The sequence below is a fragment of the Solea senegalensis genome, linkage group LG1 (assembly GCF_019176455.1).
Source record: "Solea senegalensis isolate Sse05_10M linkage group LG1, IFAPA_SoseM_1, whole genome shotgun sequence".
Taxonomy (NCBI): Eukaryota; Metazoa; Chordata; class Actinopteri; order Pleuronectiformes; family Soleidae; genus Solea; species Solea senegalensis.
Window position 1 is genome coordinate 7,906,015 of NC_058021.1, and position 142,644 is coordinate 8,048,658.

At 39.3% G+C, this 142,644-nt stretch overlaps 10 protein-coding genes and 2 long non-coding RNA genes across 19 annotated transcripts; 9 read left to right on the forward strand and 3 right to left on the reverse strand.

Annotated features, from left to right (window-relative positions):
* Positions 1–30,770: 30,770 nt before the first annotated feature.
* On the forward strand, positions 30,771–34,946 carry rgs18 (regulator of G protein signaling 18). Its single transcript, XM_044047431.1, has 5 exons — positions 30,771–31,119; positions 31,581–31,685; positions 31,891–31,952; positions 32,457–32,623; positions 33,993–34,946. The coding sequence occupies exons 1-5, from the start codon at positions 30,998–31,000 to the stop codon at positions 34,245–34,247; spliced, it is 711 nt and encodes a 236-aa protein (XP_043903366.1). The 5' UTR covers positions 30,771–30,997; the 3' UTR covers positions 34,248–34,946.
* A 5,345-nt stretch (positions 34,947–40,291) lies between these two features.
* On the forward strand, positions 40,292–41,836 carry rgs1 (regulator of G protein signaling 1). 3 transcript variants are annotated; one of them, XM_044034392.1, is made up of 4 exons: positions 40,292–40,448; positions 40,653–40,737; positions 40,820–40,986; positions 41,230–41,836. In XM_044034392.1, exons 1-4 carry the CDS (start codon positions 40,416–40,418, stop codon positions 41,404–41,406), a joined length of 462 nt encoding a protein of 153 aa, XP_043890327.1. In that variant the 5' UTR covers positions 40,292–40,415; the 3' UTR covers positions 41,407–41,836. The 3 variants fall into 3 exon arrangements, with proteins under 3 accessions (XP_043890327.1, XP_043890336.1, XP_043890318.1); XM_044034401.1 differs by having other exon boundaries at positions 40,292–40,362; positions 40,658–40,737; XM_044034383.1 differs by having other exon boundaries at positions 40,384–40,737.
* Positions 41,837–44,227: 2,391 nt separating this feature from the next.
* Positions 44,228–46,743, forward strand: rgs13 (regulator of G protein signaling 13). Its single transcript, XM_044034414.1, has 5 exons — positions 44,228–45,213; positions 45,333–45,392; positions 45,492–45,553; positions 45,641–45,807; positions 45,918–46,743. Exons 1-5 carry the CDS (start codon positions 45,146–45,148, stop codon positions 46,101–46,103), a joined length of 543 nt encoding a protein of 180 aa, XP_043890349.1. The 5' UTR covers positions 44,228–45,145; the 3' UTR covers positions 46,104–46,743.
* A 3,960-nt stretch (positions 46,744–50,703) lies between these two features.
* On the forward strand, positions 50,704–58,053 carry ro60 (Ro60, Y RNA binding protein). Its single transcript, XM_044034370.1, has 9 exons — positions 50,704–50,779; positions 52,401–53,002; positions 53,227–53,447; positions 53,745–53,891; positions 53,975–54,112; positions 54,220–54,336; positions 54,709–54,825; positions 55,270–55,416; positions 55,952–58,053. The coding sequence occupies exons 2-9, from the start codon at positions 52,408–52,410 to the stop codon at positions 56,102–56,104; spliced, it is 1,635 nt and encodes a 544-aa protein (XP_043890305.1). The 5' UTR covers positions 50,704–50,779; positions 52,401–52,407; the 3' UTR covers positions 56,105–58,053.
* Positions 58,054–58,936: 883 nt separating this feature from the next.
* cdc73 (cell division cycle 73, Paf1/RNA polymerase II complex component, homolog (S. cerevisiae)) lies at positions 58,937–77,805 on the forward strand. Of its 2 annotated transcripts, none has more exons than XM_044030323.1 (17): positions 58,937–59,096; positions 60,586–60,691; positions 60,840–60,909; positions 61,094–61,156; positions 61,376–61,428; positions 62,061–62,149; positions 62,310–62,523; positions 64,043–64,141; positions 64,971–65,049; positions 66,356–66,420; positions 73,122–73,179; positions 73,491–73,526; positions 73,674–73,761; positions 74,527–74,688; positions 76,490–76,590; positions 76,796–76,937; positions 77,042–77,805. In XM_044030323.1, the coding sequence occupies exons 1-17, from the start codon at positions 58,966–58,968 to the stop codon at positions 77,076–77,078; spliced, it is 1,593 nt and encodes a 530-aa protein (XP_043886258.1). In that variant the 5' UTR covers positions 58,937–58,965; the 3' UTR covers positions 77,079–77,805. The 2 variants fall into 2 exon arrangements, with proteins under 2 accessions (XP_043886258.1, XP_043886269.1); XM_044030334.1 differs by having other exon boundaries at positions 64,043–64,138.
* LOC122772354 (beta-1,3-galactosyltransferase 2) lies at positions 67,242–71,387 on the reverse strand. 2 transcript variants are annotated; one of them, XM_044030357.1, is made up of 3 exons: positions 71,100–71,387; positions 70,553–70,998; positions 67,242–69,072 (listed from the first exon to the last, which is right to left on the reverse strand). In XM_044030357.1, exon 3 carries the CDS (start codon positions 68,831–68,833, stop codon positions 67,604–67,606), a length of 1,230 nt encoding a protein of 409 aa, XP_043886292.1. In that variant the 5' UTR covers positions 68,834–69,072; positions 70,553–70,998; positions 71,100–71,387; the 3' UTR covers positions 67,242–67,603. The 2 variants fall into 2 exon arrangements, with proteins under 2 accessions (XP_043886292.1, XP_043886283.1); XM_044030348.1 differs by having other exon boundaries at positions 70,553–71,387.
* A 132-nt stretch (positions 77,806–77,937) lies between the features above and the next one.
* LOC122761090 (complement factor H-like) lies at positions 77,938–85,938 on the forward strand. 2 transcript variants are annotated; one of them, XM_044016381.1, is made up of 12 exons: positions 77,938–78,317; positions 80,418–80,429; positions 80,557–80,748; positions 81,718–81,897; positions 82,003–82,191; positions 82,447–82,539; positions 83,075–83,164; positions 83,484–83,525; positions 84,468–84,629; positions 84,724–84,882; positions 85,564–85,589; positions 85,722–85,938. In XM_044016381.1, exons 1-12 carry the CDS (start codon positions 78,308–78,310, stop codon positions 85,752–85,754), a joined length of 1,188 nt encoding a protein of 395 aa, XP_043872316.1. In that variant the 5' UTR covers positions 77,938–78,307; the 3' UTR covers positions 85,755–85,938. The 2 variants fall into 2 exon arrangements, with proteins under 2 accessions (XP_043872316.1, XP_043872252.1); XM_044016317.1 differs by lacking the exon at positions 77,938–78,317 and having other exon boundaries at positions 80,220–80,429.
* Positions 85,939–87,134: 1,196 nt separating this feature from the next.
* LOC122776143 (complement factor H-like) lies at positions 87,135–91,684 on the forward strand. The gene is made up of 10 exons (XM_044036533.1): positions 87,135–87,439; positions 87,518–87,709; positions 88,833–89,012; positions 89,078–89,269; positions 89,680–89,739; positions 90,073–90,105; positions 90,469–90,630; positions 90,831–91,001; positions 91,308–91,327; positions 91,431–91,684. The coding sequence occupies exons 1-10, from the start codon at positions 87,316–87,318 to the stop codon at positions 91,440–91,442; spliced, it is 1,146 nt and encodes a 381-aa protein (XP_043892468.1). The 5' UTR covers positions 87,135–87,315; the 3' UTR covers positions 91,443–91,684.
* LOC122776152 lies at positions 89,442–90,491 on the reverse strand. Its single transcript, XR_006361172.1, has 2 exons — positions 90,446–90,491; positions 89,442–89,818 (listed from the first exon to the last, which is right to left on the reverse strand). It is a non-coding gene; the product is annotated as an uncharacterized LOC122776152 (long non-coding RNA).
* Positions 91,370–101,131, reverse strand: zbtb41 (zinc finger and BTB domain containing 41). 3 transcript variants are annotated; one of them, XM_044036514.1, is made up of 11 exons: positions 101,023–101,131; positions 98,340–99,626; positions 97,745–97,952; positions 96,750–96,819; positions 96,462–96,609; positions 95,856–95,985; positions 94,722–94,817; positions 94,487–94,593; positions 94,240–94,345; positions 94,071–94,159; positions 91,370–93,676 (listed from the first exon to the last, which is right to left on the reverse strand). In XM_044036514.1, exons 2-11 carry the CDS (start codon positions 99,592–99,594, stop codon positions 93,057–93,059), a joined length of 2,829 nt encoding a protein of 942 aa, XP_043892449.1. In that variant the 5' UTR covers positions 99,595–99,626; positions 101,023–101,131; the 3' UTR covers positions 91,370–93,056. The 3 variants fall into 3 exon arrangements, with proteins under 3 accessions (XP_043892449.1, XP_043892441.1, XP_043892457.1); XM_044036506.1 differs by lacking the exon at positions 101,023–101,131 and adding an exon at positions 100,762–100,932; XM_044036522.1 differs by lacking the exon at positions 101,023–101,131 and adding an exon at positions 100,551–100,714.
* Positions 101,132–101,959: 828 nt separating this feature from the next.
* On the forward strand, positions 101,960–109,034 carry LOC122758328 (protein crumbs homolog 1-like). The gene is made up of 8 exons (XM_044012465.1): positions 101,960–102,152; positions 102,467–103,423; positions 104,725–105,275; positions 105,367–105,532; positions 106,604–107,522; positions 107,609–107,650; positions 107,760–107,879; positions 108,469–109,034. Exons 1-8 carry the CDS (start codon positions 102,104–102,106, stop codon positions 108,719–108,721), a joined length of 3,057 nt encoding a protein of 1,018 aa, XP_043868400.1. The 5' UTR covers positions 101,960–102,103; the 3' UTR covers positions 108,722–109,034.
* Positions 109,035–121,439: 12,405 nt separating this feature from the next.
* Positions 121,440–122,163, forward strand: LOC122777966. Its single transcript, XR_006361386.1, has 2 exons — positions 121,440–121,757; positions 121,833–122,163. It is a non-coding gene; the product is annotated as an uncharacterized LOC122777966 (long non-coding RNA).
* The last annotated feature ends 20,481 nt before the right edge of the window (positions 122,164–142,644 follow it).

The following is a 142,644-nucleotide window of genomic DNA, read 5'->3' on the forward strand; positions in this document are numbered from 1 at the left end:
GAGTACGCACATGATTAGCGTTTTTAATTAAAAGACAGTCATCTCTACTTTTTAATTTGCAAAAACAAATTACATGAGCACGATTTCTGTCCAAAAATGGAGTCGATACGTATCAATGTGCATTTTTACGTGGTGGCCCTTTTGCAGTGGCTATACGCTGTATACCTGCGTATCATGCAGTCTACACCACTGATTTCAATGATATGAGGAAAGCATGGGGAAAGCAGTGTTCGGCACTGTTGCCTTGCAGCAAAAAGACCCAAGGTCGCTACCCAGTCCAAACGAGGGCCTTTCTGCATGGAGTTTGCATGGCCTCCCACAGTGTACCCTGCTCCAGCGACCTTCATGTGGAGAAAAAGCGGTAGACAGTGAATGAGTGAAAGAGGAAAACAGTCTTTACACCGTCTTACAACAACAAAAAATAGGCTGGAGATGCACTTTAAACTTATTTTCAGGACCAAAACAGCCATATCGAGCTTAAAAGTGCCAATATCTTTCAGACTCATCAATGCTTGATATACATCCGACACCATTACTTTTTTTAGGAATATTTATTGTTCTATTTAACACATTTAAAGATGTCTGCATTTTATATGCCGCTTTTCTAGTGATGGTTTGAAAGAGACATGACAAACGTGCACACACACACACGCAAAACATTTTAACATGTACGCATATGAATTTAATCACCATCTGCTCCACTATTTCATGGGGGATATAAAAAGTGGCAGCAACCCTCATACATATAAACATGTCTTTATCAGGTATTCTCCCGTTGTAGGATTATGTGTTAACTTTCCAGGCCCCACAGCTAAGCTCTACCTTTGCCATCTCCGCTCCCGGGTTCGCCGAGATAATGTTAATGTAGTTACTGCGCTGACATTAACTCCAGCGCTGCCGTGATTTGTCACAGTACGTCGAGCCAAAACTGAATTTCAGATGTTCTACTGCAACCCTGCCATGTCAAATCAGTCCACTCGCAAAAGTTCTACAACTCTTGACCCACTTTTCCTGATAGTTTCTCAATGTCTTTTGAATAATGACACCGGAGTGATGGATGCAGCCATCAGTCACACGCTCACATTCAAGTAGGCCACTGCCCACATAAACCCTTCATTCATCAGATGCCGCTGTTGCCAAAAAGAGATTGGACGCGGGAATGCAGCTGACACAACAACTTGTAGGCAGTGAGGGAAAATGTGTTTCCGAGTTTTTATTTTTAGGGGATCATTACTTAGACTATTAATCACTTATTGTGGTGGTGTGGTTCAAGTGAGGAGAAGGTCAGACCACATGTAGCTGTTGCAGGAGCTGCTCTGTTGACTTGATCAGCGCTGAAGAAGCCGTGATGGATGGATGTGGATAAATATGCAAGGTCTTGTACCTTGTATCCTCAATGACACTCCACAGTCTTACAGCATGTGGTCATGTTACCACGGTGGCGGGTAAAGCCACTACTTAATGACAAATTATACTGCGAAGTTGGAGGGCAAATCCATCATCACTCATTGTGTTAATTGAACAAGTGTGACACTGATATTAATCAGCTGCCCATGCAGTGAAATCAGCAATGTGATTAATATGATTACATTTTAATTTGATACAATTACTTAAACAAGGTTAGGGCAAATATCAGCTTTTCATGAAGTTTGAGAAATCCATAATTTCAACATGTTTTATTAATGTCAGCCTTTTCCTGACGTTCATGGTTGGAATATAAAAACACCACTGCAAAGGTTTATGTCAATATACAAACACGGCATCTCATCAGCCAATCACATGCATTCAGGCGTGTAGACACAGTCAAGAAGACATGCAGAAATTCAAACGAAAGTTGAATAAAGTGACTTTGAAAAGTGAGCAGATAGTGAGACAAGTGGGAGAAAATGCCTTGTTGATGCATGGTACACTCTATGAGCTAAAATGAGACTGTAGCCCAGACACTTTCACTGTATTTTACGGGGAAATCAGAAGCCAGGACAATAATAAAAATAATGCGTTAGGGTGGTGCTCTCTTTGAGACCCGTAACAGATGCCAGGAAGGTAACTGTAACTGATATCACTGGTCTCTCTGACCGCACACCATGTTGTACCTTAAAGCAGAAGTGCGACAGCAGCAGAGGACCACACCTGATGCCACTCCTGCACACACACACACACACACACACACACACACACACACACAGGAATCCTAATGAAGTGGCCAGTTAGTGTACACACCTCTATATAAAAGTAAGAGTGTAACATACTGTGTATGGTTCAAATGTGCCATTTACCTCTGCTAGATAGTTACTATGCAGGTGCGTTGCGGTGTATTGGAGCAGATGTATGGGTATATGTGACTGGAACATTTGGTAGCAATGAAAATAATAAGTCTGAGAGCTTCACTGACATTTTAAGAAACACGCAGCTGTCTAAAAAGGAACACACACACTGACACACACACACACACTTGAGGCCTCTAGCTGTGAAAAAGGCCTCTGGCTACCTTTTAACAAGCTGTACTGACAAGACAAAAGAAGGTGAATGTGTGGTCAGTCTTGACTGTGACTCACCACACATGTCATTCAACATGTTTTACCATACAGTTCCTACACTTTGACATGCAGGTGGTGGACTGTGTCATTGTGCTCAATGAAAATGTGTTCTTTTACATGCTGTGCACAGAAAACGGACTGAGGTTATTGAAAAAAAAATCTCATTTTCCTGAATAATACATGTGCCCAAATAACACATATGGGCTACATTAAGAAATGCGTGAAAATGCCAGGTGTCCTTCAGTAACTGCACAATTAACAAGGTCCTTTACACCTGCAGAAGTACAGAAATAATTATGCAAACATTACACGATGGCGTTAATGCAATAATGAAGAGTTTGATTTATGACTCAAAAGTGTTTTTCCTGCCTGAGCCAGTGCAGACAAGTTATGGCCCTGTTAAAAGTGTCAGAGCAGCGATGAAGGCTGAGCTTTAAAACCTTCACATGCTCAGTCAGTCTTAATGTCCTGCTCCCTGCCACTCGTATACCCTGTTCACACTTAAGGGTGATTTGAAACAGTCCTTAACAGTGGCCCAATCAAAGTCAAAGGGGACTTTGCGTTCCCAAAAATACTATTTTGGGAAAAAAGAACACTCTCCAGATTTAGTTGTCTGGTAACATAATGAGGAAACTTGCATATTTAGATCCTTGCTGATCCTTGCACTTGTTGTATTTCACCTTGCAGCATTCACAGGGTATAAAAGAAAACCATAATCTTCAGCCAACATTAAACTCAAGCCATTTTGTTTTCTAAATCACAATCACAAATGTGTTTTGGGGCCACCATGAAACCCACACAGGCACATAAATGCAGTCATTTATTCATGAATAATTTAAACTTTCACCGGCCACTGGAACATAATCCAGCCAACAATCGCATTTTCCACCAGACGAGGAAAACCTCCTTAGTCAAATTTGAATATTGTACTGGTTGGAGCACCGTCACTCATACATTCTGTCATGATTTAATAATTGAATTACCTAAATACTAAAGAGTCATTAAATATTAAAGAATCCAAATATGACATGTCCTCTATATGTGATCTGATTTGTTTGAATCAGTTCAACAATCAGACATTTCTACTGTATTTAGTTCCCATAAGAGAGGAAACGGTCAAACATTTTTGTTTTAACTTCCTGTAGGTTTTGCACTTAAGCTTCTAGTCACCATATCCCGCCCAAAATAATTTGAATTTAAATTTGATAATCAGGTAACATGTTGAGCTTTCCATAGCAGCAACATTTTTATTTATTCGTCTACAATTTGACAAATTTGAACGTGTCCTGGCACATATTTAAAAGAACAAATGGAGACTTGACATCAAGAATACAGGAAACAAGCAAATAAACAAGAAAAGAAACAGAACGGACTGTCACAGATTTCTAGGACAGATGACATGGTCACAGTTGGATAAAGACAGAATGGTGTCACCCAGGCAAACATTTTTAATGAGTGACAAGCCAAGGAGTGAATACTGCCTGTGTGCTGGTGTGTAGCATGAAGGTTCTTGTAACATCTGTACATCTGAACGTGTGTGTGTGTGTGTGTGATAGAGAGAGAGATTTTTGGATCCTTGCCTGGCTGACCATAAACCAAATAAATAAATAAAAAGAAAGAAGTATCAGCAGGTCAGGTTGTGATTTGCATCCACTGGTTTTCTCTGTTCCGGGGGAAAATGTTGCATCCACTGGAGACACACACACACACACACACACACACACACAGTTACTGCTGATTTGACAAGTGTGACATTTACAAATAAATCTCTGGGGGCTCCGCAGAAAGCACAGACACGTTTTCTTCTTCCCTCGACAAACTTTGATGAAAACCGAGACGACACAATTGATGTTCTCCCGCAGCACGTATTGCTGCTCACATTGGCAACTGATTTTTAGGGCTCGTCGCTCACGCTCTCACCCCGCGTAACGCTCACCTCGATTGATCGGTGGCCATGTTGATTTTCGACGAACAGTCTGCCAAAGCAGCCGAGAATAAGGTCTTGATTGCTTGTGCTCTTTTCAGGCAATGGTTCACCAGATGGTCCCCTCTCCATTATAAGAGATCTTCCAGGGTTGCATCCGTTTATCGTAATCAAGACGCTGCACTGTGTTCACTAAGCTGTTTGTGTATCTTTTAAGGCTCATTATTATTGTTCTGATATATTTTTTAATTTAGTCAAAACCCCTTTGTGTATTCAGGTAAAATAAATGAACATATAATAATGTATAGCTGCTGGAGCTCTCACACTTGTTTCGTGGGGTGTCCTTTAAAGGCTTGCTTGGTTGAATGGCTGCTGTGCCTTTACCCTGTAATTTCTGCTGAAAGCTTCTTTTCACATTTAGCCACATGGCTCCTTGGCTGAGTGCACTGTAATGACAATGTTGGAACAAATCTTTGAGCAACTGGGGAATAATTAGTACTTTTTCCAAGTTATCAACTTGAAAGCATAAGAATTGTGAAAATACAATAGGACATAGCCAACATGACCTTGCCATGCCAACCTACTGCAATTTGGGGACTCTAGAAATGTTTCCGTTGCAAGGAGTTGAAATAAAGCAACATTTCCCAGCAGGGGAATGAAGGGGGTCCACAACCTAAACCACCCATGACACTGCACACCAACCAAAAACGGAATTGTGAAGGAAATGCCACTACCAGGAAAAGAGACTCTGCCGCCTAGGCCCACAGAGAGGGACACATTTGTCCCACAATCAACAGCCACAGGACACCAAACAACGTTCACACGGAACTACTAATTATTCAAATGCAAATCAATCTTCAAACGAAATAAATGATGATACACATGATAATAAAGCCATATTTAAATGAAATGACAAAACCAACCACAACTAATCCAAATGGTTCAAAACAAACTTGTCAATTAAGAGAATCAGTAACAAACCAATCTTAATTTTCAAAGAAATACACAAGAGCAAAATTAAAACAATTGTCCCTTAAAGTGATTTGCACATGAGGCACATTCAGATGTAGGAAAACTAAAGGCCTGGACCAGGACCAGGAATAAGGAACAGAGGCAGGGTGTGGTGACCTGCACCATCACCTAGTCTCTGAATTGTAAATTGAGTGTTTAACAACCTACAATGAATTTCAGTCACATCCCACTCCAACATACTGCAGCGTGGCCCCACGAGCAACCAGAGGAGCTGCAGCACAAAGCGCAAGACAACAACCAATCAATGACAGACAGACAGACAGACAGACAGACTGTTAGAAAACGCCGGCCTACCTTCCGGATACGATACTGCACTCAGGGGAGGCTCCAGCGCAGCCACACACCCACCACTGGACCATTGATCAGCTGCCCACAACGCGCATTTTGCGCATTTTTGCGCATGCAGAGGAGGCGATGAACGGGCAAGGTGCAGCGGGCTGCGGCCACCGCGGGAGAAAGGAAGCGCAGGGAGAGCACAATCAACGACACCGTCCAGCAATCAGTGGAATCACCTGGCGCAGTGAGGCGCGTGAGGTGAGCAGAGCAGCAGGGACGGAGGGGAACCTCTCACCACATCATGTGCTCACTGTCTTGTTTTGTTGAAGGATTTTCTGTCGATTTTTCACTTCAACTTCAGCAAACCACTTTAAACCTCCCAAAATAATCTGAGGAATTCGGATTAGACTGTACAAAGAAACAAAGTAGGACATCCTCTGTATCTCAAGTACATTATTTAAACAGGGGGTTTCACTTTTCACAGTCTATTACTGCAGACAGTAACCACCTGCCACCTGGACACTCTGTCATACACATCCTGACGGGGATGATTAGAGGAAGATCTGAAGCCAAAGTGACATTCATTTTTCTTTTATTTAGTAGTCTGGCCATGATGTTTACAAGCTCATGCTCAAGAGTTCGTGTAGACGAGCACACATAACCCGACCTGACAGATCCATGGTCCCTATGAACTCCCCGCGTTCCACATTTCCTGAGATGCTGTCAGCTGCAGAAATAAACTAGGGAAGTACAAGTTCTGAGCACATGAAATATTCCAGGTGGCCCTCTGTTTGGTGAATGGTACTTGTTTATTTCCCACTAAAAATAGAGCACACTGACATGAGGCGCAACTACTCGTCCCTTACTGAGATCATAAACCAGAGAGTGCTGTAATTATGTAAGGTAGGATATAAATACAAAATAAGAATCTGATGTGCAACAGCAGGAAACGGAGGCTGGACAATGATTACACCTCCTGCTGCTTCAGAAACTGGCACAGCTGAGTGCATTGGAGAAGCAGTGAAAAAGGATTCTGTTATTCTAAACAGGTGTTGGAAGGATATATACATGCATCCATCTCGACGTATAATCATTGCATAACCTTTACAAAAATGCTGCATTTGACAGTTTCTGTCATTTGCAGGGGAAATTGCAAACTGTAGATGGTTTATACTTTTATTTTTATAGCTCTTTGTCAAGAGAAGCTGATTTGACTCGAACAGTGTAAGTTGGATTACCACCTTTTTTCAACTAAGTTGAACGTCAGATTTATGATGTGGGTGAGGGCAAATATAAATACATGTATATATATATATATATAAAATACATCTGGGTTGAATCTGGACACAAGATACTTGAAAAGTGTTCAAATTAAATACTTAGTTTATTTTAAAGCTCGCCATCGCTCAGTTTCCACTATATAATATACTATACTATACTATTTCTGTCAGGTTTTTATTGCTTTGACCTGAAGGTTTACTACATTAAAGAAAGAGCCATTTGCCTCATTGAAATAAATCATGCATGCTATTAAAAAACTCATTAAGTGACAAAACCAGAGCAGCACATGATCGACACATGGAGTTTATATCAGACCTGAAAATGACATCACTGCTCATCAGTAGTTTCATATATGAAAGGACTGATAGTTTTTTTTTTACCTACACAGTAACTGTTTCTACGCAGCCTGCTATCTTAGCTTAGCATTATAGCTTACCTCGCTCTTAAAAATGGTATTGAGTTTACTAAATACCTCAGTAATCATCAATGGCAACTTTATTAGGTCCACCCGCTCAACTCGTATGTATTCAGCCAATCACGTGACAGCAAACTTTCTCAAAACTCAGAAACTGCTCATCTACTGCGATTTTCAAACAAAAACATCTCTAATGTTTACAGAGAATGGTCAGAAAAAGAGAACATAGCCTCTATCCAGTGAGCAGTTCCATGGGTGAAAATGCCTTGCTGATGCTGGAGGTCAGAGGAAAATGGCCAGATTGCTTTATGATGGAAAGGCAACAGCAACTCAAATCACCACTTTGTGCAACTATGGGGTTTTGAGGACCGTCTCTGAACACACGTCAAACACTGGAGCAGATGTGCTACATCAGCAGAAGATAACACACGTACAAATAATACCTTAAGAAGTGGCCAGTGAGTGTATAATCTAAAGCAGCACAGAAAGTTATCATTAGTTCCTCTTATTGACTGTGGGGTTTCATTAAATTTCAAGAACATCTCACAAGGCGGAGGATCTATTCAGCATCAGAGTGGACTTGGCACTGACAAGTTTCAAAACAGTGTGAGTGGAGTGGTACAGCTGCAGCAGTGAAAGAGGAGAAGCGCTTACAGTCAGGATTAATGTGATACATGGTAGATTGTGGGCAACAGAAGTGGATAATTCCACCTCTGATAGTACAGCTGACAAACAGCGCGCCACTGAAGTGACTATGATCAACGCATAATGCAGACCAGCACAAGTCTGCAGCAGTTATCATGGATGGGAATTGTTCTCCCTCCTGAGAGCGCGATCGGAGATAATTAGGATCGCTCATATAGAGAGGGTTGACGCCAGAATACAAACTAATACATAACATACTCCAGGTGTCATTAATCCTGGAGAACCACAGAGGATATTAAAAAAAACAAAATAAAAAAACAAAGATGAGTGGCACCTACTGAGGCTCATATTAAACAATGACAGAACAAAAGTCTATAAATAGTATAAATAGTGGCTACGCTTCAGGTGCTCACAGCATGCTCTCTCTCTCTCTCCCTCTCTCTGTGCCTTCAGACCACGTTCATCCCCCAGGTTCAGATGTTTCTGTCTAATTTCCGGGGCAAATTATGATCAGCCCGGGGATAATTTTGTACATGCCGATATTACTGTTTCATTGTGGTTTCCTAACATGATTTTTATAGAACGGCAGTAACTGCATGCTGAAGATGGGGGGGATTTGAATTCCACTCAGCAGTTGTTCATTTTTATTATCAGGCAGGACGCAATTTTAGGGGGCCATCTGCACCACACTAATTAGTCCTTTCATTTTTATCTTGCGGAATAAAGACACCATTTTAGTCATCTTGGGTCAAAATGACTTTTAGTACATTTCCTTTTTTTTTATTGCTTGTCTGTTTGAGTCCTTCAAGAATAAACACCGTAAAAGCTGTTTACTCTTCAGCAGACAACAACGTCTACCTTCTGTGCATGATTTCCCAAGGCATAATTTCCCTGTTCCAGAGCTGCACCATGCCATCTCTCCTGCATAACAACAACACTACAAAATCAAATTGGATTGGTTTGGATCTTCTTGTTTGCACTGAATCCACCTGCTACACAAACAAACCCCAGTGTCTTTTGGCACAGACATGTGATTTCTGATTGATAGAGTGAACATCTGAGCCCTTTGTTCCTGCAGGTACAACAGGAACATGATGAACCTTGTCCTCTGAGGAACAGTTTCATTGCAGTATATAAAAGCATGTCATCTTTTGGAGATGGGGCCACACGGTCAGACGGTTGGTGTAGTGGTTAGCACTCTTGCCTTTGCAGCAAGAAGAGCCGGACGTGCCTGATCGGGACAAAGACATTTCCTGTATGCATGGAGTTTGCGTGTTCTCCCTGTCTGTGTGTAGGTTTTCTCCATGTTCTCTGGTTTCCTCACACAGTCCAAAAACATACAGATTTGTAAATTGGACACTCCAAATTGACCGTAGGCGTGAGAGTGTATTGTGTGTTGTCCCGTGATGGACTGGCGATCTGCAGCCTTTTGCCCTATGTCAGCTGGGACTGGCACCAGCGCCCCCTGTAGAAAATGGATGGATGGAGAAATAGGAAAGTAAAGTGACACTGTACTGTGCAGTATGTGATTTGAAAGAGCAGCACGGTTCACAGTTGAAACATAAATGTATTTAATTAGTATCCTAACCACCGTCATGGAACTGTCAGGCTCGCTGCTAAATTAACCCTGAAACATCCATCACAAATGCGTTCCCCCTACAGTATAACCAGCGACTTGTTTGATCCTGTGAACCTGCCAGGAGCCGACACCAGCACCACTGCTCTCTCTGCTGCAGTGAGGAGGGAAAATAATGACATGTCATCTGATAATGGCCGTATTGCTGACGAACCGGCCCTTTTAATGGATTTATAATTAATGCTTGTGTGTTGGCTGATGCCACTGATGGCTGCAGAGAGGCAGGATAATGTTCTGGAACTACAAAGTCCTTTTAGATCAGTGTGGATCAAGCCGAGGCCACAGAATCAGAGATAAGAGGGGCATTTTTATTCCATGAGAGGTGCAGGGCTGGCAGTTAGAGCCAGAAGTGCTTTCTGTCCCTCTTCTCTCTCCCCTCCATCTCTAACTTCTCTAAGTCAGGGCATTACAGGTCAATGACTCTCCAAGCTGCTCAATACTTATTACTTTAGGTCATTATTATTCAGGTTTTTAAGCTCAGTAATTGGTACCTGCACAACATTCCCATAATTGGTCTAGCATTTTGGGTGATTTATTTTCATTTCACAAACCTCTAAATCCAGATTTGCTATGATGAGAGTCAGAAAATGGGAAACCCTTAGTTTAAGGTTTAAAGTAAGACCTTTTTTTTAAGGAGTATGAATAAAAGGCACAGGCAAAGAAAACAGAAGATTCCTGTGGCCATCATGGTTTCCCATGGTTCAGCATTCTGCACAAAGACAGACTAACAGGTCAAGTGATTCCTTGAAACTGGTGAGATTGTTTGAAACCTATTTCAACCTCTGTTGAGTATTTGTTTACACCAAAGTATTTGAGAGTCGACTGCATATCTCTGCCAGAGCTGCACAATCTGCATGAATTTAGCCATAATAACATCAATCTGATATTTGGAGAAGAAATCCTGTGATGGATTATTCAAGATATATAGATTTGGATTTCAAATGTAACAAATGAGTGTGTTCTTGAATTTAAAATGTTGTCTGTGCATATATACGGGGAGAGGTTGTGTTTTGCTGTGGTGCTTGTGTTAGTTTCATCTCATCTCATCACACCCATCTTATCCTATTACATCCGATTGAATCCCATCTCCCGCCCTATCCTATGTTCAGATGTTCAGATGTTCAGATATCCCCACTCACTGTTCACTCCCCACCAGATCATCTTGTCAGGACATATTTCTGTTTTTTGATTCTCACACTTCTGTGACTTCTCTTGTGTGCACCAAACCATCATCCTGCATCATTTCTATACATGTGGCTTTTTGGTTGAATCCTTCTCGTGAGTTGTTTTCCTGCATTTGGTGTCAGCTGTCTGGAGAGTGCCAACGTTTCTGAAGGGACACAAATTCAAAATCATAAATCTTTTACACTACATGTAAATTCCATGCATTTTGTTGTCAATCCACTGACAAATCAACTGCAATGAATTCACGGCTAAGTTGGGACGTAACATTTGGAAAACATTTGCATATCTGGAGTAGTTTTTGAGGTGCAGCAAACAGCTGGAGGGCATAATAATTCATTTGCAAGGAATTACAAGTAGTAAAGCCCTTGAAAATAAATATATACGCAACTAAGACATTAAATGACATGTTTTTTCATACATTGTAGATTTAATGGAGCTATCAAGTTTGAGTGAAAGTCTGGGCTTTAACAGGAACATCAAACTTGATTAGCCCATTGATGAGAATATGATGAGCAGCTATGATCTTTAAAAAAAACAACTTTATCTTTGTGGTTTGTTGATTACATTTAATGATGGCTTAATCAATGGGGCTGAAGACACAAGATACTGCAGCTTTTGTCTCTCGTTCATTTGTAACCAGGGTTAGCGTTAGGGTTGGTGCCATCAAAGTTCCTCAGTGTTCACATGTGTTCTATAATAAAATATGTTGCATATGCTGGAATACCAATGAAAACATATGATTTTTGATGATTTACTCATTCATCAACAGTTTCAGATGAGTTACTCGCTCGTACTGTGGCGTCCATTTCTCATACCACTTCTGCTGTCTCACCAGGACAAAAGCCAGGGCTTCGAGAGCAGCGGACCGGAAATCAGGCTGGGCGACGCCACGCCAGGTTCAGACTCACTGAGGATGGACACAAACAACGGCATCAGTGAGTTGCTTTCTTCCAGAAGTTATGGATATAGTTAAATGTTTTAAAATTTTGGATATTATTTTCATGCTACTCACTTGTAAAGGCAAAGATGAGAATGACGGCAATGTCAATGACAAGGAACTGGAAGTCTCCCTAAGTTGCTGAGGATCTTTAACATCAGAAATGTTGAAAATAAATCATTAATCATACTACACTATTAATTATATCTACATAGATTTAACACCTTTAACGTCGTCTTTGCTGCTCATAAACTGTATTTCTGTATCTCACGTGGAATTTACAACTGGGCGATGTGAACCATCGAGGCATGGACAAATTTGTGTTAACATATTATTATATTATTATTATTATTTGGATGATGGATGCTGCTTTGCTGCTTTATGAGTGACAGATGTGCGTGTGTCTCCCTCTCTCATGTGTCTGCGGCACGTCAGGCTACAGTGGGGAGCAACAGAGTCAGTGTGGGGTCAGAGAAAGTGAAGGTTTAAGACACATTTGCTGCCTTTCATCCCGTGCTGTTGAAACAATCATGTCAATCATGGCTTCATTATTTGACGGAAGGTGCTATCATGGGAGTACAGCAGTGATGCAAGTTTGTAATATAAATGTGTGGAGTTTTTTTTTTTAGCAGTGATAGTGACGCATTTGTGCTGATATAATTATTACTGGAAGGTGTAGAGAGAGAGAGTGAGAGAGTGAGAGAGAGAGTGCTTTCACTGACCCGGTCGACATTTTCCCCGGTTGTGTCCGAGGTGTTGAACGACACCACACCACCACAGTGTCGCTCACCTTTTGGCAGCCATCGCTCATTTATCTCTCATTTGCAGCAGTTCTGTTCTCAATATCACATTCCAGCGTGAGATAATCAAAATGCTCTCAGTGGAAAATCCTTTCTTGGAAGCACGATCCTTTCAGGATCAAAAAGAAGTTAGAGGAGAGTAGAGAAACAAAACCCTTGGTAAATTGCTGTGGTAATAATACACACCTACTTATATAGACATCCTGGTGGTGTGTGTTTATAGGTCACATCTTCAGGCTCTACAAAATGCATTTTTGTCTTCTTATGTGTTGTTAAGTCAAAGTTATGATACATTGTATATTGCATACTAAAAAAAGAAAAAACAAACAAATCAGGAGGAGCGATAATTGTGCAGAAGTCACAAAATAGACAGTTTTTTTTGTTTTTTATTTTAGTACATAAAAACAAGCCAAGCAAACTTTTGAACTGTCACGTATTTCCAAATTTCACAAATTCAATCCAATTTTTTTTTTTAAAAAAGGAATACCTTTTGTTCAGATGTGTTTATTTAGTTGTGGAAAATGAAAAAAAGCTGTACTGAGACTTATAACATAGTAATGGGGTAAAAAGCAGCCTAAATGCTCCATGTTCTAAGGGTTAATCTTTATTTGGAGTTCCAGTGTGGGTGAAAGGTTACAAGAACCTTAACATCTCCAGTGTGTGTGTGGCTCACAACCTCCAATGAGTCTCTTGCTCCCTAATTTCCCATCATCTCTCAACTTTGACAGCAAATAATTTAATATTATTTAATCATTTTGAGAGACAGAAAGGTCAACACTAGTCTGTTTTGTGACACAAATTCATAGATTGTTCTCGCCACAATGACAGGACTTTTATTAGAAAAGCTCAATTAATATGTTTTAGATTGATACACCAATATATTCAGGTAAATACATCCCTGGGTAAACAACAGCAGTTACACATCTGACCCTTAGTGAACTTCAGAACAGTGGACGTGAAGTGTGATATTAATCCCACATTCATCATTTTATGACAATGTTTTTATTACATTTTCTCTCCAGGACAACATGTTTTTAGTGACTTTGCTAAAGGAAAGATTTGTTATAGCTCAGACTGAGGCCCGCCTGCAATACCTCCCACACCCACAAGTGGACCATGGTCCACACTTTGGGAATCCCTGGTTTAGCTTATATTGATATTATATTATAGAATATTAATGATATGTGATTTTATTGTGATCGCACACGGACGCCCACAGGGTTATTGTTGATGTAGATTTTTTAAACCTTTCAATGATGATTTCCGTTACAGATACATTGTATTTTACCCTTGAAAGGATACTTCCTTATTTATAGTAATATGAAGTAAAACAGAGTGTGAAGGAAGAACTTTGGAATAAGTTAGAGTTTGTTTAAGTGTTGGTAAAACTTTAACTATCTAGATTGTTTTAATTTGTTATATAGCCTGACATATAACCTTCAAGATGAAACATTGGAAAGTTAATTGTTTAATCAGTCCGGCTGAGTTGAACCAATCAACAAACATTATTGACTGCATGCAAAACATGTCCTGCTATTATCACTTGTCAGAAAGTCCAGGACACCACGTTCTGATTTAGTTTTAAAGCTCATCTCTCCGTTGCGCTCTCCTCCTCTGTCAGTGAGTGATGTGGCCGAGTTTTGAAGATCTCTGCAATTGATCTATTCCTCCTTCAGAAAGCAAACACCAGAATCACTTATTCATTACTCAAGTGCTTGACTGACACGCAGTTTGAATTACTGACTGATTCACTTTGCCAAAAAAAAAAAAAAAATCTATTGGGCACTAACTGACATTTTCAGGCTGAGTGGCCTCTGCAAGTCTTTTGAAGTGAATAAAATGAATATTCGAGGCTGAATGCTTTTCGCACCTGTTAATTGGTTCTTATAACCAAGAGTTAATGTTAATCCTTCTGAATATTAGGAGGAAGGCACTTCAGCAGCTCCCTCATGGACTCACATGAATACCAAAGATGGAATATTTTTGAAAGCAAAGGAGAATGTGTCACAAATCTAATTTCCTGTTTTTTTGTGATAGCAGTTTTCGTCACTGAAATTAAACATCATCCCCGTCACCCCCACCCCACCCTTTCTGCACACAGTCAAAGAAAAAAAATCAGGAGCAATGCATAAATCATCAATTCATAAGTGAGCTTCGGCACACCTCTGTCTAATGACGGCTGAGTTGGCCAGACTCTGAGTTACACAGCTGATAAACCACCCAGTGTTCTTCTTTTACCCTTGACTTAAAACAGAGAATAGCGTGTCTTGAAGACAAATGAGGTGGACCGCTGGCACAGAATGAGAGGTATCATTTAATCTTGGCCTCGAATACAATCTAAGTGGGTTAATTAGGGCAGAACACGGCTCCTTCCACCACAGGGAAGATGCCGTGTTGATACTACTCAGCAAGGGCAATATCCCAGATGCATGGTTATGGGAGTGATTTGCATAGATGCTTTTCAGCTTCCACTTTTCATCTGAGAAACAGGAAATGTTTTTGGCCCATCTGCTGCAACAATATCAGCTGGTCAATCCAAGGCCTCTCCATCGTATCTGAATTTCCAATGATGAGAGTTGTACAGGGAATAACAAATGACTTAAGACCTGGAAGCGGAATTTCAATCAGCATTTCCTTCTCAGTTGCATGGACAGCCAGTATCTGACCTGTGAAACAAAACTGTGTCAATTATTTACTTTTCAGGACTTCCAACATGAATTTTTTAGAGGCTCCATCCATCCATTCGTACTGTTTACTGCTTATCTTTATGAGGGCAGGGGGCTCAAACTCATATGCCCTCAGGGCCAATGAGTGTCCAGTCCGGTCAACTATTCATGATGATATTTCGCAGAATTTCAGTGTAAAGGTGTTTGTTATGATATACAACGATCCACAGTTCACAAGAAAAAACAACATGCAACATTTGTGATGTAAATTGAAATTTAAAATAATGAAATAGTAACATTTGAACAACTTTGATTAAAAAAAAAAAAACATATAGACTTGGGTAATATTATTATACAAATCTTGCTCACTGTTCATGACAATAGCTAACAATCCGTATTATATTCTGTCAATAATGGAGCTACAGGTGGCTGTTGAGACGAAATGATCCAGATTTTTGAAAATATTTTGAGGAAAAATGACGGAACATACAGCAAAGGAAAAGAAGATGCAGCTACAATAAAGAATAGGGAAACTACGTTTTGAAGTGCAGTTGGAGGAGAGTCATACAGATCAACAGACTGTGGAAGACAGTGCAAAAGAAATCAAAAAAAGGCTGCAGCCATAGTTAAAAAAACTTAATTTGTTTCTAATTTCTTAGGGTTAGATGTAAACGATCAACTGGGAATGTTTCCATATACTTGAGAATTGTATACATTTAAGGAATATTGATCTTATACACAATGAAACCTCTTGTGAAAACATCACATTCAAACATCTTATTATTTAGATAATGTACAAATAAATACAGTACAACATTTCCCATGGTTTGCAGCAGTGTTTATCTGTAAAACTCATCTGTGTTTTACCATGAGATGATAGTGTACTGCCACAAAGCCATTATGGAAAGAAAATTCTTTTAATTTTAATGTTTTTTTTGTTTTTTCAGTCATTTAGATGTATAAAATGTCGAGGACATTACCAGTTGTGCGGCAGTCGTTAGAGCTAAAGTGGCTCACTTAAAGCACTTTAGCTCACTTAACCTTTAGCACTGTTTGTTCAACAACATATGAGTTTATTGTTCAATACCCGACTCATTACACTTTCACGTGTAAGGCTCATTCGGTCCTGGCACTGTCTCAGTACACTTGGCTTCATACTGTGGCCATGGAGACCAGAAAATGTTTAGTATGAAATCATCAAAACATGTTTTATGGCTCTGTAAATGAGTAAAGAGTGTGAAAGTAATGGATAATACACGCTAATTCATTTTTTGTCTTCCTTTGATGACACTCTTGAGATCATTATTTTCTTTAATTTATCATCTGTTTTTAGATTTTTTTTATCAGTCTGCGGGAATTCTTCATTTGCATGAGAGACTAAAAGCGAACTGAGCAAATCTTCAACATGGCTCACAGGAAATGACAGGGCAGTATATTCTGTCGCGTCATTTGTCTGAAGCTCACTTATTCAAATAAATTAAATGACAAAATAAGTAACTGCATTAGTGTCAGGTCAGTGACTGTTTAATTCCCATATTAAAAATTTGACAAGGCTGCTGCTGCTGCTGCTGCTGCTGCTGCTGCCATGTATAAAAGGTATCCATAATAATTTGATGGGGGTTTTTTTATTGAAAACATTGCAAGCCATTAAGAATAATGGTGTTTTCTTCCTGTATGCAAAAACACATACAGCCATCATTATGATATGAAAAGGAGCAGACTCCCTTAATGTGCCTCTGCCTCCACAGTTGTTTTCTTCTTCTATTTAAAAGTGTTTCATCACTAAAAGGAATCTACAAAGTGTGTGGAGGAAATTGTTTCATGTGGACCATAATTACAGTAAGAAGTGGGATGTAAATAAACTACAATGGACTTGATATTTAATTAGTTATTCAAAACTGCTTTGTTTACATCCATCGCCATCAGCTGGGATCGGCCAAGACTTTGATGCCTTGTGATTCTAATGATGTTCTAAAGCATCGCAGGTCACTACTGGAGCACATTAAGTCACTTCTTTATTCATTAAAAACACGTTAATGAGACCCTTGTGAATTGTGTTAACCAGAGCACAAGGTATTAAGAATTACTAATAAGATTCAGTGCTGTAAGGTGGGCTGGCTGCACTAAAAACTGCAGTGTTGACACTAAGATGTACTGTGTAATATAATAAGGTAAGCTCTTATTAGCTGTTATAAGTAGATTGAGGTTCCTGGTAGCATCTAATGTCTCTCCATAGAGTGGACATTAAGGTGTACAAATTCAAAATAAACAATAGTGAGTAGTTTTTTTTTCTCGATTTAATGATCCACATTCAAAGGAACGTCCACAAAGTGAGGGGGATGAGGCTGTACCCACAACCACACAATCACAATAGTCTGTCACCATGAATATGTGGTTCAGGTTGGAGTCTGGTTAATGTGGGTGGAGCCTGTTAAAATACAGAGGCCAGTAAATGGATTAAAACCCTCTAATTTGTTTGGTTCAGGGGTCTCAAATGACCTGGGTGCCACTGAGCGTCTCGTAGCAACTGTTTAGTAGAGGTTGGTGATATGAGCTTCAAATTATATCACGATATTCCATCATGATATCGCAATGACGACATTTGTGATGAGATTTCAAAATAAAACGTTTTGTTTTTGATATGGAATGGTATATCGTCCACAATAAAAAAAGTAAAGTAAGTAATGAAATTAAAAAAACTCATATTAAATGATGGGCCACGTTAAATCAGGCAGAGGGCTGCGAGTTTCAGACCCCTGGGTTACTTTGTTGGGTTTCGATAAATTGTGTTTAAGAGTAAACTTCTGTTTAGTTGACCTCTTTCAAATGCCCCAGAGTTCTGCTTTGAAAGTGTTGTACATAAAAAAGGAAGTTCTTTACCACTCATGTTTGCCGCAACTGCAACAGATGAGTCCTTGACATCATTCGGTGTGTTTACATGCATGTTAAAAGTCTGATTTTAGTCTAGACTAAGACAATATTTCGGGTTAATGTCATGTATTTTGTGCGGTGCAATAATAATCTTGATTTGCTTCTATGCCACACTAACCCTTTTGAAGGAACTGTGTCTGGGGCTGCTTCTCTTGCCTTATGTCTCATTCTGACTCATCCCCAGTCACATGCACACACACAGCAGACTGTCCTGTAGTTGTTACTTATTGTGAAACTATGACAGGTTTCGTGGTGCGTTTGCTGCTATACTGGGACCAGTTCACTGTCAGAGGAATATTAATGGTTAACATTCTGCAGAAATAAACTACCACAATTATTCTTCTCAATTCTTTATTGGCAGAAGAGAAGTGTTTCATTTTTGGCTGCTGACTAATTTTATCCATTCGTGGCAGAAGATCAATGTCGTCCTTATTGAATTCTTCAAAACAAATATCTTACCCTAACCAAAACACAGATACTTTTACCTTTATTTATTAAATGAATGCTGTAGCTTTTGCAATATAAGGTATAACATACACACAAGCTGTGGTCTCACCCACTTTTTAGAACTCCTGTATAAAATTCAGTAATATTGCATTTAATGAACCAAAATGTAAATCAGTTAGCCATACTGCATATATGATTTAACTCCAACAGAGATATTACACATATCAGGACAAAAAAGAACCTTCATGAGTAGGATTCTGTAGTTTGTCTGATGGATTAAGTTATTTGTGACCTGGTTTCTTTGCATATTAATCACGCTTCAGTCCTCATATGCTCCCAGGCAGAAGGATTTCACAGATAATAGTCTGTTTGCAGTGCGCTGATCACTGGCACTGTGTGTTTTCACAGACCATCAGCCAAACAGTTGACTCTAAAAAGACTTGCATCATAAAAAAGTAAGAGCAGCAGAATTGAACTTTCCAAGATGGGCTGAGGGAGCGGTGCCTCAATGATGACTCATGAAACATGCAAATATTCACAATAATTCAGAGAGAGGCAAGAGAATGATGGCACTAAAGCTGCACTTCACGATTCACCATTAATGAATATATCAGGATGAATCCTATATAATTAGAGACACAACAGAATGCTGTGTGGTGAATGTGACTCTCAGTGTCCTGCATATGGTAATTACCGCCATATCAGCAGCAGCACTCTCGCTGCGCAGCACTATCGCTCCATTACAACTCGCATTGATTTACAGCTAAGAAAATGACGTGGGAATATGCAGAACATAATGAAACAGTCACACTGTAGAGCTATTAGCTGCTGAAATGTACGCCAGTAAATCAATGAGAGAACAACGATTAATGCGACATATTACCTCGGTTTGTTATGCATTCATTTATCCAATCATTGCCGCGTTGTATGTTCAGGAGAAGTGTTTTTAGAGGTGACTTTTTGGGCTGCATGGTGTCACATTGAGCGAGGTCACTGACCTTAACAGCCATGGCATAATCTTACAGAGACGTCCTTGAATGTGACATGGAACAGGCTCCAGCCTCAGGACCACTGGCCTGGAGCTGACTCTGACCTGTGACCTCCCTGCAGAGGGGAGTTGGTGAATGTAAAAATCTCACTGCATTTAAGCATTTACCTTTTTTTCTCCTGCCTGCTCAGGTGAGATAGCAGCACCGGATTCAGGGAGAAGCAGGAGCGTTCACGCAGTATATGAAGTAGTTATGAAAACAAACCACACTACCTTTTTCTTTTTACCTTATATTTGAGGGGATTACATTGACACACATTAGTAATCATACCTTAATTAATGATGATAATTAGAATGACTGGAAAAAAATTGTTTTTGGTAAGGAGCATGACAATGAATGAATCTGCTGACTTTACATTAAGAAAACACAGAGATTACTCTGATCCAGCACAAATGATTGAAGAAACAGATTTTCCTGCAGGTGAGCGTCTCCAATCTGTGTCACACTGTGAGTTTGTCCTGGCATACTCCAGCAGGCAAACTTGAATTACATTTCTTGTGATGAGTCACTCCCGTGTGAAATATGAACCATCTGTCAGCAAAGTTTTTTTTCCAGCGTACCTGCATCCAGACATGTGCCGACAGCCGTCACGGGTGTAATGGAACACCGTCCTCCTCATCTATTCCATCGGAGTATTTGCTGCATCCCTCTCCAGCTTAATCACAGAGGCTAATGCTTTTAGCTAATTGATTTAATTCATCCCTGTATTTTACAACATTATCTTTAGCCTCCGTTTCATTTCAGCAGCTACAGATTCTGTGCGTTTGTCCCCTAATCTGTTGGGGGGTGAGCAAAAAAAGGTGTAGGACAAAGGTTTAAAATGTAGACACTTTGACATAATTAAATGGAATTACAATAAGAAAAACTACAATAAATAACTCCAGGCGAATATAGCTATTGACATCAACTAAACACCTTATTTTGAACTGCAAATTGTGAACCCAAATTAGTAAGCACTGTCAAACTTAGTAATGAATAGTGAGCATGAAATAAACTCAAACTAAACTATGTGGTCATTTATTTAAATGTGTCAAATGTGAACAAATTAAATACTAATACTGGCGGGCAGCAGTCGATACAGCGTCTACGTGAACCAGTAACTGAAATGAAGGCATGCTAATGTGAAAACTCAAAATATTGTCGATGTACTTCTACAAAAAATGCATGCATGCGAGAAAAGCCAACCAAGGTCATTCCTTTGGTAGATTTTCTTAAGTATTAAGAGAAAGGTTTTTGATTATGATTACTTGCAGTTGCAGCGTCTCCTCAGGAGTAAATGTTTATTGATCAAGAAAGACTTGGCCATGTTAATTCAGTTTTCTGTGTGTTGTCTGGCACCGAGAAGCTGCAGAGTGGAATCCATCACTATTGACATGTGGACCTGATTACTGGAGAGACTCTGAAAGTCTGATATAGTCCTATGACAAAGAACTCTGTCCGAAGCCCTTTACAACCACATCACTCAGTGTGTCTGCACAAAGCAACAGTATACTGCCAAAAAAGAAGAAGAAGAAAACTGTTGCAGAACTTGTCTTAGCACAATCTACTTAACTTTTTGAATGCAAACTCATGCATGCCTGTAAAAGGGTAAAAAGAGTTGACGAAGGGTAAAGCAGTTCTTTTGCGCTCTACTACTGCACTACCACAGATTCATATATTGAAATCAACCTATCACCACACATGCAATCATTTTTATTATTATAGTTTATCAAAAAATAAGTGTCTTTAATATTTAGTATAAATGTAACAGATGCAATCCTTTATGCGTATGTAGACTTTGATCATATCTGTATTTGATTTTTTTTTTTAATACTAGTAAAAGTAGATAAGAATGAACGTTCCAGTTGCAAATCAAACTCAAAATTTGAGATTTGACCAGAGAGTTTTTGCAAGTGGAATTTCACAGACCTTTCTTGGGATGGATGGATGGATGGATGAACAGAATTTCATAGATCTATCCATCCATTTTCTACCACTTCATCCTCCACATGAGGGTCGCGGGGGGTTGAACAAGAACATCATTTACAAATTTGACATCCTGTGCTTTTAAAGAAAATCAGAAACTAACGATTGACACTGTTAACGCTTCAGAAAAATGTTAACTGACGTCATAAATGAAGCTGGGATTATTTTTCCCATAGACTCATTCAAAATGTGTTCTTTTTGCAACCAGCTGAGCCACCACCTGGTAGATAAGTGCCAGTTTTGTCCATCCATCCATCTTCTACCGCTTTATCCTCTACATGAGGATCGCAGGGGGTCCAATTTTGTCCTTTATATATTTGTGCTGTCAATGTTAACGTGTTCATTTTGGCAATTCATTTAAATAATTGAACACGTTTTTACACACTTAATGTTGTTTGTTTACCTCTGGGGGCGACTGATCCAGTAGAGGATGAAGGGCTGATAGAAGTCATTCGTGGTACCATCGTGTCAAGAATACACACTTTGTATGAGGATGAGAAAGCACGGCGGAGGAACATGCTCGAGCGTGTTGTCCCTGCCGGTCTCTGCTACATGTAATACATGTTAATACAACATACGTCGGTCATGCTGTGTTGTGACTATTTCAAGGCCCTGGGTGTCTTCGGTCTCGTTTATCTGAACGACCTGTCGTGGTTTCTACTGCCGAAGCTTCGGCATTCACTTCATCCTCCACTCCATCTCCAGTACATCGGCAAATCACGTTCAATTCTCAATAAGGGTGAGACACAGCTGACAAATTCTGTCAGACTTTGCCGGTGTTTTCTCTACCGCCAGTCCAACATGCAGTAATCTCTCGGCAATACTTTGGGGTTTGGAAGATGCTTGCATCATCTTCTCTGCTCAAAAACGGCAACAGTCGTTGGGCTCCATTACAGTAACATTTGTTGGCTTACAGGAATCTCTCCATCAAACTTTTCCTCAACACACCATACGCGGAACACTTGCCCATGGACTCTTTTCCGTCACCTTGTTCGTTGCTCTGACTGGTTGTAGCGCTATTTGAAAGACAGCCGTTTATCCGGCCCCTCGGATTGAACCCTGCCAATTGTGTGTGCCAGCTTGATGTAGGTCTAGTTTACCAGGCTACCACAGAGTAAAAAGTGAAACTAAAAAGGTCCAGTCTGATTAACATAGGAAGTTTGTATGGGTCTCTCTAAGGGTCCAAATGTTAACACACAGTCAGAGGCTTCGTCCAACTTTTCAGCTGAGGGAAATGGGTTCTTTTTTATGTCCCAAAGTTGCAAGTTGCTTTTAATGAAAGTCATAAAAGCTTAATCCAAGATATTTATATGTTTTGATGACGCTGACCTACTCATTATAAAATGATTCCTCAACATGTCATAGGATGGCAGCATTGAGTCTTCTTTCATCTGCAAGGCTAATGAGTAAACAAAATAGATGCTGGCCTCTGTGCATTAGTGTGGGTCAGCTGGCAGCATTGTTCTTTGGAAACAGATGGCCACTTATGGATAGCACACTTCCCTAATTGTATTAAAATTAGGGCTGCAACTAATTTGGTTCATTATGCCTGTTATTGATTAAGCTGTCCTTGATCAATTGCCTCATTATTCGGGTAATGGAATCGCTTAAAGTAGTTCAGAATGGCACTGACGACTTCCAGAATTTCAGGATAACGTATAATGTTGTTTATTCTCTCTGACTGACACAAATATTGTTGTTTTAGTGCAAGACTCGAGGCGTTATGACTGTACAGATGAGTCATTTCCGAGATCACCACCATTTCATATCAAGCCCCGGCAAATGCCTCTCCTGTAACATCCCCATTCACTCACTGCTGTGCTGTGAGCTTTGTACCAGAGTGCAGTGCGAGTTTCATCTGAAGAGGGGAGCACCTGTGCGACCCACTGACAGGGAAATGATGTCACCGCCAACATGCAGCCGTGTCACTGTCTGCTGCTCAGCCACTTCAGCTGAACGTGGAGTGTATTTCCTGGAAGCTCTCAGCCTTCTTGTAAAAGTCTAATGAGGGAGATCCCACGCTAATCGCGCAAAGATGTGAATCTGTGAAATCCATCTCATAAAAGTGTTTATCACTTTGATAAAGTTCAGTAGAATCAGTCCGTACACAATGTATGAGACATTAGCAATGCAATTCACAACCACACTACCACTGTATGTGTGTGTGTGTTGTGGGGACCTAAATGTGTCATATTATGGGGACTTGTCTTCCTTATGAGGACAAAAATCGATTCCCCATAATGTACATTACTACATTTTAACCCAGTGGTGTCAAACTCAAATGACCTAAGGGCCAATGAGTGTCTATAGACAAAACAATAAATATTCAGCATGATATGTCACAGCATTTCAAAGCAAAGCTGTATGTTTTGATACGGAATGATGTGTACTTCACAATAAAACATGTTTAAAATCGGATCAAGTTCATGAAATTTGAAAATACGTCACAGTTCATAGTTCGCTCGGCTCGTTTTATGAACAAAAAGAAAAGGAAAAACTGTCTATTTTTGTGACTTCTGCAAAATTATTGCTTCTTCACACCACTGCCAAAAAATGCAATATAAAATGAATCATAACTTTGACTCAACAACACATAAGAAGACGGAAAACACCCTGCATGTTTTAAAAGCCTAAATATGTGACCTAAAAACACACATACCCAGGATGTCCGTATAAGGCGTCATGTTTTATTCCCACGGCAATTTACCATGGGTTAAGGTGAAGACATGTTTCAAAGTTAGGCTGAGGTTAGAGTCAGGATTAGGATTAGGCCAGTAGTAATTATGGTTACGGTTAGAGTAAGTCTCCAGGAAATGAATGTAAGTCTATGCAATGTCCTCTGAAGTCATGGAAACCACAATAACAAGCCAAAGTGTCTGTGATTAGTCCTGATTGTCTTCTTACTCCGTCTGCATACAAGTGTTGTTCATGAGAGTGAGGGGGAGCTTCGAGTGACATAAAAACACCCAAGGCCTCACATGGACAGCGCTTGTGTTCATTTAATTGGACTCATGTTAGAGACAAGATGTCCCCGGTTATATCCATCAGGTTACATTTACTGTAATGTGTTACCTTTTTTTTTTTTGCTTTGCATTCACTGCACAAGCACACCAACCACCCAGAGGAGTCATTAGTCTAGCGACACCATCTGTACAACTGCATGTGCCTGAAGCTGAAAAGCACCACAAGTGGATATTGATTCCAGGTTGCTGCAAAGCTGGGCAAATATTCTTTTGCATCGCAAACACACCTGTCATGTTATTTATGTATGTAAGATGACTTTCACCTGCACAAACGGTTCATAAATCAACAAGTAGGTCATAAAGTGATGTAAGTAAAGGTTGATTTTCTGTGATAAGTCAAAATATAATCTTTGTGTTTAAATGTGAAATTACTACAGATGTTCCTAATGCAGGGAACTCTTGCTTTCCGTACCTGATTGTCGTCGCCTCACACACCAATGTGAACTATATCTTAGATCTGTCTGGCCTTCGTTGAGTGTACACAGATATACACACTGGCTGACTCTTCTTGGTTTTAGTTCCCTTCTATTTATGTATCTTTCTGCAAAGAACTACAAGCCGCTTCGCCTTACGCTCCAGTGACATCATCCATTTGACTGTTCCAAATGTTCGGACTGAACTGGGGAAAAGACCGTTGAGGTTTCTAGCCGAATTAAAAATTACAAAACTAATTTCACTTGAAGCTTTTCCCTCCATCTTAAATGAGAGACAACAGGAATCCATTGATCAGTGCCTGTGTTCTTAAAAGTGCTACGTCATGCGCAACTCCTGCTCTTTAATTGTCAACTTGTTTGTACTTTTAAATCACTGTTTTATTTGTAATCTGTTTTTCTGCTCTTGGTCTCAATCGGTCTTTTACTTGGTTAAATAAAGGTCAAATAAAAAATGAATAAACAGGAGCTCAGTCCCATTCCAAAATGTATCTTAATGACAACAATCAATTATTCTCTGGTGGGAATATTTATACTAAATACTACAGCTGTAATAGACTGATCACCATGAAAACTGAGACAAACTCTCACTTAGAGTTTAATTTTACCATAGGGACCACATCTGCTTTTCTTCATGACAAACCCACATAGAAACTGCTTGCAGCACACAGGCATATTCACTTGTCCAGTCTAATTTAATTTAAACACAGCTGTTCTGCTACAGTATGCTTTTATTACACCTGTTATTTTTCTTGTGTTGTATTCAGAGGTGTCTCTAATATTCAGCATTCACAAAATATAATAGACGGATAGATGCAGAACCCACAGGTGGATGCTGACCTTGAATCAATCAGGGGTCTCGAGCTGATGGCCTGAACTAAACCACACTCACTCTCAGAAGTGTTATGGTGCGTGTCCACCGGGATTGTGTCCAATAGACAATTGAGAAGCACTCTCTAGTATTCAGCCTACAGGTCTACATCTGCCACCTACAACTGCCAGAACACATGCTGCACCTAATTGGACAAACACAAATGAGCAGTGGCCAACCCAACGACCCATACCTCGAATGCTATCGCTTATAATGAATCACATTTACTCGCATTGCTGTAATTGAGTAGGTTTTTTGTGTACTTGTACTCAAAAAATGTGTACAAAATTTGGGATTTTAGTTACTGAGTAAAAAAAATTAAAGATAATATACTGTACCAGAAACTTTGGTGAGTGATGAGGACAGGTGATTGATGAGGACAAGTGAGTGATGAAGACAGGTGAGTGATAAGGACAGGTGAATGATGAGGACAGGTGAGTGATGAAGACAGGTGAGTGATAAGGACAGGTGAATGATGAGGACAAGTGAGTGATGAGGACAGGTAAATAATGAGGACAAGTAAATGACGAGGACAGGTTAACAGCAGGTGAACAATGAGGACAGGTGACTGATGTGGACAGGTGATAGATTAGGACAGGTGAATTGGCGCTATTTAAAGTTCCTGAGTGAGTGAGAAAGTTAAAGCCTTTGTGACCTTTGACCTATTTTGACGTGGACATGCACATACTGTATATGTCCATCCACATTTCCATTACCACACAGAAACACTAACAAAGGTTGATTCTGTATAACCTGTTTTATTCTGTCAGTCTTATATAGATTACAAAAAAGAAAACAATAGGAAACAGGATTTGTTGTCGTATAGTTAAAATTAGGCAAATCCAGGACACAAACTCTGGTTTCTAATTCTGAACAAAGACGGAGGTGCACACACCAGACTTTTACGACATCATCTTTAACATAAATACAACAGCTATTTTTAATCAGAACACCCGTGCATCTGGTGCTGAGCATGAATTGTGAATTTTTATTCCCAAGATGACACATTTTCATCGATAAAACTTTTTTTTTTAATCATTCCCTGAATGAAAAAGTGAATAACACATTTTATATATCAGTAATAGGTAATAGGTATATCAGTAAGCTTATTATAATTTTCCCATTAAATAGACTGTCTAATATGGCAGATGATTAAAAGAAATAGAAGACCTTCTTCAGGCATCTGCTCTCATTTGACATAATGTACCATCTTGGGGAAAAATCAAGGCCTTATCGATGTTCGGCCTCTGTGCTGAGCATCCTGAATAGCTCTCTCTCTCTCTTTCTCCTGTTCCCTTTTTTTTAGATGAATGCATTGCTGCTGAGGCACATTGTTCATCTGGCATTTGAATACACGGACATAAAGGGAATAAAGCAAATTATGCAAATGTTAAGCAATTTCACAAAATTTTAAGTTCATGCATTTGTGTGTGTGTGTGTGTGTGTGTGGTTTTTACCTTGGATATTTTGGGTGAAATGTGGCGACAAATCAGGAGCAGACGAATATATGAAACAGATGTTTGCAGACAGGAAGTAGAGAACAACCGTCCTTCTCCCTTCAGCGCATCAGCACTTTGCCATTTTAACGCCATCACTTCCTCTTTCACTAAACTAACTCTTCTACTCTGGTCTCTATGCACAGCTGAGTTCACTGATGCATTTACAGGAAATTCACAGCAGCGGTGGGTAAACATAAAATATGTGTCAAACAGAAGTCATGTGATTTCATATCAGTGTGAAAAATAAGGGCTGAGTTCAGTGGCACTTCAGCTTCAGTGGCACTTCGGCATCTCTAAGGGACACACTTAGTTTTGCAGCGTTTCCTTCACTCTTTGCTGACAGTCTCATTTTATGGACAGCTGACCACAACGCCTGGTGCTGGGGAAACACTGACTAAATAATAACAATAAAAAAAATGGAACAAGAAACATTTCAATGTGACTAAATAAAACCGTACTAATCTTTTGTGCTCAGCCGCTGGGAGAACCTTCTTGGGCTCAGTGTGTATCGATTTTGTTGTTTCTCTCATCTTGTATGTTGACAAGAGGCAAATACATACACCGAAGCTAAATGGCTGCTATTTAATTTGGTTTCAGTGATTCAGCAGTCTGTTGTTTACCTGGGGGAAAGGGATGCTGCAGCTTCAGTTTACCAGACCACTGGGCTGTAGCTGCACACATGCATTTGCAATACAGCATTTGTCTCTTTTAATCAACTCGTGCAGTGCTTGTTTAAAATGTGCCCGTCGGTACGGGCTGATTACTCGGCCCGGGTTAATGCAATTTGCAGCTTTCTCGAGAGTGTCTTTCAAACAACTTTACACTCAACACCGCACTTTCAGCCACACCTGCAAAATGTGCTTTTTTGGTCAAGAAAACCATAATACAGACAGACAAAGATTGATCCATTTACAGCTGGAAGGATGATGCAGTTTAATCCAAGTCTTGGTGTTACCTGGAGCTGCACAGGAATTTTGACAACTGCAGTAATTCTGTGACTTTGACATTTAAACTATTTTCTCAGCTGCTATAACCAGCATCTTACTCTGGCACAATCTTTGCACAGTCGAGCAGGAGCTCCTTTCCTCTTTTCAATTACACATAGGAATTATTTTGAGACGTGCAAATGTTTTACTCAAGTGAAAACATTTTTAAAGGTTTTTTTTTTCTACAGTCACCTGTCTGTCTTCTGACGTGAACCAGTTTTCACAAAAGTTCAGGTGTTGCCATTCACTAGGAGAGTGGTTCTCAAACTTTTTACATCTGCAGCCATGTACCTCCTACTCCGTACCTCCTCCTAGCAGTGAATCCCCAAAACTGTGTCTGTAGTGTTCAGTTTGAGCCATTAATTAATTTTTAGGTATATTAGGTTTGTTTGAATTGTAAGTTGCGTTTTAGTGTATTATCAAGTGTAGTTTTCATTAACTTTCATTGTCATACTATTCATGTCATAGCCCAACAAGGGACAAGCGTTGCAAACAAGCAATAGCTATAAACTCTATGCACAGCACATCAGTTGCATTATTTGTACTGGAACAATGTTCTGTGTTGTTAATGTGTCATTTAAATAAAATACTATTCTGTTCTATGGTGAAGTAGAATTCAAAGTTACTACCTGACAATCCAAGTGATATAGATGGTTTCCATAAATCATCATAAGTCAAATCTATGAATCATGTTTCAATCAGACGTTTGGCTTGGCAGACAGGTCAGAATCACTACATTACCCATGAGCCTTTGGTTGCTATAAGAAAAGGTCCATCAGAATCAGAAATGTGAAACTTTTTTACATGCTCCCGGTCTACGTCTTCTTCTCTTCCCTTTGGAATCTGCTGAACTTGCTTCTGTACATGTGACACCTACTGCACGTCTGTCCGTCCTGGGAGAGGACGTTTCTCCCGTTTTGTATGTTTATTGTGTCGGCACGCAGAATTGGAATTGTATTTTGATCTTGATTCTCAGTGTGTTGGCACAGAAGGCTCCAAGCTTCCACTGCATTTGTTCAAGTTGCCTTTTGGACCGGGATTGTCTCCCAAACCAGTCGTGAAGTCACACAATTGTACTTGGTACACATTTAAACACAGGAAGGGTCCCGTTTTTCTCTTTCTCTCTGTCAGAGCTAAGGAAAATACTGTCAGGATTTTCCACTGGTATGTTTTTTAAAAAGGAATCCTCTCTCTAACAGAGACATCACATGTGTCTCCATCAACACCAGAAAGCATCTATCCCCTGTTGCTTTCTACGGTGTCACACCGAGTTTGTCTTTCACCATTAAGGCTCTGATGTTCGGGAAAGAGCCAAGCCCAGACTCTGCCCAGACGCATTCTATTATTTATTGCATTTTGGGTCAGGTTTTTTTCATCTTATGAAGTACCTGGCCCTGCTTGTTGTGCAAGTGAAATAAGCTGCACGTCTCTTATAAGACACAATATCTCTCACTTATTGTAGAAGCTTGAGATGACATTGCACCAGTTGTACCCCGTCCCGACTGGTGAAAATCCAATTTTTTCTTTTTTGACAAGTGTAATCAGCATTCACTCCCAATCATAGATTATGGTGATGTCACGCAACCATTGGCTTGTTACTGGTGTTCCCTTTAACACTCACCACTGCAGTTTATATTCCCTGGTCAACTGGTGGACTCTCTTCATTCTCGCAGACAAACACATTGGTTTCTGTTCATTTACAAAACGCTAAGCGCTAAAACTCCGTCTAATCTTTGCTCATTACTCAATATCCATAGCACCAGTCGTGCTCTTCGTTCCAGCAGCTGTATTATCTTACGAGTCCCTCTTTTATTTATCTTCATTTTGTCAGTGATGCAAATTCCAGTGCTAAGATGCACAACCAAGTTCTGGCAATTAGCCGTGAATATTTTAGCAAACCTTGCTTTTTAAAGTTTTTATTAGGGCCTTAAAGTAGTTCATTGCCTTTGAGTTTGGATGAGGGACCAAAGAAAAATGGTACAACACTAACATGAGCGTCATTGTGTGATTTGTGACATCATACCTGGGCAATGGGAAAAACACAAGTTCCAGCTTTACCTGTACATTGTAGTGTGAGAGAGTTTTAGTGTATAAACACGCTATGCAAAAATAGGTTAAAAAAAAAAAAAAAAAGAGTCCTAATGTTTGACACTGTCAGGAAATACCCCATCAAAACAAACACAAGAAAAACACATACTCTGTGTGAATGAGCTGCCGTTTTCAGATTTCTGACTAAACAGTCGACAGGATGTTGAACCCGCGGCGTCTTTTCTGCATCACTGCCGAAGCTGTGTGCTTGTAAGTGATTACACCATTACAGGAAGTAGATCGAAAGGTATGGGAAATGAAATGCCAGTGAGGTTTATAAAAGACAGCGTGGTCAGCCGATAGATGGGGGTTAAACATTTCAGAGAGCTATTTGTGGCCTGTCGCTTTACACACCAGACAGAGACAGAACAGCATGGAGACACTTGTTTTTCTATTTCCTCAATTCAACTACATGGCCCCAAAGGAGGAAGCATATTTCAAAATGCTTGGACCAGGGAACTTGCAAGCACCGAAGATGAAGGACGAGTCTAACAGGTTAGTGTCTGAAGCTCAGTTGTTTTATATATTTTACAAATATATTATATTAAATATTATGTTTGACTCCAGTAAGTGGTACAGTTAACAGCAGAAATGTGAGGAATATCATTTTAATTGTAGAAAAAAAAAGGAGATTGAGGCAGTTTGTAAACTTACAAGTGCAACATTTCTATGTGATATTTCCATATAGCTTTGTCGTAATGTGACTGAAAGACTGGCTGTATAGTTGATTCCGCTGCCTTTTGTTGAGACACGTGCAGACGTGACTTGTCTCGCAGCTTTACCACTAAGATGTTGACTGATTTATGGTGTGTGTGTGTGTGTGTGCATGCTGCCACTGTAGAAATGTGTCTGAGAGGAGTAATTCTCCGATAAGTTGCTGATTGTGGTGAATTCTGCTGCAGCTGCACAAGCAGACAAGTTTGTGGAACTTGATGTATTTTCCCTGTTGTTTGCAGACAAAAAGACAAGGAGAGGAAGAGTCGACTAAGCCTTTTTCTCACCAAGTCGGGCTCTCATGAAAACGTCAGTCCCCACAAAAAGACAAATACTACACCCAGCAAGTGAGGCAAAGTCCATTAATTTCATATACAGCCAATGTTGTTTGGGGACAAGTATTATTCATTTTGTGACCTCACTCTTCAGCTCTCGCCATGACTCATTGCCCACTTATAGAAACATGACCACGAGACATCTCATGAGATCCTAAACATTTTCGCTGCATCATTAGGGAAGAGCTGACTGCATCTCTGATTTTCTTTTCTCCAGCATATCACCGGAGGCGGCTTTGCAATGGAGCGACTCCTTTGAAGAACTGCTAAAGCACTCAGGTCAGATTAATGCCTCCGACTTTTCAAGAGACGCTATGTAGAATCGCTGCCAAAAAAAACAAAAACAAAAACGGCTTCACCTGCTGTCAAACACTTTGCAGAATTGTAAACTGTGTTTGAGGCGATAAGTAGTCAATGGAGAGAGTTTCACTACATCTTTTAATGTTTGTTAGCACACGTAGTGATACAGAAACTGTTACACTTCCTCATAATCCCAGAAGTTGCATTTTAGTGTCACAGTAAAACACTGTAGGCCACTGTATTTGCTCTTTTGGTAGTCATTGAAAAAAAAAAAAAAGAAATAAAGAAGCTGTAAACCTTACCTAATAAAAAATAGAGTGTTATTCATTTGTTTGTACAGAGGATGGGATGAGGATGTCATGGAGTCCATATCTCCCTCAACAGCTTGATACAATCAAACCAGTTTCCCCAAATGCACAAAGTTAAAGGTGTTTACCTTATTTCACTCACTGAGTGTCTCTGGTTTTTGTTTTCTGATATCAGATGGGGTGGAGACCTTCTCTCAGTTCCTCAGGACAGAGTTCAGTGAGGAAAACATCGAGTTCTGGCAGGCCTGTGAAGAATACAAGACCATTGATTCTGAGACGAAGCTGCTGTCCAAAGCCAAATATATTTTTACAGTATTTATTGAGTCAGAGGCCCCTAAAGAGGTACGAGACAGCATGTTTATTCATTATAAACCACAACTAGGCTATAAAGCAGAGCCACAGCGGCTTAAATAACTCTGGCAGTTTACATATTTGTTTGCTTTATTTGTCACCAAGGGCTTTTGGAGGTTTCAAATATTGATGCCCTTTTTCATGATAATAAGAGCGGGTGAGTTGTAAAGCTCAATGTACAATTAGGATTCTGCTGCAGGCTCACGTTTGTGAATGATTGTCAGACGCAGGAAACCGTCCAAGGTCATGTGGCGCGCATGCGACGCCGCAAAACTCCGACCACTTCTGTGCAAGACAGTGAACTTTGCTGCGACACCGCGATGGCCGCCCGGTGCGCTCTCTGAGCGTTTAGTTTGGTGTCGAGTCACGAGGTTGTCGTGAGGTTTTGACATTGGTCTGAAACAAGTGTGCGTGGGAGTCACCCACACACTTTCAGTCTAAGATGAATGTGCATGCAAATTTGAATGGTTTTTGGAGCATGCTGCAGTGGCATGAGAGTGCACAGTATACGTGCACAAGTACATTTAATTCAAGCCCATAATGTTTAAATCAACATGAGGTATTTGATGGTAGATGGTAGATACTGCAGTTTCATATGCATGTGTGTTTTGAATGTTTATGACACTTTGCACATCATAATCAGGATTTTCTTCCAGTCATTACTTTTAAAAAAGCTAACGCCACTTAATAATAATATAATATAATAATAATAATATTTATCATCTGTATTGATACCAAGAAAGCTTGAACTTGACCTCACTTGATGCCAAGAAAAACAGAGAAAACTATTCACTAAACATACTTCACATGAAGCTTTAAGAAATAATAGTAATCAATAACAATTGTTTTATTAATGTAGCTGTTTTCGACCATAGGCACTTTCCACGTATAAAAGGAAGACAGAATAAAACTGTGCAATAACTATGAAATTACAATTAAACATGGTTTAGAAACAAAAGTGACACATAAGTACGATACTATGAACAATGAAGGCCTCTTAACTGAAGTGGACATAAAATGTTATGTATTTTCATACTTCAGTTATGTTATGTTATGTCCCAGAACTTGGAGGTGTTTATTTTCTCCATCTTTTTTAAAATAATCTGACTTACTCTTCTCATTCACTCAGGATGTTGGGGTTTCCCCTCAATGTTCATCACTAGTTGATACAGTCAGTGTGCTAGTTCATTCGGAGCGTCTCTCTGAACTTCAGTCAAACAAAGACGACAAGGCCCAGCGTTATTTGTAGACTGATAATACTGAACTGTGCCTCATCAGGCAATGCACCCGTTTAGAGTTTACATGAAGTCGATTTGCTTCTGTGGGTCATTTTTTTTACTCCCAATGTTCTTTCTCTCAGGTCAACATCGACTACAACACGAAGATGGCCATCCAGAAGGAGATGGCGACGCCCACAAAGAGCTGTTTTGAAGCTGCGCAGATGAAAGTCTACAGCCTGATGAAAAAGGACTCTTACCCTCGGTTCCTGCACTCTGACATTTATCTGCGCCTCACCCGGCAGAAAGGCCCCGGGGCCACCATGTTTCGCAGAAGGTCGCGCTCCTGTGTGTTCAATGAGAGAGGCGAGGCCACGACTCCGTCCTCGGCCTGGTAGTTGTAACAGACGTGCGGACACTCGTTCACGCGCCGTGAAACACAACCGTTATCAGAGAGATTTGCAGCACGGTGAGAGGAGTATGCATTGTGCCATACAAGCAATTGTTAATGTATTTGTTTGTCTTTCCTTGAGCTCTAGTTGAGGACCAACACCACTGCCATGTGTGTAAATGTAAATATAAATCTAGATGTAAAGTTATACAGCTTCTGAGGACAGGAAGCATGCAGGAAAACAGCTCTGTCACAGAAAAATTTTGAATAATTAATAAATAATCACCTCTAAAAGTCACTAAATTAAGATCTAAACTGACTAACAAGCTGATCATTACTGAACCCATAGCTGCATTTCAGTGACTCATGTTACACTTCTTTGTCTTCCAGTCCAACAATAGCACCTTATGTGTAACATTAATTAGATTTCGTGTACAACCTAAAGTGGGTGTATACCATTAAAATGGATTTGATCCTGTGCACTATCCCAATGCCTGCAACTCTTGAATTTCTGTTAATATTTAGAATATCTCATTTCCACTCACAGAAAATGCATAATATCTTGTGGTGATTATTATTGCTGTTAATCAGCCGGCTGCCGTCGAATATAATTTATGTTCTGTCGTGATCATTTGCTTTGTCTTACTGTTGTTAATGTATATATTGTAATATGTGAAGTAATTCAAATAAACACTTTCTTACAAAAGTGGCTTTAATGAGGCCTTTAGTTGGAGTGACCGCTTCTAAATGTGACAAAGTGAGTCACAATGTGTGTAACGTGTTGGAGGGGAAATTGTGATTGTGTGTAGCTCCCGATTCCAAACCACTGAAATATTAATGGACCTTATCAACTCTAGCACAGAATTATTCACTGTATGTCACTGTGTATGTATGTATGCACAAACTATACTTCATACCAAGACAAATGTGTATTCATTCCCAGCTGTCGGTGATCGCCCCCAAACTCCTACATATGTATGTAGAAAATAAAATATGTCCCAAGACGTTGTAGATTAGCTCATTAACACACATGTCAGGCAGAATGCAGTGGCGCACGTGTAAGACACTTCCTGCTGTCTTCTTACACGAATAATCAGACAAGGATTGGTAGAACATAATGATGTGTTAACAATGGGAGCAACTCAGCTGGTGTGTCATATTCACCACTGCTTAAACTCTTAACTGCCCACAGAAAAAACTATTTGCTGGCTGATTTCTTTTTTTCTTTTCCCATTGGTATTTAAATTTCTGCCTCTGAAAAAAAGATGTAATGGAATAACTTTGAGGGGGAAAGAAAAGATGAAGAAAACAGCTGGCCTGAAGACATCACGGTTTGTTAAAAACAGGATAAGGCAACTTAAAGCGATGCCATTTTTCTGTATTAGAGTTGGAGTCTGTCTCAAACAAAAGAATCTTCTTTTGAGGCAAAAATCTGACAGTAGTTTTACATCCATCCAACCTCACTGCAATCCTTTACATCCATCCCCCTCTACCAAAGACAGTGCATCCCTGGCTCATTTACAGCATTTTTACTTTTGAAATGTAAATGTTACTCGTGTTGCACATCAATATGGATTTAATGATTATTATTTCTTTAAAAACTTGTAGTTGTGGCCCTTTGCTTGTTTCATTCATGTCAGTGTAACCCTCTGGAAGAAAATCATGTTGCCCATCTCTGTATTAGAGAGACAAGTGTTTTAAATAGAGACACACCATTTAATGTTGCGTCTATATCCCAGGCTCAAGTGGGACTTATGTTTATGACCTGTCAAGTTTTAAACACAACGTGCTTGGTTAAGTCGCGAGGAGATTGCTTGGCAACAGCGAACATTACAAACTCGTAGACGTTTAAAATGAACTTTCATATTAACTGTCAGGAAAAATGAACTTTCATGAAGACGTGGCAAACTTGTGAACTCGGCTTTCAGAAGCTTCCCACTTGACAGGAGATGTGCTCGTCTGGTAAACACAGTAAGCATTATGATCGTGGTTTTTTTTCCGCACCTGATGTTGTTGCCCTTCAACAATACCGACAAATAACTTCCGATGCAACGGCAAACAGAATGGTGTGTTCAATTTGAAAGTCTCAAGGTGACGGTTTGTACCTTCAATATTTCACACTATGCTTAAACTGAAGTGTGTTGCATCATAGAAACCTATAAGAGGAAAAGAAACTTCCTACACCTCTGAAAGCAGCTGCTTGTTAGTCATCCTGCAGAAAGTAGGTTTCTGCATGTTTACAAGGAAACTTCTGGACCTGCAAACATCTCCCTCAAATGTCTGCTGCAAACAGTCACTAACTAGTACAAGCAGTGCGTGTGTGAAGATAACACAAAATGAAAATGTTTAGACATCACACGCGGCTCATTGTGTCTCTTGCGTTTTATTCAGTCATTGTTTGTTGAGCTTATTTATCCTAAAAATAGCGACCGGCTACAGTGATTCAAACGTCCCTCCTGTACCAGATCTGATACTGCTTGTTGGTATTCATTGTGTTTCAACTTCCCTCTTGTGTTTTCATTGTTCAGTAAATGTTGTCACTGATGGCGCACAATACAGTTATGCCTGCACAAGTGAATGTCAGTGTCTGGATAGTGTTTCTGGTGACACTATTCAGTTTCTATGGGAGCGGAGAACTGCCACGGGGGAGAAAAACAAGATAGTTTTCTCTTTATGAGATAAGATAGTTATGCTACAACACCATCGTCTTCTCAAAGTTGTGTATTGGTTGTATACATGAAAATGCAAGGGTGGCATTTTGAGAGTTTTTCCACTCTGGGACTTTTTTAAAAATAGAATTTTAGGGCTCCCACATCGCTGGTTCCAAATATCAGTTTCGGTCCTCTGCACTACACCAACCGTGTGGCCCCATCAGTGGATCCATGTGGATAAAAAGACAAAAGAAAATGATACAAAACCTTTCTCTTTAACTCATTCTCTTGTGAACAGGCCGTAACGGTGGAGGCTCTGTATGCTCTGAGGTTTGCAGCTGCAACAGGAACTTTGTCGCTCCTTAGTTTGGCAATGCAATCCTGGCCCGTATGTGCAAAACAATATAGAGAGTGTGAAACACTTTTGCAAAGTTAGAGACAAAGTTACATTTAGGACACGCACAAAAACAATGACATTTCACAAAACAAATTTACTGGGTGCAAAACACTTTTACAAATTGTCCTGAAGAGTACATGTCTAAACCTGGTCTTCTTCAATAGCGTTTGATGTGAATTTGGTCAAATGATGTTCCCATTTAGAGGAAAACTAATTAGAAAGTACAGTGAATTATGAGTGTGATTGACAGCTGGTATCATCCAATAGGAGCCTCGACGTGAATTTCCATTTGGTAAAACCTCAACATCCCACTGATTAATTCATTACAATTAAATCAAAATGGGAGTTCAAATTCTTATGGGTGATGTTATAACAGTTGCCCCTGGCACCTGCCGACTTAATTGAAGGAGAATTAGCTACTGAATCATCGGACCTCAGCCCCGGCATAAAATCTTAATCTTCTTTGTTATTCCCAGACAATAAGCAGCATCAACATTGCTGAGACCCTGTCTTGTCACAGATGTGTGCCATTGTCCGCTCACGCTAAATATATTTAATATTTCCGTATATATACACGATGATATTTCGATGTGTTTTTTTGTTCACATTTTGTTTACTGTCAGCACAAAAGAACAATCCGAATACATTCAACCAGGAAGAAAACAGACTGCAGCCAAGTGCAGGAGAGACTCAGGACAGACAGACAGGATAATACATGAATTTAAATGATGTGCCGTGCTTATTGTCACGAAAAGACTTATCTGTATTTTTCACATTTATATATCCGCTGAATCACCTGCCGCAAGGATGGCGGTAGAAAGCAGGTATCCATTGAACGGTGAAAGAAAGAGATGGGACACCTGAACTGAATCAAATGCATGCTTACGGAATTGTTTTCCCTGGCTTGAAATCTAATTTAAACAGGTTTTTTTGGTCACAATTCCACTCGACAACAGCTTCTCCTCGCCAGTGTGGGACTTCAGCAGCTTCAGCAGAAGAGTCAAAGTCCAATTCACTTTCAAATAAATAAAGCAAGCAGGAGCCAGAGTGAAGAGACACACTGGAATGCAATGCTGTCCCCAATTTCAGAGAAAGTGGACATATTAGGGATGTGAAAGGAAAGGCGCATGTGTGTGTGTGTGTGTGTGTGTGGGGCGTCTGGAGTGCCACCTTGTGTTACATGGGAAAACTGCAAATTAGTATTAAGCATCAGTAAACTGCTGCATTCCAAGCGAGGTGTCATTGTGAAGGCCTGAAAATCAATCACAGCACTTTTTTAAAAACCGGAATCCTTGTACGTAGGTTGAATGAAGTCCCCTATGTCCTTGGGCGGTCACAAATCATTGCACTCGGGAATTTAGGAACAAGTGAGGCAAAAATCATAACAAGACAAAACCTCACTGCAATCCTCTGCAGTGATTGTTCTAAGATAATCCTTACTTTGTGCCTTGTTTGAAAAACAAATTCCTCAACTTGGCGCGCCTACTTACATGCAAATACAGCAGCCTGGGTGTTTTCCATCACCTGCTGTGATTTACATTCTTGGTTTGTTTGGGGCCTGTCACATTTCCAGCAGTGGTCAGAAAGGTCAGGAAAAGTCAGAATGCACTGAGCATGTCAATACTGAAATATTACTATTCATAATATAAAGGAGCTGAGGACAGTCCTACACATGTTGTAACTCGTCTGAATTCAAAGTTAGATAAACCTTGGTTGTGTTCAGTATGATTTAAATTACAACAATATGAAATCAACGAGTAGGTAAATGCTCGCAGGCATTAGGCAAAATGTTTACGTTTAAACGGTAGCGTCGTGAATCAGTAATCAAACAAGTGAACATTCACTGGTGGAAAGTGAAAAGTGCCCTGTAGACTTTATGTAAATACTGCTGTTGACTCCGTTCTAGCCGTATGTAATCACACCACTGCCAATGAGCAAGGGGAAAATTAATTTCAGTCTTTGCCCAACATCTGTTTCTCACATGAGCGATGGTCATTTTTGTGATTTTTTTCCTGCAATCAAGACGGCAAAATGGCAAAATTACCTTCAAGGTTGACTAAATTGTGCATGTGCAGAATTTGCATCAAACCATCATCGCTTTTAGCAGCATCGTCTGTCATGCCGCCACTTTGGTCCAGATGGAAATGTCTCAATGATCAGATGGATTTTTGTGAGACTTTAAAAATACTGAACATTAATGGCCCCCTGAGGATAAAAATAAGGGACAAAAGGATGAAAAAACTATTAGAACTAGCGAGTTCAGAGAAATAGGCTTTTGCAGCTGTAAGTCTAGGTGGTGAAAAATCACCCAGATACGCACTCAGGATGGGATTAAAATCAAGTCATATGACTCTGCTTTAGAAATAAATCCAGACTAAATGGGGTTTTAGCCCCGTTTAAATGAGCTATAGTGTTTTAAGACTCTTATTTTTCTGTCAGTGCACATTTCATCCACAGCATTTCTGTTCAAAGTGTCAGCAGTGACCTGAATCAGCAGGGGTATGGTGTTTGAGGCGCATTAATAAATCAGTGCTTGTTTATGGTTTTGTCACCATGATGAATAAGGAAACATTTCTGATATGCAAATAGCAGGCGAGCAAGCCTTTTTCTTAATAGTGAATTTGTTTGCAGCTATTTGTTTATGGTCAGGATATTTCCTGACTTTGACACGTAGTTCTCCCCCACAAAAGCACATTCTATGACCACACTCCTTAAAAGTCCAATTCCTCATCATAACTTGTTGTGCTCACTATTGGATCGTAGATGTTATTAAATGAAGTTCATTTGTGTTGGTTTGAATCATCTGGATTCCATTAGTGTGGTCAGCTTTTATCACAGGTGAGCTCTCTGTTCCGCCATGTATGACAGATGTGTGTCCTGTCATTCCACACAACAACAACAGCAGCGCTTTGCATACACATTTCCATATATTCCATTCATGTTGGGTGGAGGAGGTCATTCAGATTTGTTCAGTCACTTGACTCCCTCATTTCCAAACAATCACAACCCCATCTTCAGTCTGGCAGGATCTTATCTCTGTCTCCCTTCGTAGAGGACGAGGAGATGGCGATAAAGTGAGTTACTGCATATTTGATTATTGGGCCTTTTCCATTTTCAAACAGCAGCCATGTGGAAAATACCAAGGAGTTTTTCACTCACTGTAAGTCACACTTTGCATTGTGTCATCATTTACGAAGATGCTTGTAGTGACTGGAGGACGATCAATGTAAACTGAATGTTTACACGTCTCCGTACACTTTTAATGATTAATGTATTGGCCTGCCAGTCAGGTTTAGAGGTGTGCTGCATGCTGTTGACTTCACAGATAAGTGGGCTAGTGATTGATCTTGATGGTCTTTTCAAGGGTAGATTGTGTTGCTTTCCCAAGGATCCGCTGGAGGATGTTGAGACTTGGAGTGAGTCTGTGGACAAACTCCTTGGTTGTAAAGGTGAGGGTCTCTTTTTGACTTTACACATATTATGTTCGTATATACAGTTACAATGTGCTTACAGTCATTTCACATTTTCCAGCCGGACAGATAGCTTTCCGGGAGTTCCTGAAGTCCGAGTACAGTGAGGAGAACATACTGTTTTGGCTTGCCTGTGAGGAGTACAAAAAAATCAAGACGATCCCAGAGATGATATCATCTGCCAACAGAATCTACTCAGAGTTTGTCCAAACAGAAGCACCCAGACAGGTAAATCACCGTAAATGCAACTCAAACTTGTCATTTGTACTATTGATTGTAATCTGAATTCACTATTGTTGTACAGCAGCTGCATAAAGCTGTGCGTTTGTGCCTTTTATGGTGGTAAAGCTGGTGAAATTTGATTAAAATGCACTCAAGATGCTTCAGAATGGTTTCTTCAAGAATATTACACAGATCAAAGATGAAAATAGACGCTGTAATAGGCCCCTGGGCAATGTTGATTAATTCCAGATCAACATAGACTGCACTACCAGGGAAAACATAACTAAGAACATCTCCAAGCCGACGCTGACTTCGTTTGACACGGCACAGAAGCTCATCTACAGTCTGATGGCCAGGGACTGCTACCCACGCTTCCTAAAATCAGATATCTATCAGGGACTCCTGAGGAGAAATGATTCAACGTGACTGTTTTAAAGCTGACAGGCTGACAGCAACATCTTCTCCCCAACTGTGATCTGCCGTAGCACTCTTTCATTTCAGTGTGGATAACAGGTTTATCGTACAATCCAGGCCCTAAATGTAGCACAAATAACTTTTTTTTTCCAGTCCGTGTGATTCAGTAGAGTAGACAGGTGCAGCTCAAGGGGACACAAGCTTTGTATTATACTGCATGTGTTCATTTCAATTTCTTTGATTTCTCGCCACTACCATATAGAGTTTGAAATAAAAAATGGAAAAAAAAAATGGATGATTGTAAAGTATTATGAACACTTTATTAAACTGATTATTCAAATGTAGGTCATGTATGCTTTATAGAAGTTTAACCTAAAAATGTGTGAGTATAGTGTTAAGTGCTCTTTGAAGTTTACCTTAATAAATGTGTTGTTAAACTTTAGTTGAGTGTGTGATTATGCTTTCTTTTCAATTTCAAATTGTAGCTTTTGAAATGTCTTCGGGGAGGGAAAAAAAAACTTTCGTATACTGAGGGACATCTGGGTGTAATAGTGTAATAGTTTTGAATGAAATGCAAATGACCTTTGCTGTTGTGTGAGAAGACTTGTCTGTATACTGATATATGGTCATTGTCCAAGTAGACACCAGATGGCAACAGAACCCTTCGAGCAACAGCCTGCAGAGCAAGAGAATGCACAACTTAACAAAAGGAAAAAGAAAAAACCTGCTTCACAGTCAGGTCACTGCTGTGGAAACTTCCTCTGGCCTTCATCTGTGTAGTTCTACAACATACTGACTGTACACACAGGAGACATTTGTATACGAAGCACAACAGGAACAGACAACTTGCTTGCTGTGAGACATAGAACACAAGGGCAGGGCTGTGCTTTTGTTGGCACTGTGGCTGGTTTCATGTTGGAAGGTGAGGTCATTCGTCACGAAAAAAAGTATCTGTGAGGATGTTAGTCACGTCTTAGAATCTGATGAGAGGGAAAAACTCCTCTCTGAAGCAGCAGCTCATTTGGATTTATGTAAATCGCCCTTCAAAATAAGATTAGTGTCGTGCAGAGTTTGAGGCAGCATTAGATAGAATGTAAAACGCATTACATTGAATAAAAAGCACAATGAAGCAGGTTTTCTGAATTACTTTTAGATATTATGTTAAGACGGTATTGGATTTAAATTGATACGAATCATGGAAGTTTTAGAATAGCGTTCCTTCTTGTACAAACAACTGCTACATATTCATTGTCTGGTGTGTTTTTCGTGTTTGGAAAGAGGAAGTAGGCACAGTGTGTGTGTGTGTGTTTTTTCATGTGACTGCTGGGAGGTGTTGGACAAACAGTTTGTTCTGTTTATATTGGTGGTGTTAAATGAATGGGGATTCATTTTATTTTTTTTTATTTTTTTTAAGTTTTGGTAGATGCTGATCTGAAAGTTCCCCGCAACTTCCTCAGCTCCCTACAACAGCTCTGTCTACATTTGTCTCTTTGTAGAACAAGGGTTCGAATATGAAAGAAAAAATTAAAGTGTTGACAAACCATGTTTAATCTGCATTTGTTGAGTGGCAACATGTTGCTCAGACTGTAGCTATACGCAAAAATACCGCATGAAGGAAGTGAAATAGAAAAATGACTGAAACTGAGCAAAGTCAGAGTGGCAACAGTAAAGACGGGGGAAACTCACAAATGGGTGTTGCAACCGATAAAGAAAATGGCTGCGATACAGCTGAGCACTGTCACAAAACATTTCCTGTCAAGCAAAACAGAAGATAAGACCGACTAACAGTATGTGCAAGAGCAACTCCTTTACTCACACACTTTGCTTGGTATGTTCTGTGTTTGTTCTCATTTAGTGCAGTACCCACATACATAGCAGGCTTCAACTGACTCAGCATCACACACGTGGCACATAGCCTTGCATCTTCCTCTTTCTGTCTGTGTGTGTGTGTGTGTATTCTGGGTTGTGTTGTTGATGTCATTGCAACAGTTAGTGTCACTTTGATGTGTCAGTGTGCCATGTACGTGATGCTGGACGACAGACTTATGTCAGACCAGCTTATTAGACAAAATAAGCTGTAGCACACATAAATAAAGTTGGTAGGACGTATTAAATTATTATGCCAAGTATATATCTTGAGAAACGACTGTCCGACTTAAAACTCCAACATGGAGTTTCCTTGTAACTGTGCAGTAAGTGTAAGTGTGCACAACAGCACAGCATCCATCTTATATCGTTTTTATTATCTTGTATCGTGGACCACAGATCCTTTGTCCTTGTCACATGGAAACCAAGGTTAGGTTACTTGACTAATTATTATCAGCAATGTGCAAAATTGTCTCAGGCTTCAAATCAAAAACAAGACGAACAACAACTATTTAAAAACAAAGACAGTAAAAACTGGAGAGCTTGGAGTTCACTTACAGGCAAATAAATTCAGGTTAACTCTGTTACATTCAAACCTTTGTCAGATGAGTTTGTTGTTTGACACAGTTGTGATTAAACCTGTCAGCTCCACACCGGTTACCCATTGTCGAGGTGTTTAGATCTAGCTGTGTCGCCCGGTGACATTCCCGCGCTGCACAAAGAAGGTGAATTTCTTTTCTGTTTTTAATACCAAGACAGATGGAGGCAACAGCAGCGTTGCCACAGTAAAAGCTTGGAGGCTTCAAACAAACACACAAAGAATGCAACACAAATAAGTGTCCACAAAAAGCATCAGACGTGAATTTTACTTATAAACCTGATCATTAAGCAGTGGTGCAGCAGCTGGTGCATACAAACAAACAGGAAGGACACTGCATACAAATAATGTTACATCGTTTCTGTTCATGAAACAGAGGCATAATAATTTCAGCTCCCACAATTTAACTGCACCTGTTACAAAAGATTTCTTGTAGACATGTTTTGTTTGTGGGAGTCTAGAACACATTTCTGAAGGAGTCTGTGGTGTGGAGCAGCACTGAAGACTTGAGGCTAAGTTGGTGTCAAACAAGCAGCCGAAAAGACGAGAAGTCGATGTGGCCCTTGTCAAGAGTGTGTTCCACAGGGTGCTTTCACACAGACATGAAAGTGATATCAGTCTTTTCATCTAAGTTAAACTACAGCAAACATGCCTTGAACTGATGGAGGATGCAGTGTTATCTTATGAGTTCAGTGGGACAGGAAGAAGATGAAATGTCTTCTTTCCAAAGACATAAGTCATCAGAGAAATAGATATAATTGTCATTAGTTATTTTCTTTGACAAAATTTTCTGATACAACAAAAAAACGTTTTGAATTGGAAATGCTGCATAAGGCTGAAGTGGACGTTCATGGGTTTGTTTTACATGTGAGGACTGAAAATAGCTCCATTGTGGAGTGTATTGAAACTGAAAGGTTTTTAGCATGTGTTCTCAAAATAATTTCGGACCGAGGCTAGAACATTTGCTTATCTGCAGTTACATCTTCCACTGCTTCATTTGCATCCCCAGACCAAACAATGCTATGATGCACATTAAGCACAGTACAGACATACAGCCATAGATGCAGTTTGTGCATCTGCGTCACACCCTGTTTCCTCTTTTTCTGTGGTTAGCTGTTGTGTGACGATACTTGCCAAATTCATTTCAGACTCTTTGCTGTACTCATATAAGTCCATGTAGAGCAGGTTCCTCAAAATTGTAGCCAACCGGCACCTGGAGAGGTGTCATACTTGTCTGCAGCAAGTGCCGCTCAGGAAGCGATCACACATGTACAAAGTGTTGTTGCCATGCCAAGTCTAGTCCCACCGCCACCAACGGAGCTGCAGCACTTCAACAAAAACATGGAGAATAAGAGGTAAACGTTCTATTTCAGTTTGTGAATAATTCCTCTAACAGCAGTCCATGTCAGTGCTGAACAATCCTGAATCATAACACAAACATGTGAGTGAAATTAGTGTTGGTTTGCTTCACCAGAGGAGGAAACTTGAAGTTTCGGCTGCATTGTAGATCGTCTCAACCTGAGAACACTGATGGGTTAGTAAAAAAAAACAAAAAAACATTCGAACTGGAAAATTATAATCTAATCAAACTATTTTTGTTGTATGTGTTGGTAACAGTGCTGTTCTTTTACAGGCTTTGTTTTGAAGAAATTTCCCAGTGGTCACACTCACTGGAGAGACTTCTGTCATCCAAATGTAAGTTAATAAACACAACATTTTAGGTTTCACAGTCGGTGTGTTTTCACAACATTTGCTAACTGATTGTCTTTCCTAACTATTAAGATGGCATGAAGATATTCCAGGCCTTCTTGAAGTCAGAGTTCAGTGATGAAAACATTGAGTTCTGGCTGGTGTGTGAGGACTATAGGAAGATCAAGTCTTCCTTCAGGATGTCCTCCAGAGCCAAAAAGATCTTCAAACGCTACATCCAAGCAGAGGCTCCAAGAGAGGTAAGTAACCACAGAGGTTTTTATAACGCTGACAGATGTATGCTTCTACTATTCTACTATACTTACAAGCCCTGCCAGTGCTTAAGTATCATGTTGCCTCATACTTCCAGATCAACATTGATCACAAGACCAGGGATCTGATCCGGCGGAACATTAACGCAGCCACCCCACAGTGCTTCAGTGATGCACAGAGGATTGTCTATGGGTTAATGGAGAGGGACTCTTACCCACGTTTCCTCAGGTCTGACATATACCAGGCTCTGATGGACTCCACTTCAGACCTGGAGAAGATGTAAGGAAAACAGCTAATGGGGCCATTGAGTTTGTAGAAGCTGGACAGTGAAGCTGAGACCAATGCTGGACGACTTGAGAAAGGCTTTGGTGCGTATGTTCTGGGACCACGGCTGGTGATTCAAACCAAACGCATCCATTTTCAGCACCTTCACGTCTTCCTTTGCAGTTGGGAAAGTCGTGTTTTGAGGTTGCACCTGTTGTGATATATAGCGCCTGTAGAGCACAAGAAATGATTTCATAGAGATGCCGCGATTACACAGTATGAAAAACTGTTAGGGACTTTCTGTGAGCGATGCCAGGAAGTATAAGTGGTGCACATCACCTTCCATTCACAGACTCAAGAGCTGGTATCATATTAGAACGTTGCTGTTACCTTATAAAAGCAATAGATGTCATTTAGATGTGGATTATTTATTTGTTAAATGCTGACACTGATGCCAAGATGTTACGACCATAAACTGTTATAAGCTGTATTCCCACCGTGTGTACAAACTGGGACTGTTAGGACTGATAAATGTACATTTTATCTTATAAAAGGAATTGTTTTAAATGTTAATTGTAAGTGATAGCTACAAACTAGGTCTGGATACTGTAAACCTCTCTCTAGGCACACTTAAAATAAAGTCACTTAGTTATACTTCATTCATTGATTTTTCATATATTTAGTGATGTGAGTTTTAGAAATGTCTGCATCACCGTGTCATACTGACCAGAAATCATGTGGATCACAGATAATGAAAAGTGAAACTGCATTTTTATCACAAAAAGGAGGAAGCTTGTCTGTGGCAACTCGACCGGTGTCGCTCTGCTAAAGGTTACAGAAATGATTATGATAAGACTCCACATGCACAAGCAGTCATGAGACACATGGGCTGTATGTGTCACTGGATTACTGTGTGATGTTGCTTGACTGGTGCAACAGAGGTGGCTTTGTTTCAGGTCAACAAAACGTTCTAGTGAGGAAATAAATAATGCGATTAAAAAAAAAGAAAAGAAAAAGAAACTGGTATAACCAGTGAGATCACAATGAATCTATTATTGCTTTTTAAAACGAACATTTTAGAGGAAGAAAAATAAGAGCAACTGATGCAGGCGTGTTTCAAGAGACTTTGTGAGCCCCAGGCAAAAGGGGGCCCTAGGCCTATCGACATTGTGGGATTTCCAGCTGTGGTTTAATTGCTGAGCACAGAACTGAAGGGATGTTTGCACAAATTAGTTTTGCTGTGCACTTTCATTATCAGCTAAGCAGTTGCCTTCTTTACCTTGTTGAAACACCACTGGATTGTCATGGTCTGAAACCAGTAGCCTGCAGCTAGTCTGACTTGATTTGAAAAATGTGGGAGACCACAGACACAACAAACTCTGTAACCAATTTCCAATGTTTTAATCCTGAGAAAGCACAGACTAGACGATCCTGTCAAGACGCCGGACCACACACTTGACGATTTCAGGGAGGAGATTCCAGGGATTCGGGATCTCCCAGAAACTGTGACTTCAGAATTTAAACAGACATGGACTGTCGGCGTTGTCAGTTTATAGCTGTTGTGTGTGCAATGGTTTTGTGCTGAGAAATGCAAAAAAAACTGTGGATGAAGTCATGGCTGAGAAGACGGAATCAACTTGGCTCGTACAAGTTACGGTTCTAAACAAAACTACGCAACATCTGTTTCCCAGTCAACTCACTCTCATTGGTTATCGTGGAGTTCTGCTCATGCCCAATGTTTAATACTTTGAAATCGGGAAGACTCTGATGCATCCAATGAAGTTAAAATGGCGTCTGTTAATCCCTCACACTACAGCATTCAGATTCAGCCAGTTCAGGACCGATATCTGGCCAATTACAAAACAAAGAATTCAAACAGTCTCTAGTTCTTGGTAAAACCTGGTTGATCCTGACAGATTTTTTTTGTGTGTCAGGGCCTTCATTCACACAGTAATAGGAGCTGTATGTAAGAAATTCATTCCAATATTTTTCGTTTTGATTGCAATACTCCTGTGTATATCTTATATGTAGCCCCTTTAATTCATTTATCTTGGGTAGGATTCGATCTCAAATCAGATCCATCACATAACTTATTAATATACACATCCCTGCACCTCTTCACCTGCTATGAAGTGTTTAGTTGGTTATACACTGTAATATTGTATACATAACTTTGCACAAAACTGCACACGTGCACCACATATTCATTGTTAATGAATAATTGTGTTTGTTTATTCAGTTGCATTCTAATTAAATATATTAGATTATATTTTATTTTAATATTTTTTTATTCTTTCCTTATATCTTCTTTAATTTTTATAGATGGATATTGTATGTATCTACATTTCACACTTAAAGAACACAATTTCAAGGGCATCCACTTGAAGAATGATCTTAATTTACTGTGAAGTAACCAAAAAAAACCACAAAGAACCATCAGTGATAATAAAGGAGAAGTAATAAGTACTACAAACCACAAAAGAAAGATGGGAAGGCAAAACTACCTCAAGACACTCGTGACTGCTTAACCTGTGACTGAAAAAACTCTCAAAGACTTGAATATGAGCTAAATGAATAATTAGCAGGATGACAGCTTAGGTAATGTAATGCTTTAACTGTGTAGAATCTGGCGGGGGTTGGATTTGACACAGCAATGATATGTTCTTTAATTAAACATTCAGGAGGAGCACAAGGTTTGACGGACTTACGGTATTCATGTGGTTATGTCTAATTACAGTTTGCCGAGGGTGCAGAGAGCAAGTCACCAGGGAGTGATGACCAGGGAGCAGGAGTGTGTGCATTTATATCACAGTTAATTCCTGAACTTGGAATTTCACTCTGACGCTGGCCCTCACAAGTGAGAGGCTGTCAGGTTGGAAGAAATCCAAGGAAAAATCTCTGAGGATTCAGTGGCATCATGCAGACTGAGATACCATCAAATTAAAATTCACGAAGAACAGCGAGTGTCATTCAAATTCAATAATGACTGGGCTCTCGAGGACATCTCTGGACTTCTTGGGCTAAAAGAGAATGTACAGTAAGTACTTCTGACTTGTCCAGGGGTGGCTTATTTGAATTGTTTTTGGATTGATTGAGTGCAAAAATATTCAACCCATTATCATGCATTCTTACATAATATTATTGCATATTATTGTTGAATTCTCTGATTAATTGAGATAAGCCAATTGGGAGAAGAACTTGAGACACCCCTTTTGCAGAAATATAATGTTCATGAGCATTTAAACTTTCTTAGTTCTGTGGGGAAAACCTGACGTTCTGGCTTGCGTGTCAAGAGTTCAAAAACTGCGACACTCTAGAGAAGCTAACGAGGAGAGCACAGAGGATTTATGAGAAGTTCATCTGGGCCAAGATGTCCTCAAGTCACAAACATCAGCATTACAAGACAATCGTGACAGCAGAACAAGCACAATAAAGAAGAAAAATAGGACACTCTTGATTAGAACACTGACCTGCATCTTTTACTAAATTATACATGAACCACAGCTTTGTTTCTGAATGTGGTAATGAAGCAGGTTACTGTACACAGTGTGAAATATGTGCCTATTAATGTCTAACTTGCAGCTGTGTCTGTCTTCTGTCATTCTTGGTGAACCTAGATTTCCACACAAGGGAGGTCATCAGTTACAGAGTAACGCATCCAATCCCCCTTTTTTGGTGTGGCGCAGATGGAGAATGGCTCCTTTCCCTGATTCATGTAGTCTAAACAATACAGACCTACCTGGAGCAGCTTCTAAATAGAGAGAGGCCAGAGACAGTGCAGACACTCCTCCCTCCTTCAAAATCATATTAACATGTGTGTTTGTGTCAAGATGTGCTACAATACTGTGTTTTCTTTTGTTTAAAATGTAATCATTGTCAATGAAAATTGCTCAACTCACTGAGCAATTAATTTGAACAGCCTGCATCCTCATAAACTGGTATCATGTATCACAACAGTCAGTGTACTACTGCCACCCTATGGTGACGTTGAGTAACTACAAGGTTTTCTCTGTCTCTTTTATAAATAGTTGTCCATCGCATTGCAGCACATCCTCACTTATCACACATGCATTTAAATTATTTTAAAGGGGATTATGAATATATTTAGACAGAAGCCATCAATTACAGATGGTTTGCATTTATATGAATCATATTCAGTGCATCTGTTCAAATCATTATTAGAAACTTTGGAATTTGTCTAAATGCATTATGCAGTGTGTTAGTCAAAAAGAAATATCTTCCAAAGAGAATATGAAAACAGTCAAACAGATTATGTTGCCATAGTTATCCAATATTGTCTTCCCTTCTGGTGTGGGATTAAGATTAATTAACAGGAATTACTTTGAGAAAATGGAAGTGCACAGGGATTATTTCTTCTTAAATTGCCTTTATATGGAAAGTTTTGTATGTATAAATTAAAGCAATAACCCAACCCTACATAAAACACACACAAAAGACACTCGGAATGTGGATATTACAAAGCTTTAAATTAATAATTGAATACGTTTGTTTATGAACTTGTTCTGTTAAAATCTTGGAATTTCCATCCATGAAAGCTGAATCAAGAAGAGAATTTTGCTGGGAGTACTCGTTCTCCCAGCATCCTTGGCGGCGCTGCCCATGGTTAGCTCACTAGTCGGTCAAGGAGAGGCCTGTCTGCATTTAGCCAGATCTCAAACTTGGGCACTGGTCGCGGTAAGTCCATATGTTTGCCTGTATGTCACTGGACACTGGGAGGTTTTGAATGGCAGCACTGAATAATAGAAGTAAAACGGACAAAAGCAACGTTAACGTTAGCATTGATGGTGAGCCAGCCGCCCATCCCAGATGAGCTGCATCAAACCCGTTTAGGTAACGCCTATATAGGGCTAAGTAGACTGTGGTTGGAGGAGACTAGACGGCTAACACCACTAGTCGTTGTGTTCGTATTTCCACTGCATTAGTAGTCATGTAACTATTTAACAGGGGAGGGACACAACATCATTAAACTCTGTCTAACCAACTGACTAACGTTTGAATAACTTAATCTTATTTGCTAGCCTAATTATCGAGCAGTATTAGCTTACTTGAGGTCTTTCAGCTAGATAGCAGGTGAGGATGTAGCTGACTTAAGCCTCCTTTCATTTGGGTCCCTGTCTATGTTGGCATAGCAGGGAATGAAAAGTTTGATGTTGGTAAAATATAAATAATTTTCTGTCAAATAGAAGTGAAAATAATTATAAAAGATTACACACACAAAAAAAGGTTATAAAGACATAACTGACTCTGTATGCAAAGATATGTAGGTAGGAATGCTTTACAGGGCTGGAACCCAGAGGGAGAGATTGTACCACCCGGTTAAAAAAAGGACACACAGGGCTCAATCATACACAGCACTTTATAGGAAAGTACCACACTACCCAAAACTTTAAAACATGTACTAATTGTACGTAATAAATTCAAAGACGAAAAGAACGTTCTAATGATCTAATGGCACACTTTGCTAAATATTCTAGCAAATGCATAATAAGAAATGCAACATTTAATGAAGTAGTTATAGTTACTGGATTCATTACGAGAATATGATTATACAGTATATGGCGTGTGTGTTTTCCCCTGCCAAATCCTCTGTCCCCACTCCAGTCCAGTAGGTGGCAGTAATGCACCTATAAACTGGTTACCAACTGCCAATAAACCCCAACAGAAGAACTATAATATAAGTCCTTTGATGACTTTAGGCACCTGTCAAGCAACCCATGACACACACACAGACAAAACAGACAGACATTCTTTTAATTAATAGAAAGATTCTTTGAGTAGTTACTGTACAGTGTCACCATATGCTATAATCTACTTTAAGATATTCCTGTCAGATCGTATTGCCAATTACCCTAACCCTATAAAAAATGAATTCAAAGAAATCAATTTAGAAGGTGACAGCAGTTGCATCAAAGTGTATTACTCTTGGGAGAGATAGATGATACACATGTACTGTGTGCCGTTTTTATAGTTGTATACTGTACATAGAAAGGTGCAGTGAAAGCCAATTAGAATGTACTAATAATAAAACGAAATCCAAAATAAACCCTCACCTTCCCTTGTGGCAATCTATCCCCAGCTGGTACAGTTCTTCTAATTATAACAAACACAATATATATTGTTTGATTACAACAACAACATGCTCATGTATTGGACATTCTGCATGATTCTGTCTTTTATAAGTTCCAGATTCTATTGTGTGGAAATGTTAAAAATTAGGCTGTCACCCACTGGCTTTGGTCAGTGAATATAGAATATAGAAGTGAGTAAAAATTCCCTTTTGCTGCTTACTTTTCAGACCTTCTATGACAATGGAACCATTGGGAAGTACTACAATAGTCTCATCTAGCAACCACACCCACAACTCAACAGGTGATGGCAGTTGTCCATGGGAGGTCAGCGATAAGGCCAAACTGTGTCGATTCCTCTGTTATGGCTCAGAGCGAGACATATACACTGCCAGAGAGGAGAGACATGTCAGCATGGAGAACGCTGGAGCCCTCCTTTCTCTGCTGCAGGAAGGACGGGGCACCGAGGTGGTGGATGAGATAAAAAGGTTCACTCGCGATGCTCAAGCTGTCAGACTCCACCCCTCGCTCTTTGCCCTAGCCTTGTGTTCTCAATATTCTGAGCTAAAGACGAGGCAGGCAGCATTCAAAGCTGTAAAAGAAGTTTGTCGGAATCCTGCCCATCTGTTCGCTTTCATTCAGTATAAGAAGGAACTGAAAGAGGGTATGACGTGTGGGATTTGGGGACGTGCTCTGAGGAAAGCAGTGTCTGACTGGTATAATGAGCAAGATCCCATGAACCTAGCTGCAGTTGTGACCAAATTCAAGCAAAGAGAGGGATGGTCGCATCAGGATCTGCTGAGGCTCTCTCACACCAAACCAGCTAATGAATGTGAGTTTACACATGCAGAAGGAAAAAATATCAGCCACTTCACATTATAACATCTCGCCTTGGCTGTAAATAATCTAAAGTAGCATTGAACTAATTCATTTTAGAGGTTTGAAGGTCACTCTTTGAATTTGTAAGAACATTTTGTCCAGTGCCTTTGAGTGATCTTTGACTACCAATTCATTGATTTTAAGTTGTAACATTGTGTCATACCTTTGTGTTTTCAGCAATTGCTTTGATTTGCAAATATCTAACAAAAGGATGGAAAGAAGTCCAGGCAGCGTATGCAGAAAAAGAGAATTCACAAGAGGTCATCAAAGTGCTTTCATATCTTGAAGTGGTAGAGAAGGTCAAGCACAGTTGTGATGAAACGGAGGTCATCAATTTAATAGAGGAATACAAACTGGAGAGGGAACAGCTACTGACAGACCATCTGAAGTCCAAACAGGTGAGAAGCATGTGTGTATGTGGCTTGATATCATTTTAGTTTATCACAAGGATGACATTATAGAAAACTGATCCACAACCGGCAAACCATTCACTTTCAGGGTATTTGTTATGTGGAGAGTGTTTTGGTCTTCACAAATGAGGTCTACTTTTCCCAGCAGACAGTTCAGAGACTGATAAATATGGGTGGGGACCCATGTGCTTCCCATATAAATTCTCGATTTGAGAAAGACTGATTGAAGTGTATCATCTGGAATAAATCTGTTTATTAGTGGATATGTTGTTTGTTTTATCTTAGGTATGGAGAGCTCTGTTGAAGGAAATGTCTCTCCACTCAGTGCTCTGGACCTTGGGTAAGATGACATCCAACAGAATTCTTGAACCTGGAGGCTCAGCAACTCAGGCTCTGTGCGAAAGAATCCAGAGTGAGGCAGCACTGGAGAAGGTATAAATCTATATTTGTACAACAACAACCACAACAACGTGAGACACTGATTGAGTTCTCTGTGTACGTCATGAATTTGCCAGGCAAAGATCCACCCCTTCAGCATTCTCTTGGCTTTAGAGAATTACAAAAGAGGCCAAGGTTATCAGGGTAAAACAAAATGGGAGCCAAACAGCAGCATCCTGAAAGCAATGGACTCTGCCTTTTACACAAGTTCTATGGTAGGTTCTTGTATGGTCACAGCTTCATACCAAAGAAGTGGTCAGCAATCAACAGCATTAGATAAAACTATATACTATATAAAATAATGTTGAAATTATGTCCTCAGAATGTGGAGCCTGTGGGCAAACGCTTTCTCTTGGCAGTAGATGTGAGCACATCACTGAGCAGTATTGTACCTGGGACATCAGTCAACACTGCCATTGCTGCTGCTGCAATAACCCTGGTAAGACAGAGCTTGAGGTGGACAACTGTGTAGTATATGAGTGATTGTTGTGCAGTTGGAACTGCTGCATCTATTAGCAAGGCTCAGACTGCCCAATTTTTGTAGGGAGCCTGGGTCAAGGAATTGGTATGTTGACACGTACTGCAAATTCCTTTGAAATACTGATACATACTAATACTAAGTCATACTGCAGTATGACTATTATAGTTTCCCTTGGCCCTAATTCTAAGTATATTCTGCAATTAAGATTGTTGATTGAATGATAATATGACTGACTGACTTAAAGTTATTTTGTGTTTTTATTATTGCATAAGAGGTGGGTTTTTGTAACATTGTCATCCTGCTTTTCTTTTGGACTTTCTGTCCCCACAGATTTTTGCAAGGACAGAGGTGGACACACAAGTGCTGGCCTATTCAGAAGGAGCTTTGGTTCCATGCACCGTGTCTGCCGACATGACTCTTGCACAAGCAACAACTGAAGTGGTTAAGGTGAGGCATGTCATCATATCAGAGATGTGGCCCTGCGATGGACTGGCGAACTGTACAGGGTGTACCCCGCCTATCTCCATATGTCAGCTGAGATTGGCACAGCACCCCCATGAGCCTCCTGTGGAGGATAAAGCGGTAGAAAATGGATGGATGGACTAATCCGTATGTTTGGAGCTTTCACTCCCTCCTTCATATGTCTACTCATGGATGGTGTGTTGAGAAAGCAGAGAAGACTGCCTCTTTGCCTCTTCATTTCTCAGACCCAGAGAGACCCAGTCTAGATCATTTATAACTGATTATAGAGCTAAATAACACATTTTAAGCAATGTGTTTCACTGGCACCAGCAAGTTTAAAGCATGACCATTAGATAGATAGATAGATTAGGTTTAGTGTTCATATTGGTTTTATTGATAACATACTTTTACACTGACCTCCACTTCCAGATCCCGGGTGGAAGCACAGACTGTACACTTCCAATTATATGGGCCACAGAGAATGGAAAAGCTGTAGATGTGTTCATCATTCTGACCAACAATCCAGTCTGGACATTTACTGCGAGCCCTGTGGAGTTTCTACAAAAGCACAGAGAAGTACAATTATTAATTTGCATCCTAATGGGAATTTAATTGTCTCCTGAAAATTATTGTTTTTGAGAATAGAATTTAGGGCTGCAATGATAAAACTGAATAATATGGTTTGTTGACAAAACAAGACATTTAAGAACATCATTTTGAGGTTTGGGCCACACCAATCAACATTTTATGGACCAAACAAATAATCAAATAATGAAGAACAGGTTAAATCTCATACTCATAACTGGTGAAATTTGTTTGATTGGTACTAACTTAATCAGAGACATTCATTTATTTCAAACATATTCATATTTAATAAAGCTGATCCATGGGTTGTGTTTGTTTGCAGTTTGTTTATAATGGACAATTAATTATCTCTAATGACATGATAGTAACTGAATACACGAACAATACTGTCTTGATTATGTTCCTGGCTGACCTTAAATAAGATATAATATGTTTAAAGGAATAGAGGGCCAATTATCAAGTGAATGTAACATGCATATGTTGTTGCTTTTTGCAAGTGACTAAATAAAAATGCATTTTTCAACAGAAATTTGGAGCCAATTCCAAGTTGGTGATGTGTGGGCTGACTTCCACTGGACACGCCTTAGCAGACACTGAAGACAGGGGTTTACTGAGCATGTCCGGCTTTGACCTTGGATCTTTTAATGTCATTCGCAACCTAGCCCAGGGTCTGATCTGAAAAAGTGCTGAGACTTTGTCTTGGATTCATGGGGTTTCTTGTAGAAAAAGAAGTTACAAAGTGGACCAGTGTGGCTCACTTAGCATTTAGAGTGCCCAAAACCAGCACTAATCCAAAAAAGGTTGACATTTCCATTTCCAACTTTTTTTGTACTGTCACTTAGAAGTCAACTGACGGTGTCCAGCAGGCTGGACGGAACTCTGGAAATGTGTGCCTATATTTGTTTCTGAAATTTGAAAAAGGAGGTGATGGGATATGACATGTCATTGCACATTGTGCAGAGTTGAGGTGTCAACAGCACTGTGTTTGATGAGCTGTGAAGTTAATTGATGTTTGTTGGCGAGACAGAAAAGGTCTCTCCATTCTTTGTGCATTCAGCTTTCACAGAGTTGATATGTGATGGATGTATCCATGTCACGCTGACCACAGTTGACCATAGCAAACTTGTATATGCCGAAACTATGAATAGGCCTGAACCCATTCAGTAATGCTGTATATTCACTCATTTGTAGCAACATGTTGACAGAACAAAATAGGAACGAAAGTCAGAATGTCAATGTGTACATAGTTTTCTAAGGGGGTGGGCTTTAGGTTTGATGTTAGAGTTTTTAATTTGAAAACCTTCCACTAGTGTGTGTAGCATTATAAATGAACGGATATAAAAAATTAAACAAAACACCAAAAGTCAACAGATTACCTTGGAGTTTATGTAGCTACTCTGGTATGTTCAGTTATTTCCCTTATTCAGTCAGAAAAAACTAACGATAATGTATAGAATTCTGTTCATACAACTCTTTCTGTTCATTTAGCTGCAGTTTTAAGTTGCTTTTTTATTTTGATTTTAAAATGGAGCTGTTTGTTTGGCTCTTGAACGTATTCTATACAAAAATACCCCTGGTGCTCTTAAATGTCATGATACATTTTTGGGGATTATTTTGGTTGTGTTGTCCTCTATGAAACAATGAGGCCAAGGTTAAGGACCGATCACTGCAAGTTTGAGAAATGAACTTGTCATATGTTACTTCTGAATCCTGTGCATATCTATTGGGATTTTGCTGTATTATTTCCAGGCAGGTCAAATCATAGCTGAGATTGAATCTGCAAGCACTGTCACAATTCTGTATTTTACATGTGTGTATGTATGTCCATGATGCAAAAACTAACGTAAAATTGCTTTTTGGAACTGAATGTACTTTTGTAAGACATTTAATAGTTGAGATTTCAAACTTAATGCTTTATATTTTTTATTCAGAAACTACATGCACACCACTTACAGTGTTTTACATAAGGGGCCAATTCATTTAAGGTAAATAGAAGCAGGAGACTACATGTGATTTGTGATTATTTGCAGTATATGTTGCAATTATAACAGCATTCACACAAAATAAATTTATTGCCTCTGTCAATGCGATTATGTTTTTGCGCTCATCTGTGAGCAACATAAGTAATAAGTAAATGAAGCATTTTGATTACATTTTCTTGGGATGTAGATTATGGTCCAAGGAAGAAATAATCGGATATTTATATTTAAACAATAGGGGGCTTTGTGAGATGGGGGGAGTCTACCGTCATTGTTGGAAAGTGAGAGGTTTGCGCTTTCTGAGTGCTTTCTCTAGTCTGGGGTCTTTATGAAGAAAAATGAACTCCTGACCGTTTAACTGTGAAGGATTTTGTCTTCACACACTGTTGTTTTCAATATTAAGATAATGTCCACTGTCTTTGTGTCAAAGGTCAAGTTTATATAAAACTGAAATAGTGGTGTAATATTAATGATTTTGTAGCTGAATGTGTGGCACAAGAAATAGTTATTTGTTAGTTCATGTGTTTCACCCTGATCATTTTTTCCCCACCACCTTGTTTTGTTTTATCCATTTTACTTTACATCAACATATTTGTCTGTAGTGGCATTGTAAACTCCTAATAAACACATTGCTGCTTATCACATGTTATATTCTTGGCTCTTTGTCCATAAATAACTGCATACCTCTTGCCAATGTACTCTTGCCTTTGATGTCTTTATCCATAAATAACTGCATACCTCTTGCCAATGTACTCCTGCCTTTGATGACTTTGACCACAGGAGTGTTCATAGACACTCTGTGGTGGCTAGTGCTATTATGTTGCCAACAGACTCAATAAGCTCATTAGAAAGGCCAGTGACGTTGTGGGGGTGGAGCTGGACACTTTGACAGCAACAGGAGGATGCTGTCGAAGGTGCAGGCGATACTGCAGCATGCCTCTCACCCTCTCCACAACACTCTGGTCAAACAGAGGAGCACCTTCAGCGAGAGACTAATTGCTCCTCTATGCACCACCTAGTGCCACTGGAAGTCATTTATGCCTGTGGCCATTAAACTGTATTAAACTCCTCCCTCTGATGATAGGACTCCTATTGTTATCTATAAAACAAAACGAACTATACTCATCCTCACTTCATTGCTAATTATTTGTATATTGTATATATTTCCAGATTGTCTACTTTATTATTGTATTATTTTATTTAATATTTTTATTTCAAAAACAACAATTGTTTTTTTTAGTGTATTTAAATAATGTATTCTCTTTTTAGCCGTATTCATTAATTCACACTTTCCTTGGCACTTCTATTTTGGTCAAATTCGTTTTATTCTTTTTAAAGAATTTAAGGTATGACAGTCCATGCATAGATCAGAGGCAACATGTGAGAATACACACATGCACACAACGAGATATTGATACACAAAAAAGACACATGAGACGAATATTTCCCACTGAATTTTCTGGGAAAGTATGTTGTGGTTCGGGTCAGGCGTTCTGTGAGGCCACGCGCTGTTGATAACTGGGGGCCTTGCAAACACTACTCCACTACAAGACAACTGAAGATGGCGGATGTGTTAAGTGTTCTTCGTCAGTATAACATCCAGAAAAAAGAAATCGTCGCTAAAGGAGATGAAGTTATATTTGGAGAGTTCTCCTGGCCGAAAAATGTCAAGACCAACTACATAATCTGGGGGTATGTCAGTGCTTAAATGTATATAAGTAGCGTTTGTAGGCCGACAGCTGAAGCTAATCGATGCCTTGTGCTCCTGGCAGCGGCGGAAAACTCGCTAGCTGCAAGATGCTAACTTAACTCAACTCCTCGCTGTTGTTGCGTTAACTTACACTCTCCGGCTACTCCGCATTATTGCTCAGACGTAGCAGTTTAATTCACATACCTTCTTTGATAGCCTTTGCGTGTGTCAGTTTAAATTTTTAACACTTTTTTTTGTAAAGGTATGCATAGCATGTGTTGAGATAGTGACCTTTTCCTAATGGGACGTTTTGGGACGTTCGTAATGCTTTTTCCTTCACGTGATTTAGTGGCTCTTTAGTAATGACTAAATTAGCGTCATTGTCAATATTGCAAACGTCTTCTCTGTGCTGTGGCTTAGCAAATGTAAGTTGTGTTAGGATAAGCTCTACAAGAGGAAATAACTATTGGCTAGTCCAGTACCCAATTGCTGTTTTGGAGATTGTTGCTATTATTATATATATTATAAGTGTTTCTTCGATTTTTGAAGCGAATTGCACGCAACAATATGTCATGTTCTGTAGATTTGATGATTGTACTGTACTGTAGTACAATACTATCATCTGTACTGTAGTACATTAGACTTGCAGCTGCTGCCTGTATGCAATTGGTCGTATTTTTACAGAGGAACACATGGGAATGTACATAGCACACTGTAAAAGAACAGACCATCGATAAAAATCGATTACAATCATGATTAGTATTTGTAAGTCATTAATAATGTTAAATATATAGATATCATGTATACATACGCTATTATTTACATTTGTCTGCCACATTCACTCACAGACAGGACCACCCATGTCTTTACTGTTTGAATGAAAACCTGATGTGGATTAACAAATTGGGTGGATAAAGAGCTTACAACTTTTTATTTTTTAAACTTTAGTTAACAAGCATCACACCATCCTTGCACATAAACAGGTCTGCTGTCATCATTATAAGCCACATAAAATCTCTCCCATGTTTTAATTTCTATAGGAAGGCCACTGTATTTACTAGTAGTAAAATTAGCAGTTGCTGTAGTTTACAGTAACAGAGTTCATGCTGAATTTATGGTGTTTTAGTCTGTTGATATCTTTATCATCTGATGAACAACAATAAGGTAGCCAAGATATTGAAACCTATGACACACCTCAAGAGGTTCAAGGTTCAAGTTACATTTCTGACATTGCACATTTATCAGGGAGGGAATATTGCACATAATGTTACACATGGTTAGGTGAGGTAGTGTCTGGTAATTTACAGAGAGTTCAGTGGTTTTGATTTGCCATCAGTCTGACTGTGGCCGGGAAAAAACTGTTAAAAAAGCGAGTTCTGTGTGTTTTGATGCTGTCCGCTCTGCTGTGCCAGAGCAGTACCAGATTTAACTACATTTGATTTGTTCTCAGTGATATTTATTGATTTATCTATGTTTTTTTTATACTTCCAGTACTGGTAAAGAGGGCCAGCCCAAAGAATACTACACCTTGGACTCAATTTTGTTCTTGCTCAATAATGTGCATCTCCCCCATCCATCGTATGTGCGAAGAGCTGCAGTAAGTTAGGCCTCTTTGTATATTCTATATTCCGTCAGTGTCAGTGTTTCATTACTTCTGGACAAACTTGTGCTTTAGACTCCATGTCTTTTACTGCAGCATCTTTCAGGATTTCTCACAATTAACCTGGCAGTGTTTTTGTTTTTAGACAGAGAACATCCCAGTTGTCAGGCGACCTGACCGAAAGGGATTGCTCTTATATCTCAATGGCGAGAGTTGTAAGTAGCGCAAATAAGATCTTGATTGATTATAATGTGTCTTTCTCTCAAGTCTATGGTGTTTTACAACTTGTTTCCCATAAATATACACTGTATTGTCCTGATTTGTGTAAAATTATTTGTACAGTTGATCTAATAAGAAGCTATAATCATGTGTGATCTATTTTTTATTTTCCAATTGCAGCAACATCATCAAGTATTGACAGAAGTGCACCTATAGAAATAGGGTTGCAACGGCCAACACAAGGTAATTTTACAGCTTTGGTTGTAGCTTAAACACTTTATCATTACCATTAACTGAAACAATTTTACATTTAATTTGTTAAATGATACACCCTTTGCTGCAAGCTTCAACTTTCCTTTGAACATAAGCTTTCTATTCAGTATTTGCTTTTTTCATGGGGTTGTGGGTTGTTGGATACAAAGACATACTGAAGTAATACGAATGTTTTGTTTGGCTTGTCAGTCAAAAGAGCAGCAGATGAAGTATCTTCTGAAGCCAAAAAGCCAAGAATTGAGGTAAGCTGACAGAACCATATAATGACTGAATGCCTAAATACAAAAGAGCAGTAACCTTAAATGGTATTAGCATTCTCCATTATATTCTCTGATGCGCACACAATACCAGTCTCTCTACAAGACTCGTCATGATTTTTTTTTACTTGTAACAATTCTGATGCCTGAATATTTTTATTATATTTTTAGCACCTTATCTGAAGATCTGTAGTAATGCTTTTACAGTGCAGCACCTAACCAATTATCAGAAAAGCCAATCTAGAATATGGTGAGTGATTGAGAATCTGCAGTTGCAGCTCAACAGTCCAGAAAACAACTGACGCTCATACAGAAAAACCTAGCTTCAACTAATGGCCATTGACAAACCAAGCTACCGCACCTTTCAAATTAAGTGTCCCCCATCTTCTGGGGGATGGTGAGACGTTTCAAGTGGGTAGTCTGCACACAACAATATAAGACAGTCCTATTTCTGCAAAGCATTACAGTTCAGTTGGGCGAACAATTATACGATTTTATGTTAAATGGCAATGAATTAAGCATGGCGGGAGCCATTTAGGGCATTTCACATCTGTTGTTACACTGTAATATATAATAGTGCAGTTTGCTAATATAGTGTTTATGGCTTTAATCTAAAGGATGAAGAACGAGTGCGGTTGGACAAGGAGCGTCTCGCTGCCCGTCTGGAAGGCCACAAAGAGGGCATTGTACAGACTGACCAGATCCGGTAAAACGGGTCTTTTATTTGTAATTTGATGTTTATATTGGGTATTTTTGTTACTGAATAAACAGTATTCTGGGGTGACAAATATTAATTTCATGTTGTGGTAGCACCTGCTTCTTTGTGAGAAAGATCATTTACCTTTCTCCTCTTTCTTCTTGTCCAGATCGCTTTCAGAAGCCATGTCGGTGGAGAAAATTGCTGCCATCAAAGCCAAGATTATGGCCAAGAAACGTTCGACCATCAAAACGGATCTGGATGAGGACATAACCCTGAAGCAGAGAAGCTTTGTGGATGCAGAGGTGGATGTCACCAGAGATATTGTCAGCAGGGAGAGGGTGTGGAGAACCAGGACAACCATTCTCCAGAGCACTGGAAAGGTCAGCGTTTAAGCAAATGATGTAGTCACACTTTTCTCTCACTGCAAACAAATTTCTCTTGTCCCAGTAGTTGGTTTAATTTCCATTTTAATACAATGTGCCAGATTAGTACTGAGGGGGTTGTATTTTCACCTGTTAAGAGGCTTAGTTTCAGATTTCGACTCATCACTTTGTAAATGAGCTTTAATGAGCATGTCCACATTCTGTTTTTTATGTTGTGAAAGTATTATTGCAGTGACCTTTTAGATTGAAATTGTACTTTCTATCACACAGAACTGGAATTAAGCAAAGTTGTGCAGCAATGGTTTGTTATGCTGATCACAAGATGTGCAGTTGTGGATTTCAACAGAAGGGTTCCCACTTGTCCTTGTAATCCTTGAAAGTTTGTGAATCTGAATTTTTTTTAAGGCCCTTGAACGTTTTTGAATTAGACATGGGTCATTCAAAGTGCCTGAATTTTGTACAAGAAAGTTCAGTTGATATTTAGGTAAATGCCTCCTGCCGCTCATGTGCACTTATTTGTTACATTTGTTTCATGTGCCCTGCATTGCTTGATGTTCATAAACTAGGCCTACACTGAACAAACGTCGAGTTGTAATTACGAATGGTGTTGTGGGCTGTGTACACTGTCTCTATGAGATTCTATGCAGAACAATGAGCGAGTAACGTTAAATAAGGGAGCAAATTACGTGATGCCCGGGAAATGCAAATTCCAAGATCTCTGGCTCACCAAAGAAAAAAAGACTGGATTGCCCAAGATCCCAAAATCTATCACTTGGCCAGATGCAGAACGTGCTGCAAATCATTTAAATTGGACACCATGGGCAAAGTGGCTCTTACAATTAGGCTTTTGAATTTGAGGGAATTGGTCCTGGGAAGTCTTTGAAAAGTCCTTGATTTTGATGTCAACTGACACGTGGGAACCCTGCTTACTGTGTGTAGTAGAAAGCAGATATATTTTATCTGGTGACACAATCTACATGTTGCTAGAATTGTTAAGCAATATGTCAACATTACATCGTTTTCAAGACTTGGTCAAAGTTGCAATAGTGTTTGTTGGCTTTAAGATCAGTATATACTTAGGCAAACTATCAGCAAGAAATTGTAGATCTAAAGTTCATTTAGACATAGGCTAGCCTGGTGGCCCATAATTCAGATCCCTCTTGAAATAATTTCAAACTGTTCACAAGATCGAGAAGTTACCACCTCACATATTTTAAATTAAGCAGTACATAAAGTATAATGGTGTAAATTGCAATATATTTCCTGAGGGGGGCAGTGTTGTTTCAGTAATTTATTTTCAGTTGCTCATCATCTTCTTCTATGGGGTTTAGTAGCAGCTCACATGCATGATGTTGTGTCACTCCCACACTACCAAGCCCTGTTACCCTAAGAAAGCCACTTTCTACTGTTTTTTTCCATCAAAGCCTTTGATTATATATCCTGTAACATCATTACCAAATTATTTAAAAACAAAACATTTTCTTACTGAATATATGTCTCTCTTTTACCCTTCCAGAATTTCTCCAAGAATATATTTGCCATTCTTCAGTCAGTGAAAGCCAGAGAAGAAGGACGAGCACCAGAACAGAGACCAGCACAGAACACTACTCAGGTGGTAAGAATGTCATCTTGTTTTCTTTTTCTACTTCTTTTTTTGATGTTTTACAGCAATTGGCATCCATTCATTACCATGTTTTTGTAAACCAGGTAACATGAGCTGTGCTGGATGTGTGTTGGATGCTATTATTTACCCTTTTTCAGTCTGGTATTCACTGTAGGCATGCTGACGTTCTGCATCTCTGATGCATTAAAATCTAAAATTACTCATTGAAACCCACTGTCCATGGGTTTGGCTTTTACACTTTTATTCTAAACTCATAAACGCTCCTCTTACTTTAATCACTTCAGTTATCACTCACAGACACACATGGAATCTGAGTTGACTGTCTAGAGCTAGACTATATCTCTGAGTGTTACCGGATACTGAAACATGTTTTCTTTGGCAAATGTCATAAAAAAAAAAGGAAATGAAATGTATGATGATAATGGGGGCGGGACTAGTTAAGCTTTGCTTCTCCCGCTTTTCCCTTTCGGTTATGTACATTGTGTGAACTGCACTGTTATGTGACGAGTGATCTAAATGTCATGACCGAAATAAATAAATAATTAAATCATTGAGGCCTGTTGAACATGACAAAAGGTGGATTAACTGGTGAGGTGTCAGAGCTGACCTTAAAATCAAAAATCAAATTGAGGTTTTGGAGAGTAATGACACCTCTAATTACTATATCCTACTTCACAAGACTGTCTTTTTCCATTCCTATGCATACACACCTTGTTTTTAGTTGTCAGCACCTGTTTAATTTATTTGAAACGTTTTGAGAATTGGGCGGTATTGACAATTGATATTTACAGTTACTATTTGTGTATCCTCTGTTTTCCAGGACCCATCCTTAAGGAACAAGCAGCCTGTCCCTGCTGCCTACAACAGATACGATCAGGAGCGATTCAAAGGAAAAGAGGGTGAGTTTATTTGTGTTTCTGTGAATTGTTTTCACAAAGAAAAATGTGTGTAATTAACCATATTGTTATTGTACTGAAAATGTGTTTGTCTCTGTATGTTGGCTCTGTGATGGACTGGCAACTTGTCCAGTTCTGGAATAGTGTCAGCTGGGATTGACCCTAAAAGGACAAGTGATAAAGATAATGGATTGATTGCTAGAAAAATATTTTGGTGTTTAAATCCCAGTTTATTTGTGTGATGTTTTTCTGGTAATTGTCACAGTAACTGCTCACTGCCCACAAGATAAAAATCACATATACGGCGTATTTCCACTGGCTCTACTCGCCTCGGCACGGTTAGGTTGCATCTCCACTACAAAAAAGTGCCTACTTAACGTGGGCGGAGTCATCACTGCACAGCTGACTGAAACCGCGGTGACTTTGTTTTATACGCAACATACACACACACACACACACACACACACACACACACACGAGCGACTAGTGACTTTACACCAGACTCTTGTAGTTGTTGGAGATTAACCCACATCTTTTGGGTTGTTAAGTAGTTTTAACTGATCTACAGTGGCATTGTTCGGCATGATTTCTGTCCACACATCTCCGGAGTACAGCTACTACAGCGGCAGCGATAGTCTGTGGAGTAATGACGCGAGCATGCTGCTGTGATGCCGTGAGCGATTGCCGATTAACCCACGTTTTTGGGATTGCTAAGTAGTTGTAATTGATCTACAGTTCGGCACTGTTCGGCTTGATTTGTATGTGGGACATCTCTTCCTGTGACGGCACACTGGCCAGTCAGTGGCCGGCACACTTTTGGATCCTCTCCTGAGCAGGTACTAAAAGTAGTACCTGGTACCAGGTACTATGCTAGTGGAAACGCTACTTGCTGTGCCAAGCCGTGGCGTGTAGAGGCGAGGCGAGGCAACGTGAGTAGAGCTGGTGGTAATGCGCCATTTGATTGATTACCATAAACATCCCATGCCCTTTGCCATGATTTTATAAAGCCCAAATGTGATTAATTTGGGGTTCATTTCCATAATATTAAGATACAATACAGTGTTACAGTTGGAGTCGGAGCATATTAAGAAGGACCTCAAGGGATAATAGAATTAATAAAGCAATTATATTATGGCTTTTGAGGTCTCTTGTCTGATGTTTTTATATTGATAAAAATCTATGCCATTTAATATATATTGGTGTCCAATATTTGATATTAGGCAGGATAAGGTAGCGTTGGCCAGTTTGACCTAAAATATATATCAAAATGTCAACATCCTCAACTCCCTATATTCCATATTTTTTGTAGAAACTGAGGGTTTCAAGATTGACACCATGGGCACCTACCACGGCATGACTCTGAAGTCAGTGACGGTAAGAACAAAGCCTTTTGTTTGCTGAAGATTTATGAAAAGAGCGACACCTGTATGTGAATTTTAATTTGTGCCAATCCAAAAAAGTGCTGCTGTGTTTGATGATGGATGTTTGTTCGAAGCTGCTAAAAACAGTTTAACTGTTGTTTTATTGCGCACATGAAAAGCCACATAGACCACCACAGACAGGAAAGACACATCAGTAAACAGGTGTCACCCAGTTTGTTACTCGGTTAAGAAGAGGAAATGTTTCACTACATCAACTTCTCATTTGATGCATGTAAGATGTATGGTCACATCGTTGAAAAGGGTTTGTTTTTGTTTTTTTAAAACATCTGTGACAGTTTAATTTGTTTGTTGAAATGTTTATTAGCACTGTATCTATCAACGTCAGTTTTGAGTTCGTATCGGCAAGACATAAGGGAACACGCACGATTACAAAAAGCACCTTTGGCTCACACATTTTTTTTTTAAATCTTTTGCATAAACGATAGTGTACCAAATCATCAGTTTGTTCACGAGTTGGACAAACCACTTTTATTTTCAAGCATGTTCAAGGGTAAGCCATTTTAAAGGGTGATTGACTTTTTCCCATTGTCTGGAAACATGCGTGTTTTTCTGCTTTTAGCTATGTTGCTTCAATTTAGATGGGTAAACATTAGAGATGCACTGAAAATTTGGCGACCGAAACATCGATCGAAAATGCCTTTTTTGAAGCATGAATATTAATCTATACAATTGCAATGCCTTGACTTAGTGAGGTAAGTACACACAGTCCCAGCCATAACAACAAAATTAAGTTTTAAAAAAAAAACAATGGTACAGAATTGACTTAATTTATTTCGGTGTTTCTGTTTTCGGCCAAGTGTTTCCAGATTTCCGGGTCCTGGTTTCGGCCAACAATTTTCATTTCGGTGCATCCATAGTGAACATTGACTGAAATAAGACAGAGGTTACCAGTGATTTCATTACAGTAATTATACTGTGTTCTACCATTGCAGAATACAATGATCATAACTGGTGTCTCCACCACTGTTTTGAGCTGGAGCCAGTAAATATCCACTGATTACTTAAGAGTCATTTGACCTGGAAATTGATATAGATTGTACAATTTCCCATTGGTACAGAGCTTGTAAGTACAAAAGTATCAGTTTTGAGCCTGTCTTTTGCATTCATTCTGACATTCATGAGTGAGTCTTGACAGCTCTCTCTCTAAATGAATTGATGCAGGCATTGTGTTTATTGTTTTGCAAGTGATGCCAATATTTAAGTAGTTCATTCGGGTGAAACCCATGCGATGTTATCAGGTGGCTATACTTGCAGCTTGAGTAAGACACTCGCCAGTGGTTAAATAGGAACTCATTGGGTGGTGGTGTGGGCTCAATGCCAAGCTTGGCCAGGCAAATTCCCACATAAACATCCTCGAGATGCAGGTGGCGAATGCATAGAGATGTCTCATAGATCTTAATCGCCAAGTCTCCAGAGAAGACATAACCAGTCCCAGAACAGAAGGTGGGATACTTTTCATTTGGGTAAAGCTCTGGGGGCATGTACCATTTGCTGTTTTTATTTCGGTTGGGCGCAAAGCCTCTCATGTTATTTCCTGTGAAGTAGTGCTTTTTGGGATTCAGATCTGGTCTGAGAAGTTTATAAATGAGGTACTCTGTGTTGACGAACATGTCACTGTCTGTCTTCATGACATAGCTGGCTTGTGGGCAGTGCATTGCCACCCAGTTCATTCCCATCAATGTCTTAATAGTCAAGTTTTTGTAAGAATCCAGAAAGTCCTGCTGAATTATGTCATGGTGCCTCTGGCTCTCTGCTTCGAGCATCCTTTGTTGTAAAAGTCCGAGCTCCCCCTCACTTTTTCCTAGCAGGAAAAGTCGGATGAATCCCAGAGCTGGAGCGACACTCTCATTCCCCCATGTCTGACGAATGGCGTTCCTTGCTTCCACCTTCCGAGCTTCAGTAGCTATCAGCAACACCAGAAATGGTGCAGGGCTCATTTTTACACATTTGTCTGGCTCATTGATGATGTAATGGAAAGGCCCATGTCTTATGTTTTTAATTTCTCTCTCTTCACTTTGGCTTGTGTTGCCTGCCAGAGCGTGCTCAAAATCTGGGTCTCCTTGAGGAGAGAAGTCCTCCTTCTCAGGGGAACTTGCATTGACATGAGCCTTGGTAGCTGGCTGTGGAACAATAACAAATCTCCACATTGAATGTTGGGAGCTCATGTTCTCTTTGGCTTTGGTGTTTTGAAGTCCACCTACTCCATACACCACAGGATGGCCTCTCCACAATGGCATACCTGTTCGCCTGGGCAGCCACACCTGGTAAACTAGAAAGACCAATACACCCAACAGTGAGAGGAATATGGCTGTGTGATTACAGCAGTGGCGCCGTCTCCACTGCATGGTTCTGCTGGCTGTGATTCACTTAGATGTTTAACTCAGAAGGCCACCCCTCAGCAGCATTTGGCCAGGTATTGATCCCTGGAGAAAACCTGAAGTCTATCTGGTGAGTCAATTAAAGGACGTTGACCCCATTTCGGTAAACCAATTTGTTGATGTCCAGTGGTGCCCTCGATCAGGGGTGTCAAATTAAAATAACCTAGGTACCTACGGGCATCTGGTCCGGTCAAAAGGGGGCTAGTCTAGAGAAAAAAGTGGGGGAAAAAAAATGTTATTCAATAGTGAATGGGCAGTATGAGCTTAACACAACAAAGATATTTATGATGATATTCCACAGAATTTCTGAGTGAAAATGCTTGTTTTGATATAGAATGATGTATACTTCAGAATAAAAACATATTTAAACAAATCTATATCAATATATGTATAATAATATCTATATGTGGACAACTGTAATTTAAACAGCAAAAAGGCTGTATATATTGTATAAAATGTAATGTTCAATGTAATACATTTAATAATGTGATAATTACAGCATAATGTCTTGTTATTACTATGACAAAAATATTGCTAGCAATAATATTTAGTAGTATATTATCTCTATATTCCATCACTTCATCATCATTGTTTTTGTCTGTAAGAAAATGCTCAGAAAAAACATTAATTGCAAATTTAATAGTAAAAAAAACACATTTTCCTCCAAGTTAGTCAGCCCTAGTCAATAGGCAGTTGTTCAAATAACCAGATATTTTCTTTGAGATGATGGGTCACAAGACCTCTCTTGCGCCTTTGTTCTCACATATGACTCTCCTGAGGGTAAGCACAGATGATGTTGTACCAATAACTCAAATAGGCAATTTTTTGATATGTGAATATTGGCTATACAAATACAATCTGTTTTTGAGGGAAAAGATGAAATTGAACAACAACATAAGCATTTCGCCAGAAAATGTGGTTGGGAATACTCTTACGTGTCTGACTGTCTTTCTGTGTATTTCTCTGTGTCTCTATCTTTGTGTGTGTTTACTCATACTGTTGTCTTTGCCTTTTTGGTCTTGCCTATTTGTGATGGCCCAGAAAAGTTGTAGAAATTTGGAATTTTAAATTGTGGCCCCACAGATAACAACTAACTGATTCAGTGGCAGTGTCTTTTATTCTAAAATATCTATGCATGAAAACCCATAAATGTGGACTTGTTTGCCATGCAAGTTAATGGAAAAACAAAATAAAGTATATTACTTTAGACTTCACTTAAACATCAGACTGCTTACATACTCAACATTGCTTTATGCCCCATAATCATCAGTAATATGGTAAAGATGTTTTTTAAACTGTTGGTTTCAGAGCAAGTATGAATTGAATTGTTTCAACAACTTCACAATGTTTCACTCTTGATCTCAACCCAGATTAGAGATGTTTAAGAGTAGCCTGTTTGTGTGTTCTCTTAGTTTTGACTGAATTATGCTGCCCTTTTAAAAGACCCCAACAACACAAAGAGTGGTTTGTGAGAGCTTGCGGAAGCACAGGAAGACTCATGTGAGCGCTTTTGCATGCATCGACAGAAAAAAAGAGTGATTCCTGTTTAAACAGACAACACCCTTTAAACTACATGTTGCATAAAATGCTGTTCATTGTTTTTTGCAGTGTGGAACTCATTACACACATTGCACATTATTTTGTCAACGGGCATTTGCATTGTATCTTTCACTACAAAAAACTTACACGTTTTAATCCAAGCCTTTTCTTGCTGCATATGATGAAAAGCAGTTGCAGACTTGGTAGCTTCTAGGTCTTTGCTCTGCACTCCCAGTCAAATCACAATCACATCCAGCTTAGATCCTCATGTATTCACATTGCCATGTGACAAAGTAGCCTCCTCCTTCATTAGAAAGTAATGTCAATGTTGTTCATTAGTATATTAGTCACTTGGAAATGAAATGAAATCTCCTCCAGGAGCTTGTAGTAACCATCACATGCATGAAAAAGCAACGTGTCTGCATCAGCAGATCATGTGTCGGTGTTGCGGTCTCTGTTTTTGGTGCATTGTCTCCAGAGGCTTGATGCTAATGTTGCTGCTGTTGCTGCCACCGCCACCTCTGGCCAGAGGTAGAGGGGAGGTCTGTTGCTGGCAGGTAGCCCGATTCCTTTCACTGTCCTCTTACGCCATACTGCAAATATCAAAGCAACACTGGATTAATTAGGTGAATCCCTGGATGTTGCCCAAGCTGTACATCTCTGTCGGGCTAAGCTTTTCTTCTAAATTACACACCAGTGCTTTTGCTCCTGCGCTGCTGCTTTCTTCCTCTGATTCAGCCTTGCGTGTCATCTTCCCTCCCCCCATGTACCGCTCGTCTCTTTTTTACTTCCATTTTCCTCTCTTTGTGTCCGTCCTTCAGCGCACCGCCTTGTCTGTGTGAGGGGTAGAAGGGTGAGAGCAGTGTGGGAGGAGAATGATGAACAGGATGCAGTGCTGTCAATTATGTTGTTGCTTTCTGAAAGGCAGTTTCAGGCTTGGTGGCAGTACATTCTCCCACCACATCACGCTATCTCTGCTGCTGTTGCTGCCTACTCTGTTGAGGTGGGAGGGGGGTTGGGCTTCTGACCTATATGTATTCATACCCACTGCTCTGAGAGAGCAATGAAGCGTTATCACAGTTTGGCATGCTGTTAAGTAAGAGGAGAGAAAAAATCATCCATCATCTTCTTAACCTGTGCAAACATTGACAGTGCAAATTGACCCCTCTGTCCCCATCTTCCTCTCCTGCCAGTCTCTTGTGCTGGACAATGATAAAGATGCTTAATTAAAACATTCTTTCTCCCCTGCTCATTCAACCATTTGAGTCTGTTACCTTAATTCTCTCATCAATGCATTGTCATTTTAATCCTAACGATGAATTTCTGGCAGCAGTATTTTATTTTTTACACTGAATAAGGCAGGGAACAAATACTACATGATACAATATTCCTTCAAAGATATTCAGTAAATGTCAGCGCATGATGACATTACTTGCTTGTATCTATCAATTTCACATCAAAATACAACATAAGACAGTGCCCTCTGCTGGACCAAGCAGCAATTACATGAGACTGTTGCAGTGCTAGGCTGTATATTTTGAGCTCAAACTGGTTTTTAAGGTTGGAGTTTGACCTTGTCCCTCAAGTTTGACCCTTCTTTAAATATGCTGTACTTACTTTAAGATGGATATTCTGGTGTATGCTGGGAATTGTGTTCTTTATGTGGCCAGTAAATCGATACATGTTGAACCAAGTGGCCATTACTGATAGTTTGCTTTGAGACATTGCATTATTATTACTTACTTAAATCACCATTTAACTTTTTCTGAAGCTCCTCATAAGAATTAGAAATTTATTTATGGAGTTTAAAGGTTTGTATTAGTGTAATGTTTGTAGTTTGAACTCATCCAGACTAGTAACTAGAAAAAAATTCATGCATTTTATCATGAAAGTGTCATCAGGATTATTTTAAGATTGAACAGGATTGAGTAGTTTTGATTTATGTTCGAAGATGGTCTAAATGAATCCTATATTTGCCAAAAAGAAATAGTGTTAGTGGGAGCACTGCACTCTTTGGAACAGCTGTTGTAGCTTTATGACATTGATTTTTCTAATATTGACTTCCTAGCACAACACCAGCCTAATAATATTGACACTGAACGTTCTTTAGCCTCAGCCACAGACAAACCAGGTTTGTCTGTTTCAGTGGCTCCTGCCAGTGCTGGTGCTATCCTGAGGGGATCTCACTGAATGATGGATTACTGTGAGACTAAGAACCCCTAATTTTGCACTGCCTTTACGTCCCTTCCACCACATTAAACTCTTGGACATACACACATTTACACATGCACCTTTCTACAGGCAAACATTAGTGACTGGGACAGAGTGAAGGATGAGTATCTTTAAGCAACATACCTTGTTCTATTAGCATGGAAAACAGGTCAAAGCCTTTAAATGGAACTTGTCCCATTTTCACAAATTTGTTTGACTTTTAAGGACTCTTAAGACTCTTGTTTTGCTTCTCCTCCCATCAATACATCTTTGAGAGAGATAGTAAGGATTTTTAGGTCCAGAATTGTTCTGTTTTTCTGACCCTACATGTACTCAGCTGAATGACAAAGTTGAATCTAATCTAAGTGAATATTTAACTAAAGCTAGATTTTATATTGCGTATCAAATAGCAGTCGCAATGTATGTGACAAAAATCACAATATGATACTTTACCCAAATCGTTCAGCCCTCGTTTACTTAACTTGGGGTGTTGTGTTTTTTCCAGGAAGGAGCTTCTGCTCGGAAAGCCCAGACCCCAGCACTGCAGCCGATTCCTCGTCCAGGTTAGTGTTCACCTCAAAACATCAGCAAACATTCATGCATATGCCAATTGTTTGCAGTTTGTTTGTATGCATGGTGAGCCCATACACAGTGTGCACATCCTCCGCACATCCATTTGTTTGTGGGGCCCTTCATTTCTGTCACAGTAACTTCAATTTGGATTTATTGTTGCCATTAGGAACAGTCATCATTACAGAAGTAACCTGTGACAGTAGAAAAACAAATACCAACTCTGTGTGAAATCCATGTCCACCAACACGTTTGTATATGTTCAGACATTATCACATTTTTCACGTCTTGTTTTTTCCTCTAGTTTCACAAGCCAGACCTCCACCAAATCAAAAGAAAGGTATGTTTACATAAATGAAAAAGCACATCTGCTTTACATTATATAATATATATTATTATATTATTGTTTATGGTAACTGGCTTTTTTGGTCTCTCAGTCCAACTCTTTGTATCTATTTTTATGTTTTTCTTTGATGTTTCTCAACAGGTTCACGGACGCCCATCATCATCATCCCTGCTGCCACCACCTCACTCATCACAATGCTCAATGCTAAGGATCTTCTGCAGGATCTTAAGTATGAAACCCATTTGTAATTTGTTTTAAACAAAATTCTTTTAATTGCAAAAAAAAAAAAAAAAACACATATTAAAACAATGGGGGGCATTGAATGGGCAACACAAAACCAGTCACAATAGTGTTCCCAGTTTGATAAATTTGAAGTAGTGTAAAAAAAAATTATGTCAATTTATTTCTAATTCACAGAATGATTACAGTCATAGTACAAATATGTTGTTTATTCATCACACAGCAAATGCAGCTAAATAGTGTCTACTTAATTTCTAAAAGCCTTTGTTTCTGCCTGGCTGTTTTCAAATGTTATCCAGTAGTAAAACAGGTTAATTCTGAGTAAATGTCAACATAGCAAAGGTGTAATTTAGCCTTCTATATTTCAACTAGATTGTTTTTTTTCTCTTTTAATGTTATAAGAGCATAGGTTGAAGCATCTGATTCTCTTTTAATGTTATAAGAGAGTAGGTTGAAGCATCTGATTAAGTGTATTTGCTGTTGTGTACAGTAGCATCAAGGTTCAGGTTCCATTCACTGTGCGACCATTACACAGTGAATGTGCCAGTGCTCAACTGAGCTTCATTCATTCACTGTAACAACACGAAAATGTATGAAATGCCACAGACCTTTTTGAAGTCGTCCTGTTTCAGTTGTGAAATGTAAGCTTGTTAGCCTGACAGGCTAATGTTGTAATGTGCAGCTTATTTTAAAGCAGAAAAACACTGAATTGAATCACTTCCTTACACTGCTCCTGTTTGTCTGTGCTGACCAGGTTTGTTACTTCAGAAGAGAAAAAGAAAGGTGGCATCCAGCGTGACAATGAGGTTCTGCTTCAAAGACGCAAAGACCAGATCCAGCCTGGTGGCGCCACACTGAGTGTCACTGTGCCGTATCGTGTCATCGATCAGCCTCTCAAACTGGCACCACAGGACTGGTGAGCCTTTTCTTTATGTTCATTAATGTTTTCCCACCACACAGGAACACTCTTTAGTGCAGAAAACCTGTAAGGTCTTCACCTCTGTAGTATTTCATTTCTAATTCTTTGATCTAGAAATAGTCCTGTGTTGTGTATTCTTGTTGTGTCAAAGCATTCAAAGGGGAAAAACAAAGCTTTGAAAAATAAACGATTACTTCGATTATTTTAATTTGTCTGCCACTGCATCTTCCGCTGTCTTGTATGCCTTTCTATCCTTGACGCACTTGCGCAGTAGCGGTAGTCACTGGAACAGTTACGCCCAAACAGTATCATGGCTAAGAGGTTTGGAGCATTTTACCAAAATAAAAGAAGAATGTGCAATGCAAAATCTGCAAGGCAGAACTTGCCTTTCATGGCAGTATGACGGCGATGCACAAGCAAGGAAGCATGTTGTGGCTGATCAAATTTCTGACGAAGAGGGACAGTTGTCTCAGTAAGCTAATTGGCTAGTTAGCTGGTAAAATTAACATCAACAGTGAGCTACTTACTTATAGCTGTAAACATTAATTATAACGATGCCGATGTCATTGGCCTTAGCACACATGTTATGTGTTTGCTGTAACGTCATGTTTTAATAGGCAATGTGGTAACGCTAATAGTGCATAGTTTTTGGTTCCATTTTACACTGGACTAAACATATACAGCCAAAAAATGTTAAAGGCCAGAGTTGTGCCCTCATTTTATTTTATTTAGACATTAGAAAATGTCAGAAATGTTCATTAAAAGTTGAATGAACTATCATCATAATTGTCTTCAAGCTGGAAGCTAATGATGGTTATATAAGCACATCTGCACGCTGGTGTGATAAGCTGTAATTTATGTATGATCTGATCAGTCGACTAATCGCAATAATTGTTTGTGGCAGCCCTAGTGTGTACGTGAATAGCATTTAATATTGGACCCATAGATGGGTTTGGCCTGGCAGCCACATTTTACATTATGTCCACTAAAGGTTTTTGCTTTTGTCAATAAATGTCAAAAACGGTGATTGTGAGAGTCACTCAAGTCTAGCTCTGAATTTACATCAGACTTGAAGCAAGGCGAAGAGGGAAATGTAAAAGGAGTTAGGGAGAGGATTTTGGAGTCTCCTGAGAGAATTTCCTTTTTTATTGCGGCATGTAGCCAATGGGGATAATGAAGGTGTGCTATTTAAATTTAATTACAGTCTGTAATTGTGTGAGCCACAAACGTGGAGTAAAAATTCAAATTCTCTCTAAAGATGAACAGTCTTGAGTTTCAACCATTTTCTTCTGTGTCATTGTGTGAACCGGCCTCACTCCAGATGGCTCAACTGTTGACTTCTGTGAAATTCTCTCACTGACTAATTCTGACTCCTGCAGTCTGTGAAATAAGAAGTGGTATAAGTTATTATAGAATGTGTTTTATGTACAGTCGTTGGTTAAATGTTAAAAGTCTCTTTGTCGAGGTTAGGAGAGGATGTGGTTTATATTTCCTCCCATTTTGTGCACCATTGTTGCAGGCCTTGTCATGCTTCTTTACTGTTGGGTGTGTTATACCAGAATTATCACACATATTATAACACACTTTTGTTCATCTCTTGCTCATAGAACTGTTGATTTTTCATTTTGACATTGACAGGACAATGTGAATTGAATCTGCAGTTTACATTCATGTAGCGTTGATCATGCAAGTATGACGCAGTGACAGGTAACTTGGTTTTATGTGAAGTGTGTTCACTCCGCCTGGCCCTGACTGTGTGTCCTTTCTTTGCTCAACAACATGCACGTTTTCTTTGCAGGGATCGAGTGGTGGCCGTGTTTGTGCAGGGACCTGCCTGGCAGTTTAAAGGCTGGCCGTGGCTGCTGCCCGATGGATCTCCTGTCGACATTTTCGCCAAAAGTGAGCAATACACTTCATTTAGTTTTTCCTCTCATAGCGAGATATCAGCTTGTGGTTTTGTTATGTTGGCTTTCTTAAAATCATTGCTGATAAATTCTTGCTGAATTTGCTAATATGATTTAAATGCAGTGCAGCGGCTGACTTAATGTGAGTGTCAGATGGCTGGTTTTAGCCTCTTCATAAATGTATGGCTGTTTCCCTCCAGTTCGAGCCTTTCATTTAAAGTACGATGAGGCAAAGACGGACCCCAATGTGCAGAAGTGGGATGTGACCGTCCTGGAGTTGAGTCACCACAGGCGCCATCTGGACCGGCCAGTTTTCTTGCGCTTTTGGGAAACCCTTGACAGGTGTTTTATTGTTGTACACACAATCATTTTATTTCTTTTGAAATGTTGTCATGGTTGAAGATGTTTTGTGCCAACTAACCTGTCTAATCTTTATCGTTCTGCAGATACATGGTGAAACACAAATCTCACCTCAGGTTCTGAACCCAGATCAGTGTCCATCTATCAAAGTCCCACAAATGATTTCTCCAAACTCCCATCTCTCCACTGATGACCTCTTACAGCTGTATCCACTTCCACCCAAGTTGCCATCCCATCTTCCACCACGCTTCCTGTTTTAAGGACAGATTACCTTGTGGTCTTCCTGACATTTCCTCGGACTCCTAATGCAATTTGCTGGATTTGTTGCCCCGGACACTGGAGAAGAGATTTATGGGATTTTTGTGTGTGTTTCAGTTGTAATTGTAAAAATACCAAAATGTTTTATAAAAAAAAAGGCAACGTAACTTTGGAAACAATTAAAAGAGACGTTAAATAACAGTGGTGATGGAGAATATTGTGAATTCAACTCGGAACAGTCATTTTTTTCCATTTAGGGTGTTTGTTGTCTGAAATGTACATAAATAACAAAACCATGTCAGAGCCAAAAGTCTTTTGGGAGACGGGAGGAGGCAGTTGAGAGATTTAAGTTGTAAAGCTACTCTGATCTGGTTCCAAGAAATGATCTCAGTCATGCAGCCAGTTCCAAGCTCATTTTTGTTTCTTTTTTTGTTTTGTTTTGTTTTGTTTATCGGACAGATTAGCGTCATGCAATGGCCTCATTAATTTCTTCTTTGTTGGTGTTGTGCTGTCAGGAGAGTCATGATGCCCATATTGCTTTAAGTCATCATGTGGAAAAAAAACAAAAACAATAAAGCCTCAGAGAAACGAATGCTTCCCTGCTGCCTGTTGTAAACTGTTCCTCAGGAGCTTGATTTTGGTTTGTTTTAATCTTGACAGTGTGTGCGCTATATATATATATATATATATATATATATATATATATATTTTTTAAGACTGGAAATGGCTCAACTAGGAACCCTTGAAGCATCATCTTAATGCACCAGTGACTCATGTCACTAAAGGTTTCTCATTTGAACATTTTGGATCAGTGTGGCTGTAAATCCTTCCAGTATTACTTCCTCCTGAAGAGGAGCTGACCATTGTATGGCCGCACACAAATGGATGTTTAAATAATCTTTGCTGGTCTTTTCTCCTAACGATGGCCTGTAGGAATCGCATAGTTCCTTGGAAACGGTGTCTGGTGTTTAAAGTTCCTGGCTCCAGCTCCTTAACCTGTAATGGAAATCCACCCGTAGAGATGGACGACAGAATACCTCCTACAAACTTAAGGATCAAGTCATGTCTCTATTGATGCAGCGCGTTTCGTCTTGATGTCTCCAGGTACACAAGTACAATCTCTTTCCACTGTTTAAAGTTATATTAATGTGTCACTCGGTGTCTTCTGCTACTGTAGCCCATCTGTTTCAAGGTGTTACTTGTTATCTCAAGCATTTTGACTATTTCTTCTGACCTTTGGCACCAGCAAGACATTTTCACTCCCTGGATATTTCCTCTGTAAACTATAGATGGTTGCATGTACAATTCTCATTAGATCAGTAGTTTCTGAAATACTTGGACTTCAACAGGTCGTCCTGATCCTGTCTATGTGACTACATTAGTACACTTGTTGCCATGTGATTGGCTGATTCGATATTAGCATTGAGGAACAGTTGAACCGGTGTACCTAATAAATGGACTGGACAGTGTATGTGAAATGACTAAACATGATGTAAAAACTTATTACAAATATAAAAACAGGCTAACGAGATTAGGGATAAAAGAAAATTAGATTGAAGCGCATCGCTTGATGAGATGTGGAATGCTAAATGAGTGTAATGAAAATAAATATTCACCTCATGATCCTCCAGAGCTCATTGATTTTCCTATTAGGCTGCTGCTCAAAGAATAACGAGAAACTTCTTAGCAAACTCTGGCTGGTGTTTTGTTGATGTCAGCTCATGAAAAGCTTTTGCTGCAGTGAGAAATAAACTCTGCATTACACGTTTCCTCCAGTCTTTGAGAGCAAATGCGCTGCAGGGCATGTGTCTCTACAACTTGACTAGATGTAATTCTGCATCCTTGTTGGCAGATGATGTCTGAAGAGGGATTTTTCTTAAATGAACATGTATGAGCACTTGAGCAACAGCAGTGGCTGATTTAACTTCAAAGGAAAATGTAGACACGAGGAGTCGGGGGCAATTGATGTGCAAATTAAAATGAAACAAAATGATGATGGGCTGAGGACGTTATGATTCATGATGTCATCTGCTGAACCAGACGAATAATATTTATTATGTCAGCAGACCCTTTATTCTCCACACAGTGGCACACTTTTGATGTTGCTCTTTCAGTTCACTTGGATAGGTCATCGAGGATGATAAAAGAAGTGTGAGGGGAAAAAACACCCCAGGAGAAAATAGGCGCTTTTATCAGGGATAGAGATGATGGTCTTGTTCTGTTGTGATTTGCTGGTGTTGTCCAGTGAGACCTGGTGACCGTGGAGCTCAAACGGACACACGATGAAGAGCAGTTGTGACAGTGGCACATGAAATCTCAACTCTTGGGATTGAATGTTGCGTAAATCCACACAGGAGCAGGAGGAATCCAACAAAAGAAGCAGCAATGACATAAACTGAAAACCTGACACAACCACTTTCAACTTGAACACATCAGAGTATACAACAACATAGTAAATATAACTTCCTGTCAGGGAAAATCAAGCATTTTTACATTAAAAAGTCAGAGAAATGTTACTCTGAAGTCTGACCTTTGTCATGACTGTGTTTGGCATTTTGCAACACTGATCTCCTGTCACAGTATTTCAGTAAATCATTTTGAAATCTGGTGTTTACGCCAACACTGTGGTCGATGTTCTTCAGGACAACTGTCCAATCATTGGCTTTTAATCACATTAACTTGTTTACTAAATGGTTTTGGTTTATGATGTTTGTTGTTTGTTCTGAGAAGTAGTTTCACAATGTAGTGATCACATTGTTAATGCTGTGATGACAGATTTTTATTAATACATTAGTATGAAATACCTAGTAGTAGGGAGTGTGTGTGTGTTTTAAAAGATAAAACATCGAAAGATGGGCAGATAATTAAAAACAGTTAAATGTTTAAAAACATCGAAAAATACATATATATATATATATATATATATATATATATATATATATATATATATATATACATACATACATACATACATACATACATACATACATAAGGTGTATATATAAGGTTTTCCATTTTGTATGATAATACAGAGTCACAGTCACAGCGACAGAAGTGTTGACATTTGGGGGGGAATTGCCCTTAATAATTAACTTGTTTGGATTTAAGCTGTGGATACTCACTCTGTTTCATGCTGCAATAATTTCATTCCTGGCATAATGAGGATGAAATATTTTGGATTTATTCTTCTGATCTGGTTTCCAGGAGGGCTACACGGTAGGAATAATAATAATAATAATAATAATAATAATAATAATAATAATAATAATGTAACCGAGAATCATCTTAATTTGTTTTCAAAGCTTTTGAGGAACACTCACGTTCTCACTTGTCTCTGTTTCAGCACAAAGCGACGCTGAGCCTTGTTCTGCTCCCAAACTGCGTGGTGGTTATTTTGTCCCTGAAAATGAGACATATTCTCATGGGACCAAACTCCAGTACGCCTGTAATACCGGACATAAACCTGCCGTGGAGGGTTGGTGGGCAACGAGCACATGTCACAGAGGCAAATGGTCTCATAAACCGCAATGTATAGGTAAGTGTGTCTTATAACAAAAATAAAAGCTATTTACTCATTGGTAGCACTTCAACTTTATTTATTATATATATATCACATATATACATAACGAATGAATAGTTTTGCACCGCTTTAATTTGTCATGTCTAAACTACGTTTCTCTCCTGTTATTTAACAATGTTTCAGTTCAAGTTCAGGGTGGTTTGGGTTTGTTAGCAGTAGCTTTTGCCTTGGTCATCGATAACGTTGTAGAATTACAGTTGGAGTAGTTATCAGTAGTTTTAGGGTAGTTATCAGTTGATTTGTCGTAGTTATCAGCTGTTTTAGTGTAGTTATCAGCAGTTTGGAGGTAGTTATCAGCGGTTTTGAGGTAGTTATCAGCTGTTTTAGTGTAGTTATCAGTAGTTTGGAGGTAGTTATCAGCGGTTTTGAGGTAGTTATCAGTTGATTTGGGGTAGTTATCAATAGTTTGGGGGTAGTTGTCAGTTGTTTATTTGGAGTAGTTATCAATAGTTTGGGGGTAGTTATCAGCTTTTTTAAGGTAGTTATCAGCAGTTTTGAGGTAGTTATCAGTTGAGGTAGTTATCATTAGTTTTGGGGTAGTTATCAGTTGATTTGTGGTAATTATCAGCAGTTATCAGCAGTTTGGAGGTAGTTATCAGCGGTTTTGAGGTAGTTATCAGCTGTTTTAGTGTAGTTATCAGTTGATTTGTGGTAATTATCAGCAGTTTTGAGGTAGTTATCAGTTGATTTGGGGTAGTTATCAATAGTTTGGGGGTAGTTGTCAGTTGTTTATTTGGAGTAGTTATCAATAGTTTGGGGGTAGTTATCAGCTTTTTTAAGGTAGTTATCAGCAGTTTTGAGGTAGTTATCAGTTGATTCGGGGTAGTTATCAATAGTTTGTGGGTAGTTATCAGTTGATTTGTAGAGTTAGAGTTGTGGTGGTTAACGTACAACAATGACTGAAGTTCTTTTCTTCTTTCCCAGATGAGAATGCCTGCATCCTACCAACTATTGTCAATGGAAAATACACAGTCCCTCAGGAAGGTTGGTTTAAGAACGGACGCGGGATATTTGTAACATGTGACAAACGATATGAACTAAAAGAAAAAGTTGCAACTGCCCAATGCAAAAATGGGACATGGTCCTCTTTGCCCATCTGCCAGCGTAAGTCATAGTTTATAGTGAATACCATAAAACTAACAGTGAGCAGGAACACTCTAAGAGAAGCTCATAATGTTGTGTGACAATGCTTTTTTGTGTTTTTAACAGAAAAAAGAGACACATGCAGTGAGCCCCCTAAAATCCCACATGCAGTTGTCATTCGCCAGCAATACCAGGAGCTCTTTGCTGCTGATTCACGAGTTGAATATCAATGCGAGGAGGGATACACTATAGAGGAAGCACAAAGAAATCCAATCATTTGCATGGACGGAAACTGGACCAATGGCCCAAACTGCAGTAAGTTGACAATGTCATTTACACTGTCAAAAACATCAGTAAATGTAAATGCGGAAATAAGCAGTTGGTGGTGCAAAATTTAAAATCCCAGCGAGAAGCAACTAGTTTGTCCAGCAATAAACTTCCCTGAGCTGTTGCTGGAAGAGGTCAGTGACATAATCTGAGGTCTTTAAACCCAGAATTTCATCCATGTTATTAAAAACCTTATTATATGTGCATACGTCCACATCTGATTCCCCACCCCTTCAAAATCAGAAAGCAGACCAGTTACTGGACAAGGTGGTTCTGCTGAGGTGGGAACACCAGGGAGCGACACCACATCTGCTGGTGGTGGGACACAATCTGGGGGTAAGTTATTTATCTGTAATCAATGAAGCCCTTAACGCCGAGTGTATCGCAGACAACATGTTTGTGCACTCTGCATTACTGTCATTACACCGTGGTTTTGGAAAGTGAAGAAGTTGCACTTCAAAGTCAACATATGGTTATTATGATAATGTACTGCTGCAGGAAGCCACAGAGGAAGTCTTTGTCACCAAAGAGGAGAGAGTTTACATGTTTTGGTCTGTTTTTGGACATTAACTAAGACTCAAACAAATGTTATTTTAAATATGTGTTATACTGTTTTTAACACACACAATCTGGTGTTCGTGTACAACTACAGTGGGGGCTTTTTTCTCCATACATTTTAGTTTTTCTTCATTTTAACCTGTTAATACACTATAACTGCCAGATATTGAAAGTTATTTTGGAAGCACTTACAGGAAAATGAGCAGGAAAGTTCGGACGGACATTTTGAATCCTTACATGCGTTTATTTAATCACAAAACAAAACTAAGAATATGTACGTAGACATCTGATGTTTTTCCTTTTTTAAAACCAGGCAGCAGACCAGCTACTGGACAAGGTGGTTCTGCTGATGTGGGAACACGCGGAAGGGACACCACATCTGCTGGTGGTGGAGTAGGTAGAGGTAAGTTATTGGTCTGTATTAAATATGAATTAGTAGGAGAATTAGTAAAAAATTATATATAAGTATGTATGTATGTGTGTGTGTATATATATATGTATGTGTGTGTATATATATATATACACACATGTATATATTACTACTATAAATACTACTGTTTCTACTATAATATATTACTATTAAATTACTGTTATCACACAATTACCATAAATATCGTCAAGTAGAATGATTAGCACGGTATTAGAGCATTTTGATATCCTCACTGTGTGGGTTTGGAGAGTGTTGCTTACCTGGTGATGCATATTTCGCTATTTCTTTTCAGGATCATCCACCACCTCTGACGTGAGACTTACAAGAACAACAAGTGAGTGACATATTTGAAAGGTTTGGACGTCAGCCTTTTTCTTGAAAATCGGTGTCACTGCACTTCTTCTTCTTCGTTGTTCCTCAGGCATTCTCTCACTCTCCAAGATTGGTTTAAACAATGTGGTTAAAGCACGTTCACTGCTCCCGCACTGGAAAGAGAACATTTATTTATTTGTATTCATCCTTTATTTAGCCAGGAAGGTTCCACTGAGATACGAGCTCTTCTTCCAGGGAGTCCTGGTCAAAGATAGCATCATACTGTATGTCCATGTCTGTGGTGGTAGAAGGCAGTTTTACTGAATTCAGAGTTCATTCTGGGAACATTTTTAATGTTAGACCTGGTGCTGTAGTTGCTGATGCGGTATGACAAGGGGCTCGACATGTTCATAGGAAGTTTACCTAACAAGGCCTTGATATAGTTAGATATGTCAAACGACAAACGTTTGGTAACCAAACTGGAAACCTGAAACGGTATTTTTGTGAAAACGGGTCCCAGAGTGAGAAAATCTCATAACACCAGCCTTGTGTTTCCGTGTAACGTTCGCAAGTTGTATGAAGATAACTTGTTTACTTTATTTTTACGTGGTATTTTTCAGCTTGTCAACTATTTTCTGTCACTTACTATAAAATCACATTTTCATTAACGGCAACTAGTGAGTAAAGAGCTTCTGTTGCCCCATGACGCCTTGTTGCCCTTAGTGAGTTCTTAGCAGTGCCACTGCACACCATAGTAAATAAAAATGTTTGTGGTGGGGAAGCCAAGTCACTTCACAGAATTCTTAGATCTCAGAAGTTCTGTTTTCCTTTTGTCAATGTGGCCCCTGATCGTTGCCATACAAAAACAATAGGTTCTTTGCACAATATTCATTTCATCAGAAAACAGTGCTGAGATTACACTGAGAAACTGTGGCACAACATCTGTGTTTCTTTTCCATTTCAGTCGACAACTGTGGGTCAGAGCCACTCATCCTGCATGGTGAAGTGATATATAAGGATGAAAGGCAATTGAAATACGTGTGTGCTGCTTTTTACACACTTGTCGGTGAAGCCACTGTGGTGTGTTACAACAGTGGCAGTTGGTCACAACTCCCCACCTGCAAAGGTATAAAGAAGCCAAAGCAAAAGTAATTCCTAAAGTCACGTATTTCACCTAAACAATGATTTGTTTGTTTGTTTCTTCTGTTTATTTTCTGTAGAAGCTTTTTGTGTCATGAAACCTGGTGTTTACACACGTGGTTTAACGACACATGTAGCTGAGTATATAAATGAAGGCCATTGGAAACATATTCCATGTATTTGGCGAGATTATTCAGTCGCTGTTCACTGTGCTAATGGAGTGCTCTCCTACACTGATTGTAAGTATATGCCAAAGCACTTTGTGTCAAAGTAATATATAAACTGTGCAGCATCGGATTCACAATAAGTAGGCGAGTGTCAAGAGGCATAAAAGAAAGTAAGTTTAAAAATGCCCTTAATGATTTAGACTTACATTGACTCTTTTTAGACTGCTTTGCTGTGTATATAAAAGCAACACTGTCTATATTTCCCAAATAATACATTTAAATAATTCCATTTTTTCCTTTTGTATTTACTTTAACACTATCACATTTAAGGTCAGCCACGTTTTGACACAGTCTTATTTATTAGAAGCGGACGTAGCGCCAAGTCAGAGCCTTAATATAGGTTTTAGTTTCAACATCTGCTACTGTGTTTACGTGCTGCTACTTCCACTTCTGCTGTGGAAGTTGCACCCATAATCATTTCTACAGCAGCATACTTGATTAGTGCTGCACACGCTACCGTTAAATTCATATGAATCTGCCTAAAATGTTGAGCCCCTTAAGTTCTGAATTCATAGTTTCATCATATGTTAGGTGGTCATAGATAGGTTTATCATAAAATACCTCGTAACAGCAACAAAGTCCCACACTGACATAGACTTTCATGAAATCTTGTGATTATTTCTGAATCAATTCAAACATTTGAGTAAATGTTACTTCTGACTGAAACATTCATTGCTGTTGTTACTGTTTTAGGTTGTTACCATTATTACCATGAAGATGTAAGTTTTTTGGATTAATGTTTCAATATTTTTACTTCATTTCAGTCAACACTTTTCTCTCTGTTTTCTCTGTTATCTGCAGTTTTACAATCGTCTGCTAACATTTTTGCTGATTGTCTGTGTTGTAACCAGGGACTTTGCTCCATAATCGGTACAACTAGTTAGAAACTAGTCCTGCCTGTTGGACCACTCACCAGTGACGGAAGCAACGTTTGCAAACTGTTGTCAAACACTGAAGAAGAACTCATCACTGACTGATGTTTAACTGGAAGTGCGCTATTGCCATCAATACAAAACTAAAGCTTGCATGACTAAAACTGTCTGAATAAATGTTTGCTATAAATTCAAACAGAATCCTCTGTATTACATTGTCCCTTTCATTGTATAGACACATGCACATATAGACAGAGCCTCCCGAGGGTCAGGCTGGGAAATGTTTAGAATAACTTTGCGTTCTACTGCAACACTTTAGTGTTCATTGGTAATAACGTTGCAATACTTTTGTGTTCTGACACAATAACTCTGCATTCCGTCACAATAACTTCACGTTCTATCACAATAACTTTAGTTTTCTCTCTGCTTCCTATGCCTGAGTCGACCTTTTAACCGCTGTGCTGCCATGGCCACTCAGTTTCCCACAGTTTCATCACACTCTGACTCCATCAAAATGTAATCATTTCTTCTCTGGACCACAGCCTACATCCCCAGAAACTGTCATCCTAATTCATCGTATTTCACTTTATAAGTCAAGGCACTCACCAGACATCCTTGGCAGAGGTAATAATGTGTATAGCTTTGCTTTCATCTGATGCAAAGATATGTCTTTCCATCTTTTAAAGAAAGCATTGCGTAACTTTTAAATTAATGAATTAATTCTATCAGCTCCGCACGACTCTGTGTTTCTCAGTGTGGCGGTTGCACACAGGAAGTTAGTTGAGCTAGTTTAGTGAAACGGCTGCAAACACATAAGAGTATCAATAAAAACACAACAAAGCTTCAACTCTTCTTGCCCCTGTCTGCCCCTGCACTGCTGCTGTATACACACAAATGCTCCCTCAGTCAGGCAAACAAATGATGTTCGATGTAAAATAACCAAAATGCTGCACTGCAGCTTGCAACTGAAATTATTCTTGATTTTTTAAAGGATTCCAAACGTGTCCTCCCTCTATTTACTAATGTGACCTTGACCTAGCATGAACAATATGGAATCCTGAAACTGAAGCACCGAAATGGAATTCGGCCATCATTCGTCTTGGTGTTGAACCTTCCATTAAGATTCAAGGACTGACGAAGTGCTGCAGATCACATCCGAGGCTGAGCTGCAGTTCCGATCCTCCCACTGTGTGTTGATGTTTCATAATGTTGAACTCTGAACACAACAGTCCGGGAATTCAGTTTCGAAACCTGCCGCAGTAAACACTCTCATCGATTTTAAAAAGCATTGTGAGAAATTAGGGCCGAGTCAATGTCTGTTTTCACGATGTCAGTCACATTTTATACAGAGTCATCAAAAACAACAACAACTCAAGAAACATTTGTACACAACACTGCTCTGTGTACGTTTGTCACAAACTCGTTTGAGCGGGACATTTTTGCAAAGTGTGACTGAGCTGAGCTCCAGGACACGAAGCCTATTAGTTTATTTGCATTGGCCTCAAAACAACATCACGACTCAGCTTCATGTTTACTCTGTAGCTCTCTGGGGAAAAGCCCAGATCAATTATTAATGGTCACGGAGCTGAATAAGGCTGCTCCCTCAGCTTTGTCCTACACTGATTTATTCCCTGACAAAATGAGCGGGAGGTATTTTGGATTTGTTCTCCTGGTTTTGTTTCCTGTTGAGCTGCATGGTAAGAAACTTCACACATTCAAGTCACTTGATTGAAAATCTTTCACATGTCCTTTTATTTGCCATCGTTGTATTTCAGCTCAAACTGCAGCTGAGCCTTGCCGAGCTCCCAGACTAGTGAAAGGGTTCGTCGTCCCCGAACAAGAAACTTATTCTCATGGATCCAAGATCTCTTACTCCTGTGATAACGGACATAAACCAGCCGTGGAGGGTTGGTGGGCGACCAGCACGTGTCACAACGGCACGTGGTCCCAACCGCCACAATGCATAGGTGAGCCTGTCATTAATGATGTCGGCAATCATCTTGGAAGGGTAAAAGGGGAACATGGGTACACAACGCATGTGTCTTCATTTATTTTAGATGCATCTTATCACCGCTTGTGAGCTGTCATGCTTTTTATTTATTGTGTGTTTTATTTATTCTTCTGTACGGCACGTTGGTTCACTGTGGTTGTTTTAAAGTGCTTTACAAATAAAGGTGGATTAGACGTGAAGGGTTAGGATTTGAGCCATGGTAGCTCAGTAATATAAATCAGACCATCTATACCTCCATCCAGTCTTGTGTAAAAAAGCGATACTTGAGTAAAAGTACAAGTATCTCACCAGAAAATGACTTTGGTAAAAGTTGAAGTCTTAAAGTATGTGACATTTACTGTACTGAAGTCAGTCAGTCAGTCATCATCTAACCGCTTTATCCTCCACCAGAGGGTCGCGGGGGGCGATAGGCGGGGTACACCCTGGACAGTTCGCCAGTCCATCGCAGGGCCACACACAACCATTCACTCTCACACTCACTCCTATGGTCAATTTAGAGTGTCCAATTTACCTAATCCCCACATTGCATGTTTTTGGACTGTGGGAGGAAGCCGGAGAACCCGGAGAGAACCCACGCACACACGGGGAGAACATGCAAACTCCATGCAGAAAGGCCCTTGTTCCAACCGGGGCTCGAACCTGGGTCTCCTCGCTGCAAGGCGAGAGTGCTAACCACTATACCACCGTGTGGCCACTGTACTGAAGTATCAAAAGTAATTTCCTGATATAAAATGCTCTGTGGTAGGGCGAGTTGTCTTTCAACCGGAAGGTTGTGGGTTTAATTCCTGGCTCTGCTAGTCTACATGTGTGTCCTTGAGCAAAAGACACTTAACCCCCGTAGTGAAGTGTGTGAATGGCAAATAAAGCAGTTCATCAAGCCTAGAAGAAGCTCTATATAAATACAGACCATAATACCAACTCTTCTTCTTCTGATTTTATTTGGTAGTAACGAGTAAACGGAGACGGTTAGAGGAAATGTAGTGGAGTACAAGTTGCTCGAAATGTAAATAACAAAGTACAGATATGTGAATTGTGTACTTAAGTACAGTAACAAAGTATTTGTTCTTTCTGCCCCACAGATAATAACGCCTGTATTCCACCAGTGATACCGAATGCAGAATACACGGCGACCTCGAATGGTTGGCACGCTAACAAAGACGTGATAAGGACCACGTGTGACAAAGGATATGAACACAAAGACTACGCCGCGACAGCAACATGTATAAATGGGACATGGTCCTCTTTGCCCGTCTGTGAGAGTAAGTTAGAAAAAACAAAGCCGGTGTTTAAATATCAACTGAATCTTTTATGTTCTCATCCACAGAAAGAGAAGATGCATGCGGCACGCCTCCTCAGTACCCCCACACTGTAATCGTCAATCAGAAATACCAGGAGCTGTTTAGTGTGGATTCACAAGTGCAGTACGAGTGTGAACATGGATACGCTATAGATGGAACACGCACGAACAAGTCTGTCATTTGCATGGGTGGAATCTGGACTGAAGGTCCACAGTGCAGTAAGTGCTGTCAGTGCACCTGTTATGCATTGGTATTAAAGTGGCTTTAATAAAGTGGCGGACGAAAAAAAAGCTGCTCTAATCGATGTTTCTCGAACTGCTCTTATTGATTTTAATGTGTTTTCTCTTTTTACATTTTGTTCTCATGGAGGAAAGCTCTCAGTAAACGTAGTATTTATTTATTTATTTATTTATTTATTAACACATGACAAAGTGACAGTATCCCTCAGAGAGCATAACTACAAACCGGTTGTATAATATTACCACTACTTTGTCGACGTTTCATCTTCTCTTTCCTTTGAATGATAAAAAACAAAAAGAAGTTTCAGCCGAGGTCAGTGAAAGAGCTCTGCACTTGTTGGATCCATAAATGTGAGTATAATGCACATAAATGTCGTCTCTGCTCTCAGGCAGACAAACAGCAACAGGAAGTGGACATGGAGGCTCTGGCACTGCGGTGGGAGGAGCAGGTGACGGAATTCATCCTTTTCTTTTCTAATTTCACGCCATTTCAGTGTTGTCCTCCGCAAGTTCTTAAACACAGTTCTGCTGAAAGAAAAGATGTAATTAAAGAATTATTTATGTTAACACTTTGGTTTGTGACATTGCTCCGACTTTCCGAGTTGGAAATCTGACCTGAGGGGGGTATTCCAGTTTAAAAAACTTCCGACTCGGGACTCTGGACATTTTATCTGCCGACTACTTATACGTATACTACCAGTCCATCCCACTCTCCATCAGTACATGTGTCCTGATTAAAGAATAATTAATAAAGTAAAAACTAACTCGACTCTCCCTTACAGGATCCTCTGGAGGAGGAATTCATACTGTACCAGGTAAATATCCTTCATTTCTCCTTTTTGAATAAATGTCTAATTGCGATTATTTTGACCTAAATTGCTTCAAGATCTCCTCATTTGTGAAGTTCAAACCAAAATAGAACTTGCATTTCTCATCTTGTCACAGACTGCAGCTGAGTTTATTCTTTTCAGTTTGGCCCTAAGACTCCGTCGTTATTTGGCTTGAAGAAATATTGCTTCACTGTTTTGCATTTACCTTTGTTTTACTAGAATAGAGCTAGTATTTTTGAAAAACTGTGCTTCCCAACCTCAGTTTCCCCTGAGCTGAGAAATATCTTCCTTCTTTCCTTTGTTACCGTTTCAAGGATATACTTACTTATTCTTCCCCCCCGATATTAGTCAGCAGGTGTGGGGATCCCCCCAGAGTCGAACATGCTGAGGTTGTTGAAACTCGTGACATGTTTGTGAGATACCAGTGCAACAACTTTTTCACTGAAGTGGGTCCAGAGGAAGTGATGTGTTTCTCCGACGGCAGATGGTCACAATTGCCCACCTGCGAATGTAAGAACAGCATTTACATTTATACCCATGTCCGTTCAGGGACGACTATTAGGGCCACAAAAAAATGGAATAAATAAATAAAATAGCTTGAATTCTGACTTTAGTCTCAGAATTCATGCCGTTTTATATTTTGTTTGTGGCCCTCATACTAATTCCGTACAGAACAAAGTGAACAAACTGTTGTTGTTTCCTGTGTGCAGCCATTTACTGTTCTGTGGACACTGACCAGTCCTTGAAGTTACTATCTGTCGGAATGAAATTCATAAAGTATGGTGATAATATGGAGTTGGAATGTAGGCCGAACAGGAGCTGGTTGACAAAGCATTACGCTGTGGTCCAATGCACTGATGGAAAAGTTAATATTGGCAAATGTAAGTATCCCTTTAGGCTTTTTCATTCCTTTTTCTTCTACTGCTTTGTCTGTTGAGGGTTTGTCAAGGAAACACTATATACCACATATAAACTGTTTTTTATTACACCATGGAGTTGTGCCATATTATCCTTTCACAGCACTCCTTGTACCTATTAATGTGGTCATTGAGCTGTTTCCAGTCATCAAGACAGTGCTGTTCATCTTCTCTTACACTTTCACTTTCTTCAGTGGATTGTTTCCAGTCCTGCATATTATAACATAATATTATTCTTCCACTTCTGCACTAACATGTGATGTTTTTCAGGTTGCAGCGAGTACAATAAAGTAAGGGTTACTCCGTCATGAAGCAAGAATTCATTAATACCATTTCCAGCAGTTTGTATGATTTTATTTTCATTGTTTACTTTCTGTGAACTCTTTTGTACAGTGGTCCTGCTGATTCTGAAAAGGAAAAACGCCGCCTTGTCTCGTCTTTGTTCACCACGGACTGAAAACAGACGACAGCCTGGAAACTTGTGGTTATGGTGTTGTGCCTTTTGTAAACGTGTACTGGCAATAACCAAGTCAAACTTTGCATTTTTAATCTGTCGATCTCCACACAAAATGGTAGTAAATGGCCTGTACGTTCAAAGCCACACAAAATGACTGCTGGACTGGCCTGAATAAACTCTGCATCGCTGATCTTTTGAGATGTTCATGTATCAATCATTCCACAGAAATAACCAATCATCCATTATTTACCTGGTCAACCTGTTCAGGGTTGTGCTTATGTGATAGTTCACCCACACATTCTGATCAGATCATTAAATCACAGCTATTTTTTAAGTTAATATTTTAAATGAACAAGTACATCAACTTTAAATGCTTTGTGCTCACAAAAAACACAATCTTGTCTGTGTTTATGCTGCATGGTCAGGTTGTAGAGACAGTACAACCAGTCACAATGTACTGTAGATACTGTATATATCCACATGTTGTCATGTCACAACCACTATTTTAAATTTAAATTTATTGGGGGTTTATGAAAGAGACCAACACAGTTGCTGCAACATAAGTATGTCTCCACCAGCTCTGCCCATTCTTCTTTGCAAAAATAGCTTGAGCTCAGTCTGATTGGATGGAGACTCTGATCAGAAGTTCTCAAGTCTTGCCACAGATCAGATTATCAGCTGGGTTTAGGTCTGGGCTTTGATCTGAACCATTCCATTGTGGTGTTGTCCTGCTGGAAGGTGAGCCCCCACCCCAGTCTCGAGTCTTTTGCAGACTCTCAGCAGGTTTTCTTCAAGGGCTGCTCTGTATTTGGCCCCATCCATGTCCCCAGTAACCCTGACCATCGTCCCTGACCCTGCTGAAGAAAAGCATGATGCTGTCACCACCATGTTTCACAGCAGGGCTGGTGTGCCCCCACATGACAACGGTGGCTTTCTTCAGACCGCTCTTCCATGAAGGCCAGATTTGTGGAGTGCACGACTAACCTGAGTCTCCCACCCGAGCTGCAGATCACTGCCGCTGCTCCAGAGTTTGTTGCCCCTCTGATTAATGCTCTCCTTGCCCAGCTTGTCAGTTTAGGTGGATGTCCACGTCTTGGTAGGTTTTGCTGTTGTACCCTACTGATCTTTCTGGTGAGCTCCTTGGTCTTCATGATGCTCTTGGTTCGGTAATATTCTCTACCAAAGAGGTCTTCACAGAACAGATGTATTTATTCTCAGATTAAATTGGACACAGGTGGACTCTACTTACTAATTATGTGACTTATGTGATGATTTAATTGCACTGGATTTTACTTGGGGCTTTCACAATAAGGAGGGGTGAATACACTCAACACTTTTCAGATTTCTATTTGTATATAATCTTTCACCCCAACTTCTACATTATTCATTGTTTTGTTCTTTCATTAAACCCCAAGATGTTATTTTCATGCCAAATTGATTGATTTTTAAAATCAATCCCAATATGGAGATTAAAACAATGCCCCTTGATATTTAGAGGTGAATATTGTAGCCTCTCTTCTTCTGATTAAAATAAGTATGTAGGCTTTTCAGACTGAGGAGTATCAGTGTGTGTGATCAGGGTTGGTCATGTTCTGTACAGAGGAACCTGAGTCGAGTCCGAGTAACGTGCCCAGGTAGGACTGCTCTCTGGGGTCCAGCATCTGATCTGACCTGTTGGAGGGCTGGGGAGTGAGGGTGTACTTCTCTAAGAACGCCAGCTCTGTGGACGTCTGGTAGCCAGAGTTCTGCTGCTGTCCTTGTGCCTGCATGCTCACAACACTGTGAGCTTGGGAGGAGTGAGACGAGCTCCCTTGAGTGTTCAGGTCTCCTTGTGTGCCTCCTGCCATCTGGACAGGAACTAAAGTGACTGGCACGCAGACATTCAGAGGAGAGGGGGAGCTTTGGAGAGCTGACTTGGGTTCGGCTCGGTACGCCTTTGAGGTTTCTGGAAAAGGGATGGAGACTATTTTGTCCTCGCTAAGAGTGCTGACGGGCTTCTCAGCAAAGCGGTTGCTGTGCACATGGTCGACGTGGTACTTGAGTTTGTCCTTCCTCTTGAAGGTAGCACTGCAGTGGGGACAGTTGAAAGGACGAGCGTCCGAGTGAATCACCATGTGCTTCGTCAAGGTCTTCTTGATGCGAAATGTTTGGTGACATTCGGGACATCGGTGGGGTTTCTCACCTGTCACACAAACACAAGTGGAGACGTCAGCGTCAACGGCATCAGAGATGTTTTGATTAAGCCTAACCCAGGACAGCAACTGTCCAATCATAGCCTAGCATATAGTTGGTCTCATAAAGGATCTGGTTTCTACTAAATCCAAATAAAAATACTCTACAGAGTTGGGTCTGTATGATCACTCCAGTAACAGATAAAGTTACGCTTTCATATCGGTACAAAAACTCGAGTAGCTGCACTTTCTTTCTTTCTTTTTTTTTTACTTCTTGTGAATTGCGAGTAATGAAACTGTGACAACCATAAATGTCATACAAAAACAAAAGATTCAAACACAGGGATTAAAGAAAAACAGCAACTCCTCATGCATATACAGTAACTCACGTCTTTGTTTTCTTACCAGAGTGGGTCCTGAAGTGCATCTCTAGACTGGACTTTCCTTTAAATTCTTTCTTGCAAACCTCACACTGATGCACAGCAGTTTTATACCTGTGGAAACACTCCTCATTAACAGAGACCGAAACAGGGAAGAACAATTACGTGATGTTTCATGTGATTTGACAACATACTTCTGCCAAACTTTCATTCCCAGATGAACACTTTTGTAGTGGACGGTCAGGTGATCGTGGCGCCTGAAGCACTTGCCACACTCTTCACATTGGTGTGCCTTCTCACCTGTAGCAAATATAAGTGAAGGATTAATAGCATGGTCCTCTGCACTGACTGTAACAGCGAACACAATTCCTCACTTGTGTGTGAATGTGTGAATGAAACAAAGCAGGCAGAATCCCTCTCCTGCATGTGTTTATACTGTACCGGAGTGTATTTTCTGATGTTTGGTCAGGTGATCGTGGCGTATGAAGGTTTTCCCACATTCGTCACACTCGTAGCGCTTGTCATCGTGGTGGACTCTCAGGTGAAGCCTGTCCATGGAACACTTTGTTCAGTACAGGTAACTTCAATGATCAACCCTAAATTAAACCTCAGAGCTTGAATCATTCACAAGTTAACCACATCCAACTTCTTCTTCTTTCAGCCTCACTTCACCGACCTGTAGGAGCTGCCGTGACGGAAACTTTGACCACAGATACTGCAGAGGTGAGGCTTCTCCCCGCTGTGGATCCTCATGTGCTCCCTCAAGGTCGTCCTGCAGGTAAAAGTCATTATTCATTATATCATGTTACATTACATTACATGTCATTTAGTGGACGCTTTTATCCAAAGCGACTTACAATGGAATTGAGTACAATCAGCCAGGGGTGGAGTCGAACTTGCGACCATTGCGATCATGACGTCTTTCACGCACAGGGTACCAGTCTTAACCACTACGCCACTCCACCCCATGTTGTGAATAATGTATAGTATGTGAATATTTTGAAGTCAATTTTAAAGATTCTGATGAAATGAAATAAATGAACGGAAAATGTGCTTGTCAACGTATGACGACACAATGAAGTAATGCCCATAAGACTATTTAACCTTCTTATGACCATCATGTTGTTCAGACTGCCTGGATTTATTTTGATTTTATGGCTGTAAAATTGTCAAAAAAATTTCAATGAGTGAGTGAGAGCTTCTGCCCCTTTTTCTAAGATAACTCTCACTTTAATATCTGGAAGTTATTCAACCGTTTAGGAATTACGCTACTGAGAAGCTGACGTCACAAACGTGTGACACGCTGCTGAATCTTGTCTGTGATTGGACGGTCGTTCCACGGAAGTCCTCAGAGTTACTGTAATGACAAGTTTATGGGCACAAGGCCCTATTTCTCTGCTTTCCGTTATCCATCCGTCCGTCTTCTACCACTTACATAGGGCGAAACACCCTGGACAGATCGCCAGTCCATAGTTTCTACATTTTCTAGATATCACAAATGGTCTAGGAGTTACGGTAATGAGAAGTACACATTCCAAGGCCTGTCGGTGATGACAGGATTGGTATCAGAAGGGTTAATGAGAACCATGTCCAGTATAATACATGTTGATCAACATGACAAACAATTGATAATGTATGAAAGAGCAAACATTTGTCCCGAAAATATTAACAAAGTCGGTTAAAGTAAGAAATGTACTAAAGCAACTGTGAACACATTAACATATTATAGGGGTTAACCCTTTAAAAGTGAAGATTATATACATTAGTAAAAAAAAATGCAATGACGCTGTCTCAGGGAAATGACACGTACCTTTCTCTAACAGATTTCCCACATACAAAGCAAGTCCACTTCCTTTTGCCACCATGAGTACACTCCATGTGTCGCTTCCTGTTTCCTGTGTCGTTAAACTGTCGACCGCAGATCTCACAGGGAAAAGGACCTGAAATGATTCAAAACAAAATAAAAACTACAGTTTGTTGGCTCAAGTGTTGTAGCAGCTGCCGCGTGTGTCTGTGATGTCATTTTAAAGTCGTATGAAATTGGTATTTGTTAAGCTGGGGACACGCTTCACAACCGTCAGCGACGTTGTTTAGATATTCCCCGCTACTTCCTGTCGTCTTTGTCTCCTACCTGTGTCCCATCTACTCTTTTTGATTTGCTGTTGGCAACATGTGTTTGCAGTTGGGACGGTAATCAGACACACTCAAATTTATGTGCCAACTAGCCATGCCGACTGTTCCCAACTAGTGCTGACTGGTGCAGATGCTGCCCAACTGTGAATGGTGGGTAGAATAGGCCAAGCTTTAGAAAGTTGCAAAAATGCTGCAAACTTTAGCTTCTGAATTGTGTCTATTTTAAAATGTTAGGATTCCATTTGCAAAGGAAAACATAACATTTTCATTGTGCATGTCTCACCTAAGTGGTATTTTTCATGGTGCTTCAGCCTGGCAAACCTCGACTTGAAGTACTCGTCACAGAAAAGGCATTTAAAAGGCCGGTCTTGAGTGTGCAGGATCATGTGCTCCTGCAGGTGAGGCCTGCGGGTGAAGGTCTTCAGACAAATCTGGTTCAGAAAGATTACGGACTGTTAAACTGTCCCTTTACATACAATACAGTTCAATATTCATCAATTGGGCAGTACAATTGTATCAGGAACATTCATTTGAATATACTTGTGTATTTGTGCATATGTTGTGAACTTACAGCACATTTCCAGCCTTCACTCTTCCTCTTAGTCTTGGAAAGAAACTCTTGGATGTTGTCTGGGTGAAACCTGGCAGGATAGTGAAGAAGATCACACAGCATGAATGAAGCAGCTCATGTCATCATGGGGGACAAGTAGCATCTATTTAAATACACTGTTTCCTTAAACGTCTAAGGAACCACAATACTGTCAGCGTGAGCATTATATGATATGACATGATACTTATAAAAGAGGTTTATTCTCCTCTTAACCATGTTTACATACATATAAGAATTTAATACTATTAGCTTTAGTAATGTTGGGTAAACATTAGGATTGAAACTGGTAGTCCCCTAACTTTTCCCCTAAATGTCCTCTTTTTTGTAGGAACAACACTCAATGGGTGTATTATAGCGGCCATTGGTTTTCACTTAATTTGCTATCTAGTGCCATCATCTGGTCAAAGTTTACATTTTTCCAATACTTCAGTTTATGACCCAAACTATCTCCCAACAGCCTCAACAATGCTTAACTTACACATATAACTTGGTTGCATTATCAGCCGTTTGTTAGCATTTATCTTCATGCATGTGTGTGTCTATGTACAAGCTCAGAAAGCATCATTTCAGATTTAACACTGTAGTTCAAAACCATCATATTTAAATCATATTTTTAGTAAAATGTTGAGCTAATCTCTAGTTTATTCAGTTTTTTCTAGAACTGGCAGTATTAAAAAAAAGTTGCCATATCGCCCAGCCCTAATATACATATAAACTTTTGCTGTAATATGTATATATATGTCATGTTATGTGCAAATAAGAATAAATACGAAGAATAAGCTACCAAAACAGCATTTTTTTCTACACACAGCATTATATCAGAGGAAAACTTATAAAGCTTTTTTAACTTAATAAAAAATTAAGTTAAAAAAAATATTCATCTTACTTAATAAGGTAAGATGAATGGTAAGTTGCAGTGACAGTCGACTAGGTGCTATGATAAGGCCGTGTCTAACCTCCTAACGTGTTTGGCCAGGGTTTTTTTGCTGGCGTGGAGTTTGTTGCAGAAGGGACATTTGTGCTCCTTCATCTGGAAGGGAGCGTCGCTGGCGTGCTTCTTCTTATGCACGGTCAGGTTGGACTTGGTGGAGTAGCGCTGCAAACACACGTCACATTGGAACGGTTTCTCTCCGGTGTGCACTCTGGTGTGACTCACATACTTCCCTGAACAAAAAGAGGCAAACATTAATACATTGTAACACACACTTGTACAAACTGTAGTACAAGGACTTCCAAAACAACATGACTATACTACGACTACTTTACATTAAGATAGACATCTTTCATAAAATATGTGTGTGGTCTCTTCAATGAAGAGACCACACACATATTTTAAAAATCACAATTTGATAAATAATAAAACAAAGACACTAAATAATTGTTAGTTCCACTCCCACATGCCAGACCTTTTATATAATTGTACTCATAGTAATTAAAGCCCAGATAAGATATAGATACAATGCCTGGGTTCAGACTCTTAATAAGCACATAGTAATAAAACTGCTACTACAACATTATTAAGAACACTACACCTTACTCTGTGGTTCTCACCTGCACGGTCAAAGGTCTTGCCACATTTGGGACACTTAAGGGTCTTCTTGCTGGAGGTTTGAATGATGACGGGAGCCAGACCCTCAGGATAAGCTGGACTCTGCGTGGCTCCTCCTGCTGCTGCTTGTCCAGGCGCCTCCACCTTTTGAACAGCCTGACACTCGGTCCATTCTGCGTCCGAACTCTGTTTACTTGCACTCTTGTCCGCTGCACAAACTTCAGCAGCATTCCTCTGAGCAAACACATTCTCATTCATGTCCACTCCTTCATCCTCTCCTTCCTCATCATCCACCACGCCCTCCATGTGAGCTGGTTTGGCTGTTTCATTCATGTCCCCTTTGGACGATTGGTTTTCTACAGACACCTCTCCTGCTTCTTCCGCTCTGAATACAGGTTGCACGCTCGGTGACGCATTCCTTTGTTTTTCCTCAGGAGTGTTGACAAAGTACTCCACATCATCTCTCTTGTACTTTGTGGGTGTTCTCCTCCTTCGAGCAGATCTCCGTGTGACAACACTCCTCTGACCTGCCGTCTTCTCTTCCTCAGTTAACATTTCTAGCGGTACATCTCTGTTACTCTCAGTAAAGTGGTTCTGCACTAACTTGTCCAAGCTAAATTGTTGACTGCACGGGCTGCTTGGCTCAAATGGGCTCTGGATGTCTGTGTCACCTGCTGGTGAGTCACTGGAAATCATTTCTACCTCAGGAGACTTTCTCATATCTTCCTGATCCTGGACCACACTTACAGGATGGACCTCCCCTTCCTCACACAGCATTTTTAGTACATCCATCATATCCAGGAATCGGGCCGCTTCAATAAGAGCTGGGAGGTCTGTCTCCTTGACATCACTCTCAGAGGCATACAAAAAGCCCAGCAGGTGCTGAAAAACAGAATCCTCTACATGGTCCAGAGTCACATGTGTTGTAGTAGGGTTTTTGGACAGCTCTGCATGGAAGTAGCTGCTCCCATGGGCCAAAACCACCTTGTGGGCTTTATAGATCCTCCCACCCACAGACACAGACACATCACAGAACTTCTGCCTGCTCCGATCTTCATTTAAAAACTTGAGGAGGCTGTGACTCTGCTGTGACATAGTCAGGTGCCGGATTTGTGAGGCGGATTCTGGACCAGTTTCAGAGCAGGGCGGTGGCACATTGAAGCCCAGCACAGAGTCCAGCTCTGTGGCACATTCATCTCTGCCTCTGACCAACCTGCTGCGTTTGGGACGCAGAGGAGCACTGGGTTTTCTCTTCATTGGTGTGTCTGATGGGCTACTGTGAGTCACTCCTACAAAACACAGGACAAATTATCACAATAAGATTGTTTTCAATAGGAATGGAAGCAAGGTTCAATATACACAATGAATTACACAAAAATATTTAACCACACATTTGTGAGATGTTTTTGACATTTTTAAAAGCCACAATTTATGTTATTTACACTCTAAAGCAAGTATCATTCTTAAATTAATTGAAATTTATTGCATTATCATTATTGACTGATATGTGGTAGCGTTTTGCGCCATACCACCCAGCCCTAATGGATGGTTACATGGGACAAAATTATAAATAGGATTGCAAATAAATAGTATTATCATTGTTGATTAATCTGTGAATCACTTCCTTTATTGTTGATCAGTTGTTTGGTCCATAAAATACAGAAAAAATATGTAAATCCTCCTCCAAACGTTATCGGTTTAGTGGGGATTCATTCAGTACTTGATTATCGTTGCATCCCCAAGTATCCGCTGTTATTAGGGATGAGCCGATATGATACTCGGTATGGGACAGCTACAATTATAAAATCCGATTCAATCCAAAAGTCCTTAATATCGCACAGGCTGTAAAAACGTAAATAATAATCAGCAACTGCATTTTGGCTGAGTCACGTTGTGAGATTTTTATTTCTTCTTTATGAGAGAAGATTATTTGTCACACAGCTGGAGAATTATGTGTTCGAAATAGTGTAGCACAAATGTGTTGTTCGCGGCTTTAACATGACTAATATCATCATCGGCACATACTCTAGTTTGTGATATCAGTATCGGTATCGGTTTAAAAACACCACTGTGACAGTTTAGAGTTTCGGTGCATTGGTTTAACAGCAGTCACACTGACATTATGTCGACATTGACACATAAAACTATGCAGAATATTAGCGAACGCTAACGTTAAAGGTGCATAAATGCTACTTATCAACGCACAAACGCACATGAGTATTTACGAGAAGCTGCTCAGAAGACTGCTCTCCACAGAACAACTGACTGCTACATTAGCACGTTTGCATCTCCACCTAAAGGACCCCCTGACATAAGGTGAACACAGGAGTGTGACGAGCAGACCCCCCTCCGAGGAGAGCGTTGACAAACGACCCTCGCCTTGAATTAACTTTAACACGTCTTAATTTAAGGGACACATTTTACCTGAGAGACGCGGGTCAAGTCTAAATAACACCGTACCACACGAGCCAACAAACGTAAAGTGGAAAACAAACAGACGAATGGTGATTTCCTCGTCATAATGTGAAGCCCAAACGTCGCCATCACACGAAAATGTCGGACCCTGTAACAAACTGTTCGCCCATTGGTTGTTTTCGCTTTTGTCCTCTCACGCTTTTTGCTCGGAGGAAAAATCCGAGGAAAAACAACAACACGCGGGGGATAATAACGAGCTGTGATACTCACATGTCTTCATTCTGTGCAAAAACATAAAAGCTGAGACACGAATCCAGCGAAAAGGACAGTTTCACACGGATTACAAGAGCGTTCGGCGCGCGAAGGGATCATGGGTAATGTAGTCTCTAAGCACATAGCATTCTGCGATTAGCTACTAACCACCTCTTCAGCTTAGAAAACTGTATTTTCTTATTTCACCACACACACACACATATACAGTATATATACACATATATATATACACTGTATATATGTATACATATATATGTATATATATGTGTATATATATATATATATATATACATATATATATGTATATATATATATATGTATATATATATATATATATATATATATATATATATATATATATATATAAATATATAGATATATATATATAGATATATATGAAAGTCCCAGGTTCAAACCCCAGTCCCTTCTAGGTCCTTCCTATGTTGAGTTTGTATGTTCACGCCGTGTCTGTGTGGGTCATCACCAGCACTGATATTCAGTCTTTGAGTCGCTTCCTGTGTGCTGCTCAGTGGCTGCCCACTGTTCCTAGTTCTTGAAAGGTTCCTAGAAGAGGATGAATAAAATGCAGAGGGCAAATTTCCCCACGGGAATTAATAAAGTTTTAATAAAGTCTTAACCCTAACACCCTGTAGTATAGTGTGCATGCACACATACACATCTCCATGTCTATATTGGTAATAAGGGATATGTACAGTATGTATAGTTAATGTGTTTGACATGTGAAAACAATATTTTAACTAAATTGCAGTTCATCCATTTTCATTGATTCATTGATCATTGATCATACTATGGTCAGGGAAAATTTAAAATACCAGTATTAGGCTCCTGGATGAACCTCTCCCTTCACCAACATGTGAATTGTAAGGCATTGTAAGTGCATTAGCTTAATCCCTTCTGTCTGGAGAGCAGCACTCCATGCGTTTCAGTAAGCAGGCACATGTGTGGAGGAGCAGAGCTGAAGATGGAGCCGCACACCTATTATGTGCTCGACACCTGTCACTGACCTGAAATGAAGATACTGCCAAACATCTAGACATTTGGACAACCTTTGTGAACAATGCTGCAGTACAGCATTCATGTGTGGATGTTATGGTTGCTTTATGCAGGTAATATTTGGCTACGGGAGGAAGGCTTATCATATTTCTAGGCCAGAATGATTTGTGTAGTTTCTTGAATTTCCTCTTATTGTCTTTTCACATAATAGTAATGGTAAGAAATAGTGGCATATGTGCTCGGTGTACTATGATATACTACACCCAAATTAGTGTAGAGTCTAGATATTTTGAAACTAAACTGATTATTTTAGTAATAATTGTCTGTTCATTTTTGTTTGTTTTTCATTTTAATAACACATAGCAGGGTCAAATATCTCAGACCAAGTAGAATATTAAGTGTACAAACTTGTGTCTTGTCTTTACAGGCACTTTGTCAAGTGAGGACATCAGTGGATGTGAACTGCAGCCGTGCCAAAATGGTGGCATATGTGAGAGCCACAGTGGGGGATTCAAATGCCTTTGCTCCCAGCAGAGACAAAATGGACGCCTCTATGGGGGTGAGAATTGCACAGTTGCACTTTCAGGCTGTGATGTCGACCAGTGTGAGAACGGAGGAGTTTGTTCTCCGTTACTTGTGAATGACCAGCACACTTACACATGTGTCTGCCTTGCTGGCTTCACAAGCCCAAAATGCAAAACCCCCACTGTCTTTTCATTTGAGTCCGAAGGCTACATTTACATAGAGACACAGCTTCGGTACCCAGAGGCTCCTCTTCGTGTCAAATTCAGCTTCAAGACAGAGAGAACAGATGGTACACTCATGCAGCGCCGAGTGGATGACCTGCTCCTCAGCATCGAGCTGAAGGATGGGCATCTTGCCCTCCGCAGCCTGAAAGGTCAAGCCACAAGGACACTGGTTCAAGAACTCCCAGAGTACCTGTCAAACCAGAAGTGGCACACAGTAGAAGCATCACTGGGCAGTGTGGTCAGCCACATCAGGTTGCTCTGCACTGAAAGAGACTGTCCAAGAGACTCCAGTGTTGGAGTCCAGCTGCTGGACAGAACTTCTGCTCTCACCAAGCCAGGAATAGTCCGTCAAAGCCTCTTCATAGGAGCAGCGAGAGGTTTGGACAGAGCAGTGGATGAAGCAGAGTACCCATCTGCTTTTCTTGGCTGCTTCAGAGATGTGTTTGTGGATTCACATCTGGTGTTACCAGAGCCAGAGAATTCAGACACTCAGACAAACATTACTGTGGGATGCAGTGACAAAGACAAGTGTGAAAGCAGCCCTTGTCAGAACCGCGGACGCTGTGTCAGCCAGGGCTGGAGGAGCTATACGTGTGAGTGCCACAGACCATATGAGGGACACGACTGTGCCGAGGGTAAGTGCCACTTGCACACGCACCAACACCTCTGAATGCAAATTTAAAGCTAGAAAGCCAAACTTTTTTATTTTAAAGAGGTTATACATTTATATAAACATACTTATGGCTTGTACTATGTTAAACTTCTGCCATTAAACCCTCCTAAATGTCCTACACTAGACTTTTTATGTATTTTTTTGGTTCATAATTTTTTGGTTTCACAATTTTCCATCCCATGTGCCACGAAGAAAAACCGCCATCCACACAATTGTCTGCATGTTCTCCTTGACACGTGACAAGGGCAACACCAAGTTCAACCTCAGTGGCCTCACTGCAGAAATCTCACTGGTTTCAGGATAATAGAGTTTGTGAACTTTAAAGGAGCTTACAGAGGCAGTAGAAATAGCACCGTGCTCAAGCCACTCAATCATGCAATTAGGAGGCACTCACAGCAACACCTGGGCTGAGGATTAAAAAAAAACCCGGGTTTTCTTTTTGGCAACTGTAATCAAGTTTTAGCAAGGGAAACACTGACCTTTACTGTTGTTGGTTGTACTGGCCATTTCCTTAACATTTTTTTCACGTAAAGGGCAATGGATGATGCCCATATATTTGTCAAATATAACCATTAAACAAGAAATTCTATCATTTTCTGCCAGCTGCAATCAGTTTCTGAAAAAGGGAATATCTGCATTTACTTGGTTGTACTGGGCCATTACAGGTGTTTCTACAGGTGAGAAGGGCGGAGTGGGCTTCACTGTGCCAAATATAACTTGCAAGCAGGGTTTCTGTCTGATGGGCAGTTTTGTGATGTTGATCTGTTGGTCACAACAGACCTGGTTGTTGCCACTCCCACTCCTATAGAGAAGTAATTGTGTAAAAAGTAAAAGTGCATAAATTATGCAGGATCTTATCTCTTGCTCTGACATATTGCACATCTTTTAAAATGCACTTTATTTTATTTTTATATTATTTATTTGATTCATTTTTGCTCTTGTTTTGCACCAACAACCAGAACACATTCCTTGTATTGTATTGCATTCAGTAAGCTATACTATATATTGGCAATTAACCCAATTCTGATTCTTTTAGTTAGCTTTAGAGATGGTGTGGGGTACATTTCCACTTAATCCAGACTAGATGTTCCCCATTTACAGTTTATACAAAGCAAAAAAAAAAAAATGCTGACAGTAACATCATAGTTATTGGATGTAAGCATTTTCACCTAACAACGTACAGTGTTTGACTTTCTCTCATGCACACACTCTCTCTCTCTCTCTCTCTCTCTCTCTCTCTCTCCACCGCCTGTACCCATACAGAGTATATCACTGCAAGGTTTGGAAACAAAGACCAGGAGAGTTACGCCGTCTTCTCCTTGAATGAGGACCCAGGTGATGCCGTAATCATATCCATGTTCATTCGCACCAGACAGTCCAGTGGCCTTCTCCTCATCCTGGCCAACAGCACCAGTCAGTACCTCCGCTTGTGGTTAGAGGAAGGCAGGGTCAAAGTCCAGGTCAACAACTTTGAGAGCCTTGTTGGTCAGACGCCTATCAGCGATGGACACTTCCATTTATTGACTGTGAAGATGGAAGGAATAGCAGCCAACTTGTTCCAGTCGGCCCAAGACCAGGGCTCCATGTCCATCAGGCACACCAAAGCCCACTCTGGGGATCTGGTTTTCGTTGGTGGGCTGCCAGAATCAAGGGCCTCAGCTAAGTTTGGTGGCTACTTTAAGGGATGTGTACAGGACCTGAGGATTAACAGCAAACGGCTGCAGTTCTATCCCATACAAAGTCCAGTGGAATCTCACAGCCTGGGAAAACTCATCAGTGTCGCAAAAGGATGCAGCAGTGACGACGCCTGTGCTGTGAGTCAACAGTTAGTGAGACATTTACCTGCACCCGTAGCACGTAGAACTTGCAGTGGATTCATTTGTACTGTTTGACATCCTTTATCAGGTCAATCCCTGTCTCAATGGGGGAGTGTGTTACTCCATGTGGGATGATTTCATCTGTAATTGCCCCCCCAACACTGCAGGGCAGCGCTGTGAGAAGGTGAAATGGTGCGAGCTGTCTCCCTGCCCCGCCAGTGCCGTTTGTCAGCCCCGCTCTCAGGGCTTTGAGTGTAAGTATCCTGAGAACAATAAACCATATGAAAGAAAAATTAACATAGTCTTCCAGTTTGCTGAATAAATAACAATATACTGAACAGCCAGAGGACAATTTGAATGGAAGTCCAAGGGGAAACTACGACCTACTTCTCACATAATCAGTCAGTAAACATCAATGGTCTCAATGACTAGTTTTAGGTCTTCCATAGAACATGATGGGATTCTTTTTAAATGATGTTCCCATTAAGAAGCATGTGATTGGTTGCTGGTGTCCAAAACCCTCAACAGGCCGCAGGTCAATTCGCTGGGCTTCGGAATAGGAGTTCAGTTTCTTACGGGTGATTTCACGGCCACTACTCCTGTCCTAAAAATATAACAGTTAGTGCTCGCGCAGATCTGTGCCGCAGGAGCACCCTTGGTAAATTGCTGTGGGAATAATACACAACTCCTTATATGGACATAGTGGCAAAAAAGCAGCTATATGTGTTCTAAGGGTTAATAATGGCCATGGTGCAGGCGCTATCCTTGAAATAGTACTGTACAACAACAGTGTACAACCTTGGTGGCTATTCCTGTTTGTGACGTGCGAAAAGAAGATTCACTGTCAATGTTTCTGATCTTCCTTTGGGGCGTCCTGCACTGTGCCGTCCTCTCAAGGCACTCACTGGTGCAGGTGCTGTTTAATTACCGGGTGGTTGATTACCGCGGGGAAAAGAGTTGAGGCAGGGATCCTATGGGATTCCCCTAAGACGAGGTAATCCCTGCTCAGATTAAGTCTGAGTGCCACATGTCTGTGAACGATAATGATGACAAGTCTTCCTTCACAGTGGAGCAGAGCTGACACAGCCCACAGCAGTGTATTTGTAGTGTATTTAAGTGCAAAAATGTGCGTTTAGAAATGGCTTTAAATGGCTGGGTTAGTTAGTTTACAGTGCTTGTTTTATCAATTGAAACCACATTACCGCACATAAAATAAGTGCACTTCATTTCTGTGTTGAAACAGATTAAATGTTAATGATAGAGAACTACATGGAATGCTAAAATACCATTTAAGTTCATACTGTTTAGTCTACCTCTGTCCTCAGGTTTGTCTAATGTGACATTTCGGGATGAAAGCAGTGTTCTGCACTACCGGAGCAACGGCAAGATTAGCCGCAACCTTACCAGCCTGTCCCTGAGCGTCCGCACAAGACAGTCCACTGCCACCTTACTGCACGGACAACAGGGCTCAGCCTACCTCACCGTGTTCCTCCACAACTCTCATTTGGTCACGGAGATCAAGGCTGGGGATGAAAAGGATCCCTCCAAGGTGACAGTTCAAAGCCAAGGTGCCATCAGTGATGGAGTGTGGCACACAGTGGAGCTCAGCATGGAGAGCAAGACACTACCAGCCTCCAGGTGGATCATGGATGTGGACGGAAGCCAGAGGGAGCAAAGCATGTCCAGAACAGCTACAGGAAACCTGGATTTCCTCAGGGAGGGAGCAGACATTTTTGTAGGTGGACGCAGTCTGGACACTAGAATGAAACTGTCTGGTTGTCTGGGTTCTGTGGAGATCGGAGGCCTTCTCCTTCCTTTCCACTCGGACAGAAGGTTGAACCTCCCCAGACCTCAGGAGGAGCAGTTTGTGAGGATGAATGGCAACGATGCCCTGCAGCACAGCTGCTCGGGATCCAGTGTGTGCGCACGCAACCCCTGTGAGAACCAGGGTGTGTGCGAGGATCTCTTTGACCTGCATCACTGCACATGTCCCTCTGAGTGGACAGGGCCGCTGTGTCAACATCCAATAGACGCCTGTGTCTCAGGTCCGTGCATCTACGGCAACTGTACCAATTACCCGGGCGGATTCAGGTGTGTGTGTGAGCCGGGCTACAGTGGTGAACAGTGTGAGGTTGAAGTCGACATGTGTGAAAACAGCAATTGCAGCAACGGTGCTACTTGCCTCAAAGGCGTCCAGACCTACTCATGCCTCTGCCTTCAGAACATGACCGGCCAATACTGCAAGTGAGTTCATTAAAACTTCATTTATACCTCTCTGACGTCACACTCACGGTTGTGCGAACAAGCTCTGACGGATGTGTTTCTTTCAGCGACAAAGTCCCTGAGATCCCATGGTACATTGAGACAAATCCGTAAGTGCCTTTGCATTTAAAAAAAACGACACTGTTCCAATAAAACAAGTACATAATAACTCGATTCAAGTGGTTGACAGTGACATTCTTTGTTCTTTTGTCTGTTAAGACTTCCTCAGCTGCCTGTGTCTACATGTATGGGTACAAGATGGAAATACAGCTGCTATAACGGAGGGAGCTGCTCAAAATTCAACACCTGTCACTGCCTGCCGGGCTTCACAGGACAGTGGTAGGACAGTCCTCTTTATACTCATTAACTTAATTAAGTTCACATACAGCACAATTTACAAGTGACATAATAGCATAATAACCTATGAACAACTAAATTCTTCTCTTTGTTTTAGGTTTAGTGAAGTATCTTTTTACAAAACATGTTATGAATAGCCTGACATTTCTTGAGAAAATAAGTGCAATTTCAACAATATAATGCCTTAGTTAACCATTTACAAAGGCACCAAACATTTAGCCATAGGTATCTGGAACTGAAAGATATCATTCTTTTTTTTTTTGTTTCAGTTAACAGATATTAAAAAAATGATTTCAATTTTAATATTCCTTATTTTTCATTAACAATAATAACCAGCAGTGGATCACCCACTTCTCTTTCGACTTTGGTTTACAGAGCAGCACAAACTTTAATTTCCCAGTGGAAAAGACTGTCTAACATTGAGATAAACAAACATTCTTAAGATATTGCTCACTCACTCCTTCTTATTAAATATGTACAATCTGTTTTTTCCTGTCGGGCTGCTTTTGCAAATATGATTTAAATGTGTGTTGTAATGCCTTAATGTCTGTGTTCTTGTTGTTCTTCCCAGGTGTGAGAAGGATGTTGACGAATGTGCCTCAGACCCATGTATGAACGGAGGCTTCTGTGTCAACTACGTGAACAGCTTTGAGTGTGTGTGTGACATGAATTATTCGGGGGATCATTGCCAAATAGACGTCAGCGACTTCTATCTGTACCTCTTCTTAGGCCTGTGGCAGAACCTCTTCCAGCTGGTGTCCTACCTCGTCATCCGCTTCGATGATGAGCCAGAAGTCGATTGGGGATTCTACATTAATGATTAGGCCCCTCCTTGTCTATTACTGCGCAGACATCTAGAAGAGATTATTTGATGAGTGGGAAATGTCACATTATTGGCCACAGAGAGTTTGGTGACTCTCTGTGGCCAATAATGTTATTACAACACACAACATTGTTTGTTTTTTACATTTAAGGTTCATTTGCAGCAAACCTCAGAGAACAATATGTATTCCAAAAATGTACTGACATGACCCAAGAACAAAATCCTCACAAAAGCAAAAACAGATCATCATGGCTACAGATCATCTAAATTAATTAATTTGGTGATTAATATTTTATATTGTATAATTTTTTATAAGTGTATAATATCTTTTGTTGTTTTTCCCTTGTGCCTTCATTTTTTTTTTAGTTTTGCAAAATAACTCTTTCTGCAGAAATGAATTGTAATTAGACTCTATTTTATTTAATTGTCCAGGCAAGAACCGATTACCTGTCTATAGCTGAGACGTTGTGCATGTATGTGACCTAAAATAAATGAATACAGGATATTCTGCATTTACAATAGGTGATATGTAGAATAAAAAATACATACATACTCATTGAGGAACTACTGTCATCTCGAAGTGCAACATAATAAAAAAAAAAATATATATATATAAACCCAAAAATAAAGGTAAGAAAAGCTTAAAAGATCTTGCAAGGATGTCCTTGAGCAGTGCGTTAAGGCTGATGTCACTCTGGTGAGACTTTATAGAAGTGAATCTCTCATCTGTGTTCGAAGTCTTGTCCTGACCTGGAGTGACAACAGTGCAATGTCCTGATGGGAACCTCAGCAGAGGTTTGGCTGTGGCTCTGCAGTGTCACTGAACAGTCCATAGGTGTCACATTTGTCTCCTGTAACCTGTTTCTGCAAAGAGCGGACGGAGGAGGACAGGCAGATTTTCATTTGGCTTTAAGAATCATCGCCAACTCTACTTATAACGAACCAAGTCATTCATTATTCCTGAACCTACAGACACTAGGATATAAATGTGTTTTCTTGTTTTGATCATCAGGGTTTTTGTTTTATAAATCCCACGCTGACAGGTAACATAAGCACGACACCAACCGACGCCTTTTCTGTCTATTTCTCTTGTGCAGAATGCTGCTATTTAATTTATAAAAAATGTGTGTTAAGATGTGTCAACACAAATGTACCTGCATTTATTTGTGAATACCTGTGACCGAAATAAACTAACTAACTAACCAGACTAACAAATTCACCTTGCTTTGCCAAGCGTGTTCCCTGAAGCTTTAGTGGTGACACAACAGCTGCTGCACTGGTGTGTAAATGAACTGTGAGCTCTGTTGGAGCTTTTTCTTTTATTTTTAAGTTGAGATCTGATCCCACGAGTTTCTTTGCTCTGAAAAACCCCAAATCAGGACTACATCCACAGCTGTTTTTACACAAAAACAAGCGTCTCTTGGCTCACCGGGACAGATGAGACACTCTGACCTCTTCCTCCTCATGAGTGGTGGCTGTGTTTGGTGCATCTAGAAGAGTCTGATGCAGGGTCACATGGTACACATGGAGTTTTGGGAAGGTCAAGTCAGAAAGCTTGTACGCTGCAGCACTAACTGTAGATTTTATGCTGCTGTCTTTGATTTTTTTTTCCTCCATTTATTTGCCTTTGCTTCCATCTGGTGTTGTATTCCAGATCTGCTGCAGCAAAGAATACATGTATTGTTACATAAATCACTCCTGCACAAGTTATGACACATGAGTGGTGGGTGAAACAAGTTCACAGAAGCAGGAGAGAGTCTGGATCACCCACGTGCAGGGTGACACCTGTCAGGTCCTAACATGACCTGGAGCTTTTTGCTGCTGTGTTCTCATACGATCTCACTCAAGACACATTTTGTGACTATAAATCATCTGGGATTGTAGTTATCATGGGATTAGGATTATCACCATGGCGCCAACCGATCAGATGTGACTAAAAATGATTTCCTACAATACTAATACTAACACAAATACTCAATGATCCTAAGAACTTCAGAGAAAAGAGAAGATTTTTTAAGAAAAAACATTCTCTTTAAGAATGTAGCTATTTAGAAGTCAAAGACAAAGAAAAGTAAAAAATCAAAATCTGAATTTCAGTGCGCTCCACAGCCTGAAAGCCACCTTCTGTAAAAGTAAGTAAGATTTGAGTCACAGATAATCTTTATTATTTCTATTGATTTTTTATTTATTTTATGTGTTTTTATTGTGGTTCATTGTTTGCTGTTATCCATGTTGTATGTCTTATTTGTCATTTATATTAGTTGTTTTAGATGTATGTCCTCTAGTCTAGTAATATAAGTGCTTTAAAAATAATGGATGGATCGGTCATGTAAAGGTCATCAGGGAATCTTTAGGACATATAATAAAAAGTTTTTTGTAAATGTATGTAACCTAAAAAAAAGGAGAGATAAAAACAGAACAAACATGGAGGTCTCATAGAAGTGCTTTATTACTGACCTCAGATCGAGAAGATCTCTGGTTTGTCCTCATCCTGACCTGGAAAGTCTTGTCCAGATGGTGCAATAGGGAGCAAATATTAAGAGGAAAGCAATGTGCATCCATGTCCCTTAACTCTGACCCCCACCACCCCAATTGGCAAACATCCTCTTTGTGGAATCGTCATTGAGCAAGTCTCTCTGAATCCCCCGCAGACACTGAGGCCCTGCTGTGCAGCTCTGATTGACCTCTGAGGACACAGACAACTGATTACACAATGTGGGTGCTTGGACACGACTCATGTTTTAATATGATATTTCACTCAAAGATCTGTCATGTCAGCTGTCAGAGGAGAGATCAGATGTTTGCCAGTGTCTTTCTAAGAAGTAAAACAGTGAATTGTCTCTGATTTAAAGTCCCATGCTAGACTTTATTCAACTTAAATTTGTTTTGGCAGTGGTCCGAAAACAGAGTACAACCCACATGAGTCACAGGAGTCAGGAGGGATGATCACTTTGTTTAACTTGGCTCTGTTTTCCTGTTTAAAGTACAGGATATATACACCAGGAGCTACAGGTTTTTCTTCCAGGCTCCTTACCACAAGCACTTTTACAGGACTTCTACGCTCTACTCGCAGGCGCTGATACCAGGCATCACCCTGTAGTTCTGGCTTACCACTGGCGAGAGCAACCTTTCAGGTCAGTATTTTAAATGCATTCACCTGGGGCAGGGAGGCTGCCTGTAGCCAAAGTTACACTCAGTACTGCTTTACTCCTGTGTATGAGCTGAACAGGATCACGCTTGCATCTCCTGTCTTTTTTCTTAAAGGATATAAATTGACCAATCACTTCCTCCTGAATCGCTTTATGATGGAGTCTTCGCAGTTTTAGGCTGTTACTCTGTTTTTTTTCTCGTCCTCTGACATTTGCTCGTCATGGCCGATTATGTAAATGAAGGAATTTACTGTGGTTTCAGTTTACACTTGTTTGCCACGGGCCATACAACGTATACATGTGCTGTATATTTGAATACTGAAAAGGTCTCTGGTGCAGATACAAAAATCAATTAGTTAAGACCCTGTAATCCAAATCCATTTCAGAGGGTTTTTCTCCAGTGGAACCAAAACCAGGACTCTGTATATTGTGTCCCTTAACATAGTTTGTGCTTTAGCCTCTTTATTGAAATAATATCATGTTGGTTTATGGTAAATGACATTACATGATATTCAGCAGACGCTTCTATCCAAAGCGACTTACAATGGAATTTAGTACAATCTGGATGGAGTCTGGTGTTTTAATGGCTTCATTAAAGGCTTTATTCAAACATAGACATAGTATAGTCAGAATTAAACACATTTAAGGGAAATAGACTATAATTCTTGATGGAAAATGTAATTTAACTCAACATTGATGCTCTCCAAATGTAAATTCAAGCAGTTAATCATAATTTCCTGTAAATGTAGTTGTGTGTAGCATTAGCTTGTGGCGTGAGTTGTCTTTTAAACACAAAAGGCAGAAAAATGAAGGCAGTTAGCTCTAGCATTAGCCCCATGTGAGTGGTTGCCAGTTGTGTTTACTTGCATTACTAGCTTGAGTTAACATAAAGTTGTAGTAGTTGGTAGTTGCAGGACTGTTTAAAAACACAAAAGATGTATCTGCTACACTTGAGTGTCAGCTACTATTCGCTCTTTAAAATCAAGGCAGTTAGTGTGTGCAGTACATGTGAAGTAGTGTACATAGTACTAAATTGTACTAAATTAAATTAGCAAAATACCTGATTGAACGTTATCTGGTGCCCCCTGGTGGTCTGGAGCCACCTTCATTTTGAATGGCATCCAGATGGAAAGAGGAGCAAAGAACAAAAATTAGAAGTTTTTTTGAAATTTGGAGTTTGTTTGACTGAAACTTCTTCCAGCACAGACTTGCAGTGAAAATGTGGGAGTTTGAATTAGCGGAACCACACTGATCTCACTTAGCTTCTTCTTCTCCACGATGTAATAAGATTACAGATATTTAATCACCCTTTAATCTACTCGGGTTCTTAGCTCCTGCTCATCTGCCGCCGCCTCGTCACTGTCTCAGTGCGACATCGGTTCATTTTATGACCTTCAGTGAAGTTTATCCAGTGAACTCAGCATCATGGAGCTTTTTTAACAAACCCTCTAACGAATCTATGTAATTATGCTGCTGCTGGAAATGACTTATTATGGTATTTTTGATTTTTTGACACCTCATATGTCTGGTGTCACGATAAACGGCTGCAGCCACATCACACTTTTATAATAAACCTGTGCTTTTTTTTTGGGGGTTCATGCCCGTGCAACGATTGAATAAAACATGCAGATTTAGCTGGAGGTGATTGTCGATGCTTGACGAGTCGAGACGTGTTAAAAATACAAGGGCTGTGTCTAATGTTTTCTGACACCTGCACATTACATTTCTCTGTTTATTAAATTAATATAAGTAAAGGTTGTGTTTCATGTCGTGATTTATCCGAATGCAGGCAGTGTTTATGGAGCTGGAGGTGTGATTACTGGCACGGCTTTTGAACAAATTCTCAGTTAAACTGATTGTTTTTTTTCCCTGTTTTTTCCCTCTTTCCCTGAAAGTGTTTGAGGTACAAGTACAGTAAGTAAAAATGGAGGTTTAAATAAATGAATGTACTGTAAAATGTAATATAAAAAAATCTCTGTAAAATCTAAAAAAGTGCAAAGAGTGCAGAAGGGAGCGAGAATGACGATTGTGGCCAATTGTTGAGACAAAATTTTATATTTTATTGTGCGAACCCTGCTTGCCAAGATTCATTTTAGGCCAAAAAATAGTACTTTCACCCCAAAAACACCATACATTTAAAAGATTTCTTATGATTGTTTTTGTTAACAGTTTTTAAGAGTTTATTAGAGTTATTTTTGAACCCAAACCTTAAATATTTTCTAATCACATCATTTGCTGTGAAGTCTTCAGGTCTTGAGGATGTGTTTGGTTGAATAATTGATTTTTTTTTTCCTCAGCAGAGTTTATGTTTTATGCACTTCAGTCCAGTTGTGCGGCAGTAAAACACTAATGTGAAGCAGCTGCTCGACACAATTCACTCAATTTAAAACCTCTGTGCTATTTTGTCACCTTGTCCCTTTATGTCAGAGTAAAACAGTCGAGAGAAAACAGTTTCAGAGAAACGTTAGCGGCTTCGGTGTTTCCTCAAATCGGACTGATTTCACAGAATATCCTAAAGCATAAATATTGTAATTTTCATGCTATTACCTCATGATAACTTCCACACTGAGCATCTGAACACAATAAAATCACTGGTCACCACTTTTGTCGAGTTTCAAGTGGTTTTATTCAACTTAGTCACACTTGTGGTGTTCATGGACAAAAATGTCCACTCTAGAAATGAAAAGAAAAAAAACAGATAAAAAACATCCTCATACTCTCCTACACCATCAATCACATCAGTGATACTTAACAGTGTGATGGTAGTCATAGCAACCTACTCACTCGCGTGAGTAGTCATTATCGTCTTATTGACCCCATTTTCAACCTTTCACAATTGTTGGGAAACAAGTATCTGATAATTCAAGATGTTTTTGAACATTTAGTGTTTTCATTCAGGAAACTGAAGTTTGTAAACCATTCACTCTCCAACACCAAACCCCATAGAGAAAATCAGTGATTTTAGCTCACAGGGACACAGGAGCTGCTGGTCTTATGCTGCCTCGTGTGGTCACTTCATGCCACTGAAGTAAATCTGAATGAAGGATTTGACAAGCCGAAATTTAAAAAGAAGATGTTTGAACTTAGTGATGGAGGCAGCAGTGGATCAACAACTCCAGTGTGCTGTGATGTTAAAATCAGTGATTTTCTCTATGGGGTTTGGTGGGGGAGAGTTTGTGGTTTACAAACTTTCTGTTTCCTGTCTCTTTAATAGTGAAGAACAGCTCACAGAGACAAACAGAAAATGTTCTGTGGTGTTTGACAGTTGGACGACCTCGGCGCCGCTCTTTTATCACCACAGTCAGTGATTCGGACCCGTGGAGCCGCCAGGTAACAAGGCCACGCCACACCGGTGTCTGATCGAGAGTTTAGCGTTCATGCAGGCAGGCAGGCAGCTCGACTGACACACAGCTCGCTGTTTGTGTCTCAATAATTCAGATGGATTTGCTCCTGGAGTGTGTTTGCACACACACACACACACACACACACACACTCTGGCGTCTCTCGGTGTATTCTCTGACGCCTTTCACTCGACACGTGACGGGGAAAGATTAAAGTGGCACTCGATATTCTATGAAACTGTGGTTTTGCATTGCAAATATGAGAAAAAAATTCTCCAGTGACAAGTGTTTGTGTGTGTGTGTGCAGAGTGGCAGAGAGCAGTGCAATCTATTTTCATCAGTGTGGAGTGGAGGGTGGAGGAGGTGGAGAGGGTGATATGGGATCCAATTGGAAATCACAGGCTTGTTGCAAAACAAAGCCAATGAACTTTAAATTCGAATAGATTTTTTTTTCTTTTTTTTTAAATAAAGGACTGGAAACAAACTCTAACACTAACAATAATTATGTTAATATAACATTTTAATGGACATTTTTGTCCATTTTGGTAAATGTTATTCTCTTGATCTGGACGGCATTTTGGCTGCATGTGTTTGCGCATGTGGCACCATTTTCTTGACAAATTTGGAATTCAAATTTTATTTAATAGCACATGGCACAGTCTTAAATGTGATGCTACAAAAAACTAACAATGCGTGAAATTCAATATTTTGGCAAATATTTGACAAAAAAAAAACCCAACCATCAATTTGTTACATGGAATATAACCAAAATGTTGTTTGATTGAATGTTTGGTAGTTATGAGAAGGGCTATTTAAGATATATATGAAGAAAAAAAAAGCAGAAACAATATTCATCCGTAGATTTAATGGCAGTTTTTTGGAAGTGGACATTTTTGTCCTTAATGCCGTAATAATGTAGTCAATTTAACTGAAGCCTGAGGGTTATTTAGAATTGTTACCATTGTTATTATTGCACTATTTTGCAGTATTTACATTCATTGTTTAGGTTTTATTTTTTGTGCCTTGTGGTTTTTGTACCTTTTTAGTTTGTAAAACACGTTGTTTAAGCCTGGTTGTTTTCTAATTTTGTCTTTACTTGACTCAATAACACTAAAAAAAGTGTTAAACAATCTTAAAACAATCTTAAACAATTTTGTTAATAGATTTATTTAAAACTAAATATCTGTTCATGATTTCTTTCTCTTTTGTCAGTTGAATCTGAAAATCCTCTGTCTCGCTCTCGTGTTTCAGGTCACGACTGATTTAATTCAAGCTTTAATGAATAAATAATGAGCGGAGCTGGAAAAACTGGATCACGTTTGTGACATGAGTGATGGCTCACATGTGAGATTCCATCCAATAATTAGTGAATATTAAATAGCTGGTCTTTGTATTTCATCTTCTCACAGACGGTCACTGTAACAAACTTCTCTGTAGTTAAACACGGAAATTACAATTAAAAACTAGAGTAAACTCAGTTTGTCCATAGACATTGTTTGAACACAAAAACGTGAGTTTTTTTTATTTGCTATAATTTAGTGTATTAAGTCAAGTTGACATATTTGAATTATGAGAATTTCAATTAAATTATAACAATTGCCATTTTCAGTCAAAGTTACCATTGTTTTTGAATATATAAAACACTTTTATCTGAACTATCAATTGCAAGTTAACTATTCACCTTAACGTTACATTTATTGGAAGTTTTTTGGGGAATTTTATTTTCCCACTTAAATTGAGTTAAATAAATTTATTTAAAGAAATTAATTAAAGTTCTTTAATAATAATAAATAAAGACTGAAAGACGCAAGTTAAACCAATTTAGAGATATGAGTTGAGTTAAAAAGACACAAGTTTAATAAACTTAGAGAATTTTATAAATGTAGTCATTTATGTTTAATGTCCAAAAACTGTTGTGGTGAAGTTAAGAAATTATTATAATGTTCATTGTATTTTATGATGGGCGGAAAACTCAGGGTTTTCACCTGATATTTGTTCCATTTATTCTTCATATAATTCTCATTTTAGTCCATATTCACATCTTAATAATAAATTCTATATTTTAAATTCAATTCTTTCAATTGGTGAAGTTCTCGGTGAAAAGTTCTCGGTGAAGTTCTCCGTGAAAAGTTCTCAGTGAAAAGTTCTTGTGAGCATCTCGGTGAAGTTCTCGGTGAAAAGTTCTCAGTGAAAAGTTCTTGTGAGCATCTCGGTGAAGTTCTCAGTGAGGGTCTCGGTGAAGTTCTCGGTGAAAAACAAAGCCCTGCTGCTCCTGCAGCTTCACTCCGTCCTCTTAACACAGAAAACTTTCCTCTCAGATTCAATGTAGTTCTCGTCTCCTCGTGCATGAACTAATGAGCCAAACGTGGCGTAATCAGCGAGGAACATGTGCTCACGCCGCAGCACCTGCAGTCTTCTGGTCCCATCTGATTACACTCAGACTCAACAGCTAATTCTGGATCCAAACAGCTCTGAGCTTCTGACACGGAGAAGATGATCAAAACCTCTCGGTGTCTCCTGTGTGAATACCTCTTGTTCCTCCACGTCAGTCCAACACAGAGACACTTCCTGTCTCCAGCCGCCTCTGAACCCAAATATAGACGTGTCCGATGTGATTAAAAACAGAAGCAAACGTGATTCACAGCTTCTGTCTTTATCTCTGCTGTTTTCAGATCAGTTCTCATGCTCAGAACCATGACGGTGAGATTATGTATTTAAGCTTTAGCGGCTCATTTAAGGACACGGTAAAATGATTATTATTTTTATAATTTGCTGCAAGAGGCCAAGATGCTGCAATGACTCAGCAGAAACTGACACGATGATCTTTCCAAACCCAACATTTTTAAAAACAACACAGTCTGACAAAAGCATAGAATTAAAGGTCAATCAGGTCATAAAAAAATTTATAGCTTTGTATGTCATGCTAATGTCAAAATATCTTGTTATGTGACACAAATTCTCACTATGTGAGATTATGTGATAACTGATAACAGAAGTTTAAAGTTTTGATCTATAACTACTAAAAAGTCTCTATATATTTATGCTCATTGTTAAATACAAAATAGCTATATATAATATATATAATAGCTATAAAATAGATAGATAGATGTCCATACGTCTTCATTTTATCCATATTTGTCTAATTTTCTACAAAGTTTCGTATGTGCCAAAAGGGTGCAGTACCACTGAAAGCCATGTGTAGACAATATTTCAAGTAAGATGACATAAAGAAGAAATGTTAACACGTCAAAGTATAATCCCTTAAATTACAAGTTTCCGTCACGATTCATCAAATACAGTGATTTTCAATGAGGACATTTTTGGGCGTAAGGTGTGTAAGTGTTAGTATTTTTAGTTAATGTTGTTTACAATGGACTGAAAAAAAAAAAAATTATGTATGTATATATACAAATATGTCTCGGAGACGTGTTTAAATGTCTGGAGGACAGTCTCAGAACGCATCATGCATGAGGGAACCTTTAAAAACCACACTTGGACCTGAACTATCCCTTCAAGGATTAAAGTGGTTCCATCCTCTGCACCTTTAGACCAAAAAAAGTGATTTGTCCCAAACTCCCTGTGACGTCTGCATCTCTCTGTCCTTCGTCCAGGTCATGTGACTGTAACGTGGTTTTGGAAAGTCTGTGTCCTCTGTAATAATCTGCTCCGTCTTTTGTCCTCTCTGCCGTTAAAGGCGTTAAACGGCCTGCAGCTTGTCATGCAGCTCCAAATGGTTTGCAATAAACGCGGCGTTAATGTAACAGACTATTAACGGTCCAATAAAAGAAAGAAGAAGAAAAAGACTCTGCAGTTAGAAACAATTTTATGAATCAGTGCCACATTAAAGAGACGGGAGCCGGCGTTACCTCATCGCTCTGTTTTCATATCTGAGCGAGTGAAGAAGCTTCTCCTTCACTATAAAAACGGAACTTTACCTGTTTCTGTGAATTAACTGCACAAACGGAATTGAGGAGAGACGACAATTAACATTTAAAACCACTATTTGATCCATTTAAGGGGAGGAGTCTGAAGTTTAAAATAAACAATGATGACGGATGAACGATGAGGACAGACAGGTGACCGCTGAGGACAGACTGGTGAACGATGAGGACAGGTGAACAATGAGGACAGGTGAACAATGAGGACAGACAGGTGAATGATGAGGACAGAAAGGTGAACGATGAGGACAGGTGAATGATGAGGACAGACAGGTGAACGATGAGGACAGGTGAATGATGAGGACAGACAGGTGAACGATGAGGACAGGTGAACAATGAGGACAGACAGGTGAATGATGAGGACAGACAGGTGAACGATGAGGACAGGTGAATGATGAGGACAGACAGGTGAACGATGAGGACAGGTGAATGATGAGGACAGACAGGTGAACGATGAGGACAGGTGAACAATGAGGACAGACAGGTGAATGATGAGGACAGACAGGGGAACAATGGGGACAGGTAAATGATGAGGACAGAATATTTCAGTATACTTTTGGCCTCTGTGAAGGACACATGTCTCTAGATTGAGACACAGTTCCAGTGTCAAACACAGGTGTCTCATGTGTCCTCTCTCTGTCAAACTGTTGCGTTTTATTTTGAAGGTTCTGTTGTAGGAGTGAGTGAACACATGAACACATGTCATCACAGCAACTTCAGCTTCTTCTACAGCTGCTTTTCTGCGTCGCTGACAGTGAAGCAGCTTTAACTCACTGACAACACACACACACACACACACACACACACACACACGTCTGTTACCGTGGCAGCAGCAGCTGTGTGTGTGTGTGTGTGTGTGAGAGAGAGAGACACCTGCACTGACAGTGACGAAGACTTGAAGTCTCAGTGATGCAGCATCGCCCGCAGCAAAGTTCTGACACTCACCGTGAAACACTGCACTGGATCACACACACACACACACGCACACACGCGCACACACACACACACACTTTTGTGAAACAATAAAAATGTAATAATAATCTGGATTTCCTTCGACGAGGACTGAAAAGTCAGCAACAAGCAGGAGAAACATGAGGCAACAGTTACATCATGTTACACAGTGACAGAGAAAAACTCAACATTTAAAACATGTTTTGATATTAAGGAGTTAAATATATGTGTTATATCAGAATATATTTAAATAAGCTTTCATATTCACAGTTGCAGTTGATTTAGTAAAATGTTTGTTTTTAATGTTTATTTAAAAGTTTTAATACAGTTTTATACTAAATGACACAGTTATTATTCTGCATGTTCAAGTAGAATTTTACCTGGATTTCTTTTCAAATTCTTCAAAATCTTATATTTATACATGTATAGTTTTTAGTTTTATTGTACTCACATTAGTAGAGTTTTCCTGGGATTTATACAACGATATCCTCTATTTTTTATTTTCAGTGTTATATCTTGTAATTTAATATTTACTGCACTTGTCTGAGTAATATATTCAATACAACATTATACAATGTAATATTTTTGTATAGTGTATAAACTTGTTTTCGTACATTTAAACTAATACACAATCTTCCATATCTATCTTAGAAATATTATCCTCTATTTATAGAGCTAAGTGTTATCTTATCTTATAATTTTATGGTTATTGCGCTTATTTTTGTGGAGTAAATATTTTGGTTTACATTTTATGTTTTTATGATAAATGTTCTTTTTTGCATACTTTTTATATTTTATTATTATTATTTATTGACATTGATATAATATCAGCTTTCCTTTTGAGAAGTGGTATATAAAAAATACAATATTATAGATTATTATTCTTATAGTGATAGTGTACAGATTGTGTCCTTCTCTGGACATGTCTTATCTTTAGGGGCCTTGTATTGTAACCTTGGTTGCCATGGCAACCACTGATGGGGGAACGGGTGTTGTCACTGCTCTGCTGGAGATAAACAACTCAGTATTTATTTAAAAAAAGCAAATGGCAGTAAAATGTCAGAGTGGAGAGAGAAAACATGAAGATGTGATAAATGACGAGTGATAATAATATATATGTTATTATACAAAAACCTCCCACTGTTTCCTGTTTTTACCTCCACCTCTCCACAGCTCCACACCAGGGACGTGTGATTACAATTAAACGCGTTAACACAGAAACATCATTAGTGCGGGAGACAACGACGACAAACCCGGAGTCGCTGTGACAACAATAATCTCCCGCTGATGCAACAACTCCATGTGGGAAAAGACACTTTGGGGGTTTTGAGTGACTGCAAACGAGTGTCCTCACATTCACCTCACTCCTCCAGGAAAACACTTTATATCCTGCTTTCTAATTCAAGACACTTACTTTATGTGCAGGTTAAATTTAGACGCCTTAATGCTGCAGCAGCAGCAGCAGCAGGACGTACAGTGGTGAGAGTTAATGAGGAAGAAGAAGAAGAAGAAAAAAAAGGCTTTAATTTGACTGGTGATGGCGTTAAGACTCGTTCACGCTGCTGAGTTACGAGCTAATTAAAAAATTAACAGGAGTTTGACAGTTTTTACCGCCGCGTCTGACTCAGCGACAGAATCGCTGATTAAGTTTGATGCACGTGAGTGGTTTTATTATTATCGTGTACAAACGACGTGTATTTGCATTTTTGCTAATCTCTGCTGAACGATCGCAGGAGCCGAGGAAAGGACAGGACAGGCGTGGACGTTAACAAAAGGGTGTTTTCTGCAATAAATGAGAGATAATTCAAAGTAACTCATAATAACATGGTTTACAGTCACTTTTACAGCATCATTTTATTGTGATTTTTGTTTTATTCTAAATCTTTTAGTCATTGCACTAGTTTCAATCAATTTTTCCTTGGTTTTTATATTAATTACTGTATTTATTTTAGAATATTTATTTTGAAAATTTGAAGTGTTAATTTTCATGACTGAGAAAAATCTGATTTTGGCCACCAAATGTAACATTTAGCCAATAAACTCCTACTTTCTTACTCATTTAAATCTGGTTTTGTGGTTGGTATCATATTTTTTCTGTATGGTGACAAATACAGCAGAGATTATTTAAAAAAAAGAAAGAAATATGTTAACACTTTAACTTCTTAGAATACATGGTATGCCGATCTATTGTTACGCAGATGACTGTCAGATTCATGTTCCTTTACACCAAAAATGATGTAAACTCTGTCAAATGACATCAAAGCTGGCATGCAATTGCATTTTATTGATTTTAATGACAATAAATAAGCAAATAATCTTTAAAAAAATACATGTAATATATGGAAACCTTTGGACATTTTCACCTCATATAAAACCTTCAGTTTGAAAATGGAACCTGATTTTTAAACATGTCTGATATCTATTATGTTTGCTATACAATTGAGGCAGTTAGCAAAACAATAAAATAAATAAATCAGTATGTTCTGCATTTGCCTTTAAAAGTGAAGTTAGACTGTATAATTAATAAACAACTGAACATTTTTATGTAATTACCCAATACTTAAATACATTAGCTCAACTTAAAATGAACGAATGAGCATTTCAAATGTAACTAACATACTAAGTAACATGGAAAATGAAATGTACTGCATGTTTTTATTAATGGTTGAGACATTGAATGAGGAGTTGTAATCATAAAATGATCTCAATGTTTTTGATGCTAAAGGCAGAAAACAGGGAAATACATGGGAAATGTGGTTTTAGACTGTTGTTTCTACAAACTAACAATATTGTAGGGTGTCTCTTCAAAAAGATTAGGATTTAACTAATAACAATTAATTTCCATATGATTACACTGTATTTAGTACTCAATGGTAATTCTACGACTCTATTTTGTCCAATTTTAATAATATTCCATAGACATATCTTTGCATTTCTGTGTAATTAATGATAACATTTTAAATGAAAGATCTACACATTGATAATTATAGGTTAAAAGATGTATTTAGTAAATGTTTTTCTTATTGGATGAGAAAAAAATAGTTGTACACAATGTAGTAATATGTTCAATAATGACTTTAAATGAGTTACAACCACAGAAAGATCTTAATATTTCTGCTGCTGAGAGCAAAACAATGAAGGGAAATAAATGAGAGATGTGATGGTGACAGATTTATGTCCCTGCTTGTATGGACCATTGTTTATGTAAATTAATGACAGTGTAGGTGAAGTCAATTTGTTGCAGACAAGGTTGGTATTTCATGGATAAAATCAATTTTTCCGGCTCTGGTTCATGCTTCATCCGCTGCACATCGACCATTTTCATCGTCCAGACACAGCGGAGCTGAAACGATGAAAATGTAGATTCATCTCACGTTCACATTCACCGGTGGCAGCGAACGGTTGCTTTCGTCGTTAACGTAAAAAATAACCCGGCAGGTTTTGGCAGTAGTCGTTAAAGTCAGTAAAGTGTCAGGCGTCACGTTGACGAACGCTAATCTCACGCCGTGTAATTGAGCTGATTTGCATAAAGGAATAAAGGTGGGGGGTGAGTAACGCGCGTGGGTGAAAAACGTGCGCTAAATGAAAGTGTCACGGTGAGACAGATGCTTTTGAGCCGGTGAGACAGGGACTTTAACAAGATGCCCGCGGCCTCGCTCCAGTTGTCCTTAATGGGATGGAACAGATGCCTTATGGGTAAACGGGTGACTCACAGAATCGCCCTTTAGCACTATATGAATCGGCTGTAGTGAACGAAGGAGGGTGTTGTGTGTCTTCACTTTCTGTGTGTTAAATGTGCACAACTGTGGCCATTAGTGTTTAAAACCGGTACTGCAATAAAGCGGTAGACGATGACTGACAAAAATAGACATATGAACAGATCAGGACTATTTTTTTGTGATTAATACGTGATCAATCAAGTATGTTCCCATTCAATTTTGGTAAGAATCTACCCACTGATGAGGTTGAACCTGGGTCTTCTTGCTGCAAAGGCAAGAGTGCTACTACGCCAACCGTGTGGCCCCTTAAATACTCCCACTCTCTTTAAATGGGCAAAACTGTTAAAACAAACTGCAATATCTCTGTCAAAGTCTCATCGGATTTGAACGTAATTTAGTATGTTGCCCTGCCACAAGTGTTTGTCATGTGGTAAGTATGCAGAAGACGTGTGCCAGCCCTTGCTCCTGATTGGTGGCTCTGGTTCCTGCCTGGTCTTCCTCCACCAATTCACCTGCCTGCCTCGGCCTGCCTGCTCTCCTGCCCCGTGATTGGGTCACCCGGCTCCAGCTTCACCTACCCAATCCTGCCTCAGCTCGTTTAGTCACACCTGTTAAGAATCAGCAGCAGAGAGTCACTCGGGGGCACTGTGCTTGCATGTAAGCAGTTGGCCCCTTTGTCGCTCTGTTTTGGTAGCAGCTTTTGAGTATTCACTTTGAGATTTGTGAGTTTTGACTGTTGTGAGTACTAGTTTGTTTGTTAGCCACTTTGGCTCGGCCTGCGTGCCAGACTTTGAGTTAAACTATTCCTTTTTGTTTTAAGTGCGTGTTCTCTACGTTGACGGCCCTGAACCTGTATTTTGTTTAGTGCCAAACCCTGTCCTTGTTACATCAGACTCAGCGGTGCTATTCCCAGTTTGGTGTTTTGGTTTTGATGTGTTTTTGGTATTTTGATTTTGGGAATAGCCGCCTCTTACCTTGGTTTATTGTGATTGATTTATGTTAAATTTACCTTCCATATTAATAAAACAAACTCATTTTTGCTAAACCAATTCCATCTGGTTATTCATGGTATTTCCCCTTCCCCAACGAGTTAGGGTTGTAACATATGTGTATGCAGGATCCCACACTCTACTGTCGGATTAAATTTAATCTGGATCTAATTTAGGTTACGAGGTTGGACGTCTAGTCCCTGAGACGCAGGTGTCCCATGTACAGTGTGGCTCTAATCTAAATTTTTGTGGTCCGGAACAAACAGCAGCAACACTGAGGTGCATATTCACACAACTTGGTGTCCACATCTTCTCCTCACATTTATTCAGTTAACCCCAGGGATTATTTAATTCAGCTCCCTCTAATTCAACAATTAACAAATGACCGTTAACAATCCTGTGGCTCCGAACCTTTAAGACCTGAAATGTTTCTGAATCCTCATCTCACAGAGATTCCATGGTTTTTATCACAACCATGGAATAACCATGGATAAATGAAACATATTTTGTCACTTTTAAATAAATATGTACATGTGTATGCAGAGCAGCACAGAGGAAATTGACTTGTCAGACAGTCAGTCATATGACTAATAGTTGTTAGCCATTTAATGCAGGATGACTCATCGTGCAACAGCTTTCACATCAACACACTGAGTGACGGGTTGAGAGGGAAAAAGCAAAAAATATGTTTTCACCAAATTAAGGAACTCATTTCCGTTTAGTTTAGAAGAAAACAAAACAAGTCTCACACATGGTTTCGTGAACGTACATAAAAAGTAAAAAAAAAGAAATTTAGCTGACGGACCATAAAAGCCAATATTTTTGTGTACTACAAAAAAAAAACGAAAACAAGAACATAACAATTATTTATTTGACCTTTACTTAACCAGGTAAAGTCCCATTGAGATCGAGATCTCTTTTACACTTTAAAGGTGACATAGAATGCTTGTATCACACATATATGTTAGTTATGGAGGTCTACTTACATATATTAACTTGTTTTCATGGTTAAAAACCTCCTAATCGCTGCAAATGAGCCGATCAAAATACCTCCTCACTGACGCTCTCGTCAGCCTCGCTGTTTCAGACCAAAACCACACCCCCAGAACGTGGACTGTGTTGTGATTGACCAGCCAACGAGAGCTTTCCCACTGTCCTGTGATTGGCCAGGTACCTGGAAGTGACGTAATAGATAGGCCAGCTCTCAGATACACAGCTCCCCCTCTGGCACGGTGGATGCTCTGCATCTCAGCAGCTACAACGAGAGTAGTTCTTCTTCTTCTGCGGTTGAATGTACGCAACAGGATGTGCCCGGACTAGTGCCCGCACCAGGAGGCGCTACGGTGGTGAGAGGAGTGGTGAGGATTTCTGATGATGACATCAAATTAAGGAAGTGCCGATCCACTTCACAGAGCCCAGGAAAACAATACAACACTATTTTCTCAGCAGTGGCTGAACTGTTGTTCTGAAACTTTAGGGTTTCATAAACGAGGTAATGACGTAGATACACACACAAACGCAGCGTTAATTGGAGCTTCCGGTCTATGTCGCCTTTAACACAAGTCATAATAAATACAAGTTCAAACCCAGGTCTTTCCATTGGCCAAAGTGCTTTACACAGACATGACATAAAAGACAGTAAGACAATAAAAAATGGTAAAAGCCAAAGAGAAAAACTGGGTTTTAAGAGAGGACTTAAAAAAACGCCTGATGTGTGAAGGTCCACATGATTCCTCTTTGTCTCAAGCCCTTGGTATACTTCCACATCAGGTCCTGTAGTATCCCACTACACTACCAGGTGGTGGTACATGTCTGGACGCATTCCTACCAAAGAAGAAGAAGAGAACATGTTTGGTTCGAGCGTCTCGTCAGCTGAAAGGTCCATCGGGGTGTTGGCTGGTTTGAGGCTTGGATGACTTTCCTGACGACTTCTTCTATTGTCGAAATGTGAGCGGGGCTTAATACTCCACCTACTGGTGGGGCGGATATTCACACCAAAGGCACCCAACACGCTCTATACGCACGGTTCCAAAATCTGGGCAATTCACATCATGTGCACAGGATTGCGCATTGGGTATGCCAGAGGGCCTTTAGGGACCACTAACAATTACTGATTTGCCGACCTGAGAGAGCATGAGGGTGCGTACGGCTGAGGCAGGTCGGACAGATACTGTGGGCAGAGACCAGGAAGTTTGTGAACCAGCTGTAGTCGAGCAACCCATCCTCTACTAGAAACCTTCCTAGAATTGGGGACTCAAATCAGGTCAAAGGTAACCTCGAAGTTCCCTTTCCACTTGGCCACCAAGTGGACAAGTGATTGTCCTTGGTGTCTTGGTCAAAGTCAGTCTTTGTCATTTGTCTTTGGTGAGACAGAGGTCTTGGAATTTTCAATTCCCCGACATCACGTCATCATTTCTCTCTCTCTTTTTTAACTTTACTCGCTCGTTGTTCTGCACGGAATCTCACGTCAACTGTTGGAGAGAGAGACAGAAGACAGTGTCCACAACACCATCCTAGTAACTATGTCTCCATGTTTGTCCTGTATAGGCCTGATCTACGTACATCAAGCAACACAGGGCATGAAACAGCAGGTGGCGTCGTCACAAATGAGGGAGACATTTACCTCAAATATCAACATGCACAAAATTCAAGCACTTTCAGTGACCCATATGTCCATTCAGGAAAAACTTTCAAGGACTTTGGAAACGTTCATTAAGACAATAAACAGGGTTCACGTGTGAAACCTGGGACTCGACATGAACAGAAGTCAGCAGTCGTGCTCTGATTCCTGATGTTTCCTGATGTTTCCTGTGTGTCTTCTCTCTGTTTTTCACTCCGTCTCAGTCCCAGATGAAATCACACCATCTGCTCCCGAGCTGCTACACTAACATGTGCTGTCCTTTAACACACACACACACACACACACACACACACACATCTGCACTAACCCCATCATCTGTATGCACCTGGACTCTGTGGCTTCAGGAGTCGACTGTGGCGAGCGTTGGCCTTCACAGCTCCCTGAGGTGGAACTGCCTTCTTTCCCACTAGCGTTCACCATGTAATACCCCACTGTGTGTGTGTGTGTGTGTGTCCAGTAAAGGGCATTCATTCAGCTGAGGTGATTCATCATCTGTTTCATTCACTAGATTCCTGTACTTTCACATCTTCCATGTGAAAAACACTTTTTTTACTCAAAATCCCGAAATGTTCCTGAAACTGACCAGTGGCTCCGCCCCCTCCCCCACTAAACACCTGTGTTGTTGACGACATACACGCCACAGTTTGTGACACAGATGTGTCACAAACACATCATCATAAATCCTGTGCCTGTTTCAAAGTAAGTCCATGACATTTATTTATCTTTTGTCAACAAAAGCTTCTTTAGATGATAAATGTGTCTTTTGACAGAAGAGATTGAAGTTGTCATTGTTTGGAGAAAAGCACAAAGTGTCATGGAGGAAGATCTTTTCCTCTGTATTTAGTCCTTTCATACTCAGAATTTGTGTGAGTTTATTCTTTTGCGTCTGATGTAGCCAGTGCTACTGTTAGCACAACCATTTCAACAAGCTAACACTTTTGTTGCTTTCTCACCTAGAAAATGTTTCATCTGCAATCGACCAACCAAATTTTACTGTTAGGGTCGGAAATTTGAGATTAAAGTAAAAAAGTCAGAATTCTGAGATTAAATTCAAAAAGTCAGAATTCTGAGATTAAAATTCAAAAAAAGTCTGAATTCTGAGATTGAAATAAGAAAAAGTCTGAATTCTTTTTTTAAAAAGTATTGTTTTTTTTCTGAGTTTTAGGTTTGGGATTCAAACGTACAGAAAAAAGATTTGTCTCAAAATAATAACTTTGTGGTCCAGCAGAGGGCGCTGTGAGCAAAGCTTAAGGCCTTAAATCTCTTTTAAACATCATCTTGAATAATCGGACAAATGATGTTTTGTTTTTTAGCTGTGAAAATGGACGACACGAGATAAACAACACAACAACAGACTCACAAATCTGCTGACTCACCTGTTACCTTCTTCTGAGCAAGGCAGCGGGAGAGAAAAATGTGTTTAAATGTATGTGATTTACAGTAATAGTAACAATAATAAAAATAATGACAGTATTTGTGCGAACTGTTTTTTTGTGGAGTTAAAATCGGTGTGTGTGTGTGGCTGTGTGTGCGCGTGTGTGAGCCGTGGTGTCCGTGTTAGCAGAGGTTAAATGTTTGCTTCATTCACTTCACAGCAGGAAACAGCAAACACTCGATATGTGGACTGCACTGAAAACCACCGCCTGCTGAGCTGTGTGTGTGTGTGTGAGCAGATGTTGTATGGACCTAAATCTGTGAAAAACAGTCACATTATGTGGATATTTTTGAACTAACGTGGACAAAAATCATGTCAATAATCACCTTTAATGGCAAAGAATATCATTGTAAGTGAAAGTAACACATGCGTGTGTGTGTGTGTGTGTGTGTGAGTGAGTAATGCGAATGTTTACATTAAACAGGTGACTATATGAGTGAGTGAGTGTTTTTGGTTACACTCGTCAGCGTGTTGAGATTCTTCTCGTCTCCTCTCGCTCTGAACCTGATCATCAGACAGAGAAGTGGAGTCGTGACACGGCACACGCTGTTATAGATCTTCAGTTAAAGGAGGATAAACACATTGATTCACGTCATGTTCTCTGAGCACACGATGGATTTGCTTTTGACCTGAAAATACAGCGTTGTTTTTACACCAGAAAAAACAAAACGAAATTCATCAAATATTTTAATGAAACTCCAGAAAAATTAAGAAAATAGTTGTTTCCTTTTTTCAAACTCCAGACGTCTAAGAAATTATAATCTGTGTCAAAGAACAAAGTACTGCAGTATGTATTTGTACTTTACTTTGTTATATATATGTAAATATACTTGTACATTTCCTCTAACTCTCTCTGTTACTACCAAATAAAACCAGAAGAAGAAGAAGAGTGATATTATGGTCGGTGGGGTCTGACACTCACTCACTCACTCACTCACTCACGCACACTCTTACTCACAGACACTCAGGCACTCATTCACTCACTCAGACACTCAGTCACTCAGTCACTCAGTCACTCACTCACTAACCACAAATTGAACCCACAACCATCCATTTAAAAAACAAACAAACGTTTGTTTATTATCTGATAAAATACAGAAAATCGACTTTTACTGTAGTTGTGTTCATTTTGTAAAATTCAGATCATTTTGAAACACAAGGTGAAAAATGATTAGCTTCCAGTGATTTTTAGAAAGAACTGAGGGATTATGGGAAACATTTCGCCAAAAATGGTCCAGTTTTTATTAAAAATATGTTCCAGTTTATAATCTAAAGGAACAGTATGTGACAGAGTGAGTGAACGTGTGAACTGTTCACTCCACCTGCAGCAGCAGTTTGTCAGTGCTTCAACTCCTTAATCCCAGATTAAACCTTTAGTCTGGTGAGATTATCCATCTGCACGCTTTAACTAGATTAAAGGTGAGGCGTGAGTCAGATTAACTGAACTCTGACTAACTTCAAGCTCAGTGTCACCTTCAATGATGTGGTTTTATTCTTCTACCTTTCATGTGTTCATGTCATGTTCCCTTACACTCACAATAATCTCTGAGCTTTTATTTACAAACAAAAAACAAACAAACAAATATTTTTAAGCCAACAAACATACACTCAGTAAATGTTGAGTGGGAGGGAAGAGGTTTGAAATATGTTCTCCTGCAGAGCTGCAAACAGATTTATGGAAGAATCACAATATGAGATTGAGATTCAGAGTGACGTCTGTTATCTCAGATTAACATCTGTGACACTGTCTTTATTTATTAATAATTTCTAACTTTTTCTGAATTCTAAAAATAATAGAATGACAACAGAACGAGGACCTCAATCAAAAATCATCCTCATTACTAAAAATATTTTATTTTGCCTTTAAATTTTGTGACTTTGATTTTTCCACAAAATTGACTGATTATTTAACTTTCTGTCATAATTTTGTCATTTTAATCTCACAAATTATGACTTTAAAAGTGATGGATCATCCCATTTTTAATTTTCTCTTTCCATTTTGTGACCGCAAATAATTTCCCAGTTTTCTCACACATTCGACGAATGATTGTTAAACTAATTTTGTGAGGGATTATCCAATTTTAAATTCTTGATTTTAATCTTGCACATTTTGTACAAATTATGACTTTAAAACAAATACATTTTCTAATTTCTGTTGTAAATTTGTTATTTTTAATCTCACAAATTATGACCTTTTGTGACGACAAATTATTTCCTCCATACCTTTGATTTTTCAAATATTTTATTCACAAATTTGAGATCTATTGATGTTTTTTAACTTTTTTTGTCAATTAAAAAATATATATTGTAGTGAAGATTAAAAAAAAAAGCAACATTTTTTACATAAATTGTGAAACTAATTGGAATGTAATCTTAATTTTATGATCATTTTGTCACTTTATCCTCACAAATTTCCAGAAAATGTAATTCATAGTCGAGGGAAAGATTCTACATTTCATTTTTTCTCATATATTTGTGATTTAAATGTCATCATTGAAATGAATATCAGATTTTATTTTATTTTGAATTTGTGACTTTGATTTTAACACAAATTTGATTTAAAAACTGACGGATTAGCAAACTTTATTTTTGTCAATTCATGACTCGAGTAAATTTATTGTACATTTGACCTAAATCACTACTTTTATTTTCTCTCTAATTTGAATATAATCTACAATTACTGATCAGATTATTCTCTTGTAATTTTGCCATTTTACACAAATTTAACCTCATAATCTAAAGAAATGATCTACCAAAATGTTATGATTTAAATGAATGATATGATACCAGCTTCTTGTGGTTTTTAATTCACAAAATATTACATTTTCTTTTCTCCATAATATAATATTACTTCAAAACAAAATAAATATTTAAATTAAATCTCAGGTTTTACTTCTTACAGTTTCTAAATGTTTTTGACCTCGCTTCAGTTTTTTGCCAAAAAAATCCCTGAGCAAAGAAAAAAATAAAAAGAGTTTGTTCATTGTTTTCCACCATATGTCCATGAACGACATGAACAGCTGCGCTTATGAGAACCTTCATTATAACAGAAGTTAGTTTTTACTTATAAATAGAAAGAATATACACATCTGAAAATCTAATTATTAATGTTTCTGAAAGAAATTGTTACTTTGCTATAAAAATATGTGTGTGTGAGTGAGTGAGTGAGTATGTATGTGTGTGAGTGAATGAGTGAGTGTCCAACCCTAACCCAGACATGTGAATTTTGTACTGAAGTATTTGCCCTTACAACACTGCTGCCTGTGATCGTATATTCATATATTATCAATGTTATTCACTGATCTGTATGTTCACAGATTTAACAGATGAGTTTATGAGTCTGCTGAAGAGGAGGAAGACGAGGAGGAGGAGGACAAAGTCCACTCAGGACTTGGACTTTAATGAACTCTGAACCAATTAAGAAACAGAAAATCTGTCTCATCCAGAAACACAGAGAATATTAAAATCTTCAGCAGAGACTCAACAAAATAAAAGAAGAAGAAAGAGTTTGGAGTTTTTATATTTTTTAATTATAACTGAATTGCTTTGACAAAAAAATGTAACAACATAATGAGAAAGGAAATGACGGCGTCTGTAAAAACTGCTGCTGCTGCGGCTCGTCCCCGGACAAGCAGAATAATAAGATTTTCAGAAGACTCTGAAAATATGAAAAAAATCTTAATTATCTTTCTTTTCTTTTAAAAACTCTTCTTTCATCGAGATGATGAGAAACAGAGTGAAATCATGCGGTGAAGATGATAATGGATGAATGGATTATTTATTACTTGAGACATTTTTTTCTTTTTTGAGACCAACTTCAATATAATGTTGTTGTTTCTTTCTTTCAAAGACTTTGTATAATATATATTATACACACACACACATATATATATATATGTATAATGAGGTTTTTTTTAGATAATTTTGACCTGGTCTTTTTCAAAAGTGTCTCACAAGTTGAAAAACAAAACAAAACAATATTTATTTGATTTATTTTGATTTTTAAATGAAATTTTTTACAAAACTCAAGAAAACTTCATGTTACTAACTAAGTGGTTAAATAAGGAAAAAACTTTTTTATGTAGTTATTTATTTTACTCATATTTCAAAAAACCTTCTTAAATCTTTTCCAAAAAAACTTCAAAAATATTATTTTGTTGTTATAAAATGTTCTAAAAAATTACATCAAAAACATGTTACTGACTTTTCAGAAATAAATGATTTGTTTGTTTATTTTACTTTGAAATCCTTATATGTTTATTTTATAATGTTATCACAATTATCGCAATATGTTTATTTACAATACTGATTTGTATTATAAATAAAAAAACATATACAGTATATGTATGTATATATAAATATATAAATACTATGTATGTATATATACATATATACATATATACATATATAAGTCATACTTCATACGTCACCAAAACACTATATTTTTTTAGAAAACATGAAATTATGAAAAACAAGTTTATAAAGTTACAAAAAACATCATGTTTTGTTTTATTATTATTTTTTTTTACAGTGCATAAAGTGTACAGGAGCCCAATGACTGTGTGAACATTAAATAATCAAGTTTTTATTAATTTTTTTTTGTTTAACCATCAATTAAAATACACGTTAGATGCCAGTTTAAAGTAGAATGAATTAACATAAAAACATTAGGATAAGCTGTTTGTGTCCATTCGACATAAAAATAATGTGTCATGAATGGATTAGGGATTAGAGTATTTTAAAGACTCATTTTAATAATCATAATCCTTTAAAAATAATCATTAAACATTCATTCAGAATCAGGACATTTACCTGAAATTAAAAAGGGCTTAAATAAAAAAAAGAAAGCAGATAAGAAATAACAATTATGTAAAAATGCACAATTTTAATTAATGACGAGTGATAAACGACGATGATGATGATGGAACAATTTTCCATTAGCGACGTTAAGCTGATGATAAGGATTGTTGGTGAGGTGTTTTGAAACGACACTGATGGATGAATTGATGAATGGATGAGGTTTTACAGTGTCAGGTGTTTTTTTAGTGTGAAGTTTGAACAGAGCGACTGTGAGGAAGTGTTAAATTAAAGGTCTCAGTTTTCGCTGAGTCGGGACATTCTTTTCTTTCTATTTTTTGTAATCACTGAATTGCCAGAGGACGTCCTCCGAGACACAGGGCTCTGTGGACAGTTTGATGTGGAGACACTTTAAAAACGTCCACTTGTGGAAATGTGACCTGACAAGAGACTGAAAAACTTTTTATACAGCCTTTTTAACAACATATATTGGTAACATTATATTATAAAATTCAGAAATTTTACAGAAATTTTTTTTGAGTAAATTTTTAACCACATAATACATGACAAAATACAAAAAAAAAATGTTATGTAGGTTGTAACAGGGGAATATTTAGTATAAAGTAGAAATGTACAGTATTTAATAGTATTTCTTTATGTTTTTTAAGACAAAATGTCAAAACATAGCACAGAAGTCATAAAATATAATATTTATGTTGTGTTTGTGGTTAGATTCAACCTATATTCACTAAAACCACTTTGAAACGTGTCATTTTTGAAGGGATAAATAGGTCAGATGACAAAAATTCAAACATAATGGCGTCTCAGAACACCAGAGTCTGCATCATCTCCAAAAATGAACATGTTCAGCAGGCTCTTGTGTTCCCACAAAGACATTTTTAGAGAAATATTTTCTCTGGTCAAAATCTCTGTGTTCATCTCATTTTGGCTGTGTTCATATGGCATGAATGTTTGTCCAGATTGTGTAATTTTTCTTCGATCTTGCTGTTTTTCAGCTCACCTCCTACATTAAAGCTAAAAAATGTTACACTCTGACCATTAAGCACCAAAAATGTCCCATTGAAACCTATTGAAACTTTTAGTGTATAACTCATGCATTTTATTATATACGAGTGTCTTTGTGAGATTTTGCCTTGGAAGTGATAGTTTATACTACTGTCCATCAGATGGCGTTGTTTTTTGGGCATATTGGGCATAAAACATTCCACTGGATGGCGCTGTCACAATTCTGCCAATTCATATTTTCTGTGGCATCGTGACGGAACCTGGCATTTAAAGGGTTCAAATCTTAGGAGGGTCGCTGGGGGTGCTGTACAGTTTGCTAGTCCATCGCAGGGCCACACACACAGACAAACAACCATTCACTCTCGCACTCACACCTTTATTTAGTCAATTTAGGTGTCCAATTTACCTAATCCCCACATTGAATGTTTTTTGACTGTGGGAGGAAGCCGGAGAACCCAGAGGAAACCCACGCACACATGGGGAGAACATGCAAACTCCATGCAGAAAGGCCCTTTGTCCTTCTCGCTGCAAGGCAAGAGTGCTAACCACTACACCACAGTGTGGCCCCTCTTTTAAAAAAGTGACAAATATTAAAAACAAAAAAAAAAGCTTTTTTGTTTTTGTTCCAAAAACTCTTTAAAATGTGAGTTTAAACTGTTTTGTGGGGCTACAACACATAATTGTGGACACACAGGCTGTTTATATAACTGCTGTTTTTTTCCCCCCACCACCTTGCATCTGTTCAAGGCCCAGTTTTGAGTAAGTGAGGTGATATTTCTCAGAGACACCAATTATCCTGATGCGAGTTAATGTGGCAGCATGAATAATAGGAGGACAGCGGAAGACAGCGACGCGCGTGTCACCTGGAGGAGAAACGGAGTCACCTGAGGAATAAATCAGAGGCGGTGGGAGTTTACGACGCCAACATGTTTGTGTGCGATGACGAGGAAAATATATATATTTTTTTTTTTAAAAGGTGCCCGGCTGCTTGATCAATACGCTTGTGGTTCAGAGGCCAAATTTATGCAGATGAAAGAGACTAATTATGCTCGTGCCTGTGTGAGGAAGAATGACTGGGTTGCTAATGGAAAAATCAAAACGCATTAAGGACATCCAAATGATTTTATTCTTCCTCCAACGACTCTGCCTCCTCACAAACAGATGGAGAACGGAGGGAAGAAAGAGAGAGAGGGAGATGTTGAAAGATTCCATTGGAGCTAATTATGATTAATTCAGAATATATGTCTGTGTGTGTGTGTGTTCAAAGGTGTCCAGGTCTCATTGTTATTCCATCCCAGGCTCCTGTTTGTCGTTTGAACTGACAGTCAGCTGTAAACAGACGCGCTGACGTCGTCCCATCAAAGTGAAAAATTTAAGAAGCGGCGTCTGTTTGTGAGACGCAGCTTCGTTTACAGCTTCATTTAAAGCAGTCGTTCAGTGCGGTTGTTAGACACGGTGAATCCAAAATGTCCAAAAAACAATGTGCTAAAGTTTTTTCTAACTACTTTTTCCAGATTATAAAGACAATATCATAGACACTTTTGCCCCACCAATGTTGGAAGTGAAAGTGATAGTAAACAAAGTTATGAAGCTCCTCTCTTTAGCATTTAAGAACAACTAATTTTAGCCAATTAAAAGACTCACCTATAGCTACATACATTAACTGAAGTCTTCACAACATGTTTGCTGGTTTATTTTATTGCTTTTTCCAGCTGTAAACTGACAATTATGTTGCTTTCTAGACTCCATGCTACACCTAAACCAAAGTCCTTAGAGAAAATCAGTGATACACTGCTGCTTCCATCAGTAAATTCAAATGTCTTATTTGGTCACTTTGGCATTTGAAATCCTTTGTTCTGATTTAACGCAGTGACACAAACTGACCACACAAGACGAGTAGACGAGTAGCTCCTGTGTGCCCGTGAGCTAAAATCGATGATTTCGCGATTTCGATTTGGTGTGGAAGAGTTTGTGGTTTCTCAGATTTTTAATAATTCAAACTAAGTATCTAAGTAGTAAATAAGGTTGATATATTTGATAGGAAGATAACATGATGTTTCAGAGAAGATCCAAGCTGAAGCTCCTCACCCTCTCACCCACCCAACTGTGCAGCCTGCGAGGCACGACGGTGTGTGTGTCTGTGTGTATTTCCGAGAGTTTAAAGAGATCATAACTTTAATTGCCTCTTGGTTTAGAGTGAAGATACAGACGCCATCGAGTGAGTTGGACTTGATCCGAACATCTGCCTGCCCTCTGGTGTCTGGAAACAAGTCCACAAAAAGAAACTTCTCTTTTTTGTACTTTTTTAAAGGCAAGTAGCCACGGGTGCAGAGTGTGCCAACAAATGTGAGTGTGTGAACGACTCGGAATGTTCTTACACCTCAACATTCTGTTTCCATGTATATATATACTGTATATATACAGTATGTCTTATGTCGACTGAGATGAATGCTTCCACTGAAGGCATAAACAAAAAGGAAATGAGACGAGATATGATGTATTTATTGATATATCAATTTTGTTGCATTTTAACGCCTAAAACACACTGTGTACAAACACTCAGACCGTTAAGCGCCAAAAATTTCCCATTGAAACCCATTCAAACTGCAATTTTCCATATAAAATATAATATGTGCATTTTATTATGTCTGGGTGTCAATGTGTGCTTTTGCCTTGCAATTTATATTTTTAATAATCTGGCCATATTGGAGAAAAAACATGCTATTTCCACTAGATGGCACTGTCACAATTCCCCTGCTCCCTCTTATTGACATTATCCCAGGCTGTAATAATTAAATCCAAAAAAACCTAATAATAATTCATATGTTCTGTGGCATCATAACAAAAATCGAGCATTTAAAGGGTTAAAATCTTTAAAAATTTGGATTAGTATTATATATTCATAGTTACGTCAGATGTTTAAGTGAAAAAAAAATCAGTTCAATGAAAGTAGAATATATAATGTTGAATAATATTTGTATAGATTTATTTTAAAAAGCAAATTTTGTGTGTGTGAATATTATAGAAAACAACAAAAACTTACTTGCGTAAAACTTACGTTGGGCTAATGTTCTTAAAATTTTTCAAAACATTTGTTTCAACAAACGATTTTTTACATTTTAATACTTGTTTCTGTTTCATACTTTACAACCGGTGTGTTAAATAAATAAATAAATAAATAAATAAAAATAAAAATTATTTTGGAGTATGATGTCACTTCCTGTCTGTGGTCTCTATACATCCTGTTTGGACTTTGTGTCTGGTATGTCACCTGATGAAGGCCTGAGTTTGTGGCACCACATTGGTGTTTAGTTTTTATAATTTCTGAATGTGTTAGCCAAACTAATACAAGGTTTTCAGAAAAGGATTATCTTGGATTATCTATGGAGATTTTTTTCTAACTTCCTTGCTCCTGAACACCTGCCATCTATGATTCTGTAAACGTGTAAGTTTCCTTCACTGCTGCTTTTGCATCCACAAACTTTTCATCTCACATGTTGTTTTCATGTTGTGACATCAAACTGATTCATACTAAATATGTTTTGTTAGTTTTTTAGTTTTAGACAATATTTAAAATGGCCGCCGCTGTTAAAATGTTTGTCACATGTTTTTCCATGTGTTAATGTTAGCTCAGTTTAGCTTGGGTCAGCTCAGGTTAGCTTAATCTGTGTAGACTCTCATTCATCCAGGTCACAGTTATCCACAAACACATGAACAAGTCCTGTTACTACTGATTCAATGGTGGACGTCTCTCACCCTCCGTAGAAATATCCCAGAATGTCCTGTGTTGTGGACATCTTGCTCTCGCTTTTTAAAATTAGCCAGGAATGTCCTGTTTGATGGACATTTTGGAGACACTCCTGGATTTCTTGTGTGGTGGATGTTTGGATGTGTTCATATGGCATGAATGTTTGTCCAGATTGTGTCATTTGTCTTTCATTCATTTTCTTTCGTTCATTTTTCTTGTTATTTTTCAGCTGAGCTCCTAAATTAAAGCTAAATCATACTGTGTACAAATTAAGTGTTACACTCAAACTGTTAAGTGCCAAAGATGTCCCATTGAAACCCATTCAAACTGCAGTTTTCCATTGAAGTATAATACATGTATTTTATTATATCTGGGTGTCAATGTGGGCTTTTGCATTGGATTTGATCATTTTTACTACAATCCACCAGATGGCGTAGTTTTTGGCCATATTGGGCATATGAAGAAAAAATATGCTTTTTCCACGAGATGGCACTATCACAAGTCTTGCTGCTAGTCATTGACATTACCACAGGCAGAGAAATGTTTACTTTGCATGTAGTACATGTAGTAAAATAATTTACATTTTCATTTTCTGGCACAATTTTTTGACATACGTTAGCTCGTCTTTTCTTGACAACATACAATTGCATTTTCTAGTTTTTTCTCCAGTATTTTACCCTCGATGTTCAGAAATGTCTAATATACAAATGTGCACTGTCCTACACATCTGTCCTGGTCTAGTCGTAGCTCGCTCTGTTAAAGTCTAATCATCTTTGGTGGATTTTCACTGATTTACCTCGTGGACTATCTGGCGTTATGAAAGTGTTTCTTTTCAAACTCAGGTCTCTCTTCTGTCTTCTTTTTCCTCGTTATTGACTAAACCTGGTGAAGATTGGCCCTGAATTTTGAAAACACATCATCATTACACTGACAGAATAACTGAGAGATGATGATGAGGATGATGATGATGATGATGAAAGAGGAATCAGATCTGAAAATTTAGCCAAGCTGCGAGACAAAAACAGCAATTTTCTTCCTCGCAGCAGAAATGTCGTTTTGTGTGTGAATGTAAAGTATTTTATTGTGTATTTGTCTCCACGGGGATGGAGCATCAGCAGGGACGTGTTCCTCTTTGATGTTGGGGGAAAGTGGCACTTGGACTAAAAAGAGAAAAAAGAGAAATGAAATCAAGCAGCAGGCTGCGTTTGGTGCTGATTGTCCTCTCATTGTTCACCTCCTGCTCGGCCTCTCAGCGCAGCAAAAACATCAGAGTCAGAAAATAACATTCTGATCAGATTCCAGAGGAGAATGAAGTCATGAAGCTGCTGTTGCGTTCGTTTTTATTTTTTAGTGAACATAGGTAGAGCTGCAGCTGCAACAGGAAGTGTTTGAATGGACCATCACAGACTTTAAATGGTGTAAATGAACTAAATAAATGCTTTTACAGTATTTACTTGAGGTTGTACCCTCTGTATGATGATGATAACATTTGCCTTTACATACATAAAAGTGTGTAAACTGATCAGGTAAAGCAAGTGAGTTTTAAAGACGTTTTTACTCCTATTTTTGCTGGTAAATAAGCTTTAAAGCCAGAATGAGCTGTATCAGTCCAATAAATGTTGGGAAAATAAATAAGGAAAATGCTCTAAACAGAGTGATATCCACCACAACAGTTGTTTCAGAGCCTCTTTAACTAAATTTAATGATCTGAACACTGTTCACAACTTTAACTGGATGTTTTCTTATTAGACAATTGTTAATGAATTCTATGTCTTTTAAGGTCGTTTTTCAGGTCACTATTACTCATTTACTGTAACAAGTAAACGTGAAATTTACCAATATAAATCAAGATCAAAAGTCAGATATCTTAAGAACAGGTTTCACGTCTTTCACAATGTTAGACAAACTTTTCCAACAGGAAACTGAAGTTTGTAAACACTCACTCTGCCACACCAAACCTGCAAGCGAAAATCAGTGATTTTAGCTTGCAGGGAGACAGGAGCTGCTGGTCTAGTGCTGCCTCGTGTGGTCACTTTGTGTCACTGATTTAAATCTGAATCCGAATTTTACCGAATAAGACGTTTGAACTTGGTGATGAAGGCAGCAGTAGATCAACTCCTGTGCTGTGATGTTAAAATCGATGATTTTCTCGATGGACTTTGGTGTGGGAGAGTGAGTGGTTTACAAACCAGTTTCCTGTTGGAAAAGTCTAACCGTGAGATGAAGACGTTACTATTATGTAATTACACATATTTATTTAACCTGGTTCATATCATATATATACCATACATACATCAATCTTATGACTCAGTGAATCATGTGATGTATTGATGCATCCCAATATCGCGTGAGTGTATTTTTCTTCCACCTGTTCCCCCGCCTGTGTCCGCTGTGCGCGCGCCCGCGCTTCATACGCCCTCGGCCGCGCGCGTCGCTCCCACTGAGTGAGCTCCGCGAGTTTGGAGCCGCAGAGCTACATGGGTGGTGGCGTCGCCCGGTGTCATCACAGACACCGGAGCGTGCACTGCTTCACAGAGAGTGACACATGAGCCTGATACTGTTCATGCATTCATGCGTTCATGCGTTCATACTGGCATGGTTTCATGTGTGTGAGGAGCTCATTTTTCTGGTGCGTCAAAACCGACTTTTCCGCACGTGTGTGCGTGTGTGTGTGTGTGTAAATTCCTCTTCATTTACACACTTTCACACCCAGTCCTTCATTCCCAGTGTGTGTGTATGTGATTTTGAAGAATCTGTGTTTGAGTTGTGCTCAGGGTGAGTGGGATGGAAAGAGAGAGAAACACGGAGAGGGAGAGATGGAGAGAATCCGCGCGTATAAAGCGCACAGCTGTGCATCAGAGCAGGACCGGAAATAGGGAGTTTAGGCACTAAAAGGTAAAAGCACAAATACAAAAGCAACCAATAACTATAACACTCTTTATGAGCAAGTGTTAAAATCAATAAAAGTGACAATAGAACACACAAGAACAATAGTTTTCTGCAAAAAAATAATAAGTTATATATCATAAATGTGCAATAAATCCATAATGGGCCAATGTTTTATTTGAATTTGAACCACATTGTCTTCCTACACCAATAAAATAACCACTATTATCTTCATAGAAATGATAACGATTATAAAAATAAGAGTTTTATTGTTTAAAAAAAGCATAATGTAGGTTTTATGTATAACCTAATTCATATCACAATATAAATCAACATCACCACTTCATAACATCATCATACCAAGTTGGAAATGACTTAAATTTACCAATAAATTAATTTTGGAAAATTTGTGTTCGGGACCCCCAAAAAATCGCGAGACCCATATGTGGATCCCGACCCAGTCTTTGAGAAACAGTTATATAATATACAGTAAATTACAGCACATAGATGTAATTTAAACTATATTTTTGTTTTTCCTGTTGAAATAATTGTTTGTTAATGTGTTTGTGTTCCGTAGTTTAACTCTTTTTAATCATATTGTTTACATAAAATGGGGAAGACATTACCAAATCATATTAAAAACTGCTCTAATATCCACAAAATCTCGATTAACTTCTGCACATTTACATAAATAAACCTCTCTCTGTCCACATTGTTCTACTTCTTCAGCTAAATTTGAAATGAAATCCAAATACGCTGATGCTTTTATTGTGAAATTGGACGCCGGAAGCTGTGCGCTGCTGCTGCTCTTGACGCGCGCTCCCTGCAGTGACGGGGAGGAGGAGGAGGAGAAGTCTGGATCGTAGCTTCGCCACCTGGAGTTTGTGAGGACTGAGTCTGATCCACGCGCGCACTTCACCCGCAAACATGTGCCACTTTCCGTGGTGAGAGCTCGGGACTCATCGCCCCTCCACACACACCTTTCTCTGTGGATACATTCATGAATGCATGCATGGGTGAATGAGTGAGTGGATGATGGATGGATGGATTCTGGGACGCGCAGGAATAATCACGCAGTGAACTGACGGATCCTCGCGCTGCTTCTTCTTCTGTCTGGAGTTTTTTTTTCTTTGCTTTTGTTGGAATAGTTTCATCCACTGCTGGGATCGCGTGTTATTCCTCGGGGCCGTGGGGCACCTGCTGTGTGCGTGGCGGCGTGGAAAATACCTGGTGGAAGAAGGTGTTCATGATCAGCATCAGCAGCAGCGGGATCCAGGCTGGGAGGACAGAGATAAAGCTGCGCT

Coding starts and splice junctions, on each gene's coding strand:
- rgs18 (XM_044047431.1), top strand. CDS start 30,998: ATGGAGACACTTGTTTTTCTATTTCCTCAATTCAACTACATGGCCCCA. Junction 31,953..32,456: donor AGAACTGCTAAAGCACTCAG/GTCAGATTAATG, acceptor TTCTGATATCAG/ATGGGGTGGAGACCTTCTCT. Junction 32,624..33,992: donor AGTCAGAGGCCCCTAAAGAG/GTACGAGACAGC, acceptor TCTTTCTCTCAG/GTCAACATCGACTACAACAC.
- rgs1 (XM_044034383.1), top strand. CDS start 40,524: ATGTTTACACGTCTCCGTACACTTTTAATGATTAATGTATTGGCCTGC. Junction 40,738..40,819: donor CAAACTCCTTGGTTGTAAAG/GTGAGGGTCTCT, acceptor CACATTTTCCAG/CCGGACAGATAGCTTTCCGG. Junction 40,987..41,229: donor AAACAGAAGCACCCAGACAG/GTAAATCACCGT, acceptor GATTAATTCCAG/ATCAACATAGACTGCACTAC.
- rgs13 (XM_044034414.1), top strand. CDS start 45,146: ATGCCAAGTCTAGTCCCACCGCCACCAACGGAGCTGCAGCACTTCAAC. Junction 45,554..45,640: donor GAGACTTCTGTCATCCAAAT/GTAAGTTAATAA, acceptor CTAACTATTAAG/ATGGCATGAAGATATTCCAG. Junction 45,808..45,917: donor AAGCAGAGGCTCCAAGAGAG/GTAAGTAACCAC, acceptor TCATACTTCCAG/ATCAACATTGATCACAAGAC.
- ro60 (XM_044034370.1), top strand. CDS start 52,408: ATGACAATGGAACCATTGGGAAGTACTACAATAGTCTCATCTAGCAAC. Junction 54,113..54,219: donor CCTTTTACACAAGTTCTATG/GTAGGTTCTTGT, acceptor TTATGTCCTCAG/AATGTGGAGCCTGTGGGCAA. Junction 55,417..55,951: donor TTCTACAAAAGCACAGAGAA/GTACAATTATTA, acceptor ATTTTTCAACAG/AAATTTGGAGCCAATTCCAA.
- cdc73 (XM_044030323.1), top strand. CDS start 58,966: ATGGCGGATGTGTTAAGTGTTCTTCGTCAGTATAACATCCAGAAAAAA. Junction 66,421..73,121: donor TGACTCTGAAGTCAGTGACG/GTAAGAACAAAG, acceptor TGTTTTTTCCAG/GAAGGAGCTTCTGCTCGGAA. Junction 73,762..74,526: donor GATCTTCTGCAGGATCTTAA/GTATGAAACCCA, acceptor TGTGCTGACCAG/GTTTGTTACTTCAGAAGAGA.
- LOC122772354 (XM_044030357.1), bottom strand. CDS start 68,833: ATGCAGTGGAGACGGCGCCACTGCTGTAATCACACAGCCATATTCCTC.
- LOC122761090 (XM_044016317.1), top strand. CDS start 80,372: ATGAGGATGAAATATTTTGGATTTATTCTTCTGATCTGGTTTCCAGGA. Junction 82,192..82,446: donor GACCAATGGCCCAAACTGCA/GTAAGTTGACAA, acceptor CTTCAAAATCAG/AAAGCAGACCAGTTACTGGA. Junction 83,165..83,483: donor TGGTGGTGGAGTAGGTAGAG/GTAAGTTATTGG, acceptor ATTTCTTTTCAG/GATCATCCACCACCTCTGAC.
- LOC122776143 (XM_044036533.1), top strand. CDS start 87,316: ATGGTCACGGAGCTGAATAAGGCTGCTCCCTCAGCTTTGTCCTACACT. Junction 87,440..87,517: donor GTTTCCTGTTGAGCTGCATG/GTAAGAAACTTC, acceptor GTTGTATTTCAG/CTCAAACTGCAGCTGAGCCT. Junction 87,710..88,832: donor CCAACCGCCACAATGCATAG/GTGAGCCTGTCA, acceptor TCTGCCCCACAG/ATAATAACGCCTGTATTCCA.
- zbtb41 (XM_044036514.1), bottom strand. CDS start 99,594: ATGAAGAGAAAACCCAGTGCTCCTCTGCGTCCCAAACGCAGCAGGTTG. Junction 96,610..96,749: donor GTGAAGGCTGGAAATGTGCT/GTAAGTTCACAA, acceptor TTTCTGAACCAG/ATTTGTCTGAAGACCTTCAC. Junction 94,818..95,855: donor GGGAAATCTGTTAGAGAAAG/GTACGTGTCATT, acceptor TTTTACCTGCAG/GACGACCTTGAGGGAGCACA.
- LOC122758328 (XM_044012465.1), top strand. CDS start 102,104: ATGCTGCAGTACAGCATTCATGTGTGGATGTTATGGTTGCTTTATGCA. Junction 102,153..102,466: donor GTTATGGTTGCTTTATGCAG/GTAATATTTGGC, acceptor TTGTCTTTACAG/GCACTTTGTCAAGTGAGGAC. Junction 103,424..104,724: donor GGGACACGACTGTGCCGAGG/GTAAGTGCCACT, acceptor GTACCCATACAG/AGTATATCACTGCAAGGTTT.